This window comes from Eurosta solidaginis, chromosome 5, assembly GCF_040869045.1.
Source record: "Eurosta solidaginis isolate ZX-2024a chromosome 5, ASM4086904v1, whole genome shotgun sequence".
Lineage (NCBI taxonomy): Eukaryota > Metazoa > Arthropoda > Insecta > Diptera > Tephritidae > Eurosta > Eurosta solidaginis.
This window is the reverse complement of record NC_090323.1, coordinates 196214000-196338137: the sequence shown is the minus strand read 5'-3', so window position 1 is coordinate 196338137 and position 124138 is coordinate 196214000. Positions and strand designations below refer to the sequence as shown.

Genomic DNA, 124138 nt, shown 5'->3' with positions numbered 1-124138 from the left:
AATGCCGTATAAACACGTTGAACGAATGTAGCGGTAAAGATGTATGCCCAGTAATTTGGCGTAAAACCCCAACCGTTGAGTATATCAAAACTACCCAACGTTGCGTTCAGAAAGTAATCACTAAATGAATGATCAACAGTTGTGTTCCCTGTAAGCGTCCACGGATACCTAGCCGACAAAAATAATCCAAGCAAAGTTAAAGGGCGAATTAATGGTGACTTATAACCATAAAGCCATAACCAGATATATCAGCTGATCGAACCTACCTTATGAAAAGGAATGTAATCGATTAACGGTGCCATACCATAACGCTAACGCCATAGCCAAACAATTGGTTTTTGGTTTCTCGCCATATCCATAACCTAAAAATATTTGAGTTGGTGAATTTAATAACTTTTTTTAGACTTTCTTCATTGTTTTGGATACGTTATGACTAAGATACTTATATTTTGTGGAATATGTTTGTAATTTTTTGCGTTTTCATCATTTTTATGAAATTTTCAAGATTTTTAGGTTAAGACACCATTAATCGATCACATTGAGATGGTTATGGATATGGGTATGGTTACGACTATGGCGTTAGGGTTAAAGCCGGAGTCATTGGTGCCGTATGTCGTATCGCTGTATCCGTATCCCTAACGTAATCAGCTGTTTATCGTTACGACAGTAAACCAAAAACCAATTGGTTGGCTACGATACGGTTACGACCTTAGCGGCACCAATAATCGATTGCATTGATTCTCATAAGGTTGGTCGAATCAGCTGTTATAAGGTTACCGATACGGTTACCGATAAAGCACCAATGTCTCCAGCTTAAGGAAGTTTAATTTGGCTTTAAATTGGGCGCTTACAGCGAACACAACCGTTTATCAGTCATTGAGTGCTAACTCTCTGAAAGTAGAATACTATTATTTAAAAACCGGGATCGGAAGTTAAAACACGTCTAAAAACGTTGGAAGATGTATAAAAAGGCGCGTTTTAAACCCAATAACAATAATCCGAAAGCTGATATTAAAAATTTAATTTCTGTCATCTCATTTTGGTTCAAATTTTCATGGGATTGTTGTATTTTGCCAGATTTTTTGTACACAGTAATGCAGAATGGCGTTGGATGCACCCAGGGTTATTTTTACAAATCGCGGCCGTGGGTTGTTGTGGGTTTCTGTAAATATTTTTCGACAGAAATAAAATTTTTAATTTCCGCTTTCGAATCCTAAAAACGGAGATCGAAATACTTCTTTTGATACCAAATTTGATAATAGTTAGATGGTGCAAGGTCTCATAAAATGTTACCGAATAAAAACAAAAAATTGAAAGCCGGTAGTTAAACCTTTTTTAATCAAACAATAATCAACAATTTTGTACACATTTATAGAAAAACCAACGTTTACACGAAGGATCACATTGAATACCTTTTTGACTTTATGGAGCGACATTCCGAAGTTGGACGAGGCTGGCCGCAGTTCGGATGCAGCCAAAATAGGTGAAATTATGCGAATGTGAGTCCCATTGATACTAATCACTACTCCTGGGAATCCTGTTTTAGAGTAAAATAAAATTTTTCCTGTTTGGGTTTTAATCCAATTCGCACAAATATGCTCCTCAATAATAACTAAAACCAGTCCAACACCAAAGTCATTACCACAGCATTTTTGATAGCCGTCATCAGCAAGGAATCTGAGTGTGGCGCATAATTTTAAAATACGGGGAAAGCCTTCCCTCGAACGCGTTTGCGGAAATGGTCCTTAATTGTGTTAAGTAATGAGCAAAATGTTTCCTTTCAAATCTGCAAAATAACTTCATTTGAAGCTCATCTTTTGTCACTTAAACATTTCCTTACGTGGTGCTTGGTAGTTCCAAGGGATTGTAATGATCACGCGAATGTTTTTCGTATTCGCGACATATCAATCGCCAACATTTTTGCCATAATAAAATAGATTTCATATAATATTCGTTTGCTTTTAATAACAAAACCACTTGCAAATGCTTAAATTTCCGCAACAAATTGACCAGCTGTTCATTTATCTGTCAAACCATCACTTCCTTAGGCTGGCAACATCAATTCAAGTTCAGCTGAAATAAGTTGTAATTCGTAATACCAAATAGGAATTGAGTTGTCTTTAAGTTGAGTTGTTTTAATTACAACCCAACTAAGTTGAGTTGTTAACCGTAATAGGGGCATTATTTTTTTAAATCACAAGAGCTGTGAAATGGTGGGTCGGATTTATGACATATGTGAACTAGCGACAAATAGGACTCATTAGATCCACAACTTTTTTGAATTTTTATAGTTTAGTATCATAGTTATCGTTTGGGAGATCACAACGTAGTTTTTGCCTTTGTATGTTAAATTTTTGTGGGGATCTGGATCAGTGTTCATTGGAACGCAGCTATACCGAATTTAATAGGTTTAGCATGGTTCAATTATATGGTTTGCTTATCTCATCACCTGATTTTATTTATTTCTTTGCATGGCCCAAGGCGAATCTATGGTGGTGGCAAAGCGAATTCAATCAATTCGCCGTGCAGATGAATGTCAAGTCAAAAGAAAATTTTCATAGATTTCGATTAACTGACATTTTGTTGTACAAGGCTTTGTATGGAAAATTATCAAGAAGAAGCAATCAGCTGACGGGATACAAGGCGAATTCATTACAGGTGGTGTTATCCCATCAGCTGATTGCTTCTTCTTAATAATTTTCCATACAACGCCTTGTACTGCAACATGCCAGTTAATCGAAATCAATGAAAATTTTCTTTTGACTTGACATTCTTCTGTACGGCGAATTTCTTGAATTCGCTTTGCCACCACCTAGTATGGATTCGCCTTGGACGGGATAACACCACCTGTAATGAATTCGCCTTGGCATGGCCGATGGGACTGTCAAAAGGAGATGGCAAACTCAAAATGAAACCAACATATTGGCAACATTTTCTTACACATCCAAAAACTGCTAAGTTTTATGTTTCCATTCCATACCATTCGCACCAACCCCAATACACAGATTTTGACAATTACAACATACATATTTTGTTATTGTACAGATGATCCAACCATATACCCAGCAAACACAGTCTCTAACGTTAGAGAAATATTGTAATTTTACATTAGAATTCTAATGTAGTTCTCTAATGCAATTCGAATCGAAAACTAGGTTAGAGAACTAGGTTAGAATTCGACTGTGAAACGATTCGAATACCACTAGAAATGCGATGTTATGATTATTGTCACAGTTATCGATTATTTGCACGATATGATCACTCATTCTTAGTGTTATACAAACAAAATAAAAATAGCGGAAATATTACAAGTTGCGAAATAAGTTTTTTTATTTATAATAATAAATACTAGTAAGGGAAAATGATTCAAAAAAGGTTAAAAAAGGAAAGCCAGCAGATTATTGAAGTGCTGTTTGAATGACATGAAGAAAATGCTCCCTCGTCCGTACCTCAATTTTTAGGTACGGGTTTAATTTATTATAATAGAAAAAGCCTTTGACATATGTTCATTCTTAATACATAAGATTATAACCAAATAAACGTATTTGATATAATGAAACAATCAAAATTTCGCTGATTTTAAATAATTGAACTTAATTGCGCATCACTTCAAAATTCTCATTAGAAACTCATTAGAATTTGACGTTAGAATTCGATTAGAATTCTAACCCTTTTCTCGATATCGAGAACGAAGTCGCCTTTTTGTCGAGAATGCTGTAATTCGCGACAGTTTCGCAAATCGTCCTCTAACCTTCTACCTTAGAGAAATACATTAGAATTCGATTCGTCCTCTAATCGTTTTCTAACCTAAATGTTTGTTGGGTAGTTTAGAGAGCACTGTCCGAAGGAGCATACTGATAGAAAATTGTTGTTGTTTTTGTAGACAATTGGCCTCCGCATCTCTAATGTTGCTACAAAATGTTTATAAACATGTTCGTTTGTATACATACATACCAACTACTTTTTTATTTTTTTGCAGTACTTGCTTAATTTTTCTTAACTTGTATAGCTAAAATATATATTTACTTGGTACTTCACCATCCTTGGTACATTCCATTTATAAATAGATTTTTCGAATAATCTATTAACTTGATGTATACAGACTCAACTGATTTACAGCTACGGATTAAAAAAACAGTTATACCTAATAGTCTATGTATGTAATTTACATATTAAGTGTAGCGAAGGTTTTCTAATAAAAAAAAAGTTTCATACACACCTCCAGTAAGTTCCCAGGTTTTCGATGCACATTTCCAACTTTTACTCTACACTAACCTTCTTCTTCTTCAACATCATCTTCCTCTTGCAAATGATCAAGCTTAAGAATACCCGCAGCGCGCACCTGATTTTCTGTTACTATCTTGCGCCGTTTTTTCGATTCCTTTTGTTGACCGACAACATATTCTGGCATAACCACTTTGGAACCTTTTAACCTGGGCTTGTCTACTTCGGCATCTTTAAGCTCATCACCTTCTTTAGCTTTCATTTTTCTTGTTAATTTACTCGATTTCTTAAACTCTATTTTTAAATTATTTGCAGACGTGTTGTCTTCACCGGCTGCTGCACGCGCCTCATGCTGGTCATCCATTTGTTTTAAAAATTGAAAAGCAGCAGCAGTATTCGTATGATCTGAAATGTCTACATCTGCTAGTGAGTATTTTGTCCACTTTTGTGGATTAGCCTTTTGGAAGCATACAAAGTGAATTTTGTAAAATCTATGAAGTATTCATATTTGCAAAAACAGGGTAACATACCTTGAAGTCTGGTATTCTGCGTGGCTTCAAGCACCTTGCTAATGGCATATCTGGCTTTTTGAAGATACTCTCTTTTCCACGCATACGTGATAAAGTTTTATTTGGCGATAGATTTCCTAGTTTTCTGTTCGGACAAGTGCCTTGGCGATAGACCAAACCGATTGTTGGACTTGTTTTTTGGCTTTGGTCTAATGCCGTTCCGGTGAGTTCTTTGCTTGCATCATCTAGACAAGCGAATAAAGCGTTACGTTTTGCCTCGAAATCCTGCATTTTCTGATTGAAACCGCGATAATTAATAGATATATTTTCTTGATGCTTTTGGGACCAAAATTTTTACTCTTCTCGGTAAAATTAGCGGATCAAAACAAACTAAACAGCTGTGATGTTGCCAGACGAAACAATTAAAAATAACAAAGCTGAAAATTAATTTTTTGAGGAATTTGTGATCACTCAAAATCTTTTATAAATGCTGCACAGCTCTTGAATAGTATTCCTATTTGTCTGGATTTTAACTAACAGGTTTTTGGTTGTTGTTGTACCGATAAAGACACTCACCTAAGGCCTAAGGTTTTGGGAGCCCATTGAAAGGATTGCGCTACACAACCCTTTGGTTGCTCAGTTGTAACCAAGGCGAATCCATACCAGGTGGTGGCAAAGCGAATTCAACCAATTCGCCGTGCAGAAGAATGTCAAGTCAAAAGAAAATAACACCACCTCTACTGAACTCGCTTTGGTTGTAACGGTGCTACGTTCCCTGAAGACAGTGGGGTGTCTACGATGCCACAGCTGTTAAGGTTAAGGGATACTCGCTCTCGACACTCTTGTTTGAAAGCAAAGGAAGAGGACGAAACCTGCGCATCCCAACGAACATCTGATTGATGAGTCAACACCGCCAGGGGATTAAGGAGTCATCTCCGTAAGCATTATGAGGAAATACGGCACCTGAGAACTCAGCCGTATTAAGCAAAAAAAACACAAGCACGTCCTCAGTGAACTCCACAAACAAAATCCCCAGGGAAACGAGTCACTCTAGCTCAACTTCGTTCTGGATAATGTAACAGGCAAAACTCTTTACCTATCCAGAATCAACCCCGACATACAAAATGTATGCCCCGCTTGCAATGTGTCCCCAGATGACACCAACCATCTCTTTAATTGTAATGTGGAAGCAACGCCTCTAACACCCCTTCCATTATGGTCCACCCCTGTTGAAACAGCAAGTTTCCTTGGACTCCCGTTAGAGGATATTGATGACAATTTGTGATGTTGTTGTTGTTGTTGTAGCGATTAGTTACTCCCCGAAGGCTTTGGGGAGTGTTATCGATGTGATGGTCCTTTGTCGGATACAGATCCGATACGCTCCGGTAACACAGCACCATTAAGGTGCTGGCCCGACCATCTCGGGAACGATTTATATGGCCACATTAAACCTTCAGGCCGACAATTTGTGATCGATCGCACCTATTGGGTGGGGCGAAGCACTGCTACAACAACAACAACAACAACCATCATCAATTCAATTGTAATGTGGAACCAACGCCTACAACACCCCTCTCATTATGGTCCTCACCTGTTGAAACAGCAAGTTTCCTTGGACTCCCGTTAGAGGGTACTGCTGACAATTTGTGATCGGTCACACATATTGGATGGGGCGAAGCACTGCTACAACAACAACATGGCTCCCAATGGCCGTCAATTATCGCGAAGCTTATATCTGCTGGAACAAAAAACATAAGGAAAGCTAGACGTCGAAAAGCTTCAATCACAACAGACTGCCAATGATTTCGCAACTCGACTCTCACACCTGCTCTCTGAGGGCACAACTCATCCTGAAGGAATACAGGAGCGGTGGGAGCATATCTCCAAAGCACTTCATACTGCCGCCGAGGAAAAAATTGGTTACCGGCGGCCACGAAAAAACAGCTGGTATGATGAAGAATGCCGCGTTGCAACCGAAAGAAAAGACGCTGCCTACAGGGCTACGTTAAAAGCGAGCGCGACAAGAGGAGTGTGTGAACGCTATCGTGAGTTGAAAAGGGAAGCGAGACGCCTTTTCAGGAAGAAAAAAGCAGAAGCAGAAAGGCGTGAGTGCGAGGAGCTTGAGCTGCTAGCCACCAGGAATAACGCCCGAAAATTCTACCAAAAAATACGGCGACAGACGGAAGGTTTTAAGACCGGGGCAAACTCCTGTAGGAATGGAAACGGCGACCTTGTAACTGATGTCCAGAGAGTGCTTAGATTATGGAGGGAACACTTCTCTGCTCTCCTAAATGGAGGCAGCAATTCACCGCGCAGAGATGAAGAACCCGATCCCGCAATCGATGATGATGGAATATATGTCCCCCCGCCCGATTATGACGAAGTTAGAATAGCAATAACCAGATTGAAAAACAACAAGGCCGTGGGCGCTGATGGATTGCCTGCGGAGCTATTCAAGTTCGGCGGCGAGGAGTTGGTAAGGCGCATGCAGCAGCTTCTTAGCAAAATATGGGCGGACGAAAGCATGCCCGACGGTTGGAATCTAAGTGTTCTTTGCCCAGTCCACAAGAAGGGGGATACTGCAAAATGCACCAACTATCGTGGAATCAGCCTTCTTAATATCGCATATAAGGTCCTTTCAAGTGTATTGTGCGAAAGATTGAAGCCCACCGTGAACCGGCTGATTGGACCTTATCAGTGCGGCTTCAGACCTGGTAAATCTACCATCGACCAGATTTTCACAATGCGCCAAGTCTTGGAAAAACCCCGTGAAAAGAGAATCGACACACATCACCTCTTCGTCGACTTTAAAGCCGCCTTCGACAGCACGAAAAGGAGCTGCCTATATGCCGCTATGTCTGAATTTGGTTTCCCCGCAAAACTTATACGGCTGTGCAAAATGACGTTGAGCAACACCATCAGCTTAGTCAGAATTGGGAAGGACCTCTCCGAGCCGTTCGAAACTAAACGAGGTTTCAGACAGGGTGACCCCCTATCGTGCGATTTCTTTAATTTGATGCTGGAGAAAATTATACTAGCTGCAGAACTTAACCGCACTGGAACAATATACTATAAAAGCGTGCAATTACTGGCATATGCTGATGACATTGATATCATCGGCCTAAACACCCGCGCTGTTAGTTCTGCTTACTCCAAGCTGGAAAAAGAAGCGGTAAAGATGGGTTTGATGGTGAATGAGGACAAAACGAAGTACCTGCTGTCATCGAGCAAAGAGTCAGCGCATATGCGCTACTGTTGGCAGCCATAATTTCGAAATAGTAAAAGACTTCGTTTATTTGGGAACCAGCATCAACATTAGCAACAACATCAGCACTGAAATCCAGCGAAGAATCAATCTTGCCAATAAATGCTACTTTGGACTAGGTAGGCAATTGAAAAGTAAAGTCCTCTCTCGGCGAACGAAAATCATACTCTACAAGTCACTTATCGTACCCGTCCTGCTATATGGGGCAGAAGCATGGACCATGACAACAGCAGATGAAGCGGCTTTGGGAGTGTTCGAGAGAAAAGTTCTTCGAAAGATTTATGGACCTCTACGCGTTGGCGATGGCGAGTACCGAAGAAGATTTAATGATGAGCTGTACGAGCTATACGCAGACATCAACATAGTCCAGCGAATTAAAACGCAGCGGCTGCGCTGGCTAGGCCATGTTATGCGAATGAAAGATGATGCCCCGGCCAAGAAAGTGTTTCTATCGGAACCCGCCTATGGAAGCAGAGGTAGAGGGCGGCCCCCACTCCGTTGGAAGGACCAGGTGGAAAACGATTGGTGTGACCAATTGGCGCCGGTTGGCGGAGCGAAGGAGCGACTGGCGCGCCTTGTTGGACGGCCATAACCGTTTAGACGGTTAAGCGCCAATTAAGTAAGTAAGTAAGTTATATCTGCTGGTGGCTGGTTACACAACGGCTACAATTACTTAAGCAGTTAATAAAGAGAGATTGCACCCATTGATTTTGTCGAAGGACTGCTAGAAGAAAAAGTAAGACTTTAACCTCAGGGAAGATTTCTTTCCTCTATTGCAAGTTTTGGGCAGTGAATGGGGCTGAGGTCCTCTCTAACAGATATGTCACCTTTTATGCCAAGGGGGATGAAAAGCATCTACCAGTTTTCTGTTTCGATGCACAGGCTTCAGGGATTTTAGCAGAAACAGTTTCCTGAATATTTAATTTCTCTCCTTTATGTGAAGTATTTGCTCCTCACGATTGAATTATGTATATATAATGTTTTGAACGCAGTTTTGGCATGCCTAAACTTCAGTTGGTTTATCTTAAGTCTGACGACCATCGACATGCGATATACCATCGACGTAAAAGTCGAATAGTTCTATCCTCTGCCCGTCTACATCGTAAACAAGGGTGCTGCGGGCTTGGTCGCTAATATTAGATCTAGACCGTTGCCATTGTTGCAGTCATCGGCATAGGAAACAGTGATGACTTTCCTGGTAGGCAAGGAAGCTTCGATAGAAATGAAACAAAAGAGGGGATGCGACACCACCCTGTGCCACTCCTGTTTAATCTCTCCTATCCTACATCTGAACTGTACTGATGCCTGCCAATCGCTCAGGCAATTCGCTTTTGAACGTTCAGAATGGGTGATCGCCGCAGTGGATATTAATGACGTTTAACGCGATGGTAGTGTTACACATTTCTCGGAAACCATGCTGATGATTGGGTAGCCTGTGATTAGCGGTAAATTAAGCATGCAGAACTGTTTTCAATGGCTTTGTTACCGGTGACGGGAGAGATATCGGGCGATATGACCCTGGCTAGCTAGTTTTATAGGCTTTAGTAGCAGAACTACACTTGCTCAGGGCTGTCATGGAATCCAATTGTTGTCGGAATCCGATTTAAAAACGACAAAATAATTACTTTGGTGTCATGAAATCCAATGTTATCGGTTTAATGTTCGAATTGGAATTAGTGTCGGTTTTAGGTGTCACAGAATCCGATAATATCGGTTTTGCTATCGGAAACAATCCAATCAGTTAAATGATGTTGGATTTAATTTTTTCATAGTTGTATTTCTCTTGCAGTTGAGTATTTTCTAAAAATGTAAGTAAATAAAAGTTTATTTTATAAAAATAAATGTAAATTTACATATGTATATTTTCATTCTTAATAGGGGAAAACATAAAAATTCAATGCAAAACAGTATTTTGACTGAATTTATGGAGAAACATCCAGATATTCCGAAGGGCTTCACGAAGCACATCATCTAAAATCTTTGACCGTGCTTCTACCTACACTCATGCTAGAATCCTTGCTAACTGATCTTTGATAGGGTCCTTCAGCTAAAAATCGTAACGTAGCTGCTAGTTGCAGCACTGGTAGAACTTTGGAGCGAATTACACATTCTTCAATGGTGCCCAATACCATTCGGAAAGCCTCTTTGCTTATGCGATAGTATGCAATGTAACTGCAAATACACTATACAAGTTAAATTACTAAAGGTTATTTAGTTGAAAAAAAATGTTTTTATTGGGAGCTATGGCTCCTTTATTACTCAATGTCAGAATTAGAACTAACTTTTACAAATATTATTTTCTTACAACTAACTTATTTTGTCGCCGCTCTACCGACTGCGCTGCTGTTGCCGCTTTGTGAATTCGCTGACGATGCGCTTCCCACCGCTTGCTGCATTTCTGCTTATTTTCTGCTTATATGACTTGGTTGAAATGTTGACGATGCATTTCTCACCGCTTGCTGCATTCTTAGTTATTTTCGTGGTGTTATGTTTCGTTATGGAATTTTGTTTACCAGCTTGTGCAACAAGTGTCTTCTTGCTTTATTATTTGGCGTGCGTCGTGCTAACAGCTCCCCCCCTGAAATTCAAACGTCCGCGTTTGAGGTGCTGGGTTTTTGAAATATATGATTTAGCCCCTCTATTGCATCCTCTGTCAGTTCGATGGGCTGCTGCTGGTTAACCTTTTTGAGGGGTAATCTTGACCTTGTAATGGATATAATAATGATTATAGCTACCAGTGCGATACTGATATTAGTGGCATAGTTGAAATGATTTGCAGATTTTGTGTATTCTATTAGTTTCGTGTTATTTATGTTTATCTGCTTTAGCATTTTTAGGGACAATATTTCTTCGGTTGTGTTTGATTCTGAAAATGGTTGAAGTACAGCGGGTAGGGGCTTGCTTGTGCGCTTTTCTGTATTGGAAAATTTTTTCCCGTTGATTATAATTGTAGCGTTGTTGTAGTGTATTATAAATGTGCCGTTAAGGGATGTAGTTTCTTCGTTTATTACGATTTCTCCTTTAAAGTCGTTCAAAAATAGGATGTCTGTTGAGAGTGCTTCAACTTCCGGTATGTGTTGACTGTTGGTCACTGTGCAGTTCGGCAAGCGGCTGTTTAGGAGATTACTTATACAATAGTCCCTACTTAAATCTAACAAATTTTTTTTTGAACATATTTGAATTGAGTTGTATTGTTTACATTCTTTTTGTATGCCATAAAGGTTTCTTTCACAGGTAAGTATTGATTCGAAATTTATTTTATTAATCTTATTGTTTTTCTTTATTGCTCTAATGTCTATTGTTTTACAAGTTTGTTCTTCTACCGTGGGTAAACTTATGATATAAATGATAATTTTGCCATTTGTTGCTATTTTAATTTGTGAAAATTCTAAAGCTTCATTCAAATTTATAAACGGGATATTATCTTTTTCGAAAATCTGTTTGGCAATGTCTACTTCTTCACTTGACATAATATATGAGTTTACTATATTGGCTTTTGCCCAATGAATAGCATATGCTATATTTATGATTTCTTCCTTTAAAATTTCTAATTTGTATTTCAATTTCAAAAATGCTTCTATTTCCCTGCTTTTGTCATTTTGCAATTCCCTGGTAATATTGTTTGTAATATTTGTAATTTCATTTATCTTCTTTATTGTTAGTTTGTTAATAATAACCTGATTGTTATTATTTTCAAGGACGTTATTTAATTTATTTAAAACTATTTCATGATCCTCGTGGTCTGGATTTCCTGCGATCCATTTCCACGCACTACCTATGAAATTTAGTGACCTTTTCGATCTTCCTTCTATTTTTAGATTATTTAGATGAGCCTTAATTTGTGATATGAGAAGGGGTAAGAAGGGATAATTGGGATTTTTATAGAGTTCTTCTGCTTGTGTTTTCAGTTCTATATGCTCCAGGATTTCGTTGTATTTGTCAATGTCGTGTATTATTCTAAATGTTCCGGTCTGTAGTTTGGCTGTTCCTTTTTCTATTGTTACAAGTTGGGAGTTAGAGTAGTCGAGTATTTGTACCTCTGCTAAGCAGAGCGGTATGAAAAATCTGCAAAGAAGAAGTTTTACACATCGTTTAATTAGTTGCGTATCCTACTTTTGTGTACTATTTGTCCTTTTTCTGTTTAAGTGCCAGTTTCTCTAAGTTACTTTGCCTACTTCTTTCTATATCTTCTGGAGTAAACGTAACGTTTCTACGGAAATATAAATCTACTGGCCTCTTTTTAGTCACAGAATGGATAGTATGATTGTATTCCGACACAGCTCTTTCTAGGAGCTCGTCAAAGTTCCTGTGTCCTCCATTCTCTTTGAGGCAACGCATTATTTCCACCAGAGTAGAATGGAACCTTTCTACTTGCCCGTTTGCCTGGCTTTTGTATGGTGGTGTTGTAAAAACTTCTATTCCCAACTCGTCCGTCATCATAAATTTAATTGAACTAGAATTCAATGAAGGTTCGTTGTCGATTACAATCAGTTTTGGCACTCCGAAATAGAAAATGAAGTCTCTTAAAGGACCTCTAACGTCTACTATTGCCCTGCTTGAAAGCTTCCTTGTTTGTGCGTATTTCGTAAATTTGTCCAGGGCAGTCATAATTACTTTACCTTCTGTTAAAAAAATGTCTATGTGGACCGTGTGTCCGGGATATGTGGGTAATGGCGTCTCGCCAATTTTGGGTTGGTTGGAATGGCGTTCGTATTTGTTTTCTTTGCAAGTTGTGCAATTAGTTACAATTCTTTTTATTTTGCTGAGCATTCCTGGGAAATAGCTTTTTTCCAGAATCTGTACTTTGTTTTCAACTGCATTTCTGTGTGCGCGTTTATGGATGTCTAAAATGGTGTTTTTCTGGTCCTGTTCGTTGGTGATGTCGTCAACTAATTTTTGGGTATAGCGTATCTTATAGTTACTAAAATGTAGTGGATAGATGTTTTGGATCATGCCCATTATCCTTTCATCTGTATTGATTCCGTTGATGACGGAGGGGTTAAGGTATCGTTTTAGGTGCGTAGTGAGAATTTGATTGTCATATTGGGGTTCTGTAATTATGTGACGATGGATTGTTGGAAATATTATTTTAAATTGATATGAAGATGTTTCGTCTTGCTTGAAAAATATTTGATTTTTAAAAACGTTTATTGGGGCCTCTGTACATGGTATGAGGTTATGGCTTGAGCTCTCGTCACTGTGGATTGTGGGAGTGAGGGAATTTATTTGGGGAGGTATCCTTGATAAGGCGTCTGCGACCAAGTTGGAGTACCCTGGTTTATACTTCAGTTCGTAATTATATTCCTCCAGGATTGATTTCCATCGTTTCATTTTGCTATTCGTATTCCTTGTACTTAAAGCGTATGTAAGCGGTTGGTGGTCGGTAAATATATTTACTTTTCTTGACCCGTACAAGTAGTTCCTTAAGGAGCTTAAGGACCATATAATGGCCAGCATCTCCTTCTCATTGGTTGCATAAGATTCTTCAGTTTTGTTGAGGGTTCTGGATATGTATGTTACGGGTTTTTTATTTTGTGATAGTACGGCGCCTATTGCGAAGTCGGATGCGTCCGTGGTCAGTTCGAAGTCCTTTTCAAAATTCGGATGGGACAGAACGATGTCCGGTGAAGTAAGGGTGTTTTTTATTTTGTCGAATGCATTTAATGCTTCCTGATCTAGGGTAATGAATTGCTTCCTTGATGCGTTTTTGGAAATATTTCCAAATTCGCCTCGCAAAATGGCCGTAAGTGGCTTGGCGATCTTGGCAAAGTCCTGAATAAATCTTCTTAAATAGCCTGCCATGCCAAGGAACGAACGAAGTTCCTTAAGATTTTTAGGAGGAGGCATATTAATTATGGCTTCTACCTTTTTTGGGTTTGTTTTTATTCCTTCCGGGGTAACAACATACCCCAGGAATTCTACTTCCTGTTTGGCAAACTCGCACTTGTCTAGCTGTATTTTCATGTTTGCACTCTCTAGGGTTCTGAACACTAATTCAATATTTTTTAAGTGTTCCTCTTCGTTTTTCCTAAATATTATTACATCATCGATGTAGACGTAACATCTTACACCGATATGTTGCCGGAGGATATCATCCAGTGCCCGTTGAAATGTGGAAGGGGCATTCTTAAGCCCAAATGGCAATCGGAGAAATTCGTACTTTCCGTTGTTTACGGAAAATGCCGTTTTCTCGATATCGGACTCACGAAGTGGAATCTGATGAAATCCGCTTTTAAGATCAACAACGGTAAATAGTGAATTATTTCCGAGGTTGGCAAGAACCTCATTTATTTCTGGTATAGGGTACTTATCGGGGATTGTAATTGAATTGAGCTTTCGATAGTCGATCACCATCCGGTATTTCTTTTTACCAGAGGCGTCCAACTTTTTGTCGACTATCCAGACTGGTGAGTTATAGGGGGATTTTGATCTCCTAATTATCCCGTTATCTAGAAGTTCCTCTATTTGCCTTTCTATTTCCTCTTTAAGCGCCATTGAATATACGGGTGTGTCGCTGGTAGTGCGGATTTCGCCCTTTACTAAAGTAGTATATGTTAGTTTTTCGTCGGGATCCGAGAACAGATTGGGACATTTCCCAATTATGCCATTAATTTTTGATTGAATTTCGGCAGAAAGATGTGGTATTTTTATTCCTACATTATTCACTTCTTGTGACACCCTTTGTTTTAGAGGGATAAATATATTTTCAAAAATTGTCATCATATTTTTATCAGTGTGGATTGTTGCTTGCAGTTGTTTGAGCGTGTCGTTACCTATTATTCCGTGAAAGGAGTTTAATGTTGGTAAAATGAAAAATTTAATTTTGCCTACGCCGTGTCCGAAAATATCCACGTACGTGTGGTGAGTGATCTCTATGTCTCCTGCGACAGAGTTAACTTTAAAAGTATGCTCATTAGGAATTGGATTTCTTATCCTCGAGGATTGTATGTAATTTTTATTCGAGCCGGTATCTATTAGAAAGTCTAGTCCATCTCCGCTCCTAGCAATGAACTCGTAATAGGGGAGTGAAGATGGAGTTAGTCTAAAAAATGAATAGTATCTAGTTCGGTGCAATCCTGCCCGTTCAGGGCCGGATTATTGTTTGTGATTAAATTGGGGTTACTTTTTGGTATGTGGTCTGGTTGATTTTCATTTCCATAATTAGTTAGGACGGGATTATCCTCGTAGATTTGGTGAGGATCTACCTGATCGTAGAATTCATCCGGTTTAGTGTAGTCCGTATTGGCGTAAAAAGTTCTTTGCATTTTATTTGGTGCGTGAGGATGTTGGGTAGAAAGGGGACGCTTCTGCGCGGAGTTGTTTTGGTTATTCTGCGGCCGGTTTTGATAGTTGACCTGCCTGGAATGTATGGACTGGTCTACATCCATTGGTACTGGTGGTTTTGGTGGTAGATTATTTCTGTTATTATTGGAGTAATTATTTTGATTGTTGTATCCTGTTGGGTTCGAACGGAAATTTGGGTTATACTGGGGATAATTGGTTTGGCCGTAGTATCCCGTGCGGAATCCTTGGTCATATCCGGGGTAATTGTAGTTGCTAGGACGATTTGTCGGTGGAATGAATGGATTATTTGGGTACCTATTTGGTTGTCGATTAAAATGTTGCAACATCGGTGCAAAACTAGGTGTTGCTGCTAAGGAATAAGTCAGCTCGGGATAGAAGGGTCTGTTATTGTTATAATTTGTGGTATTTCGTGGTAGTCGTGGCGGTCCGTTGATAATTGATCTATTCACAGTGTTCGCGTGGTTCATTCGGAAGGACATGTTATCAAGTTTTTGACACAGGTGCAATGCCTGTGGCAGGGTGGTTGGTTCACGGATACTGAGGAGACGGGGTAGGTCTCCATTAAGCCCGCGAATAAACGTATCCAGAGCTTTCTCTCTGTAGGAGTTTGTCATGGCTCTAATGGACTCTTCGCCCAAGTCGAGACAGGAAATTTTGTCAAGGATTAGTGAAAGATGTTGATAGACCTTCTGATAGAAGGTAGAAATATCATCGTGGCGCTGGGCCAGTGTGGTCATTTGGTATTCTAAAGTACCAATATCTCTCTTGTCGGAATAGTGCATCATAAGGCACTTTCTAATATGCGTCCAATCTAGTGGAGTACTATAGGATTCGAGAGCCGTGTCGGCATCGCCGACAATTTTGTGTCTGATTGTATGTAGTATGGCGAAATATTTAGGTGTGTCTTTCAAAGATTCATATGCTTTTAATATTCTGTCGACACTTTTTCTCCAGGAGCTAAATTCTCCTGGTCGTCCTGAGAATTCTCTCAGGCATTTTACCATATCTGGTACCCTATCTAGATCGTTTATATTTTGTGCATTTAATGTAACACTATGGTCTGGTGGCAAATCATTAAGGGAAGTCCTATTCATTCTATCTAACGCTTCTATAGCTGCTGATTCTAATTCCGTCGTATTAGAGACGGGAAGATTTCCCTGACGGGTATTTCCGTATTCCAACCTAAGTTGGTTCAATTGATCAACGAGTTCCTCCGCGGATCCTGGCATTTTCCTAAAGATTTTTTTTTTTTTTTATATTTGATTGCTAATTTCTTTTAGTTCTTCTTTTATTTCACAAGGCACAACTCTGTTTACTTTTCACAATGATTTCTGTATAATATTTTCTTTAGATTTTATGGATTTGTTTCCTAATTTCTAGTTAATTTTTCTTTCACAAAAAGCAATTAAATTTACTTTTCACAATAATTCCCTTTTCTTTTTTGTTTCACAAGCGCAACTCAATTTACTTTCTCGCAATGATTTCTGTGTAAATTTTTATCTTTGATTTTATGGATTTGTATGCTAATTTCTCTTTTAATTTTTCTTTTCTTTCACAAAGCACAATTAGATCTACTTTTCATAATAATTTCTTTTTCTCTTTTTTCTTCAATTGTTATTATTATTTTTGTTTTCAATTATTTACTTATTACTATTTAATCTTACGCTAGTATCATGTCCAACGCTGGATGTGGGGTTTTCGCCGCTTCGGTGTTCGTCCTTTTCCCTCCTGGTACTTGGGTACCTCGGTCGTACTGCTTATTCCACTTCCCGGTGCCGCTGTAGACGCGTGGCCTTACTTGTTATTTTTCAGGCACTTTTAACGTTTTTTTTTTTTTTTGTTTATATACGTCACTCGCGTGGCCTTACTTTTTGATTTTCAGGCACTAATACTTTCCGACACTCGCGCTGGTCCCTGCTCGGGCGCCAGTTAAATTACTAAAGGTTATTTAGTTGAAAAAAAATGTTTTTATTGGGAGCTATGGCTCCTTTATTACTCAATGTCAGAATTAGAACTAACTTTTACAAATATTATTTTCTTACAACTAACTTATTTTGTCGCCGCTCTACCGACTGCGCTGCTGTTGCCGCTTTGTGAATTCGCTGACGATGCGCTTCCCACCGCTTGCTGTATTTCTGCTTATTTTCGTGATGTTATGACTTGGTTGAAATGTTGACGATGCATTTCTCACCGCTTGCTGCATTCTTAGTTATTTTCGTGGTGTTATGTTTCGTTATGGAATTTTGTTTACCAGCTTGTGCAACAAGTGTCTTCTTGCTTTATTATTTGGCGTGCGTCGTGCTAACATACATATCTAGAAACCCACATTAAGAAACAGTTTTTATTACGCTGTCTCTGGAAACTCAAATGGATTGCTGCGATTTCTCCAAAATTTTCCTTTTGACCTTCTAGCAACTTTCTTCTTCCAATAACATAAATGCTACAACTGCTGATGCCATTTTCATGTCAATTAATTTGTTTATTGCTGTTTAATGCACAAAACAACTATTTTATAAAATTTTGCCAAAAAATTTACATTAAAATTGCCGGTGCACCGCAAAACAGCTGATTCGAACATCGGTTTTATTTACATACGAAAAGAGCAAAACCAATACGGTTTTATGACACCAATTTAAATCAGTATTGGTTTGTAATTCCGACAAAACGCAAAACCGACTTGGATTCCATGACAGCCCTGGCTATTTTCGAAGTATGACAACGCAGGAGAGTTACGCACTAAAAACTTGAGCTGGGTAGGAGAGTCCCTCATCCTCCGAAGTGTTTGAAAAACTGGGCCAGCTGCTTTTGAAGTTTTAGCTTCTTCGATGGCTTTTTTGACCTCTGGGACAGTGATGGTGAATGGTTGTATTCGCGTGCTCGGTTGTATTCGAGTCCGTAAAGAATTTATCGCCGGTAGCGCGAACAACAGCGGTGGCTTACACAGTAGCATTACTGTTGGAAGATTGCGGAGATGCCCTAGTCCGCAAAACGCAGAGCGCCCTTTGGCGAAATAGCAAGGGAGCACAAAACTTCGGAGTCGACAGGTAAATTTGGCAGCAGAGGAAAGGGCTCTGGGCACGTCGGCGACTTGGAGGATACGACGCTACTTGTAAATGTGAGGTTTTAGATAAGGGCGAGGAAAAGGGGAGGGAACTCTAGATTGTGAGAATAGAATAGAGAGTAAGGATTAAATGAGGTTGAGTGAGAAAGAAAAAGGGGAATGAAACAAAGGAAAAACTGTGAGGCATGAGAGGGGTAAATTGAACAAGTAAAGGTGTCTTAAGTTCGGGTGTAACCGAACATTATATACTCAGCGTGAGCTTCAATTGTACATTTCATTTCAGATAAATTACTTTTCTACATAACACGTGGCAGCGACCGTTTAAAAAAAATGTCTCCCCACTTCCTCTTAAAATAAATCTTGATAAGTGAAATATCATTGATTCAAAACTATTTTTTGCTAAGTTATAGCTTATTCTAGTCTACGACCCTTTTAAATTTGTTTTATATCTAAGTTGCCGTGGTGTTTAACCGATCCCGTGCATTTTTACTAGAAATATTTTCTGCTATAAGGAAAATATGTGTACACATTTTCATTACGATATGATAATTTTTCTTCGAGTTATGTCTCCCGAAACATAGAAAATTGCTTAGTCATAAAAGGGGCGGTGCCACGCCTATTTTTTAAAATTTGAAGTTTTTCTTATTTATTGTTATAAATCCACTTGGAAATGAAATACCATTGATATAAAGCTCTTTTTTGCAAAGATATAGCTTATTTTATTCGTCCAAGACCCTTTTAAAAACCTTTTATATAAAAGTGGGCGTGGTAGTAAAGGCAACCTCTCTGCCGAATTTTGGTTACGATAGGTGTAACGATTTTTGATTTATGATTAATAATATTTGTAAAATTGATTTTATCACAAGTGGGCGGTGCCACGCCCATTTAAAAAATTTTTACAAATTTTTATCAAGAGTCCCAATATCAGTCCACATGTCAAATTTCAACATTCTAGGTGTATTATTTACTAAATAATCATGGTTTTTGTGTTTTCCAAAATGTTATATATATATATATAGAAATTGGGCGTGGTTATCATCCGATTTCGCTCATTTTCAATACCAATCTATTCTTGGCCCAATAAAATTTTTTTCGACTCTGCTGATTTTGATATATGGAAGTCTATGTCTATCTCGATTCCTTTATACCTGACAACCAACAGTTATCCAATCAAAGTTAATATACTCTGTGTGCAAAGCACGCTGAGTATAAAAAGATAGATAGAATGAGCATATGGATAAAGGTGGGAAGGAATATAAAAAAGGGGGAGGGGGTAGAAGGGATAATAATTCGCAAAGCATGAGAGAGGTGTAAAAGTCTTCTATAACCGTAAGTTCTAAAATTTAAAAACTTATTAACATGTTTTTTTTTTCAAAAATTTTATTTAAACGCTGTATTTATGTGTGTATAAATAGTTAAGTTTTATGCCTTTTCTATACCTTATTCGTATGTATTGTTTTAAAATTCAATTTTCATGTTTATGTTTTTATATTCACTGAATGCGCTATGTAGAAAATACTTAGTTTGGTTATTGAATATTTGCCTAATTTTATTATAGAGCAAAATAGGACTAAATTGAATAAGTGAGTAAATGAGTACATGTACCTTTATATCTCACTATACTGTTTATATAGTTATGGTATGAACGGATGATTTTAATCTTTTACGGCTGTATGTGTGTTGTGTGTTCTGTATGGCATTATTTTGCTTTCTTAAAATCTTTTCACTTTCCATGATTAAAAATTTTCAGTTTAATATGAAAATTTTAAAATTAACAAATTTTTCATAAATATATACTACAATTTCAATTAAAAATATTTAAAACTTTGCGTGCATAAATTTTACTATAACAATCAATATATTTTTGTATACAGGTGCGTGTGCGTATGTATGCATATACACTGGGCCGGCCACCAAAATTTTCGAAAATTGTTTGAGTGAAATTGGAAGGCTGTGTTGAGCATATACTACATTTTTCGCAGATATATCCTAGAGATACCTAGTAATGAGTTTTTCTGCAGCCTATTGAAGAAAAACAAACTTCGATTGTTTTTCGGCCACCCTAATGCATGTACATACATTCATTAATATTAAAAGTTTTGTTGCATTTAAAATTATAGAGCTTTAACTTAAAATATTTATTTGTATATTTAAAATTTAAAATGTTTGTATTAAATAATTAACGTACATAAGTACATTAGGGTGTTTCTAATTTAAATACAATTTTTTTTTTCTGTACCTCTCAAAAATAATAATAAATAAATTTAGTTTTTTTTCTTATTTCAAATTTAAAATTTTTCTCTATAAACAATGTAAAAGTTTATAAATTAAAAAATAAGGAAAATGTTTTTCATATCAAGGCTCTTCGTTTAGAAAAAAGTTGTATCGTGCAGAATGAAGTAAAGTTAAGAAAAACATTATAGAAGAAAATAAAAAAAACCCGAAGCAATTTACTAGACTTTTTAATACGCACAGACGTTTTTTCTTCTCTATATATCCGCCTGGCTCTCCTCCGTCTCACACACTTCTTATTTCCTCGACCCTCTGCATTTTTCAGTTTACCTTACTCGGGCCAGACGATTTCCCTTTCATTCTTCGATAATTTTCACCCTCCTTCTCTTACTCTTATTGCTCTTGTCCTATCCAAGTCTAACTCTCACTATAACTCTTAATTTATCCTAATGTTATGCTTATTCTTACTGTAAACCTTTTATTCCTATTTTTTCTCTAACCATTACCATTTTCTTACTTTTATCTCACTCTCCCGCTTCATCTTATACTCCTTAATTTTCCTACTTCCCCCAACTTCATCTGCTTTCCCTTCTCTATTTCCTCTTTTCCCTTTTCTTTCGATTTCCCTCTTTCAATGTGAAGATACTTCGTGCTTGGCTGTTTTCGGAACATTGCATATCTAAAGTACTAAAAAAGTGGCAAAAAAGTACCAAATACTACTAAATTTTTGTATTACTGGCTTTACATGTTTGGTTTTATTGCATCATGATTTTGACTGATTTTTGTTTTATGAATTTGCTGGGAAATTGTTCTCTCAAGTTAGATTTTTTTATTTTTTATTTTATTTTTTTTTTATAAAACTGACAAATTTTTCTTCATGTTTCAATTTGACTCTACTAAAAATAAAATAGTCTACGGCGCTTGTGGGGAATGAAATTTGCTAAAAAAACCAAATAATCTTGAATTGAAGAGATCGCAGTTTTCTAAAGAGCCAATTTTACGAAACAACTTCAACAAAAAGTTATTGTTTTTTATATTAAATTGTAACAAAAAGATAATTTCTCACTTAATTTTTTTAGTGAAACTGGTTATAGAATTAAATTTTTTTGTTTTTAAGAAGTCAAAATTTTTATGGAAATATTTTTTTTAAATCAAAAAAAAAAAAAATTTTTATCACCTAAATGTAAAACACCCTAAGTACTTAGGCAAAAAATGCGTTTGTGTGCATATGTACATTTGTATGTATTGTACTTAGACCCATTTTTTTAAACTGTCAATAATTATGCTAATATTATTTAAACAAATTAACTATGTATGTATGTATAAACAATTTTATTTAGGTTTACATTGACTAGCAAAAAATTAACTTATCAATATAAATTAAGATAAAAACTAAGTTAACATAAAAATATATGCGTATATGTATACGTAGTATAGGTACAATTTTTTTTATAAATATTTATATACACAGGTTAGAGATGACACAACGATGATTTCAAACGCGCTACGATAGCTACCTATTTTCTATGTAAGAGACGTATAAGGGCCTTCATATCTACGTATATATGAATATCTGTAAGTATTTTACATAATAATAATCCTTTTGACGAATATAACATGTGTATTTTTACCACACATACAAACTTACCTTAACTACTTACACAAACTTGCTATTTACATTCGTAATCTCTTCATGTTAGGTGTGTACGTTTGTTTTCTTTAGTAATAAATGCTTGTAGTATTAGTATGTATGTGTGTATGTTGGTATAAAAACTTATTCTACTCCTTCTTGTTGTTGTTTATTTATTTTGTTTAATGATCTCCATTGCTAACATATACAATTTTTTTTTATTTTTATAATTCCGCTGTTTCCACTAGAGCTGCAAAACTTTCAAACTAAATATTAATAATAATTAATTTCTATACTTTAGAAAAAAGGACCATCGATAGTACTGACTACAGTTTTATTTTTCAATGCTTTTAAGTAAATCTCAGCCAAGCTATTTTTATTTAGTTTTTCCAAATAAAAATAATTAGGCATGATTTTCACTAGGTCAAATTTGACCACAACTTTGGCCATATTAAGGAAAATGGCTTGTCATACAACGTCAAATGCTTTTGCGGTCTATTATGACTAGAAAGTGATAATTGAATAAGTAAAAATGACATTGGAAAATTTGACTTTTACAATTGATTTGCTAATGCTTGGTTTCCACTAGGTCAAAATAAATAACATCATTCATCAACTGCCTCAAGCTAACACGCCAATCAGTTGGGGTGAAAGGCGTTTACATTATTTAAAATAAGTAACTGATTCGGAAATCGATAAAGCAGTACGTAGTCAAAATCCACACTAAGATTTTGTTTTATTTTATCTTCTTAACAACCCGTTTCGTTATTTCACATGCTATGGCATTACTCTTTGATGTAACGCTAGTTGGCAAACGAGAATGGATTGCCGGCATGTCAGCAAATAAAATTCCAGTGTCAAATTTGCCATACCGTTGGGCAATTGTCGTTTTCAGTTACTAATCAATTCAATTTTCGGGTTGGTGTTGAAATTCTGTATGTACAAAATTCTAAAAACAAAATTCTGCTTTTTAAAATTCTGCTTTTATGAAACTCTGCTTTCTAAAATTCTGCTTTCAAAATTCTGTATTAAAAAATTCTGTATTACAAAATTCTGTATTAAAATATAATGTTACCAGTGTTAAAGAGGTCATGTAATTATTTTGAAAAAGTGCGCCATGCACAGTAATTCTGCGTAGAACACCTTATAAAAAATAACCTTCGGCAGCGCTTATAAAAAATAACCCTGGGCTACGCCATGCCAAGTCCGGGTGTGTGGTATAAGCGTGGCTACTGCCACGGTGATGTCTTCTGCGTAGTATACCTTTCTGCGTAGGCGGCCTTTGGCCGCCCTTTAAAAAAATAACCCTTACCCGATCCTACACCGGCTACGCCATGCCATGATTCCGGAATTTTGACTTCCAGAATTAAACATGCAGAATTTTGAAAAAGCAGAATTTTAGAAAGCAGAATTTTAGAAATCAGAATTTTAAAAAGCCGAATTTTAAAAAAGCAGAATTTTGTTCAAGCAGAATTTTTTGCAATTTACAGAATTTAGTCACCCAGAATTTTGTAATACAGAATAATGACAAGCTCCCTCAATTTTCACTTCGTAATTAGTCCAAACGTACGTTTAACATATTTGACATTGTATGACAACCCGTTTTCATGAAAATGATCAAGTTAGTGTTAAAATTTGACCTAGTGAAAATCAAGCATCAATAACGTAACTTAAGGAAACTACGTTTGACCTCAACTGACCAGCGAGTCCGTTTCAAGCAATTTTTGATTCCAGTTATATTGAAAATCAAGCATTACAAAGTGTGACAAAAAAATAATAAGCTTTTGCTAGTTCACATTTTTTTAGGCTTGTCAAGGAGACAACATTTGCCTTCTCATAGCTTTTTTTTAAAACTATCGATAGCGCTTGTGCTTACAGTTTGAAGCTATCGATGATAACGATAGTCTATTCCAGCTCTAGTTTTCACTTCAAGATTAGTACGCAACGCTGGGACAAAGATGTCAACTTATAATTTGACTAGGAAAGTAAAAATTAATGCATTTGTATTTAATAATAATAATTTATACTTTTCTTTAAAGAATAAATCACAAATGAAGTTATAATAATTTTTTTTTTAATATTTCAGTGCAATTTTTCTATTGAACTCGCTCATTTTCCCCGAGGGTTGAGTCTAGGCTTGAATTATCTTCTTCCAAATAAATTTTTATTGGAAACAGCGTTCAGGTTTTCACAATAGGACACTATTCAAGTCACAGAGCTTGTACTTAGGCAAATTACTACTATTACATATTTAACGGTATATTTTATCAATATCGGCATACATTTACAGAGTTGCTTGCATTTGTTCAAATATGTAAACTGTTATTGGCGATTGGTTAAATGCTTATCAACCCAGTTTTTAACATAATTTTTTTATTTTCTAACTTTTTTAACCTTCTAGTTATATTTATATAAAGTATGCTTACTACTTAATTATGGTACTATTTTAATCGAATATGCATGCGAATACAGCCAAACAATTCATACCGAAATTACTCCAGCAACCCTCGTCGCCAGATGTGCCCTTTTCAGCGCGTCGCATTTTCTTTGGATAATTCTTTGGATTTGTACGATCGCTAAGATGTATTGGCATTTTTGGGAATTCGGGACGTGGCGTTCGAAATTTTTCCAATAATTGACTTTGTTCCGGTGTAAGATTCTTCAGTTTTTTACCTATAATAAAGAAATTTTATAAAGTACGTATATATGTATTTACGAACGTATATATGTATTGTACATAGTTCCGAGCAAAGATGACTTGATACGAAACATTTGTCTACGCTCTCATTTTTTTCGCTCTCACGAGGGATTTATCTCAAATTTATGCTGGCAACAATCACAGATAAATCCCTCGCGCCAGCTGAAGCGGATGCTAGAGCAAAATATGTGCCAGCTAAAACGAAAAACGGGCCAAAAATTTCGGTAAACTTTAGTTTGGCCTACAACTGTAGAAATGTGTTCAAAAATTATTAGAAAAAAGATAAAAAACACTTGTTTTAGTGTAAATATTATTAGTTCGAGGGCAGAGGGTAAATATTATTTCCATTCAAAAGTTATCAATAAAACAGGTTTTGTAAATATGAATTCCCGATGCAACCAGCCCATTTTGATCACAGAACCTGGAACATCAGACATGTAAGATAAGCCCTATTTACTAAATTATGTTCAATTATGTTCACTGTTGCCATTGACAAGTTTGCATGCATGCTTATGGAAACACCAACTTTTTCCATTTTAATTTTTGATGTTGTAAAAGGCTGGAATTAATATTAAATAAATATAAATAGATTGCATAGTTATAATCTGCACTTTTACATAATTATTTTGAATTATTTTCACAATTTTTCAAACTTTAATTAGGTGTTTTTGCATAAAACTGCGAACGGTCAAAAATTAGCGCACGAAAGTTTACTAGGCAACTATGTCTAGTGAGAGAGCGATCAGCTGACACGTTCTTACGAAAAAAATCAAAATTGTTTTGATTTCTACGTTCCGGGCTACGTACGTACGGGCGTTGCACGTCGCACAGTGGCGCCTTTTGAGGTTTTTCTTTGCAAAAATCATAACTTTTGAACCAATGAAGATATTTTAAAAATTTAAAATGCAAATGAAAGCTAATTATTTGAGGTTTTATTGTGTGAAATCTCAGAATGTCACAGATACAGGGTGCTTCAAAAAATTCGTCAAACTCCAAAATTTTTAGAAAAATGCAAAAACAAAATGTTTTCTAGTAAAAAATAAAATGAGATTTGTCTTATAATGACGTATTTAAGCATTAAATATGATAAACTAATTATGTTGATAAGATAGCGTGGCACTTCCCACTTATGACAAAGAGTTGTATCTAAGTAGTCACGTAATCAATAACTACCAAAATCGATAGACGTATTGTTTCTTTTAAATGGCAATACTCTTATAAAACTCAAATATCCGTTTTTGATGCCACAATAACAAGGTGCCTCAAAATTCATCGTAAAATTTTACATGTTTTTTTTTTTTTTATTTACAAGCCAAATATGTATTTTATTAATAACTAAAAGTTATTGAAAGTGGTTCAATGAAATTTTATTTGAGCTCAAGATTAAACAGCCAACGAATTTTAGAAAAGGGAGTGGCACTGCCCATTTATGCTAAAAAGTTTGATCTTAGTAACCGCTTTACCAATTTGTACCAAACTCGATAGACGTATTGATTTCTATAAAAATTTAATACTCGTTTGAAGGCGAAATGCCTAAGCTTTAAAATAAATTTGATAAACTTTAGAGAAATGCAATAACGAAGAGTATATATTTATAAATTACTAAATTAATTAATTCTTTTATTTGAAATAAAAAATTAACTTGTACATAGATATCTTATTTTTCAATAAAGTAACAAAATTTATTAGTAAATCTGTTTTTCATTGTTGTGATAAGAAATGAGAAACTTATTTTATCTTAACATAGTCATAGTCACTGGAACACATATCTAACAAAGCAACCATTTCTGAGCTATACGCATCTGTAAGATCTTTTTGTGTTCTTACATACCTCATAGATGATATGACTGGGTCAGCAGAGATAGCTAACATGTTGAAAAGGTATTCGTTTTGTCTAACTCGTGATACTTTGCAGGTGTTCATACATCTATATCTTTTGTAGTCCTTGTTCTTAGATTCTTGAGTTTCTTCAGATAATTCTCCTAATGGTAAGCACTGCTACTGTTTTAAATCTCTTCCATGTGCTAAAATTTTATGTACCGTTGGTGCAAGTTTCTTCTCAGGATACTTTTGATGCAGCATATCTGTAGTTTTAGATGCATATTCTCCAAATTTGGGTCCATTAACTGGTTCATCGCAGTTTAAAATATTTAAAATTACTCCCAATCTTTTCACAATATCTCTATCAACTCCTGTTATGCGAGCAGTCACTGCATCGTTTTCAAAAAATCTCCTTGAGGAGTTACCATCATTTGTATTTCCGTATCCATACTTTGGACAGTCAACTCTAAGGCCAATCTCTTTATAGAATGCATCCTGAATTATTTTTTTCTCATGTTTTTTCTCCTTACATTTTATATTGTCGTCGAAAACTTCTCCTTGTTGTGGTATAAGCCAGCTTCAAAACAAATTCCATACGTCTTATCTTAGCATGCAAAGGAGATATTCCATACTCATAATTTAGTTCGTCAGTTATTGAATCATCAAGATTTTCAAAGTCCTTTTGGCTCTTCTTACAAATTGGACATTTCATTGTAGATGTCGTATTTGTTATTAAGTTCAAAACTTTTGCATCGACCATTGTTAGAAGAAAATCCTGCTTTATTGTAATAACATTCCCCTCTTCAATTTCAATTATTGTTGGTTCTAATTTGGCAATTTGATTTTTTATATCACTCACTGTAGCTTTTATGAGTTCCGAAGACTCCTTCTCGTATTTAAATAATATTGGGCGTCACAGTATAGTTGATGACGGACGTGGATTTTTCCAATATTCTGAAGCTTCATCTTTTAGTCGTAATGGAACAATAGAAGCCATAAACATATTACTATCTGTAATTGGATCATTGTCTACATTTATTCTCTGTTTATTTGCGCTTTGTCCTGATGATCCATCACAGCCCCACTTATTTATCAAGGCTAGCTCCTTTGGCAGTGATTTCAACTTTTCTTCAGTAAAACTTTGAAGGAGTCATGTAGACGTATGATCCATTAGGTTTTGTAGCTCAACTTCAGCTGATACTTCGGTTATTTTGGGACTTAGAGGAACTGTTTCTTTCTTGGTTTGAGTAATTTTTTTGTATCCAGGTAAAATATCGCATTACGTTGCAGTAATGACTTTCGCAATATAATATATATTTTCTTCGTTAAACCGAGATCTATAAACAGAGCCAAAACTTCTTCGGGAGTGTATTTCCTAGGTAACGCATTTGGTGGTGTGGGGATGCTGTTTTTGATCCTCATCAGTCGCACTGGACTTGCTACCGCAACTGCTTCTGTTAAATGAGACTTCACGTTTTCTTCGTCTTTTTTATATTTAATAGCCAGTGCTTCTGAAAGATGAGTCGTGGCCGTAGCTTTTGTGGTATCAGACAGCTTCCTTTTCCTTGCGTAGGTAGAACACTCTTCTATGGGTTTTGTTGGTCTCCCTCTAGTTGGATTGGTTAACGTGCTAGGCGTTTCTTCGTCCAAAAAAGTTTTGTCAGCTTGCCACTTTTCATGCTTACTTAGAAATTTTGAATTGTTACGATAGACGTCCTTCCATTTTCTTTCTATCATAATGTATTTTAAACCAAGTTTTTCTTCCAGGCCTTCCTTTTCTTTAATGCTTGTTTCACTCGCTAATTCTCTCATAACAGCCTCAACGAAGTCCCGTCTAGACTTTGTAGATTTAAACACCGCAAATAGTTTCGAGTTTTCTAGATACATATTAGAATTGGCTTCGAATGTATCTGACTAAATATTAAACTGTGAACTATATTTAAAAATACTATTCACTTTATTTAAGTAAACAGAATACTTATTTCCTTAATCTCCAAAAGACGAATGATAATGTGCATTGTTTGATGGATAGCTTCATATACCTACTCAAATTATTAAAATTAATTTCAGGTATACAATTCGTAACTAAAAAAACGTATGTTGTTAACAAGTTCCAATAACAAAAACGACCTTACGGCCGTACTGAATTATATATACCTGCTCAGGCGCGTATTTATGCCCAAGGTTGTTTAACTTTATTTGATGTAAAAAGTGAAGTTGCAGCTGGACGCAGGTAGACTTTATGAATTTAGGTCACTGAATAACTACTGTTAATTTGACGGAGCACATATTTTAACATTTTTTTATTTTTTCCACCAAAATTTTAAAAAGGGCCTAAAAATAGGCATTTCAAAAACAGGTATATCCGGGAAATTCTCTATTAGAAACATGTATTATATTTAGCGAACGCTTTCATGATTTTTTTGATTTTTGCCATGCTTTAACGGCAGAGGCGCCACTGTGCGTCGGTGAGTTTTCGTTTACATTGCACATTGATAAGATAGGTCGTGTCAGCTGACGCGTTTTTCTACGTACGTTCGTGGGTAACCCTTGAGACTTTAAATTTAAAACAAATGACAGGAAGAGTTTCGCTAGAGGCGCACCAATCGAGCGGCGGAAATTTGCGATAAATTTTAAGTGATTTCCCTTCTTGCTTCAGATTTAATACGTCATAAGTAAGAGAACCCGGTGGCATTGCATTAAAAAGGGAAAATGATGTACAAGGGCCAAATTTCGGTTAGGTGCTGTACCTTTCGGAGTCTTCTTATCGCTATAGAGGAGGGAAAAATACTCTGCGTTCAGAGAACCAATTGCAATGTAATATATTTGCTATCATGGAGGCATAATAAAGATGTGTGGAATGGTAATATTAGAGGCTTAGCATGGTTATTAATATGTTGGATGAATTGAACATCCAACAAAGTTCTTGGGAGCCTTATTCAAAAACTAGCTTTTTAGCGATTGACGAATGACAGGGATATTTGCAGCTTAGTTGTGGTACTCACAAGGCATTGCACTATTAGCTTTCGTGCGATACGAAAGGCGTCTATACTGTCATCAGAAGTTTTTTGGGCGACAAATATAACTATCCAATAAAGAACCCAGACTGCGTCATCATAATTAACTGGCGCTAACAGACTAGCCGACTTTGGCCGTCTCTTAAAAAGTTACGCCCGCTATACCATTTCGCGATAATTTATCCTATGCTTCCAAATATGGGTGTCGTGCGAAAAACTTTCTTGACCGAATCGTCTTCGTCCAATTGCATAATATGATCTAGCCGACAAAGCCTTTATTTTTAAGTTAAACGGTTTTATTGAAAACAATACTTACATTAAGTAATAATAATACTAACAGCTAGAAAATAATTAGGTAGGTCCTAGGTACTAGTCATCACACTCCTCATCAATCTAGGGTGTTGATCAGACAATTGTGTGGGTGAAATTTCTAAAAATGTCAGGCGTAGCATAACCTGATTAAGGTTAAATTGGTCTTACTTACGACTATCAATAGAAATTTGACGCGTTCGGCTACACAGAGTCGAGCTAAATAAAACCGTTTAAAAACACGAGCTACTTAAGGGTTAAGTCATTACAGCATTAATATTTTTAACCATTCAATGTGCCCTTAGGAAGTGGCCCCAGCGGCTTAGGGGCTTAGAATATACCCGCGGTAGGTATGCCTGTCGTAAGAGGCGACTAAAATACCAAATACATTTAAGGGGTTGTGTATCGCAACCCTTTCAGGTTGCCAGCGCAATATATAACTTCCCCAAATCCAATTGTCAACCTCACCTATCCTTGGTGAATCCTGTTTCATTAACAGCGGAGGATCTGGCGACATCGAACTCATCATGGATCTAGGGTGTGGGAAGGTTGTAGAAGGTCGTATGTGGTCATAAGAAATCGTTCCCGAGAAAACAAGAACAACATTAGTTGTCAAATGGCCTTCTACTATACATGTGCAAACTAGCAAATTCAGTTCCTGTACTGCAACTGCTCTACTCACCTTCGATTGCGTCACTCACAAGCGATACTTCCACCGGATCTAATAATTCCACACGATCACAAGCCTTACGAAATTCACCCATACTCATTAGTAGATAACGTGGCGCATAACAGAGAGGTCCCAGCACTCGTCGCCTATTTTCTGCTGTTGGATCGAGTTTTTTGCGTTGACACTCGGCTATACTCCAATCAGCTAAACAATTGAAGAGCACCAATTCCGAGCTAAGTTGCAGTGCATCACGTTTGGCAATCATTTCCAATTCTTCAAATCGTAATTCGTTGATTTGTTGTTTGGTCAATACCAGTTGGGCATGCATATCGATTAATTGTAGGGAATTATTGAGCAAAGCCATGCCATATTCTTCGGCTGTGAAGGGATTAGGATGAATATCTGTCGTATTATCACCACCAGCGCCACTTGCTGAGCCACTAGTCGTATTTGTTAGAGGCGGTGGGTTTGTAGATTTACGTTTCGATTTTTTATTAACAAAATTATCTTGCGAGGTTATAACTGTACCCAGTTGATGTTGATTTGGCACCGAAATACTTTGATAGAACCACAGCGAACGAAAAATATCGATAACAACTGCGCTGGTTAATTGTAAATCCAATTCACGTATGCAATGGATGACCTTATAAAATGGGAGATATAATAAAAGCTCTTCAAGTAAAGTGGAATAATTGAAATTAGTAAGAAACTCACCAAATCGGGACAATTGAAACGATCAGCCAATTCGAGTATTTTTAGTATATGCAGATGATCTCGATAACGTACAAATTTAGTCTCTAAAAATCGTATAACCAATTCAAAGTCATTCTTATCCACATTCAATATCTGAAAATGATTATCGCCTTTACGTCCGCTATTTGGTCCGGCTCGTATGAGTTTAGCTAATTCTACACTATTCTCTAGCACGGCTTTACGTTCACATCGTATCATATAACGATCATCACCATTCACAACAATAAAATCGATGTAGGGGCTCGGTATTACAGGCACAACAGTTGAGACATTTGTATGTCCATGCATTAAGAATGCAGGTGGTGCTGTAGGTGTGATCATGTTTTGATTGCCAGCTACGTTTTGACCATCCGAGGCCAAGCCAAATGGCAATACCATTTCACCACTCTGCGGCTTATATGGGGATGAAAAGTGCTGCTGCACTGAATGCTGGAAGCTCGAGATGGTAGGGTACTTAAACTGCGTTAACTTCAGTTACTCCTTTGCTTGAAAGTTTATGCGACAATTTTTAGTTGAAGTAGAAGATATTTATCCGCAAGATTGTTTTGAATGAATTTAACGTGGAGTTGCAGGCAGTGTTTATTCACATACTTAACCTTAATCTGGAAATAAATAAAATAATAAAATAATTTAAAAAAAATGTTTAACTTAAACGGTGTTATTGAAAACAATACTTACATACATGAAATAATAATAATACTAAAAGCTAGAAAATAATTAGGTAGGTCCTAGGTACTAATCATCACACTCCTCATCTATCTAGGGCATTGATCAGATAATTAAATAAAAGCGTTGGACGCGTGAAATTTCTAAAAATGTGAGGCGTGGCATAACCTGATTAAGGTTCAGTTGGTCTTATATATGACTGTCACTAGAAATTTGACGCGTCCAACCATTTTATTTAATTGTCTGACTGATGACTAGTACCTAGGACCTACCTAATTATTTTCTAGCTTTTAGTATTATTATTATTTCATGTAAGTATTGTTTTCAATAAAATCGCTTAACTTAAAATTTTTTTTAATTATTTTATTTTCAAGTTTTTAGTCTTTATTTAATTGCCTATTATTTCTCATTCTATTTAGTTCATTTAGTGACTCATTATTACAAGGACTCTTTCCTGACAATTTGTTACAAGCTAAGTTTTCAATACTTAATCCTTCCAAAGACTTTACTCGAGACTCTGCGCCACGTATGCGTGTGCCTCCTCAAAGACTCGCTTTCTATTCGTGTATGTATTATGTGTGCCAAATATGGACCAAATCGGACCACAATTACAATTTTTTTGAATATCTCGATCTTTGCGCCACCTAGCGGCGATTCTTTTTCATAGGTCGCTTTCTATTCTTGTATGTATTATACACACATACACAAATACATTTTTGTGAATATCTCGATTCTTGCGCCACCTAGCGGCGATTTTTTCTTATTATTGCATTGTCATCGGGTTCTGAACTATATTCTAAGTTTATCGGGAAGTTACTTAAATTTCAATTACAAAATTCGTTCACAACGGCCGTGCATGCGGCCGTGCGGCCTGCCTGTCAAGTCAAACTCAATAAAACCGTTTAAAAACATATTGGGATTATAAAAACATTACTTGCCAGAAATAAATATTTACGAAACAAATGGCTTGTATGTTCCCTGCAGAGAATTGTGCTAGAACTAGTACAGAGCTATAGCATTAAGAGATAGTACCAATTCCAATTCAGTCCCCTCGCAGTGCTTTCAATTGACACATGCAACATTGTCATGTCCCACGAAATAGCCATTGTCTCCCTTTTCAGACCTTATGGACGAGTTCAGTAGTAGGTGGTTCTGAAATAGTCGCAGCATTTGAGCTCAGTCTTCTTCGCTGCGGGTAAAAATGAGGCTGCCAACTGCTCCACTCTGCATTCGGTTAGCAGTTCGAGGTAGTAATTAATCCTGGGGAGCATAGCTTTGATGACTCTTTGTTGTAATAGATATGCGTCGATGTGTGGCAGCACCGCATTATCTTTGAATCGCTCACATAAGGAGAACATGTATTAAGAGGAACTATAAGGCTTTTAAAGAGATAGTTAACTGATATTTAGATTACAGCTTTAACATTTTATGCCCCCGAGACAGATTATTAGAAAGAAGACGTAATTGCGCTAACGCGAAAGCGGAGAAGATATCAGAGCTTAGGATGGCTGTTCGTAACGATTATATTCCTAATTGGAACTTAACTATATGTACATTCCAATTAAAAACTCTCTCGCATCTGTATATCAATCATTGACCCCACAAACTTCCAAAGAGCTTATGCCAAAAGCAGGTTGGGAAAAGCTCTAAGGGCATCCTGTTCCCAGTGCTAACAACTTTTAAGTCTTTGATCGGATTTTCGCAGCCGAAGCTACTTTCCGTTGATTATCCACCTACTTCAGATCATTTGCGTAGCTGTAGCATTGGAGGCACCCAGCACATATATTTATTCATATCACATACAATTGGTCACCAGGCTTTTCCGTCGCCTAAAAACTTCAAAGGCATACTTGCGCTACTTACTACTAGCAAATATTCCCCACCAAAATAGAGCCTCATGCATTTGCCTCAGCACCTCAAGCGTGGAGCTATATAATTTCTAAGATCGCGCGAAAATCCTACGATATTAGATTTACGAAGTTATGATGGGTATACTACGAAGCTTATGATAGGTATACTAACTGAGCACTGCCTTCTATCATCACTTGCTCATAAAGTAGACCTCGTCAGTAACCAGAAGAGGCTCTGGCAACCCCAATCTCCTCATGGAACTAGGGGTTGGGGAGGGAGGGATGGCTTGAAGGTTTAATGTGGTCATATAAATCGGGCTAGTACCTTAATGGTGCATTGTTACTGGAGCGTACTGGATCTATATCGGGCAAAGGACCATCAACGCCGATAACACTCCCCAAAGTCTTCGTGGAGTGTCTTTATCGTTAATACAACAACAACAACAACAATAGCAACCTCTCAAAAATCACACCCAGGATGAGGAAACATCGGGACCCGTAGGCGGGAAATGCAAAAGGCTCGTAATAACTAGAAATATGGAGATTCACTCTGAAGCAATGCCAAAGCAATCCAGGGTTGGGCAATGGTAACTAAATTTGAAGAACTCTAGGTCAAGGAGTACTAATTCGGTATGTATCCTCTAAAACTTCTTGAATCCTTTTTAATCTTGTGAGTGAGTTATTGAACTTAACGGGATAACTGACCGGTAGTTCTCATGTTTGTTTCAGTCACATCTTGCTGTTGGCTAGGTGCATATTTTATGAAAGAAATTGTGATAATCCTCAATCAACGTGAAATTCTTCATAATAAATATAAGTGTTTTTTTTTTAAGTTTGTGCATAAAAAGTATAAATATGATAAGATCAATTTGTTAATATATGTATGTATATGTGTATACTGCCTAAATGACGTATGTATGTAGAAATGTAAACGAACGCACTTTTGTGATAACAGCTTGTCAATGCAAAATTTTAACGATTCATCATCGATTTATATCTCTATATATGGACATAAAAAGTTATGCATAGCATACATATGTACATTAGCGTGCCTCACCCTCTATATGAAAAAAAATTAATCGGATTGTTCGCCTAAATTACAAATGGAGATATCTCCATAACATATATAACGCATTGGTATTGTAGCGAATTTTAAGAATGCTTAACTACTCTCCACCTTCTGTTATAGTTCGAATTGCTGAACTCTCGAATAAATAACTCAAATATTCAGTATAGCAAAATGTTCTTTATTTACAACTCTACTGTAGTAGTAGTACTTCATAACTACAATACCCGCGCACTTCACTTATAGCGTGTTAAAATCAAACTAATTGATTATTCCTCAGCTTGAGTTGCTTTTATACTCACAGTTGCCTCGTTCTGCTATTTCTCCTAGACTTTTCTCGAACAGCTCCTTATTTTTTGCCCACTTCTGTATCTGATGTTTACGTTGGTCTTCTAGTAATATGCGTGTCTATGTGTAAATAATAACATCTGCTCTTAGGTGATTTTTACATGATGTGTGACTGTTTCTTTTTTTTTCTTCGCTCTTAGCTTCGCTGTTTACGTGTTTGTGTGGCTGCTTGCTTTGGTGCTTACATGTATATATGTGTGGCTGCTTGCTTTAATGTTGTTGTGCTAATATTCGACACAGCGTTGAAAAAAGACAACTTTTCAATATCGAAAATTTAAAAAATGGAAAGATCGTGATAATTCATTAACGAATACCTTCGTACGAAAGAGAGTCTTAAACCGTCCTTCGAAAAAAAATTGCCAAAAACCAATGCGATTTTTGGGAGACATATAACTTTTCTGAACTAAAGTTAATGGGGCTACAAAACTTATTTACTAAGTTAATTGATGCTTAACCGTTTAAACGGTTATGGTTGTCCAAATAGGCGCGCCATTCGCTTCTTCACTTTTCAATTGCCTGCCTAGTCCAAAGTAGCATTCATTGGAATGAGTGATAGCCATCATCCATCTTTCCGCTTTTTTTCAGTTTTAAGTAAGCAGAAATTACGGCGCTGATGTTAAGGCCAATATCAATGTCGTCAGCTTACGAGCGCGCTTTTAAAGAATATTATTTTAGAGAAGTTAAGCTAACCAGCTTGTATTATTTTCTCCATAATAAAATTTAAGCAACCGCATGATAGGGGGTCACCCTGTCGGAAATCTCGTTTAGTTTCGAACGGCTTGGAGAAGTCCTTCCCAAATCTGACTGGGTTGATGTTGCTGCTCAACGTCATTTTACACAGCCGTATAAGTTTTGTGGGGAAACCAAATTCAAAGCAGCATATAGGCAGCTCCTTTACGTTCTGACGAAGGCGGCTTTAAAATCGGCGTAGAGGTGATGGGTAAATTATTTTTTTGAGAGTTTTTCTCCAAGATTTGGCGCATAGTGAAAATCTGGTCGATTTAGGTCTGAAGCCGCACTGGTAAGGTCTAAGCAGCCGATTCACGGTGTGCTGCAATATTTCGCACAATACACTTGACAGGACCATATGCGATAATGAGAACGCTGATCTCGCGTTTGTTTACAACTTGGTATATTCTTGTGGACTGGGCAAAGAACGCTTACATTCCAATCGTGGGGTATGCACTCGTCCGACCATAGTTTGCAAATAAGCTGATGCATGCGCCTTACCAACTCCTCGCCGCCGTATTTGAATAGCTCCGCAAGCAATGCATCACCGCCCTTGGCTTTGCTTTTTTATAATCTGGCTATTGCTCTTCTGAATTTGTCATAATCGGGTGTGCAAGCATTAATTTCATTATCATCGATTGCGGGATCAGGCTCACCACCCCTGGGCGGTACATCGCTGTTTCCGTTTTCTTCATTTAGAAGAGGAGAGTAGTGTTCCCTCCATAATCTAAGTACTCTCTGGTCTTCGAGAATTCTATTGAAGAATTGGTAAAAATTGGCACTGCTGCTTATTTTTGTGTTCGCAGCTGTTGGTAAAAGTCCCACTATTACTTTGCTTGTGATCATACAGGTGTTATACATCACATAGCATTACTAGTTTAGAACTGGGTATATAATTGTCGCTTCCAAGAAAACTATACATATTTTAGAAATATTTTAACAAAACAAGTAAGGAAGGCTAAGGTCGGGTGTAACCGAACATTACATACTCAGCTGAGAGCTTTGGAGACAAAAAATAAGGGAAAATAACCATGTAGGAAAATGAGCCTAGGGTAACCCTGGAATGTGTTTGTATGACATGGGTATCAAATGAAAGGTGTTAATGAGTATTTTAAAAGGGATTAGCCCTAAGTAGTATATGTGAAGGCGTTTTCGAGATATCGACCAAAATAGGGCCAGGGTGAACCAGAACATCATCTGTTGGGTACCGCTAATTTATTATATATGTAATACCACGAATAGTAGTTTTCATTTTCTTCTACTTAATATGGTAGGTGTCACACTCATTTTACAGAGTTTTTTCTAAAGTTATGTACATTTTGCGTCAAAAAACCAATCCAAATCACCATTTTTCATCCCTTTTTTCTTATTTGGTATAGAATTATGGCATTTTTTCATTTTTCGAAGTGGGCGTGGCCATAGTCGGATTTCGCCCATTTTTAATACCAAGATAAAGTGAGTTCAGATAAATAGTGAATAATGAATTATCGCTCTTTTTCTGTTTTTCGAAATTTTCGATGTCGAAAAAGTGGGCGTGGTTATAGTCCGATTTCGTTCATTTTAAATAGCGATCTGAGATGGGTGTCCAGGAACATACGTACCAAATTTGATTAAGATACCTCAAAATTTACTCAAGTTATCGCGTTTACGGACCGCGGCGGACGGACGGACATGGCTAAATGAATTTCTTTTTTCGCCCAGATCACTTTCGATATATAGAAGTCTATATCTATCTCGATTAGTTTATGCCGTTACGTTGTACCGTTATGCGAACAAAGTTAATATACTCTGTGAGCTCTACTGAGCTGAGTATAAAAATACTTCGGCTTAGAGGATTTGAGATGTTTTGACCAATATTTTCATATACTAAAACGACGAGATTTTTGTATTCCCACCCTAATGCTTGAACTTGCCAAAAGAAATCTCTTTGTACATATTTAAGACTTGTCTATTTAATCATAAATTAATACTTAAAATCAAATCTAATTATTGACTGTTAAGAAAAGTGGACACATTTAATTAATATATTCTCAAGCAATCAATTTAATTGACACGTGAGTAATGCTGCATAAGCGTTGGACTCAAAATTTTTAAAATAAAGATAATGGTTTTTATGGTAACTTCAAAATAAAAGAGGATTCAATTAGATAGAACAGTAAGTTCTGTGACAAAAAGTATCAATTTGAGCTGCAATTGAAAACTATTTTTATCATCAAATCTCAAACTTTGTTTCCCAAATGCATCACCAACTCAAATTGAGAAGTTTCATTTCCTCAAACCCATTTCAAACATGAACGGAACTAAAATGAATCGAAAATCAATGATATTCAGGGAGAGATGGCTCAATATGAGAATGTATTGGGTTAATCACACAAACAAAAAGTTGTTGAGATTGAGAAAAGTCCCATCTAAATGAGATACAAGGAGCGATAAAAAAAGATGAGGGGCAATGGTCATGCATTAGTAAAAAGTATCTTGAGGCGCTACTCAACACACACTTCCCATCGGGAGATGATGAGGAAGACTTGTGCAATAACGTCTACATTCCATATACGGAGCAAGCAGTACCAGGATTGGTAAATACCAAAGTTGAATAGTCGATAAAAACTTGTGCCAAATTCAAATCGGTAGGATCAGATGGAATATTCTCCACTATGTTGCAGAAGGCAGGTGGAAACATTGTAAAATGGCAATGTTTGAGAGTTGCATAAAACTGAGCCATGTTCCGCACTCTAGGAGAACGACTCGAGTAGTCTTCAAAACGAAATCGGGGAAAACCCGTAAGTAATCTGCATCCGAAAGACTTTAGGTCAATTAGTTTGAATTTTTTCCACTCAAAACCCTAGAGTTTTTATATATATGTGGAGTCAAATATGAACTAGACTTTCTGCTTAGACCATACTTATACCAGTCGATATTACGTTGCATAGGGTGGTCATGAGCATTAAAAAAGCCACTGAACCGCAGGAATATGGTGTGAATATAGGTGTTTTCTAGACATTATCGGGGATTTTAACAATTACTTGAAACGAGCAATCATGAACAGCCTTACCTATATTGAAGTGTAACAAGCCCCAACGAATTGGATAAGCTCTATTATAAGCACATGGGATCTGTCAAGCTCATGGCGTATGCAGACGACTTTTCAGTAATCATAAGTGGCAAATCTTTGCCAACAATCAATTCTTTGATGGATCAGGATCAGCCACTTCGTGAGGTATATGCCTGTGCTTATGGGATCGAGTGAACAGCCACTCAAAACAGTGCACCCCGACAGCAGCATTGCATGCCGTTCTGTACATCCTGCCTGCAGACTTAATGTTCAAGAATATAGGGTTTACAACTACCTTAAGCTTTATGGCCTCGGAGCAGCTTGCGTGCATGCCGTATGGCCGATGTTTCCAAATTAACGGAGGAGGTCGAATTTGATATTCATTGGGTCGATCCAGAAATAAGTTGATAATTGTAATTAGTTTCAGGTGGACATTGTAACCGTCAAGAAAGGAGCAGAAATTCTGATGCGAGTGTGCTTTAGCTGCAGTCGCGTCAATATGTACATATGTATATAGCCATATCATATATATATTGATGGGCTATGTAGGAATCATTGTAGGGGCTTCGCTCAGGACGCACCTTACATTTATACTGAGTTCTCGGTAGCACTCGAAAAATCGATGGCAGACGACCCAATCCATTTGGGAGAAATTAAAAGGAGACAGCAGTTGCATATGATCCATTAAGCAGGCAAGGCGTGGATGCAAGCGTGGGTCTGCGATATTTCTAAGGTCATATGCAAGTCCTACGACGTTAGTCTGACGAAATTGCTTATATCCCAAAAGGGAGAAGCTTTAGGGCTCACGATGAGCATTCTAACGGAACACTGCCTTCTGGCTCAACATTCTTATAAAATAGGCCTTGTGAATAACAGCAGATGTAGGGGGTGTGGGTTGCAGGAAGAAACGGTCTGGCACATATTGTGTTCGCGTCCTGTGCTCACGAAGTCAAGGCTCCAGCTACTAGAGGGGGGCAGAGTTGCCAGACATCGAGGCAGCAATTGGTTTAGTTCCTTAAAACCTTCCAGTATTTGCCAAGATGGCGGAGCTATTTTGGTCGTAAAACAAATTCTTTATTGACTGGCCAGTCCGACCTAACCTAACCTTGGTTTTGACAATCAGCTTGTTTTAATGCAAAGTTTTCCGCACTTCACTCTACATTTCTCTAACCGTACAAGTTCTTTTACACATATGGGGTATAAGTTAGGCCACTAAAAACATCTACTGATGAAGCGTCACTGGGTGTATTTGAGGGTTAAGTTCTCCCAGGGATATATATACGCTGGCACTTGCCGATGGCGAATACCGGGAAAATTAAATGGTGCGAGCGAGTTAAGCTCAGCGAGTACGTTTCATGTAATACGATTGAACGAAGACGCTTCTGCCTAGGAGGTAATGTGAGTCGTTTATTTTGAAAGTGGTTTAAGTTCATTTTTTCTTATATTGAAGCATTTAAGGAACAAGTCCTGTCCAAGTTTGATTTGTTTCAAAAATATTGTTAAGTAGTATTAAATTTTTTTATGGCTTTGTGACCTTAAACATATTAGAATATATAACGTAATATGTTTTGCAAACTTTACTATAAAAATAAGTTGTGTTACAGAACGTAAAATGGACTTAAACCACTTTCAAAATTAATAAAATGACTTTTTTGTTTGTGAAAAGGAATAAGTCCACTTATTTTTAAGAAATTAAATAATAGAAATTGTAAATATTTTATCTTTGATGTAGACGAATGTAATAGCTTTAAAATAAATAGGGAAGTTTTCAAGTTAGATACAGATTTTTTGTTATGTAATTAAAAAAATGTTTTTAAAAATAAATATTAATTCATTTATTAAAAATTTAAATTTACATTCATTTATTCATTAAGGATATTATTGAAGATTTTGTCATATTATTTCTCCTCATTTAGATTATGTGTGAGGTTGTTAAAATATTCATGGTGCATTGGTTGTATATACCTTAGTAACTTCATCATATCCTTATACTTAGGAGTTGAAATGGGACGTACATTTTTGTATAATGGTGTTAATTTTATTCTGTTGAAGTTCCTTGGTCTTCCCTAACAAGGTAATAAATCAAGTATTTTGAACTCTTTATCCACTTCCATAGATTCTTTTTAAAGCATTTTATAGGATGCATTTTTATAAATCGCATTCAACGTATCCTTCTTAGCCAATTTACAGGTTCGCCACTAGAGGTTTTTAATCTTTTATGAATTGCTTCTTCCAGATAATAATTAATTATAATTAATTCTAAATAAATATTAAATAATAAGTTTTATTTCAGTGGACTTAAACCAGTTTCAAAATAATTTTTGGATTTTGTTAGCTAAGTAATTTTCAAGTCCCCGAAATCATAGCGATTTTAATGATACTAGACTTAAATTGTTTTTAAGAAAAGATTATACAGGATTGTGATTATTGTTATCATTAACTCCGTTTTTTTAAACAGTTTTATTTAGCTTGACTTGACAGGCCGACCGCACGGATGCACGGCCGTTGTGAACGAATTGTGTAATTGAAATTTAAGTAACTTCCCGATAAGCTACAAGCTTGAAACTTGGAATAAAATTCAGAACCCGATGACAATACAATAATAAGAAATAAAAACTCCGATAGGTGGAGCATGAATCGAAATATTTCAAAAAATCGTATTTGTGGTCCGATTTGGTTTATATTTGGAACAAATATTACATACAGTTCGGAAGAAGTGACATCAAAATATTTTGGAGTGCGAGGAGGGACAAGCATACGTGGCGCAGAGTAGAGTAAAGTCTTTGGAAGGATTATGTATTGACGACTTAGATTGTAACAAATTGTCAGGAAAGAGTCCTTGTAATAATGAGTCATTAAATGAACTAAATAGAATGAGAAATAATAGGCAATTAAATAAAGACTAAAAACATGAAAATAAAATAATTTTAAAAAAATTTTAAGTTAAACGGTTTTTTTGAAAACAATACTTACATGAAATAATAATCCCAGCCAGAATTTTTTGAAAATTTTGATCAAAAAATATTCAGATATCATACCCCAAGATGATTAAAAGCGTTCAAATTTAAAAGCATTTCCTGTTCGAAAATGTACCATAAATGTGATTATTCTTAAATAATCATTTATGATTCATATTTCTAAACGCTTTTTGTTCATATTTGATATCATTGTGAAATTGAGCTTTAATTGTTTTAGAGTAATATTTGAATGATTTTCACAGTCATTTTTTAATCATATTCGTGAACATATTTCAATCGTTTTGGTTGAGATTTTTGAATCATTTTTGAATGTGATTACGATGCATTTATTCTTCATATCTCATTCAAAATAAGATACCACATAATAATCTTATTTCATCAGGGGAAGAAAAAATGCGGAAGTGAGCTATTTGAAACACAGGTCACTTGCAAACAAACTTGACCGGTATACACCTCGCCTACAACATCCAGCATCAACTATGATCGTCAGCATCTTGAAATACGATATGGTACGGGATGTTGAAGCCATATCAAGGTACATACATACATATGTCAAGAGAGTTTCACTTACCTGGGGTTCACAACCTTTGTATTGTCTAATTTGTATTTTCTGGGAAGCCGAAGGTGGAAAAATGGTTGGGGACATCTTTTTTTAGGAGCAGTATTTACATTATTTCTTGTCTTGAAGAGTAAATTTTTAATATATTTTTTCTGAACTTCATGATTGAGAAAATGTGAGTATGTGCAAAAAACAAGATCTTCAATGAATAGTAAAATTTTAACAAGTACCAAATGCATTATTCAGTCAACCAAGATAGTCAGAAAAGATTCAGAAAGCTGAATGAAAAAAGATTACAAATTTTTGATCACCTAAAGTAAACACATTTGATTCAAATATGATTCCAAAATGTGATTGAAAATTTAGTTTTTGATTATCAAAAGTATTCATTATTTCTTTTGTTCAATTATATGATAACTCAATATTTAGTCAGAAAGTGTAATCAAATTATATTGATATGTAGGGAAATTCAAAACTTCATCACCTAAATACTGCGTGGGAATAATACTAAAAGCTAGAAAATAATAAGGTAGGTCCTAGGTACTAGTCACCACACTCCTCATCAATCTAGGGCGTTGATCAGACAATTAAATAAAAGCGTTGGACGCGTCAAATTTCTATTGATAGTAATATATAAGACCAACTGAACATCAATAAGGTTATATGTTACGCCTCACATCTTTAGAAATTTCACGCGCCTAACGCTTACATTTAATTGTCTGATCAACGCCCTAGATTGATGAGGAGTGTGATGACTAGTACCTAGGACCTACCTAATTATTTTCTAGCTTTTAGTATTATTATTTCTTCATGTATGTATTGTTTTCAATAAAACCGTTTAACTTACAATTTTTTTTATTATTTTATTTAAAAACGGACTACTTTCAAAATAAACAACTCATTTATCGGCAGTCACCTACTATGTTGGAAGGATAAAGTAGAAAACGCTTTCAGATCAAACGATTAAACGACCGGTGCGCTTTGTGAGATGATATTATACGAGGTGAATTTTATGTTAACAATTTTTTCTTAATTTTCACACCACGAAACTGTTCGTTTTTTTTAATTTACGCTTAAATAGCGTTGAACTTTTTAACTTAAATAAAGACAAATGTATGTATGTACATATATGTGCACACAATATATTTGTACTTTTTTTTGTTCTTTGATAAATGAACTCATAATTTAACTACTTTAGTTTCATGCTTTAATTTGCATTTTACACAAATAAGTATTTCACTCATTTATTTTTATTTTCTTTTGCAAACAAATTTTTTAATTTTAGTCACACTTTAAAAAAAAGTTTTTTGTTTTTGCTTAGTCGCGTGCATCGATCTGCTCGATACAAATTCTGAACTTCAACTGTCGTCTGATCTGTTTACGGTTTTAGCAACAATTTAGAGCTAAATATCGAAATGCCCACCCTCAGAAGGCGCGAGAATTCGACAAATACTTCTATTTTATTTACTTCTTGGCTTTGCGAAGTTATTACCCACATTATGCACACACATACATAGTAGATACTGCTGTAGTGTTAGTGTTTGTATTTGTTTATTAGAAATGACGATGCGAATATGATTACGGATTAATATAATATTCAATTTTTGAACGCAAAATTCTTAGGCCTACATTAACATGTTTCCCTCTTTCTGTTTGTTTGTGTGTTTAGTACCGGTAATGCTACTGAACCTAATAATTAATAATATTTGTTTTAACTTTTTGTTTTAGTTTTATCTTTTTATACCTAACTGTGATAAGTTAACGAGGAGCTTTTAAGTTTTATAACTTAACAGTACCACATTCGACGGACGTTGTCCTTTCCGAATTTGAGCTTACCTTTAAAATAACTTTAAAATAATTTCAAGATTAAGTATAGACCACTATTATTATCCATTCTCCTCTCCCTATTCTAAATTTTCTCTTCTTCCCTTTCACTTGCTTTTACCCTTTACCCAGCACTACCTATTTCACACTTTAAGGGGAGTGTTTAAAACCAACCCGACTGCAGCAGCGTATGTCAATCTTCCATATTCTACCCATCAATGAACCTAATGGCCACGTACACAGCGACACAACGACTTCGACGAGACTCAACATTTCGTGGAACATTGAGTGCAGCCCGTACCGTCATTATAGTATTACGTAATCTAACATTAAACGCACACCCTACATAATCAGCGCATGGGCCTGCGCTTAGATAGGAATCTTGGTGAAAAAATGCGAATGATTTGACAAACGTTTATATCGATGGTTTGAAACTAATAGGATTTGCGGGTTCTCTTTCTTACTGTGCTCATCGGGTAATGAATAGATGTTGCATTTTGGGAGTTGAATATGTATTGCGAGTTTCTTCAAAGACTGAGGTAACATTCAGAAATTCCAGAACTCCCACATTCGTTGCCAATTAGTAAACGTAAATTTGCTGGTGTTATTTGAATCAGTCACACATACACCCACACCCACACCATAACGGAGAGTTTAACTTGTCGGGATGATATCGCACATCTAGAACAAAACAACGATCAACTAAAACAAGTAAGGAAGGCTAAGTTCGGGTGTAACCGAACATTACATACTCAGCTGAGAGCTTAGCTGCGTTGGCTTCGTAAGGTTTCGTAGATGGTTTATAAGTAGTTTTTGATTCCATATCCAATGGTGACGTTTTTTGGAACGATTTTCCTTCATCCTTTTTCAAATAAGGGAAAATCACCATGTAGGAAAATGAACCTAGGATAACCCTGGAATGTGTTTGCATGACATGGGTATCAAATTAAAGGTATTAATGATGGTTTTAAAAGGGAGTGCCCTTAGTTGTATATGTGAAGGCGTTTTCGAGATATCGGCCAAAATGTGGACCAGGGTGACCCAGAACATCATCTGTCGGGTACCGATAATTTATTTATATATGTAATACCACGAACAGTATTCCTGCTATGATTCCAAGGGCTTTTGATTTTCGCCCTGCATAACTTTTTTAATTTCTTCTACTTAATATGTTAGGTGTCACACCCATTTTACAAAGTTTTTTTTTAAGTTATATTTTGCGTCAAAAAACCAATCCAATCACCATGTTTCATCCCTTTTTCCGTATTTGGTATAGAATTATGGCATTTTTTTCATTTTTCGAAATTTTCGATATCGAAAAAGTGGGCGTGGTAATAGTCGGATTTCGCCCACTTTTAATACCAAGATAAATTGAGTTCAAATATGTACGTGAACTAAGTTTAGTAAAGATATATCAATCTTTGCTTAAGTTATCGTGTTAACGGCCGAGCAGAAGGACAGACGGTCGACTGTGTATAAAAGCTGGGCGTGGCTTCAACCGATTTCGCCCATTTTACAGAAAACAGTTACTGTCATAGAAGCGATACCCTTACCAAATTTCACAAGGATTGATAAATTTTTGTTGGACTTATGGCATTAAAAGTATTCTAGACAAATTAAATTAAAAAGGGCGGAGCCACGCCCATTTCGAAATTTTCCTTTATTTTTGTTTTTTGTTGCACCATATCATCACTGGAGTTGAATGTTGACATAATTTGATTATATACTGCAAAGATATTCAATTTTTTGTAAAAATTTCACTTAAACAATTTTTTTTAAGTGGGCGTTTTGTCATCCGATTTTGCTAATTTTTATTTACAACATACATATATAGTAATAGGCGTAACGTCCCTGCCAAATTTGATCATGATATCTTCAACTACTACCAAATTACAGCTCGCAAAACTTTTAAATTACCTTCTTTTAAAAGTGGGCGGTGCCACGTCCCTTGTCCAAAATTTTACTAGTTTTCTATTCTGTGTCATAAGGTCAACCCACGTACCAAGTTTCATTGCTTTATCCTCCTTTCGTAAAGAATTATGGCACTTTTTCGGTTTTTCGAAATTTTCGATATCGAAAAAGTGGGCGTGGTTATAGTCCGATTTCCTTCATTTTAAATAGATCGCTATTAGTGATGAGATGAATGCCCAGGAACATACATACGAAATTCACTGAGATACCTCAAAATTTACTCAAGTTATCGTGTTTACGGACGGACGGACATGGCTAAATGAATTTCTTTTTTCGCCCAGATCATTTTGAAGTCTATATCTATCTCGATTAGTTTATGCCGTTACGGGGTACCGTTATGCGAACAAAATTAACATACTCTGTGAGGTCTGCTCAGCTGAGTATAAAAATCGCAATGTTTAGGAAACGTGGAAAACTGACTGCCTCGCCTATGTACGCCAATGCATTTATTGTTTTTTACAAAGCTTTTTCATGCTCTTAAGTAAAAGTAACAATAAATTGAGTATACAGTTCGATAGATATTGAATTAGGAAGTCCGGTGGTACTGAAAACTTGGAAATTTCACAATTTTGAGTTACATAGCTCCCTTTTGATCTAGATGTGCGATATGGTGATGAGCGGTATCTGCGGTACGGTAAATCTGTTCAGCGCTGCTCTACATTACCAGTGGAACGGTAAACAACTAACCGGTGTCCAGAATGACTGTTGCGATTTGGTGATGGTCAATATTCGGACGAAGGTGATGGGGGATGATGAAATATTCACCGGTGAGTGGTCAATGGTGCATAATTCGCCAGTGAATGGGTTATCGGCGCAAAAAATACTAGGAGATAGATAAATGGTGAGTCAGTGTTAAATCGGTGTCCAAAATAAGCAATGGTTCAATGTAAAAAAACCTACAGCGAGTCATCGAAGCTATCTTTGTGATCGCATTCTTATATACCAAACTTGAGGAGGTCAGAGGACCATGAAACCTGCATGCGGAGCAGCACAGGAATCATTGCCACAGTCATTACAGAACGAAACACAGAAGTGTTTAGACTCGCGAGGACTCCAGTTGGCAGCAGGAAAAAGATAGTTGACAGAGTTGATAGGACAGTATCGCTAGAAGTCATCTTTGAGACCATCTTCGGAAATATAACATCAAAATAAGTAGTCGACTATTTAGGTGTAAGGTGGGACTCCGGATTAATAAGCGCAAGTTCAAACAGATATTGTTTCGAAACAGGTTTATGCAAACATCGGAGGGCCAATCAGAGGACATCACCATATCCATGTGCTGTACAGCTGCGAATTGTGCGCAAACACACTTCAGAAGAAGAATCGCAGTAACAGTAACTCTGAGAGTATCCCCCATGGACCAGCCGTACAAGTGATTGCGGCCTATTAGCGATGGAAATAATAATGTTATGCGAAGCAAAAAAGCAGACAGATCAAGAACGCAACAAAAAGGAGGCAGGAAACGTTTAGACGGTATCAAGAACAATGGGAAAAATAACAACGAGACAGATGGACAGTGAAACAAATCGCAGATGTTGAGGCATCTAGCACCAGGAGGTTTGGCGAGGTAAATTACGATGTTACACATCCCAAGCAGCGAAACAAAAACCAAAACGGCGGATTATTGAGGGAAGAAGATATGAACGCCCTAATTTATTCAATGGCCTGGCAACGTATGTAGCTATGGTGGCAGCAGACGCACCAGTGTGTTGAAGATCAAGGATGTAAGAAATGAACGGAGATAGCTTTCACTCATATTCGTCTCATATACCAAAATGTTGGTAGAAGAATCCACATATCGGAGTAGTTATCGAGTGGTTCTAATGTTGTTTGTACAGGATAATTTACGTGATCTGTTCACACAAGAGCTTGTGATGTACACTTACTGTACCGAAAACCGCACATCCGTGGTCCTCGGGGAAATGGCTATTTCCACCTAATATAACCCATTACCTGCCTCCCTATACCTCTCTGTATTTTTCCTGCCTTTCAAAATTTCGCTCTTTCATTCACGGCCTCTTTTTCTGCCTCCTTCTTTCTTTCTCTTATCTCCTTGCGGGAAAAGTATTTTATTTCAACAAAATTTATCGTATTGTAACGAATTTTGCGAAATTCCGCTTATTTGAAACCTTCTGCTAAATTTCGAATCGCTAAACTGTTGAATAAATCACTCCAATATTCTGTATTGCAAAATGCTCTTTATTAGACAACTTTGGGAATAGTACAATTATACTTCACAATTATACTTCGCAACTAAAAGCGTGTTTAATCAAACTGATTACTGATTACTCAGCTTGGGCTGCTTTAATACTCTTCGTCGCTTCATTCGCATATTTCTACTAAGGTCTAGACGTTTCGCCTTCTGCTGTATCTCCTGCTTGGTAATTGAGCTACATATATGCGTGTGCATGTGTGAGAACCAACTTCGGCTTATGACTACATGTGTTTGTGAGTATCTCTTCGTTGCCTTGTATGTATGTGTATAAATGATGATTGATTTGATGTACGCAAGAGTGGCAGCTTGCTTTCTTGTTGTTGTGCCTTTATGTACTTAGTATCAGCTTAGCGCTGCTAATATTTGTCACATTATGAAAGGACCAGCTTAATAATTGTAAGTAGGCTCGGTTTTGGTTTGTGTGGGATGTGCAATCTTAACTGTAGCAACCTACCTGTTTTTTTGTACCCACCTGTGCCTGTTTACATTGTATTACAGCTTTATTTGCATATCGGTTGTTTGCGATTCTTTCATACTAATCGAGATTGAAATAGACTTCCATATTTAAAATTATTCTAAAAATATTTCGATTTTGCCATGTACATAATCCGTCCGTCGGTCCGTTAACACAATAATACTATTTTCACACAGACGGCTTATTGAATAATAAAGGCAATTTTCTACATTAAGACGCTTATTGAGCTCAATCTTCCCTACAAAATTCGAATCTATATGCCTAATGAAGTCAAAAGCACAATGCAACTCTGTTGGCAGCGTTCCGCTTCCGTTTCCGCTTCTTAGTTTTTGGTGTGTTCAGTGCTTAAAAATGTCATTTGTCAAAGCAAATGTCATTGTCTGCATGGCGGAACGATACAAGGTGGCCGCATCGAACAGCTGATTATAACCTTTTTTATTTGATTTGATACATCAACTACCGGCGCAGTACGATTTTGACATTTGTTCATGGAATTTTTTTTGTTTGTAGGTATGTCACCATGCTCCCACCTTGTATCTTTCCGCCATGATTGTCTGTCTCATCCTTCATACTAATCGAGCAGTTACTTCTGTGTGAAAGCAAAAAATTCATTAAGTTTCTGTGTGAAAACAGTATAACTTTAACAAAAATGTGCATACCATTATCGAATTTGGTACACAGGGTTTTTGAACGCATTATAGATTGGCATCAAGAACGGACTATAATTACGCTAAAAATTTAAGATAAAAAAACTGTGGTATAATTCATTAGCGAAAACCGATAACATGCTTAGAATCGGAAAGAAGATTGATCCTATTGTGGCGAATATTAGCATCACTATGCTGTTAGTAAATAATCACAACAACAAAAACAGCAACCATTCACACGTATGTACAAGGCAACGAAAAATATTCCACACACATTACCAGCAGCTCGAAGTGAAGATATTATCTCACATACACATATGTATAGATCAGCTAAGAGCAGAAGTTTTTACTCACACACACGCATATAGCTAAATAACCAAGTATGAGATACAACTGTTCCAGAAGGCAATGTCGTAAAAAGTCTAGACCTTAGGAGAAATATGCAAACGAGGCAACAGAAGTATAAAAGCAGCGCAAGCTGAGGAATAACTAATCAGTTTGATTTTAAAAACGTTAGTAGTGAAGTATTGTTGTGAAGTACTGCTCCCAAAGTAGGCTAAATAAAAACAATACTGAATATCTGAGTTATTTATTCGACAACTCAGCGATTCGAACGTTAGTGAAGGTGTATAATTATCAAGAAATTCCTAAAGTTCGTTACATTATGAATAGGTAAACATAAATACTGTTATTAGAATGAAACATACTTTTGCCAAACTTTAGTAAATCTGTTGGCAGCACCACACATTTTCATATAAGGGTATAATACGTTTGCCATAAAAAAGACTTAAAACCAAATTTCTTTGTATATACTTCAGAAGTTAGCAAAAATGTAGTGCTTTTGTTGAAAGTCTACAGCTGGGTGTAAAATGTTCAGCTCCACCCGCACCTAAACTTTCTTACTTTAGTTTTTTAAATGTGTGTTACTGTTAACAGTAAATTTCTTTAAACTGAGAATATACAAAAGTCGTTATTGTTCTTTTATTGTTTTTATTTGTTCTCTTAAAGTGACACATGTGGATACAAGAGGTAAAGATAAATTGTGTTCTCACATACAATTGTCAATAATTATTAAATTTTTAAAAGTTCAAGAAACAAGTAAAGGTGTCTAAGTTCGGGTGTAACCGAACATTATATACTCAGCGTGAGCTTCAATTGTACATTTCATTTCAGATAAATTACTTTTCTACACAACACATGTCACCGCCCGTTAAAAAAATGTCTCCCCATTTCCTCTTACAATAGAACTTGATAAGTGAAATTATTGATTCAAAACTATTTTTGCTAAGTTATAGCTTATTATTCTAGTCTACGACCCTTTTAAATTTGTTTTATATCTAAGTTGCCGTGGTCTTTAACCGATCCCGTCCATTTTTACTAGAAAAATTGTCTACTATAGGGAAAATCTGTGTACTCAATTTTATTACGATCCGTTAATTTTCTTCGAGTTATGGCTCCCGAAACATAGAAAATTGCTTAGTCATAAAAGGGGCGGTGCCACGCCCATTTTTTTAAATTTGAAGTTTTTCCTACTAACTGTTATAAATCCATTTGGGAAATGAAATACCATTGATGTAAAGCTCAATTTTGCAAAGATGTAGCTTATTTTATTCGTCCACGATTTAAAAATCTTTTATATAAAAGTGGGCGTGGTCCTTAACCGATTTCGTTAATTTTTCTTCAAAGCATTCCTTATAGTAAAGGCAACCTCCCTGCCGAATTTGGTTCCGATAGGTTTAACGATTTTTGATTTATGATTAACAATATTTGTAAAATTTAGTTTATCACAAGTGGGCGGTATCACGCCCATTTAAAAAAAAATTTCAAATTTTTATCAAGAGTCCCAATATCAGTCCACACGTCAAATTTCAACATTCTAGGTGTATTATTAACTAAATAATCAGGTTTTTTGTGTGTTTCCAAAATGTTATATATATAAAAAGTGGGCGTGGTTATCATCCGATTTCGCTCATTTTCAAGCTCCTCATGGAACTTAGGGGTGGGGAGGGAGGGAATGGCCTGAAGGTTTAATGTGGCCACATAAATCGTTCCCGAGATGGTCGGGCTATCGCCTTAATTGTGCTATGGTACTGGAGCGTACCGGATCTGTATCCGGCAAAGGATCATCACATCGACAACACTCCCCAAAGCCTTCGGGGAGCACCCTTAATGCTACAACAACAACAACAACATCCAATCAAAGTTAATATACTCCGTGTGCAAAGCACGCTGAGTATAAAAATCGGGTTCATCTTAAATATGAAGGAATAAGTAACGATTTATGAAAACGATAAAAACTAAGAAGTGCAATAAGATCACCTGTAGATTATTCCCTAACTTCACAATAGACTGAACCGACATAACTCTCAATTTTCTATTATCTACCGAATTCGATGCTGTGGCATCGTGTGAGTCAACAGCTTGGGTCATAACCTTCAAACAAACCCGCCTGAATACCACCCAATATGTTAAGTAAATTTACATACATCGCTATAAAATTAAGTAATTGAATACTAATTGGGTGAGGCTATCTTCATATGACCAAGTTAATAACAAATATGTATAAAAATTCTTTTTTTCTCATTTTTCAAAAGAGGAAGGGCCTGTCTTACCCTCCATAAACTTTTGCACGATTGCCATAAAAGTTGCTGTACATAATTATCTGCTACAAATAGAATATTTATATATTGATATAAAAAGATAAGTAATGAATGAACTCTATAATTTTACTGTCCGAAATAACTTTGTATTTGTATGTAGGTATGAATGTAGATATGTGGATATATTCGCAAATTAAATCAGCGACGCGCCAAAAACAAATATTCAATTAGAATGCATGCGACTGAGATAACGTTGGTTAACAAAAGCAAACTTAAAGGGTTCGAATAGATTGTAGATATACATTTACATTTATATGTGTGTACATATGGTGCATTCCATGCCAACTCGTACTGATTATATCACCAATTTCGCAATAACTTAATCCTTCAAAAAACCTTTCTCATTTATTTTTTTTTAAAATCACTGAATATAAAAAAATTTTCATGAAATTGTTAAGAAAAATTATAGAAAAGAGGCATGAGTACCTACCAAGTACTGTTCTTGTTGTAGCGATAAGGACACTCCCCGAAGGTTTACGTATTTTAGTCGGCTCTTACGACAGGCATACATGCCGCCGGTATATTCTAAGCCCTCTAACCCTACCAAAAGTAACTCGGTGTGTTAACATACAGCTACGTACGTCTTTAAAAGCAAATATTTTCAAACTATATAAATACATATGTATATTGAAGAGTTATCAGTGTATATTTGATAATACATAGATGAGTCGTCGATCAACCTTGTTATCAATAACAAACTGATAACGCAACAATAACGAGCCAACAACTCTTTGATAACACGCCGATAATACTTCGATTATAAGCCGATAACATCCCGATAGCAAACCGATAACTCGTCGAAAAGAACCAACCAATAACTCATCGATAACAAGCTGATAGCAATTGGATAACTCTTCGATAATATAACTTTTCCAGAACAAATTTATAATTTTTCGATAAAAATCGATAGTTTTTTGATAAAAAATCTATAGTTTGTAGTATGCATATTGATCTGTTTAAACTGTTTTACGTATTTGGTTTCAATGTTTGATATAGTAAGCTTTGTCTCAAATGATTAACAATGAAGTCAATAAATTTTCATTTACATTTCCCCTAAATGTTTATACGTATTTGTTTTACTTGTCTATTTTAATATTGTACATGTTGAGTTGTTTTGAATGTATAAACTGCCATTTTGTAAATTATTTTTATGTTTCAATTTTAATTATTGTAGGTTTGTGTAAATATGTTAAAGAGGGCGGTCACTTGTTTGACTTGTTGATTGTATTTGTAAGGGGAACAAGTGTACGTGACTCGTTGAAAAATATTGTGACGAGTATTGTTTTTGGATTTGAAAAATTGTATTTTGGAATTTAGAATAAAATAATTATTGAGCAGAGCGGACGTGTTTTAGTTCGGCATCCTACAACTTTTCGGTAACAAATCGAGTAATTTTCAATAAAAAGCAAAAGGTTTTCGATTTAATAAATAAAATTTCGACAACATATCGATTAATTTTCGATAACAAACCGATAGCTCAACAAATTTTTACCACTTTCATATCAAATCAATAACTCGTTTATACCTACTCGATAATAAGTCCATAATATACCGATAACAGAAATGGATAACACGCCCATGATCCGATAATAAACAAAGCTTCAGAACTTCAGAAACGAATCGGTAAAATGCTGCGCGGTTTTGGTCCGGTTTCGGTTTTGATTTCTCATCGTAATATATTTACATTCATATAGCACACCACTCACACATATTACGCCTACACTAACTTTACGCTTACATTCTATGATTTTCCATATAAAAAATAAATAAATGTAAGGCGCGATAACCTCCGAAGAGATCTAAGGCCGAGATTCTCTTCCAATTTGCGTCGTGCTCCTCTTGATGTTCCCTACAAATTGGCCAGACGGGACCTACATGTTTTAAGCCGACTCCGATCGGCATCTACAAGGCAGATGAGTTTTCACTGAGAGCTTTTCATGGCAGAAATACACCCGGAACGCTTGCCAAACACTGCCGAGGGGCGACCCGCTTAGAAAATTTTTTTTCTAATTGAAAAACATTATTTCTAAAATTTTGATGTTGCTTTGCCCGGGGCATACGGTGTGGTAGGCGGAGCACGCTACCACCACACCACGGTGGCCTCCATATACCAACCATTTCCAATTCTACGCTTGCTTTACGATTATATTCTGGATCCCCCATATCACGAGCAAAGATGTTTACATATCAAAAATTTATTTTTTAAAACGTACACGGTTCCACGCCTTCTTCCAACAAAATTGTATAAAGTTTCATATTGTTTTAAGAGTTCAGTATTTGTGCAAAATCTTACTAATATAGTTAATTTCTTTACAGACATATTTTTACGCACTAAGTATAAGTCATTTGAATCATGACCTTAGTTACTTCGATCCGTCTTTGGAACTCCCTTCCAGCCAGAATAAGACAAATAAGTAACGCAGTGCATTTCAAAAAAGAATTAATCCTGTTTTATAACTGACTCACCTCTCCTTCTTCTACTGACTCTCTTTACTGATCTTCTATCCGTGTTTCTTGCCACCTCCTATTTTCTCTAAGGATAGAACCCAATAATTTTTACTGTACTACCATTGCCAAGTCTCCTTTATTCTTATATCTGTTCTGCGTCCCTAGGCTAAGCTCTATAAATTTATAATGTAACCATTATGTCTTAGTTTACAAATTATCTATTGTTTATATAAGTTATTGAAATATTTTTGAATGTTCGCTTTTGTTCTCTGTCACTGTTTTGACTAGCACTATAATTTTGCAAAATTGTTGTGCTAGGAAAAATTTAATAAAATACAAATACAAGTACTGTTGAAATTTTGGGAGAGGCTTTCAAACGATTATGGCAATTTTCTAATCGTTCCACTTCAGCACAGCCATAGAATCTCAGTATGATATACTTACATAACACAAAAAGTAACATTTTCTTACGGCTCGACAAAGTTCATCGGTCACGAGTTGAAGTGGAATGCCTCATATATATAAATAAGGTTTATGTGCATATGTTTCTACAAAAATGTGTGCAGAAATTCAAATACATAGACATGCAGATATAAGATCATTGTTTGATTTAAATTGATAAAACGCACCACCCCCTTAATAAAAATATATATAACATGGATGTATGTGTTAACTTATGTATGTAATTACATATATAAAACTGTGTAACTATGTAGCGTGTGTAAAAAACTGCCTATATATATGTGAAAATGCTAAAGATCGAATCCAATTATCACATAATTAAAGCGGCAGTTGCAAGCACTCAAAGAATTTTCTTAATAGTTTTGAAGCACATCCATATAATAGTACTAGAGATGTTAATCTGTGAATTGCAGAATATTTTAAATGCGAAAAAATTTTGCTTTCATATTTTGCAAACAGCATTAAAAAAGAAAAAATGTTTGTGTTATATGAAACTTAACTTGTAAGGAAAGTTTAAAAAAAACATTAAAATAATTTTCTTCAGAGCTTCATAGATATCTTAAACATTGGTATTATTCAAACTATTGAGAAAATATACTAGTTTTCTTCGTACTTGCACGGATCGGTGTGCGACCACAACAGTTGCGGAAACCAACTTTAAGATAACAATTTCCACTAGGGATGCCTTGCTATTGACGGCAGCATTTCCACATACACACACGGCTCTAAGCTAAACGGTAGATTTGCAGTTGGAGTATACTCAAGGGACCTTGACCTACAGCTCTCCTTCAGACTACCCGATAACTGCAGCACATTCCAGGCAGAAGTTTCAGCCATCATGGAAGCCGCAGTTAAGAGAGGGACACACAAGATAGGCAAAGAAAACTAAATTTTCAGCGACAGCCAGGCTGCTATAAAATGTTTTGCCTCCTACTCGTTCAATTCTGCGCAGGCAATAAACTATAGCCGATCTCTTCAAGAGATGGCCCAACAGAACCGTGTACACGAGGGAAAGTGCATTGCGGATGAACTCGCGAGGCTAGGTACAACCAGGCAGATTCTGCCCGGCCAAGAACGCTTTGGTATGCACCTGGCCACATGCAAGCTCATGCTGAAAGAACACATCCACCGACGAAAGCTGGCTACAAACACCGAGGTGTCGGACATCGAAGGAAACCTGGCGAAAGAGGAGTCCTAAAAGATCCCGTACAACCTAAGTAGGGCTACAATTCCACACTTGTGGGAGCACTAACTGGTTATTGCCTTATAGGTAGGCATGCATAAAGGTTAGGAGCGCCTTATCGTCGATGCTACAGGAGTTGTAAAGAGTATGAGGAGGAAGAAAGTGTGTACTCCGGCGGCCACCTCAACGTGACCTAACAATTTTGGCCTAAATAAAATTCAGAGTTTTTGCTAATAATAAATTGTCCACAGTTGGATATATCTTATTATATATATGCACAATATGAGCAGTAATCTACTAATCCCACGATTCCGGTGCCATCTAAATAATTTCATTTGCCTTAATTAACCTAGAATTTTGTTGCTCACATTTTAACTAGCCTAAGGCTGGTATTTTCCTGTCTGAAATCTACCAACTGCCAATATATCGTAGGGCATCACCATCTTAAAAATGCTAATTGCTTTATTCTGAAAAAGGCAGTTGGCTAACTAGTTTGCTGAGATTGGAGTTGGATTGACCACCCATTTTACACAGAAAATGTGAGGACTGACGTCACAACAATTGCCTGCGCGAAGGTGTTCAGTGACTCCTGTCAATAGCTGAATGATTACCAGCTGGCTATTAAAGCACGAACGGTACTCTCCAATGCGCTAGCATGGTTGATTTTAAAACTTACGCACCTAAGAATGCTGAGTCAGCTCTAAAAATAATGAAGATCAAACCCAAAAAGAAAGCGCTCTCGCAACGCCCTGCTCAACTGTAAAAGTGAAACAGATGTTTGTTCCACATCCTTCACAACTCCCACCTACACATATGTGGAATCTCTATACCAGATCTTCCATACCTGCTTTAAATAATTACGCAGATAAAGCAGTCCCACTTCCACTACCATTCTACTTTATCCTCCATATCTCTTTTTTATTCTTGTTAATTCCTTATTTGCACTCAAAATGATTAGTTTTTTATTTGAAATTTTGTTTATTATTGGGTTTTTTATTAAATTTTTTTTCTAAACCATTCTTGAACTACCATCCCGCTTTGAAGTCAAAAGGAATCGCCGCAGATCCTACTTGAAAAAGACGGGACAAAAGTGCAAAGCACCACTACTCATTCAGTATAAAGAGCCACCTTGCCAGTATAACGAAAAAACTACTAAATAGCATGTCAATAGATCTAAGTTACACCTGTCATTCCTGTTTCACGATAGTTGACGCCCCTTTGGAAGCACCAAGAAAGATCAAATGGTCCTCCATGTGCATCTTCTAACTCAGTGTACGTCTCCCTTATACTTTTCCGCTCAAAAATAGTGCCTATATAAATTGTTTTTGGGCCAGAACGTCTTCATCCACTCGCATTATTCCCAGGCCTATACTCCTATAGCTCTTCCTTAAACCTACTGTGATACATAACGTGGGCATTACTATAAACCTTCCGAAAAACTTTACTCCAGAATTCTTCAGAGGTAATTTAATCTTTATTACACCTTCCATGATTTCAAGCCTTACATCGGGACATATCTCAAGGGAAACTTATGAAGCGTGATTTTGTTCGTCGAGAGATGACTTTACCTTTCAAGAGCCTCATGCTCAGTCCAAAGCGGCACTTATACGGCAAGAGTGATTCTGCAGTAAGATTTCTAGACCGATATTGTTTTCGCTGTTTTTGATAGACAAAATACTTAATAGGTCAAATGTATATGTCAAGGTTCACGAAATAGCACAATAGAAGCATATTAGGCGCGGCTTTTGTTTACCATGGTTCGGTGAGGTGCCTACCAATCCTTGAAGAGCTAATAGTGTTGCTCAACGTCATCTGCCAAAGTTGTATACGCTTTGAAGAACACTCAATCAATTCCAATGACGGATCGAAAATAATTTTTACTCAAACGATAAAGATGAGAATGTCAAACTATCTAGAAAAATATTCCCAAATTATGGATCTACTGAAGAAGTTTTTTCTCTAGTCAAAAAATGCCATTCGATCAGGGACCGTATGTATAACACGATTTGGGCCCTGCTTTAAAGTCTACAAAGATGTGGTGCCTATTGATTAAGTTATCATGAGCAAATATTCTCCCAGATTTGGCATGTCATCAAGTTCTGACCGAAATCAAACTTACCAGATCTGAAGCCGTACTTAAACAGTGCAATTACGATATATGCTTTACTTGAGTACCTGTCTGTGGTAGAACCAACTAGAGATATACGCCACCGATAAACGCCGCCGCCGCCGCCGATTTTGGTGTTTTTTGCACGCCGCCGCCGAATGTCAAAATTATCAGCGCGGCGGCGGCGTCCGGCGCGTTACTATATTTTCTCGTTTAAGATTGTTTAGGCCATTTATTGTTAATGTCGAAAGATTGGTCGGATATGGTCGAAAGTGGTATCGACGGTTGCGCATCACTGCCAGTTATAAGAAACTAGTCGCGAAATTTAACTCTTTCTAACTGTTCAAAAGTTATTTAAAAAAACAGGCGTTTTCGATGTCAGCTTAACACGGACTTTGCATCGCCCAATTTACCAAGTTATTAAAACAAAACACTAAAAGAAAAGTTATATAATAAATTTATATGCTCACTTTGCATATTTTTTTTTTTTTTCAAAAAATTTATAATGAACAATGAATTCAAATAAAATGATCCACGGCGAACATGTTTTCAAATTGTCCTCAAGTTGTTAAAAAAAAGCAAAATTTTATATTGCGATTGGTTGAAAGAATAAGCGAAATCAGTGATGCAAAATCCTTTAATAGGTTCTAGGAGCATAAACACTCTTTTGAAACGATTCTTACCTCATACTTAAGTTGAGAATATATGTACTTATGAGAAGGGTTTGAAAAATCACTAAGTCTTACATTCAAACATCTGTTGTTTATTTGCGAAAATATACAATAGCGTCTGAAATGTTAATTTTGATTTTCACACTTCATCCTTCAACACCCAAGTATCCCGGTTTGACATTTCCTAAAGTTGGCGGCCCTATCCAAAACTAGTCCCTTGGAGTGAATCACATTGATTATAGCCTATCAACCAAGTTTAAATATGACCTACACGTTACGGCTCCTTTTGCAAATGTGAATACGTAGGCACATACATATATTTACCAGGTGAGGCTTTGTCCTTCCCAAGAACACTCAAAGTGGTGACAAGACAGTCGAGCTAATGACCGTGTGTGCTACTGCCCTAACGTAGTGGACAGTCAAATTAGTCTGAAGCTACGCGGTCATCTATAATGAGCTCTTATATCATAAGGCCGGAAAACAACAGGCAACATCTTTCAACTTAGAATCGGCCGACTTTCATTCTAAATACCGTTTTGATTTAACGAAGACTATTGAAATCAATGTTGTGAACACAAACGTCTGCAAAATTTGGTCTACATTTAAAAAATTGTATCCAGGGTCCTTGTAAAATTTTAATTATGTAGATGCGCCGAGGATTATACGATTTTCACCCATTCCGCAATGACATCCACTTAGACTAGGGCGGCATCCTTGGCCGAATAGCCACTCCCTAACGTTTCAAGGTGCTTTTCTGGTGTAGCCCGGAAGCATAGCTCGACAAAAGCAGCCGTTGGAAAGTCTTCGGAGCTACGCCTAGAGCTTCTAGGAAAGTGACGTCGACGAAGGTATGAGTTCGAAGTCGCAGTCCTATAGCTTCTGTGCTGGATATGGTGTGAGGGTCAGGAGGCGAGGTAGCGACTGGTGGTCGGGATTACTACTGTTCGCACATCGGGAATTGTAGCTCTTAAAAACAGCCGAAAAAACTGGAGGCGCCCTGTGCCACGAGAGTCATGAGTACTAATAGACTATTAATAGCAACCGTATAAGTCGCCTTCGTGCGTGACCGCCAAGGAACCACAAATGATTTAAAGAAATTGTGTTCGCGACGATTACTAGGAGTTAACCCTAGGTGAAACTACGCTTTGAACGACATATACAGAAGTGTGACTATTTTATGTATCTCTATTTCTTTTCAGCAGATGCATCAATACCAATTCCAAAGACCGGGGTTAGGTTCGAAGCCTCTGTGGAGTAAGCGAACGAGGGACAATCCCTCCACAAGGAGCTACTCCTGAAAATTTTTGAACGGTCTGCGAGATATTGAGGAAAACCCCCGGATCTTTCCGAAATGGCCAACACGTCGATTTCCTTAAATACATACAAACAAAACCTTTCCTAAATATTATTTTTTTAAATAGAAAAATCCAGCTTATTAAAGTAAGAACACCGGCGTACGCCGCCGCCGCCGATAAAGTGATCGGCGTAAACCTCTAGACCCAACCCCATCGCGTCAAACACTGATCTAATTGCATGATCAGTGGCCCAACTATCGACTCCATGTTGCCTCAACAATTCATAGTCCAATCATTGGTACCAAATTAGCTTGTAATCGGATGTTTACCTGTTCTTACCTTGGTCTGATATCTAGTCTAACTAAGCTCCAACCATTTTAAGGATAATGGCATTCGGTCGTAAGGCAACTCCACTTTGAATTCCACTACTGTTCCATACAAAGCACAAATATTTTGCTGTAACATATTGTGATGTTAGGGCTCATCAGATAGATACATAATACAATTCCACAATTTTAAGACAAGTATTAGGGGATGTGAACAACCCGTTCTGAGCACCTGGAATAATAATAAAACAAAACCTGCTGCACAATTAAGGGACTGTGATCAACCTCTCCAACACATCATGATCAAAAATTTTCGTTCGCTGTGAATGACTACTACGACGTCATCTAAAGATCAAAAAGTATTTAACTCCATTCACAATTTTGGGATGTGATCAACATTTTCTTTGACTTTCCGCACAAGAGTGTTTGAAATATTTATACTTAGGTTAGAACAAGTATTGGGGCAGTGTACCTTGTGGTGGACGGGCCAAGAGTAAACTATAAGCCAACGTTCCATCGAAGAAGACCACATTACTCCGAAGAGAATGCTTTATTGTCTGATTCGAAGGCTGAAGCGACCGCATTACTCCGAAGAGAGTACTTTATTGCCAACTTCAGCGAAGCAGAGACTGCATAGTTTCGTTAAGTATGCTTTATTGTCAATTTCTCCATAAGTGAATTCATCGCATTAAGGAAAAACCAAAGGAATCCAAAATGTAATATGAAACCACAGCCCCCCTATTCATCCGAATCTTCAAGTCAGGAGTCAAGACTTGAATACAAGCATCATACGATACAGGATTCTTAGCCCCTACACCCCAGGGGAAACTTAAACGGTGCTATCAGACTTTTGACCATGGATTTCAGTCGTTTCCATGAACACAGCGCTTGGGATGTAATTTTATGTATGTATGTATGCATTCAGGGAAATACCTACGGACAATCGATGTCAGACACTAATACCTTTTTACTGTGTCGTCATTTAATTATCAGTACAGATAATTCCAATTATTAAAATAAACACCAGTTCTTTTGTGTCCACTACATACAAATTTCTTTAAATCTCTTTTACTTATGCAAAAAAGTCTCTGTCACCAATTCCAATTAACACAATTTTAAGGCTCTGTTTTTCAGTGCGAGTTTAAACTCCAGTTAAATTTGACTAGAGTTTAACTTTGCCACTTTGTTCGATAACATCAAATTTTGCCGCTCATCTCAGCTTAAGCGGCAGAAGTGTCAGGGTTAAACTCTAGTCATTTTTAACTGGAGTTTAAACTCGCACTTAAAAACCGGGCCTTAGTTTGCTATTTTGACTTCATGGCGAGAAGTCGTTTTCAAATTATATAGGATTTCATATGCGCAAAAGTAGGTACTTATGTATATATATTAGAGCGGGTCAAATTTTGTATCCATCAGGAGTATAGCATAAACGTAATCTACAGATGATTCTAAGAAAAATTGCTGAAGACACCATAGCTCTAAGTCCGATTTCGAGGTCCCCACTTTTTCAAAATAGGGTTTGGCCAAAAAAACCGTCATAGCTTCTGATAGAATTATGTATAGGAAAAATATCATATTGGGCTTACTTTAAAGGTATTTTACCTATATTTCAGAATCTGTATTAATATCTATAGTGTTCTTGAATTTTAGTTGAGATATCAGGCTTAAGTTTTGAGAAATTAGCCTAAAATAAACTTTTAACTACTATATTATCATTTTTAACAAATTTCTTATGGAATAATTTTTTTTTCTTTACAGCTAAAATAAGTTCAGAACATTTCCAACAACCATATATGTAATACTCCTATATTGCTACAAAAGGCTAGGTACATTCCAAAACATCAGAGTGCCGATATATTGCTGTTTAAACGTTTTTGTTTTTGTAATTAATAATCGAATGTACCTAAATTTAAATTTTTTCTTGTCACACTTATGCTCACAAAAATTTTATAGGCTGTCTTGTTTTGATTTCGAATTGAAAACACATTGCGAGCATTTTCTATTAGCAATATAGGAGTATTATATATATGCCAACAACTTTCATTCAGACAGGTTTTCTTTTCTCGTATTCGTTTTAGTAGAAAAAAATGTTTGCTTATTACTTATTATATACGGTTTTTTTTGTGAAAAATTTTTTCAACTAAAACGAATTCGAAAAAAGAAAAACTGTCTGAATGAAAGTTGCTGGAAATGTTCTGAACTTATTTTAGTCGTAAAGAAAAAAAATGTCCATAAGAAATTTGTTAAAAATGATAATATAGTAGTTAAAAGTTCATTTTAGGCTAATTCCTCATAATTTAAGCCTGATATCTTTAGTAAAATTCAAAAAAACTATAGATATTAATACAGATTCTGTAATTTAGGTAAAATACCTTTAAAGTAAGCCCAATATGATATTTTTCCTATAGTTCTATCAGAAGCAAAGAAGATTCATTAGCCAAAGCCTACAATCAAATGCAAAATATTTATTATTTAGAGCTATGGTGTCTTCAGCTATTTTTCTTAGAATCATCTGAAGATTACGTTTTTGCTATACTCCTGATGGGAAAAAATCCATCCATACAATTTGAACCGCTCTAATATATATGTATATAATTAGTTAAATACATACATTTATGTATAATTATAATATCTACATTTATATAAGCTAATAAACTTGGGACTACTCGTGGCTTTGTCATTTCATATTTGACGACATTGATCACCCAAAAAATCGGACGAAAAAAAATATTTGACAGTTGTAATGATGATAAGTAAAGTAAATAAATATGAATAAATATTTACTGCTACTTTTAACATTTTTCGAGCAAAATACAAATTAACATTAAGTATGTATAGATATATCTATCTAAGTACATATCGTTGATGTCAAATTCCATGTAGACATAACTACTTAATTCATAAATTTGTCTACAAGTCTAATCATCTGTCAAAGTTTGTTATCAATACATAATTTACATGGATCGCATGCTTAGTGTGTCGGAATGACTATATCTTTTTGGGGATTTGTGAGCAAATATGTAGATACTGCAAATTGTTGACAGCACTTTATAAGTTATTTCTGAAGTATTTAGTTTCTGAGTGCGATTGAAAAGAGCACTAGATTAAGCAGAAGTGCCCTTAACCTTAAATCTGAGACCTATGAAACACATTACCGTAATTATTTTTATGCACGAAAATCTGGAGAATCCGAGCTCTATGATAGCTGTCGGATTTGTGGCTTACTTCGTTTTAGTGTACGCTGTGCGTTCGTGCGAAGCGTATGTGTTGGAGCATTTGGCGCCAATCGGTCCGTGAGACCGACACGAGTATACCCTGATTGTTATGGTGTGGCTCAAAACTAAGCCAAACATAGATAAATATATACTTTAATATGGTTTTTATTATTATTAAGAAGTTTATTTTGTTTTTAAGAAGAAGTTCAGATTTTATTTTTGTTTTCCTATTACTTAAGAAAAATATCTCAAATTTGAAAACTGATTTGTGATAGACTGAAAATCTGTAAAATAGTTAATAAATGAAGTACTATGCACACTATTTGGTTCATAATGCCCTAAATTTTAAAACAATTATAATATCTAAAACAAAAAGAATGGAAAAAATATATTGTAGGGGGTATGAACTATCGCTCTGTGAGACCGTGCGCGAGTATAGATGTTACAATAATTGGCGCGAGTATAGGAAGGTTAATATGATACTCGTAGGGAATTTTATTATTATCGTAGCTCAAAGAAAACGCCGCGAATTAGTTGCTGAATGAATAGAAAATATCTTATGTATTTTAGAAAGTCAATGATTGTTTACTTGTATGCAATTTAATAACTGCCAAACAATTCATCGGATTGCAATAAAACATTGCCAGCTTATGCACTTTTAGAAAGTATCACGAAAAGAAAACAAGTAAGGACGGGACTGTCTTCGGCTTTGGTGAAATTTGAAGCTTCTAACTGTTAAAATGGGGCCGAAATTGCGAAAATATATATATATACTATATATACCACCACATATATGCTATATATACCACTGATCTTTATGATTTTTTCAGACAACAATATATGCTATATACGTAAGCATTCGTTGAAATTTGAAACCTCTAGCTCTTAAAATAGGGCAGTAATTACGAAAAGTTTCTTATCTGAACAATCGGTTGTGGGGATATATACTATATATACGACCGATCTCATCAATTTTTTCAGACAACAATATGTGCAATATACGAAAGTATATGGTGAAGTTTGAAGCTTCAATCTGATAAACTGAGGAAGATATGACAAAAATCCCCTTTTTCTGAAAAATCGGCTGTATGGAGGATATATGCTATAGTGGTCCGATCCGGTCGGTTCCGACAAATGTCTAATCGCACACATACACCCGGTCACCAAATTTTATTAAGATATCTCAAAAATTGAGGGACTAGTTTGCATACAAACAGACAGACGGACAGACGGACATGGCTAAATCAACTCAGCTCTTCATCCTGATTATTTCGGTATACTTAATGGTGGGTCTATCTATTTTCCTTTAAGGACTTGCAATTTTGGGATTCGTGACGAAATTAATATACCATTTCATTTTCATGAAAGGTATAAAAAGTCGCGTAAGTACCAAGTACTCGTGAAGTATGATGTGTAAATATACTTCTACAAAACTAATGTTTTCAAGTTAACTATAGCTGCCCCAGAAGTTGAACTTAAACCTCAACAGAGGCAACTTTACCAGGAACAAATAATTTTCAGCTTTTCGAGAATAGCTTCGTTGGCTTCTTATCTGCAGGAAACCATACAGATAAGTTATTATTTTACTATCGGCTTACTAACGACAGCGACTTATTATCGTCGAGTTATCGGCTTGTTAATTTGTTATCGCCGAGTCATCGGCTTCTTATTGGATTCCTATCGGCTTATTATCGACGGGTTCGTTGCAAATGGGTTTGATCAATTTTACAGTGAAATTTTATTAGCATATGTATCATAACAAACCGATGAGTGATCGATAACAAGTCGATATCACATCCGTAAGACATTGGTAGCTTACTTAATTGGCGCTTAAATAAATGTAAGGCGCGAAAAAATCCGAAGAGATTTTAGGGTGAGCTTCTCCTTCGATTTGCGTCGTACTCCTTTTAATTTTTCCTATAAATTTGCGGGACGGGGCCTACATGTTTTATGCCGACTACGAACGGCATCTGCAAGGCAGATGAGTTTCCACTAAGAAGCTGTTCATAGCAGAAATACACTCGTACAGCGTATGCCAAATCACTCGTATAGTGTATGCCAAACTCACTTATAATTGAAAAAACTTGTTTCTAGAATTTTGATGTTGCTTTGTCCGGACGTGAGCCCAGGATCTTCGGTGTGGTAGGAGGCGCACGTTACCACCACACATGGCAGCCGCGGACATTGGCAACACTCCGTTTAAAAATAGATGGATAATCGATAACTTTCGATTAAGATTCGATAACTTATTGATAATTTTTTGATAACAAATTGATAAAATTTGATAATATTTCGATGTTTTATCGACAAATTTTCGATTACTTTGCGATCATAAACCGATAACCTTCGAGAACAAATCGACAACTAATATAAAGTCGACAACTCGTCTATACCTCATCGATAACACACCTACAACAAACCGACAACTAGTCGAGAGTAAACCATTAACACATCGATAACAAATTGATAACATGCCGTCAGTATGATCTTACTGCTTACTGAGATATTCTAGTATTATGTGACTGAGTTGCCTTTTGAGCAACAGTCTCATTTGTCCACCGGATATGTGCATTTCGATTCGTTGTGAGCATTGAACTGCTTCAGTACTTCAAATCTTCTGGGAAGCACCCTGTTATACACCACATGAGGATGCGAGGCCTAAACGCAATTGGAAACTTTATTAATACTAGCAAACGGTCCCTTGCTGCGCTTCAGTTTAGTCTTAAATTAATCTTATTCCCATTCCATAGCTTTGCCGATTTCTGTATATTTTTCTCTTTATTTTCTTTGCAGTTTTACTATTCCTCTTTTTCTCATACTCCCTCTTATTTTACTTCTTGTTCCTCTCCTTATCCCTCCTTAGCTATTTTTCGGTCTACCCTTCTTCCCATTATCTTATTCCTCTTATATTCCCCTTCTATTTCATTTTATCCCTTTATCTTTGTTTTCCGTTCCTCTTCCGATGCTGCATCCTTATTCTTTTCAGTACTCTTATTTGTTCTGCTCTCGGTCTTCTCTTCTCTCCCTTTCGTTTCACCAACCCACGCAGCTTTTCTCTACCTCCATCCTCTTGTCTTATATTGTAACCCTTTTTCTCTCGACCTTTCTTTCCTCCACTCCTGCACTATTTCTTGGTTCCTCTCTTTCTTGCACTCTGCCTTCCTATCCCCCTCTATCTTTCAATACCCTTAATTTTTTCTCTGCCTTTCCTTTTAACTCTCTGTACTCTATTCCTGTCTCTCCCTTGTCAGTAAATTGGCTATTTTCCAGAAAGGGGCGTGGCATCGCCTATATTTTCACAACTACATTACAACTTATCTCTTAAACAATTTTTCCACATCCCTCCTTCATGATTAGCTTTTGATCATTGCGTCCACGGAAATGCAAAAAAATTTCAAAGTTTCGTAAGTGTAACGCACGCTCTCCGGAAATAAAAAATGCGTGAATCGCATGGTATAACCTTCAAATAGGCGTTAATCAATGGACCTTGACACTGACATAGAGATCTATACACATTAATGACACACGTGGGTACGTAAATATAAATATGTTGACACTTCGAAGCTGCTAAGACAAATAGGTTCTTTGTTTCCATTTTTTATACTCAGTTGAGCAGAGCTCACAGAGTATATTAAGTTTGATTGGATAACGGTTGGTTGTACATTTATAAAGGAATCGAGATAGATATAGACTTCCATATATCAAAATAATCAGGATCGAAAAAAAATTTGATTGAGCCATGTCCGTCCGTCCGTCCGTCCGTTAACACGATAACTTGAGTAAATTTTGAGGTATCTTGATGAAATTTGGTATGTAGGTTCCTGAGCACTCGTCTCAGATCGCTATTTAAAATGAACGATATCGGACTATAACCACGCCCACTTTTTCAATATCGAAAATTTCGAAAAACCGAAAAAGTGCGATAATTCATTACAAAAGACAGCTAAAGTAACGAAACTTGGTAGGTGCGTTGAACTTATGACGCAGAATAGAAAATTAGTAAAATTTTGGACAACGGGCGTGGCACCGCCCACTTTTAAAAGAAGGTAATTTAAAACTTTTGCAAGCTGTAATTTGGCAATCGTTGAAGATATCATGATAAAATTTGGCAGAAACATTACTCCTATTACTATATGTACGCTTAATAAAAATTAGCAAAATCGGAGAAGGACCACGCCCACTTTTAAAAAAAAAAATTTTTAAAGTAAAATTTTAACAAAAAATTTAATATCTACAGTATATAAGTAAATTATGTCAGCATTCAACTCCAGTAATGCTATGGTGCAACAAAATACAAAAATAGCAGAAAATTTCAAAATGGGCGTGGCTCCGCCCTTTTTCATTTAATTTGTCTAGGATACTTTTAACGCCATAAGTCGAACAAAAATTAACCAATCCTTTTGAAATTTGGTAGGGGCATAGATTTTATGACGCCACGCCCAGTTTTTATACACAGTCGTCCGTCTGTCCTTCCGCATGGCCTTTAACACGATAACTTGAGGAAAAATCGACATATCTGTACTGAACTTAGTTCACGTGCTTAATGAACTCACTTTATCTTGGTATGAAAAATGAACGAAATCCGACTATGACCACGCCCACTTTTTCGATATCGAAAATTACGAAAAATGAAAAAATGCTATAATTCTATACCAAATACGAAAAAAGGGATGAAACATGGTAAGGTAATTGGATTGTTTTATTGACGCGAAATATAACTTTAGAAAAAACTTTATAAAATGGTTGTGACACCTACCATATTAAGTAGAAGAAAATGAAAAGTTCTGCAGGGCGAAATAAAAAACCCTTAAAATCTTGGCAGGTATTACATATATAAATAAATTAGCGGTATCCAACAGATGATGTTCTGGGTCACCCTGGCCCACATTTTGGTCGATATCTGGAAAACGCCTTCACATATACAACTACCACCACTCCGTTTTAAAACTCTCATTAATACCTTTAATTTGATACCCATATCGTACAAACTTATTCTAGAGTCACCCCTGTCCACCTTTATGGCGATATCTCGAAAAGGCGAACACCTATAGAACGAAGGCGCACTCCCTTTTAAAAATACTCATTAACACCTTTCATTTGATACCCATATCGTACAAACAAAGTCTAGAGTCACCCCTGGTACACCTTTATTACGATACCTCGAAAAGGCGTCCACCTATAGAACTAAGCTCCACTCCCTTTTAAAATACTCATTAACTCCTTTTGTTTGATACCCATATTGCATACCCACCTTTATGGCGATATCTCGAAACGGCGTCCGCCTATGGAACTAAGGATTACTCCCTTTTAAAATACTCATTAACACCTTTCTTTTGATACCCATATTGTACAAACAAATTCTAGGGTCACCCCTGGTCCACCTTTATGGCGATATCTCGAAAATGCGACCACCTATACAACAACCACCACTCCCTTTTAAAACCCTCATTAATACTTTTAATTTGATACCCATATCGTACAAACAAAGTATAGAGTCACCCCTGGTCCACCTTTATTGCGATACCTCGAAAAGGCGTCCACCTATAGAACTAAGGGCCACTCCCTTTTAAAATACTCATTAACTCCTTTCGTTTGATACCCATATTGCACGAACGAATTCTAGAGTCACCCCTGGCCCACCTTTATGGCGATATCTCGAAACGGCGTCCACCTATAGAACTAAGGCCCACTCCCTTTTAAAATACTCATTAACACCTTTCGTTTGATACCCATATTGTAAAAACAAATTCTAGGGTCACCCCTGGTCCACCTTTATGGCGATATCTCGAAACGGCGTCCACCTATGGAACTAAGGATTACTCCCTTTTAAATACTCATTAACACCTTTCATTTGATACCCATATCGTACAAACGCATTCTAGAGTCAACCCTGGTCCACCTTTATGGCGATATCTCGAAAAGGCGAACACCTATAGAACGAAGGCGCACTCCCTTTTAAAAATACTCATTAACACCTTTCATTTGATACCCATATCGTACAAACAAAGTCTAGAGTCACCCCTGGTACACCTTTATTACGATACCTCGAAAAGGCGTCCACCTATAGAACTAAGCTCCACTCCCTTTTAAAATACTCATTAACTCCTTTTGTTTGATACCCATATTGCATACCCGCCTTTATGGCGATATCTCGAAACGGCGTCCGCCTATGGAACTAAGGATTACTCCCTTTTAAAATACTCATTAACACCTTTCTTTTGATACCCATATCGTACAAACTTATTCTAGAGTCACCCCTGGTCCACCTTTATGGCGATATCTCGAAAAGGCGAACACCTATAGAACGAAGGCGCACTCCCTTTTAAAAATACTCATTAACACCTTTCATTTGATACCCATATCGTACAAACAAAGTCTAGAGTCACCCCTGGTACACCTTTATTACGATACCTCGAAAAGGCGTCCACCTATAGAACTAAGCTCCACTCCCTTTTAAAATACTCATTAACTCCTTTTGTTTGATACCCATATTGCATACCCACCTTTATGGCGATATCTCGAAACGGCGTCCGCCTATGGAACTAAGGATTACTCCCTTTTAAAATACTCATTAACACCTTTCTTTTGATACCCATATTGTACAAACAAATTCTAGGGTCACCCCTGGTCCACCTTTATGGCGATATCTGGAAAATGCGACCACCTATACAACAACCACCACTCCCTTTTAAAACCCTCATTAATACCTTTAATTTGATACCCATATCATACAAACACATTCTAGAGTCACCCCTGGTCCACCTTTATGGCGATATTTCGAAACGGCATCCACCTATAGAACTAAGGCCCACTCCCTTTTAAAATACTCACTAACACCATTCTTTTGATGCCCATATTGTACAAACAAATTCTAGGGTCACCCCTGGTCCACCTTTGTGGCGATATCTCGAAACGGCGTCCACCTATGGAACTAAGGATTACTCCCTTTTAAAATACTCATTAACACCTTTCATTTGATACCCATATCGTAGAAACGCATTCTAGAGTCAACCCTGATCCACCTTTATGGCTATATTCCTAAATGGCGTCCACCTATAGAACTATGGCCCACTCTCTCATAAAATACTCTTTAATGCCTTTCATTTGATACACATTCCAGGGTTTCTCTCGTTTCATTTTCCTACATGGTTATTTTCCCTTATGTTGTCACCATAGCTCTCAACTGAGTATGTAATGTTCGGTTACACCCGAACTTAACCTTCCTTGTTATATCTGGCACGTTATCGACATGGAATTACCTTAGATTTGTTGTAATAACGGAATAACATGTAAGTATGTAGTATATGTAAATAAAATTATAAACACAAACGTATGTATGTAGCTATATATAGGTATATAGGAAAAGTTATAGCATAAACTACCCCCGTTGCGGCAACCGATCAATTAGCTCTAAATATAACTAAATATTTTTTTATTTTATATACCCGTATGTACATATACTTATGGAAGTTCACATAAATTTTGCTAACACTCTCTTCACATTATAATTTCAATCACTAACGTTGGAGCAGTGTCAAGATGCAGATGGAATGCCAAAAAGATAAAGACGAGGATGCCTTGTTCGGAAGGCGAACCAGTTACCACAACTAGCCAAAACGCCAAACCTTTGTCTAAACCTCTAGGTAGTGTCGTATATGGTGACAAAGGACTCTATCTTATCGTTAGACGTGACTATGTATACGCGTAAGTGCACACTCAGGTGACGCATGGTGGGGTATTTCATAAATCTAGCTGGTCAAAACTAAAACAGCAGTTATTTCTGATAAAAAAAGTGGTTGCTTCGCTTCATTCTTATAATAGGAAATATTTGACAGTAAATTCATGGTGTTCCGCGCAGAATTACTATGGATCGAGCCCCCGGTTTCGTAGGGACCCGGAGTAATTTTTTGGCATTACATGAGATATGTATATCAATATAGGTATCAAACGAAAGGCATTTTACTCCGCATTTCTATAGACACTTTTAAGTAGAGTTGCCACCTCACCTCCTTTTTTATATTTCTTTGTATATCGACTACCATCTCGGAAACGGCTTAACCAATTTGAATCAAATTTGGTAAATCGGTATAGTATTACATTTTAAGACTTTTCACCTAGGTGTTGCCACTGAGGATGTTTTCACAAGATTGCCACCTTTCGCCAATAGGGGTATCAGTATCTTACAAAATTGATCACCACTCAAAGCTTATATATTGCCAAAAAATTACTGACATTATATGCCATGAAAAAAAGTTATATCTTTTTGTTTGAAAGGTTTTTAAAAAATTTAGTATTAAAAAGTAGTAGTATTACAAGTAGAATAACTCAGTTAAAACATGCGGTATAAAAATCTAACATACGAATTAAAAGCACATTTACCTGTCCTAAAAGAAAATGTAACTAGATTTGATTAAGGCTAAACAAGTGAACAAGTATTTAGGTTAGAAGGGTATATGGCTTTTTAATCCAAAAACACATCGAAATGCATACAATTTTTATACAACTTTAGATGTGCGCGGTTAGCTCCGTTGACGTTGCAGATAGATTTTGGTGTATGTATACTATTCAGTGGACATCTACGAACGCCAGGGAATATATTAAAAAAAAAATTGGAATATTTTGAAAAATCCACTTTTGGCCAGCTAGATTGATCAAATACCCCACCGTGCGACGCCAGAACAATGGGTATCAAACTCCCAGAAAGAAGTTTTAGCACATTGTATACGTCGGAGTCATTGGGGAACATCGTACCTACATCGGCTTCGAATCCATTTTTAAACGCGTTTCCAATTGACTTCCATATTATTTGTAAATTAGTAGAAACCGTACAGCGACTCATAGATTCTGGCTGCCGTAAATATCTTCACGCATTACAGTACGCTTAATCTATAACCGGTGGGCACAATTAGTACCTAAATTTTTTTATTATCATAAACTCAATGTGGAACCAGGGCCGCGGAGAGGGGGGGAGGGGGTCAGCCAGGGCAATTGCCCTGGGGCACGGAAGGTTTTTGGGGGCCCGGCAAGGCAAAGCAGTATTGACAGTACTCTAACTAGGATTTCATAGATACATACATATTTTGTTGCTAAAAAAAAATGTTTTAAAATTGAAAATCACTTAACTAAAATCATAAGCCGATCAAATACTATGGGGCATAGTCATAGTCGAAATAAAATGTGATTTTAAGTTAGATAAACGTTTTTGACACAATTTTATAAGCGCTATCTGTCAAAAATGCTGCAACTAACTTAAAATCACATTTTATTTAGATTTCCCAACGATCAAAGTGGTCGCCATTTCCTTCAAATCATTCCTTATACTACTCTAAAAAAAACGGAGAAAAAGTAAAGCGTGATTGGCTCGTTTGGAGTGCAACAAAAGAAGCCCTTTTTTATTTTCCATGCCGGCTTTTCAGCAAAATTTCCGAAAATACCCGATCAGCTATGCCAAAATCTTCAGGTTATTTTAAAGAAAAAGGTTGGAAGAGGTTACGCGACAAAATTTCTGAACGTGAAAATAGTCAAAATCATAAAACTTGCTATATAGAGTGGCGCCAATATGAAATGAGAATTTGAAATGCAAGTTCAGTGGATTTTCTCTTAGCGGACACCCTTAAAAATGAAGCAGCTCGCTGGAGAGAGATACTTCGAAGAATTCTTGATGTTGTTTTATTTCTTGGAGAAAAAGGATTGGCATTTAGAGGGGATAATTCATTGATCGGAAATCCAAAAAATGGAAACTTTCTTGGTATTTTGGAACTGATCAGCAATTATGACCCCCTATTGCATGAACATTTGGAGAAGGTGAGGGAATCTCAAACGAAAAAGAATCGTCTCCAAGCACATTATTTGTCTGATGGAATACAAAATAAGTTCATAGAAATCTGTGCAAGTCAAGTAATTAGAAAGATAGAAGGCGAGAGAAAGTCCGTCAAGTATTACACAGTAATAGTGAATGCAACCCCTGATTCGGCGCATATTGAGCAGACTGTTTTTATATTGCGTTATGTTTTATTAGACAGGGACTCCGGAAAATGGAAAATACAAGAATGCTTCTTAGAGTTTGTCGATTGTAACGCAAAAACAGGAGAAGCTATCGCTGAGCTGATTCGCAGCACTCTAAAAAAGCACAATATTCCCCTGGATGACTGCCGTGGGCAAGGGTATGATAATGGCAGTAATATGAGCGCTCATTACAAAGGAGCGCAGAGTCATGTCCTGAGAGATAACTCCTTGACAATATTTGCACCTTGTCCTTGTCATGTGCTGCTGCAGAAGTCATCATATTTTTCGGTATTGTGCAGAAATTTTATAATATTGTAACGAATTTAGTGCAATTCCCCTTATTTGCAATCTTCTGCTAACGTTCGAATCACTGAAATGTTGAATAAATAACTCCAATATTGAATAATGGAAAAATGGCCTTTATTAAAGTACTTCACAATAACACTTATACTTTGCAACTAGCTGGCTTAATAACCAAACTGACTGATAGCTTAAATGAAACTGATCTATTGCCCGACAGATAGCGTGCTTAACTGAATCTGCCCATAGCGCCTCTACCGCTGATGCTTTTATACTCTGTGATTTCCTCGTGGCATCTTCTAGGCGCTTCCAGAATTTACTTAGTTATAAATTTCTCAGCTACAACTACAGATGTATAATTTTTATAGCTTCTCTCATACCCCATGCGCTTGTATGTGTGAGCGACACTTCCACAATCACAATTGCATACCTTTAGGAGCATTTCAGATAAGATATCTGCATGTGCTTGTGCGTTGCTCTCAGCTGCGTGTACCTACATATGTGTAGACATAATGATTGATTCGTTTATGTAGATACATAATGACTGATCTATGGATGTGCATGCAAGGCGCTGCTTAGCATCGGCTTAGAGATGGCAGCACCCCTTAGTTTTGCTAATATTCGTAACAATATCTTTAGCGCAAGTCCTCAGAGATGGGAAATTCTCAAGGAAAAAACTAATTGCACCTTGCACAGCATGTCACAAATACGATGGTCTGCTCGTGTGGATAGTGTGAAACCTTTCGCAACTTACATTCCCCAAATATTTAAAAGCTATTGATGAAATCAAGCTTTTAAAACTGAGTTCAGTAACAGGAATGGATTTGAAAGGGATTGAAGCATATATGGGGAAATTTGAGTGTATCCTCTTAGCCTCCATTTGGCTCAAAGTGTTGACGGTAATCAACCATCGAAATCTGGTACTGCAAGCTAGAAATGCCACACTGGACGTGAAAACAGAAAATATTCGTAGCCTGATTGATGAGTTGAAGAAGTTCAGGCATCAATGGTCGATCATACTTCAAGAATGTAAAGTTCTGGCAGGGAGTATAGGAGTTGTGAATACCTTCGCAGAGAAAAGAAGAAAAGAAGGAAGATAAGAAAGCGCCAGTTCGATGAATTACCTGGCGAATCACCTGAGTGTGATTCCGAAACTCAATTCAAATAGCAAGTTTTTTACGTTCTTTTGGACTGCTTGATTGGTAACATGACAAGACGTTTCGAATCCGTAAATGACATTGCGATTAAATTTAGTTTTTTGTGGAAGTATCAGGATCTGATGGAAGAAGAGCTCAGAGAAAAGGCAGCGGCATTCTGCACGATTTATGGTATCGATATTTCTACGGATCTAATAGATGAAATCATTCATCTCAAAGCCATCCACTTAGATTCGCTTCCACCATTTCAACTTCTGAACAAATTTCATGACTTGAAGATGGAAGTATCATTTCCGAACATCTGCATAGCGTTAAGAATATTTTGCACACTTCCAATCAGTGTGGCTGAAGGGGAGCGTTCTTTTAGTCTATTGTCTTGCGTGAAAAATTGTTTACGTTCTACTATGAGCCAAATCGCTTGACAAGCCTTGGAACATTGGTGTTGGAGTCCAGCCTTGCTCGCAGCATTAGTTTTGAATCGGTAGTTTCCATATTCGCAGACCAAAAAGCACGGAAGGTTTTCCTGATTCAAGCTCTTAAAATGTACATATTTAGAAAAAGTTGATGTAAGCAAATCAAATAATGAAATCTAACATTTCATTTATATAAGTGCTCCAGTAAATCTTATTTTATATGAAATAAAACTGACAATGTGAATTAAAAAATGTATGTATGTTATGTTATTATACTCAGTTGAGCAGAGCTCACAGAGTATATTAAGTTTGATTGGATAACGGTTGGTTGTACATATATAAAGGAATCGAGATAGATATAGACTTCCATATATCAAAATAATCAGGATCGAAAAAAAATTTGATTGAGCCATGTCCGTCCGTCCGTCCGTCCGTCCGTCCGTCCGTTAACACGATAACTTGAGTAAATTTTGAGGTATCTTGATGAAATTTGGTATGTAGGTTCCTGAGCACTCATCTCAGATCGCTATTTAAAATGAACGATATCGGACTATAACCACGCCCACTTTTTCGATATCGAAAATTTCGAAAAACCGAAAAAGTGCGATAATTCATTACAAAAGACCGATAAAGCGACGAAACTTGGTAGATGAGTTGAACTTATGACGCAAAATAGAAAATTAGTAAAATTTTGGACAATGGGCGTGGCACCGCCCACTTTTAAAAGAAGGTAATTTAAAACTTTTGCAAGCTGTAATTTGGCAGTCGTTGAAGATATCATGATGAAATTTGGCAGGAACGTTACTCTTATTACTATATGTACGCTTAATAAAAATTAGCAAAATCGGAGAAGGACCACGCCCACTTTTAAAAAAAAATTTTTTTAAAAGTAAAATTTTAACAAAAAATTTAATATCTTTACAGTATATAAGTAAATTATGCCAAGATTCAACTCCAGTAATGATATGGTGCAACAAAATACAAAAATAAAAGAAAATTTAAAAATGGGCGTGGCTCCGCCCTTTTTCATTTAATTTGTCTAGGATACTTTTAACGCCATAAGTCGAACAAAAATTATCCAATCCTTTTGAAATTTGGTAGGGGCATAGATTTTATGGCGTTAACTGTTTTCTGTGAAAATGGGAGAAATCGGTTGATGCCACGCCCAGTTTTTATACACAGTCGTCCGTCTGTCCTTCCGCATGGCCCTTAACACGATAACTTGAGCAAAAATCGATATATCTTTACTAAACTCAGTTCACGTACTTATCTGAACTCACTTTATCTTGGTATGAGAAATGAACGAAATCCGACTATGACCACGCCCACTTTTTCCATATCGAAAATTACGAAAAATGAAAAAAATGCCATAATTCTATACCAAATACGAAAAAAGGGATGAAATATGGTAAGGTAATTGGATTGTTTTATTGACGCGAAATATAACTTTAGAAAAAACTTTATAAAATGATTGTGACACCTACCATATTAAGTAGAAGAAAATGAAAAAGTTCTGCAGGGCGAAATAAAAAACCCTTAAAATCTTGGCAAGTATTACATATATAAATAAATTAGCGGTATCCAACAGATGATGTTCTGGGTCACCCTGGTCCACATTTTGGTCGATATCTGGAAAACGCCGTCACATATACAACTACCACCACTCCCTTTTAAAACTCTCATTAATACCTTTAATTTGATACCCATATCGTACAAACTCATTCTAGAGTCACCCCTGGTCCACTTTTATGGCGATATTTCGAAAAGGCGAACACCTATAGAACGAAGGCCCACTCCCTTTTAAAAATAGTCATTAACACCTTTCATTTGATACCCATATCGTACAAACAAAGTCTAGAGTCACCCCTGGTGCAGAAAGGCCCACTCCCTCTTAAAATACTCATTAACTCCTTTCGTTTGATACCCATATTGCACAAGCGAATTCTAGGGTCACCCCTGGTCCACCTTTATGGCGATATCTCGAAACGGCGTCCACCTATGGAACTAAGGATTACTCCCTTTTAAAATACTCATTAACACCTTTCATTTGATACCCATATCGTACAAACGCATTCTAGAGTCACACCTGGTCCATCTTTATGGCGATATCTCGAAAAGGCGTCCACCTATAGAACTAAGGCCCACTCCCTCTTAAAATACTCATTAACTCCTTTCGTTTGATACCCATATTGCACAAACGAATTCTAGAGTCACCCCTGGTCCACCTTTATGGCGATATCTCGAAAAGGGGTCCACCTATAGAACTAAGCCCCACGCCCTTTTAAAATAATCATTAACACCTTTCATTTGATACCCATATCATACAAACAAATTCTAAAGTCACCCCTGGTCCACCTTTATGGCGATATCTCGAAAAGGTGAACACCTATAAAACGAAGGCCCACTCCCTTTTAAAAATACTCATTAACACCTTTCATTTGATACCCATATCGTACAAACAAAGTCTAGAGTCACCCCTGGTCCACCTTTATTGCGATACCTCGAAAATGCGTCCACCTATAGAACTAAGGCCCACTCCCTCTTAAAATACTCATTAACTCCTTTCGTTTGATACCCATATTGCACAAACGAATTCTAGAGTCACCCCTGGCCCACCTTTATGGCGATAGCTCGAAACGGCGTCCACCTATAGAACTAAGGCCCACTCCCTTTCAAAATACTCATTAACACCTTTCGTTTGATGCCCATATTGTGCAAACAAATTCTAGGGTCACCCCTGGTCCACCTTTATGGCGATATCTCGAAACGGCGTCCACGTATGGAACTAAGGATTACTCCCTTTTAAAATGCTCATTAACACCTTTCATTTGATACCCATATCGTACAAACGCATTCTAGAGTCACCCCTGGTCCATCTTTACGGCGATATCTCGAAAAGGCGTCCATCTATAGTACTTAGGTCCACGCCCTTTTAAAATACTCATTAATACCTTTCATTTGATACCCATATCGTACAAACGCATTCTAGAGTCAACCCTGATCCACCTTTATGGCTATATCCCTAAATGGCGTCCACCTATAGAACTATGGCCCACTCCCTCATAAAATACTCTTTAATACCTTTCATTTGATACACATGTCATACAAACACATTCCAGGGTTTCCCTCGGTTCATTTTCCTACATGGTTATTTTCCCTTATGTTGTCACCATAGCTCTCAACTGAGTATGTAATGTTCGGTTACACCCGAACTTAACCTTCCTTACTTGTTTTTTTACTGGATTGAGTTTATTTTTTAGGGGGGCCCGTAAACGCGAACTGTCCCAGGGGCCCGGCTCGGCTATCTGCGGCCCTGTGTGGAACTAAGCACAACAAGAGTGAGCGAGTACCATTTATTGTGCAGCATCAAGACCCCACATGGTAAAGAATGCAAGTGCCTTCTAGCAGAGTTAGAGTGGAGATCAATACGCTTATAACTGTCTGTAAGGAGTCTTCGAACAGATATGATGCATGTTTCGTACATACATATATTTCCCCATTTTATTTGGACCGCTACCGTGTTAAGTGGTCCTCGTAGAAAAAGCATACTACTAAGGAGGTATATAGCAAGTTGTTGTTGTTGTTGCGCGGGCATTTTTTATTGAATGTGTTAAATATAAATATACTAAAGATATATAAGTAAGTGCATTAGGATGGTCCTTATAAATCGAATTTTCGATTTTTTCCAATCGCACGCCTTTAAATGGTAATAAAAACAAGTAAGGAAGGCTAAGATCGGGTGTAACCGAACATTACATACTAAGCTGAGCGGTTTAGAGACAAAATAAAGGGAAATCACCATGTAGGAAAATTAACCTAGGGTAACCCTGGAATGTGTTTGTATGACATGCGTTTCAAATGGAAGGTATTAAAGAGTAGGGAGTGGGCCATAGTTGTATAGGTGGACGCATTTTCGAGATATCGCCATAAAGGTGGACCAGTGGTGACTCTAGAATGGTTTTGTACGATATGGGTATGAAATTAAAGGCATTAATGAGGGTTTTTAAAGGAAGTGGGCCTTAGGTGTATATGTGAAGGCGTTTTCAGATCATCATCTGTCGAGTACCGCTAATTTATTTATATATGTAATACCACGAACAGTATTCCTGCCATGATTCCAAGGGCTTTTGATTTCGCCCTGCAGAACTTTTTCATTTTCTTCTAATTAATATGGTAGATGTCGCATCCATTTTACAAAGTTTTTTCTACAGTTATATTTTGCGTCAAAAAACCAATCCAATCACCATGTGTCATTCCCTTTTTCGTATTTGGTATAGAATTATGGTATTTTTAAATTTTTCAAAATTTTCGATATCGAAAAATTGGGCGTGGTCATAGTCGCATTTCGCCCATTTTTAATACCAAGATAAAGTGAGTTCAGATAAGTACGTGAACTAAGTTTAGTAAAGATATATCAATTTTTGCTCAAGTTATCGTGTTAACGGCCGAGCGGAAGGACAGATCGTCGATTGTGTATAAAAACTGAGGTGGCTTCAACCGATTTCCCCCATTTTCACAGAAAACAGTTATCGTCATAGAAGCTATGCTCTTACCAAATTTCACAATCAGTGGTAAATTTTTGTTCGACTTATGGGCATTAAAAGTATTCTAGACAAATTAAATGAAAAAGGCCGGAGCCACGTCCATTTTGAAATTTTCATTTATTTTTGTATTTTGTTGCACCATATCATTACTGGGGTTGAATGTTGACATATTTACTTATATATTGTAAGGATATTAAATTGTTAAAATTTGACTTTTAAATTTTTTTTTTAAGTGGGTGTGTTCGTCATCCGATTTTGCTAATTTTTATTTGGCACCCATGCAGTAATAGGAGTAACGTTCCTGCCAAATTTCATCATGATATCTTCAACGACTGCCAAATTACAGCTTGCAAAACTTTTAAAATATCTTCTTTTAAAAATGAGCAGTGGCCAGCGCTGTGAAAAGATGCAAGGTGCATTCTCTCAGCATTCTTTTAAAAATTTGTGATTTTTTGGTTGCATATTATAAATCTCCATTCCTGAATGGCTTAAAATACTTTAACTCAAAGCTAAAGTGTGTGTGTTATTGAATGGTAAAATATAATTCAATATAGAGTGTGAATGTAAGAACCATTCCCAAACTTTAATGAATGTAAATTTGAAATGAATGCACACTTTTGTTTCCATTCAGTACTAAATACTTTTTCCCCAAGGTTATTTTTTTGTATACTTTCATTGCCATCAGATATGTTAAATCAATTTAGGAGTTGGGTGCAAAAAAGGCGTAAAATTGGTCAATAGCAAAAATAGCCCCTTCTAATTATTCAAGTAATTTAATATTTAAGAATTCATGAGCTTAACTCCGGCTTATAATTATTGAATATGAATTATTATGTTTGTTTAAGAGCAACTGAAAAGAAAGAAGCATTTACTGGTATATTGCGACGGTAACATTTCGAAAACAAACAAACAAGTAGTTAATTATAAACCAGGAAAGTCTTAAATAATTTTCATGGTGTCCGAACATAAGACATACAAGAAATAGTACTTCATAGCAGATTTTGTATACTTCGTAATTGGGTTGAGTTCTTTAATTAATCGTGTGAGATCAAAAAATGTTAGGTTCTTGTGAGTTGATTGGTTTCCTTTTTAGGTAAATATCGCGGATAACTCGCTTACATAAAACCATAGGGCTCTTGATTATATAAAGTATTCAAAAGGCATGAAGATATAGTCGAATTTGGCTGAAACTTCGCAAAGACAATATATTGATTTCTTGTTATATGTCAAAATGTTACTACTTATTTTGCTATTGTTGTAAAATGGATTTTGTAAATGAACACATTGTGCATTGACCAAATAGAATAAATTGTGGATAGTTTTTGTCGATAATGTAAAAAAAAAATACTCGAGTTTAAGTCATTTAAATACATCAAAGTGCATAGGTCCATCGGCGATTTCCTTGGAGCTTCATAATTCCGAGAATTTCGAGAAATATATGCCTATTTCCATGGCATCGTGCTACGGTGATTCAGGCTTTTTATTCACCTGATTCACCTTCCCCATTTTCCTTAATCTGTGCCACAAAAAAAAATGTTCCTTTGGGAGAAACTCTTATTGACTGGCTCCATCGGACTACGGTTTTTTTACAGCTGATATTTTAACAGTGTTTGACGGAATATAAATATAGGACCCGAGTGGTTGAGAATAGTCTCTCTGCCTATTTGCACGGCATTGGTAAAAGATTGAAATTGTTTTGGTTGAATTCTATCTTACTTGAGCAGATTTTTATTCAAATTTAATTTCCTTGCTATCAAAAAAGCTACAACTACCTATAGAGCCTACTTTAAATGGCTGTAATTACAAACTATTGTGTTTAGAATAATATTTTTCTTACAAAATAGGATGTTGCTATTGCAATTAACTCACAAACCAGTATAGATACAGTATTTGACCATATACCGCTAGGAAGAATATATGGAGGAACATAAGAGCTTTTATAATGTATTTCCTTTTCTTCAATTGTTTAATCACCAATTGAGGACGTGCAAATGTTGGCTAGTACTTTTTAATGCAAGCCTTTTATATGGCACATTGGCAACACTCATTTAGAACGATGACAATTTTCGGAACAGAGATGTTGGAATATTTGTAATTTGCTTTTTTTATTATTAAATTTTTAGGAAAATTTCAATATGAATAATTTTCCAGTTAACTTCTTCGTTCTTTACTGTCATTTAAATATGGGAAAAACTGGTCAACACGGACAATAATTAAATTTTTGTGGTGATATTTTGAAGTGGCTTTAATTAAATGCAACCATGTGATATTTGAGAGGGTTTTGTGCATGTACGACATTTTTCATAATTGATTGGTACTAGAAAAGTGAGTGCACACTCAGCAAAGGCTGCATTCATTTGAATGCTTATTCTGTGTTCAAAAATGTTTGTGTTTCATACAATTACTTCATTCTTTCTTCGAATGAGTAAAGGAGTGCATTCTTTTTTGCCCTCTACTGAATGAAGAATGGGTTGACTTTTAAGCCACATTCCTTAGCAAAGAATGAATGAATGAAGAGAAAACATTCTTAAATCAATGATTTAAAATATCAAATGATTGCATAGTTTTACAGATCTGGCGGTGGCACGGCCATTGTCCAAAGTTTTACTAATTTTCTATTTTGCGTCATAAGGTCTACCCACCTACCAAGTTTCATCGCTTTAGCCGGCTTTTGGTAATTAATTATCGCACATTTTCGGATTTTCGAAATCTTCGATATCGATAAAGTGGGCGTGGTTATAGTCCACCTTCGTTAATTTTAAATAGCGATCTGAGATGAGTGCCCAGGAACTTACGTACCAAATTTCATTAAGATACTTCAAAATTTACAGAAGTTATCGTGTTTATGGACAGACGGACGGACGGGGGGACGGAGGGATGGACGAACATGGCTAAATGAATTTCTTTTTTCGCCCAGATCATTTTGATATATATATCTCGATTAGTTTATGCCGTTATCGATTACCGTTATGCGAACAAAATTAATATACTCTGTGTGCTCTGCTCAGCTGAGTATACAAATAAATACAAGGCACGATATATCTCCGAAGAGAATTTAGGCCGAGCTTCTCTTCCAGTTTGCGTCGTGCTCGTTTTATTATATCTTTCATGAACATGAAATGATATATTAACTTTGGTCCGATGTTTGTAACGTTGAGAAATATAGGAGATAGACTCACCATTAAGTATACCGTATTGATCAGGGCAACGAGCTGAGTTGATATAGCCATGTTCGTCTGTCCGTCCGTCCGTCTGTCCGTCCATCTGTCTGTTTGAACGCAAACTAGTCCCTCAAATTTTGAGATTTCTCAATGAAATTTGGCACAAGGATGTATTTTTGTATTATATTAGACATTTGTCGGATCCGGTAGGATCGGACCACTATAACATATATCTCCCATACAACCGATCGTTCAAATAAGACGATTTTGATCCGTCCTGCCGCAATTTAGAAAGTATAAACGTGAAACTCGGTGATATATATTCTAATATATCATAGAAGATTTCCTATAAAAATCATTTCGATCGGAGCTATATATAGTATATATCCCATACAACTGATCGTTCAGATAGAAAGATTTTTGGCCATTTCTCCCTTAGTTTCCAATATAAAAACGTGAAGCTTGGTGATATATATTCTAATATATCATAGAAGATTTCCTGTAAAAATCATTTCGATCGGAGCTATATCTAATATATAAAATTCTTCTGTCACGGTTTTAGAGGCTGAACTCCTCCGAAACGGCTGAACCGATTCTCATGAAATTTTGTGAGCATATTGGGTAGGTCTGAGCATCGGCCAACGTCTACCTTTTTTTCGCTACGTGCCTAGGGTCTTGAGATCAAAAGTGGACCCGGGAACCCCTAGAATGTGTTTATACAATATTGATATCAAATGAAATCTGTTGATGAGTGCTATAGTAAAGGATAATTTTCATACCCCTGGGTGACTAGGATCTCGAGATATAGGCCAAAACGTGGACCCGGGTATCCCTAGAATGTGTTTTTGACAATATGGATATCAAATGAAAGCTGCTGAAGAGTGTTATAGTACAGGATAATTTTCATACAACTGGGTCTCGAGATATAGCCCAAAACGTGGATCCGGGTGAATGTGTTTATACAATATGGATATCAAATGAAAACTGTTGACGAGTGCTATAATAATACAGGATAATTTGCATACAACTGGGAGGGTAGGGTCTCGAGATATAGCCCAAAACGTGGACCCGGATACTCCTAGAATGTGTTTTTATATTATGGGTATCAAATTGAAGCTGTCGATGTGTGCTATAATGCAGAGTAAGTTTTACACCGCTGAGTGACTAGTGTCTCGAGATATAGCCAAAAAAGACTCGGATACCCCTAGAATATGTGTGTATTATGGATATCAAATGAAAGCTGTTGCTGAGAGCTCTAAAGTTCATTGTGATATTCGATATAGTCACATCAACCTGGCAAAACTGATAAATATGCATGCGAAGCCGAAATAAAGACAAGAATTAATAATACCCACATACCTATTTACATACGTCCTCTTCGACTTGCCTGAAATTTCGTATATAAATTTGCCTATATTAGTATTTACGATGCTTTTTTCCGAGAAGTATACCAGAGACGGACTGGGACTTGGATTACGACTAGGACTGGGACTGAGACTGAGACTCGGAATGAGACTGGAACAAAATACATACCACCCTCTGGGACTGGCAATAAGAGATGAAGAAGAAGGAGAAAAACTTGATAGAAGAGAAAAGAGAGAAGGAGACTGAGAAAGAGATAGAATGAGACGAAGATGGAGATGAAGCGAAAAAGACGGAGGGAGGAGTGAACAAAAAGATTAGGAAAAATGTAGAGGTAGGGCAGAGTTAGACGGAAAAAGCTTATTAAAATGTATGCAGATAGGCCAAATTTAGGGCAGAACAACTTCTGCCGGGTCTGCTAGTATAATATATATTTTTGCCATTTTTTTTAAATTTATCTTAAAATCGTTTAGGTATGTACATCTGTTCACTATATATTTCTTATCTTATACAGCGCATTATTTGGAGATTACGAATGGGATAAGATTATTATTCAGCCCCATTCATGAAAGGTATGAAGTCTTCGGCACAGCCGAAGACAGTCCCGTCCTTACTTGTTTTTTCTACAAATTGGCGGAACGGGACCTACAGGTTTTACGCCGGCTCCGAACGGCATTTACAAGGCAAATGAATTTTCACTGCGAAGCTTTTCAGAAAATCTTTGTTTTTTATTATTTTTAAATAAATTGGGAGTGTTTGCCAAATCACTGCCCAGGGGTAATCCCGCTTAAAATCTTTTTTTTTATAATCAGCGTGCTTTGCACACAGAGTATATTAACTTTGATTGGATAACGGTTGGTTGTACAGGTATTAAGGAATGGAGATAGATGTAGACTTCCATATAACAAAATCATCAGTATCGAAAAAAATTTTGATTGAGCCATATACGTCCGTTCGTCCGTCCGTTAGCACGAAAACTTGAGTAAATATTGAGATATCTTCACCACCAAAGCTCACTACTGTTTCGAAGTTATTTGAATGTGTTGTAAAAGACAAGTTATAATTTTCAGTGAAGAGCCTAATTTGTGCCGAGCAGCATGGTTTTGTTTCGGGACGTTCAACGGTCACCAATCTAGTGGAGTTTAGTGAGTATTGTATATCTGCTTTTGCATCTGTATACCAAGTTGATTGTATTTATACTGCCTTCTCCAAAGCCTTCGATAAGGTTCAATCACACAGATCCTAATCCAATCACATGAGATCCTTATTCATAAACTTCCCTGTCTTGGTTTTCACTCAATTTTTCTGCAGTGGCTAAAATCTTATTTAATTAACAGATGGCATATTGTCTGTATTGATGGTGTATCATCCGATCCATACCTTGCGACTTCCGGCGTTCCGCAAGGCAGTTTTCTTGAACCCTTGCTCTTTGTCCTGTTCATCAATGACATCAGCGCTTGCTTTTCGTATGCTAGGTTTCTCTTTTACGCTGATGATCTTAAAGTTTTCTCCATTATAAAGTCTTCGCGTGATATGTTCGAACTTCAGTGTGAAATTAATAGTCTCTATTCCTAGTGCGTTAGATCGCACCTTTCTTTAAATATTAGTAAATGCTTGCATGTAACCTACTATAAATTGCGCTTTAAGTTAAATAGTTCATATACCATTGATAACAATCCACTGCAGACTGTTTATAAAATCAAGGACCTTGGTGTGGTTTATGATACCAAATTTTCTTTCAAAAGCCATGTAAACTTTATCATAGCCAAATCGTACGCAATTGTTGGTTTTATTCGGCGTAATAGTTCAGAGTTCTCTGACCCGTATACACTTAAATTGCTTTACAATTCATTTGTACGATCTCATCTCGAGTATGCCACTATCATTTGGCGACCGTTCCAACAGTTTGCAATTAAAGTTGTTCTTAAATACTGTCTGCGATGACTTAGATTTACTAGCCCTCTTCCCTTATATAATGCTCGTTTACTTCTTTTAAATCTTAAAGCTTTAGAAGCGAGAAGGTGTATTCTTTCTTTGACCTTTTTATATTGCATCATCAATGGGGATACAGATTGTGCTGCTCTTCTTGAGAAAATTAATTTTAATGTTCCAAGAAGAGAACTTAGAAGCTTTTACCCCTTTTATGGCATTAATAGTAAACCGATTTATGCGAGAAATGTCCCAATTACCCGCGTTATGAGTGCATTTAATAAGATCTCATATTTTATCGAGCTTGATTTCTCTTTGTCGAAGAATGTTTTTATTAATTTATTTAAGTGTGTTTTTTACTTATCAATACTTTTATATTAGTCTGTAAATGCTAGTTTTTCATTGACTTGTTAACTTTTTGTATTTCTTAATTGTAGTCTGTTTTTTAATCGTATGAAAATTTTTAGTAGGCTGTAAGAATTTTGTTAATAATGCTGTATAATTTTTTCATTGGTAGTCTGTAAGAACTTGTGTTCATAGACTTAATAAATAAATAAATAAATAAATTTGGTACACGAGCTTATCTGGACCTAGAATAGATTGGTATTGAAAATGAGCGAAATCGGATGATAACCACGCCCACTTTTTATATATATAACATTTTGGAAAACACAAAAAACCTGATTATTCAGTAAATAAAACACCTAGAATGTTGAAATTTGACATGTGGACGGACATTGAGACTCTTGATAAAAATTTGAAAAAAAAAAAATTGTGTAAATGGGCGTGGCACCGCCTACTTGTGATAAAATCAATTTTACAAATATTATTAATCATAAATCAAAAATCGTTAAACCTATCGTAACATAATTCGGCAGAGAGGTTGCCTTTACTATAAGGAATGCTTTGAAGAAAAATTTACGAAATCGGTTAAGGACCACGCCCACTTTTATAAAAAAATTTTTTAAAAGGGTCGTGGACGAATAAAATAAGCTATATCTTTGCAAAAAAGAGCTTTATATCAATGGTATTTCATTTCCCAAGTGGATTTATAACAGCAAATCGGAAAAAATTCAAATTTAAAAAAATGGGCGTGGCACCGCCTCTTTTATGACTAAGCAATTTTTTATGTTTCGGGAGCCATAACTCGAAGAAAAATTTACGGATTGTAATGAAATTGTGTACACATATTTTCCTTATAGCAGAAAATATTTCTAGTAAAAATGGATGGGATCGGTTAAAGACCACGGCAACTTAGATATAAAACATGTTTAAAAGGGTCGTAGACTAGAATAATAAGCTATAACTTAGCAGAAAATAGTTTTGAATCAATGCTATTTCACTTATCAAGTTTTATTTTAAGAGGAAGTGGGGAGACATTTTTTTTAAACGAGCGGTACCACGTGTTATGTAGAAAAGTAATTTATCTGAAATGAAATATACAATTGGAGTTCACGCTGAGTATATAATGTTCGGTTACACCCGAACTTAGACACCCTTACTTGTTTTTTCTAATTTAAAAAACTTGTTTGTAAATGTTTGATGTTGCTTTGCCCGGGAGTGGACCTTCGGTGTGGTAAGCAGAGCACGCTACCATCACACCACGATGGCCGCCACGGTTTACCAAGGTTAAAAACATCGAATATAAGTTTTGATCCCGGTTCGAGACAATTAAGCGGCATCGCACAGGGATCGAAGTCAAGATTTCTCCATGGAGACTACAAACTATCAAATTTAGTTTCTTGTTTCCCAATACGCAAAATATATAATAGTGTAGCATGCGATATTACATATAAATTTTTGTTCCAATTGTAAATGGTAAGGCCTGTTGCAAAGCGTCTAAAGTTCAGATTACACTATGAAGACTTAATACTTTTGTATGTGCATATATGTATAAGATATGAGCTTTAACCACTGCGTGATACCCCTTAACCGAATAAAAAATTAGCAAAAGCAATATCGCATACTATAATATCATCGATTAGCGGTATTAGAATGAAAACTCAATCTCTCAACAAAATCTCTCAACAATCTCAACAGGGACCAACCCTGTGCGACGCCTCTCAATCGTTTTCGATCGGGACGAAATTTGTATACGATTTTTTTGACCATGATACTGCCATTTGGAGGGTGAGACTGGAAAACCGGAATTTTTTTGTATATATAAGAACCACGCTAATGTGCATAGATATGTACATGTATATTTGTATTGCTCTGGAATGCAATGTTTGCCTGAAACAGCTAGTGGTCTGAGCATACGATTTATTTTTGGATAAATAAATTGCGAAAGCGCATAGAAAAAAAACAATAACAATGTTTACGAATTCCAAACAGATTGATTTAAAAAAAAATTTACTAATATAAAATGAGCAGGTGGAGATTTTAGTAATGCGAACAGGAGGAACAGAAAGAGATGGTAAGAAAGTCGAATAACAAGAAGAAGGGAATGAGAAGGAATGTGGGGAGGGGGGAGGAACGGTAAGAGGAAACGATAAGAGAACCAGAGGTTAAGACGTAGAGAAAGGAAAAAATAGAGGGAATAGAAGAAGACAATAAGGGAAAAGGAGAGAAGAAGATCGAAAAGAGCGGAAAACCGAAGAATCAACAAATAAGATTGGTAAGTTGCGTGCATTTTCTAAATATCTCAATAAGTGTGCCATTCAGTCGAAGGATTTTGTCACATTTTGCATTGATCTATCCGGCAGGAAAATCTACGGACACAGCTATTCAAAACCTCATGAAAAAAATTAAAAGGTTAAGGAGTCCAAAAATATAGCCCTCTGCGCTTTTATTGACATCTGAAGGGCTTTCAACACATCAAGCTATCGAAAAAACTATGATTGGCAAGGATAAAATCCCAATGTTCATTCACTGGGCGTGATCCATGCTAAAAAGAAGAAAAGTCAGTCTTGAGCTAAAAAGGGCCACGGAATCAATCGTGGGTACTAAGGGATGCCCTCAAGGCGTACTCGCCCCTCTCTTGTTGACTCTAGTCAAAGATGACCTACTTAAGTTACTGAAAACCAATAAATGTGACATACAGAGATATGCAGATAGCACTAAACTGTGCTAGTGCCTTTTACCAGGAGAAGAAAACTATTCATGCCAGAACCATCCCTACGTGAAACCAAAATCAATGGAAGTAAATCTAGGGGTTACACTGGGCGGAACTCTCACGTGCAATGCTCATCTAGATGCTATTTTAAACAAAGCAACAAGAGCTTTATTCGCCTGTAGTCGACTCTATGGAGAACCATGCTTCCTTAGTTTCATGACCGAATACCACATAAAGAACATAAATAAATAAAGAATTAAACAAAATATTTGGCAAACTGGGTGCAATGGGAACGTCCTCTGCTGATGTGCTTAGTGGGAAAACGTCCACTCCCTATTATAATAGAGAAAAGAGGCTACACATACTGCACTAAGACTTCAAAATATCTCTTAGCTAAAAAGTGGAAATATGACAAGGGCGAGAGAATGTCTACGAAGAGGTTTATCCCCGGAAAGTATTGTAGTGTCATTTTAAATTGAAGCTGGCAGCTCCCCTCTTTGGAAAAGTGCAAGACACAACCATGCATCAGATGCACTTGGCAGCACTAAAAATGTTGGCGTCGAGCAACGCGGATAATTTCTGATTGGTTGAAACTGCCGTTGCTCGACGCCATCATGAATTTCGTTGCTAAGCAACCCAAAGAAAAGGTGCCTAGCCACAGAGTTGCGTTAGCGGCAGTTTTCATTTAGAATTGAGCCGGCCGCCGGGTTAACTAAACCCTAAAACTGAGAAAAGTTAAGCAAACTAAAAAGACAATAAATAAATAATTAAAATTGTATAAGCAAACCAAAAAGTGTGTTTTAAATAAAACAAACTAAAAGTTTAAAATTGTGTTTTGTTGTGGGTGTGTGCACGTGGGCTAATTGCCCAAAAAAGAGTGGCATCGGTACGCCACTTTACAGTATCTCCATTATGTCAGACAGTCTTACGTACCTTTCAGTCTTAAATAATTACTTCTCAGCTAGTGGATGAATGCATTAGAGCCCTAAATGTTATGGGAGCCAAAAACAAAGTTTTGTTAGGATGGACTCCCAGGCATTAAGGACATAAGGTAATAAACAGGCAGACTACCTACCAAAGCTGGGTGCAAGCTGTATAGTCTACAGCTCGTGTGTGGACTCACAAAGGCACACACTAGAGAAACTACAAGTAACTGAAAACAAATCAGTTCAGACGACACAGGATTGAATGCTTAGTGCAAAGACAGGCCAAATTGTTTATAGTCCCAGCAACCAGAGTGTCAGTCAAACTAATTTATCTGAGAAGAGAGGACCTGCCAGCTCTCACTGGGCACTAAACGGAACACTGCGGTCTACGTTATCCCCTAACTAGGTAAAATCTATCCTATACACAAATCTGTTGCTTTTGTGAGCTGGAGGATGAAACACTTATTCGGTTTCCTTGCAAATGCGTCACCCTGACTAGCAGAGTCTCTATTATCTTGGTGACGTGCTTCTTAATCCCCTCGTGATATGGAGCAAAATGCTAAAAGAGGTACTTAAATACATTAAAAGCCTCCACATACGGTAATAGGCTGAAAGGTAAAGCACAATAGATCTAAATTATCGCAATACATCGCCGCCTAATAATAATAATAAATATCTCGTGAGCATACCAACACTGTGAACCCATTCAGTCTATGTCAAGTCTTTATTGACTGGTAATTTTAATCTCAAACGCCACCTAGCGGCATATAAAGTCTATGGAAAATTTATTCGAATAACGAATAAAAGATAAATTATTTTCTTGTCGGTTATTTACGAATACAGATAATATTTTTTATTTAAAAAAATTTTGGGCTTCATTCTGTATAGCGAACGATAGCTCAGACGAACGATTCGCCTCCAAACGATTTCTTCTAGCAATGGTATCCTCTATCATTTTTGTTCGGCCTTTACGTTTTTTACTTTATGGCAAACATGAAGACGAAAGCAATTGTCAAATAATATGTTGACATCGTTGAAGAAAAATGTAAGGCGTGATAACCTCAGAAGAGATTTTGGGCCGAGCTTCTCTCTAATTTGCGTCGTACTGCTTTTTTATTTTCTTACAAATTGGCGGAATGGCACCTACTTATTTTTATGCCGACTGCGCACGGCATTTGCAAGGCAGATGTGTTTTCACTGAGAAGCTTTTCAAGGCTGGAATACACTCAGAGTGCTTGCCAAACACTGACGAGGGGCGACCCCGCTTAGATAAATTTTCTTCTAATTGAAAAAAACTTGTTTATAAAACTTTGATGTTGCTTTGCCCGAGGCCTGAATGCAGCATCTTCGGTGTGTTAGGCGAAGCACACTACCATCACACCATGGCGGCTGTCATCGTTTAACATAGTGCAAATACACTAGCGATTCATCTATGAGGCGAAACGAACGTTCGTTTCGTAATAGAGAACGAGGCCCTTTATTTGAGCTAGGAACAAATTATTTTGTTCGCTATTCGAATACATAATAAATTTCTTCTTTCACTTGTTTTCTTTCAGTTAACATAAAAAACGTGGCTCAACTATATGGTTGGCTCATCTCATCAGCTGATTTTATTTTTTTCATTTCACTGGAGTAGGGATTGCCAAAAGGAGATGGCAAACTCAAAATGAAACCAACACTTTGACAACATTTTCTTACAACACAGAAAAACTACTAAGTTTTATGTTTTCTTTCCATTCCATTTGCCTAACACCAACACGTAGATTTTGACAATATGAACAAAGGTATATTGTTGCTGTAGAGATGAGCCAACCATATAGTTGAGCCATGATAAATAATATTTTTTTTTTTTTTTGCTTCATATTGAAATGAGCAAACTATGAGCTTTTGAAACAATTTTGCAATCGGAAAATTATTCAAAAATAAATTATCCATAAAAAATTTATTCAATGATAACTTATTCATACAGAAATTATTTTTAAAAAATTTTCTAAATATACATTTTCATATGAATAATTAGCTAAATAAACATTTATTTGAATAATGCCCAACTCTGGAAAATAATGCAAAAAAAACGAAAAGCCAGTTAAACGGCTTCAAAGTTAATGCCTTAATAATCCTGACCTGACATCCTGGCCTGGTCACCAACTGCTAGTAAATCACTTGAAACTATTCCAAATTCTTCCTGAAACTATCGACAGGACTTGTCACTGTCACTTAAGATTTAGTGATAGGTCAATGAATTTAAACAATTCACGCACCACAATCTCCATATGCCGATTAAATTGCATTATTTTGACTAACACATGTTTGTGAATATATTCGTAAATAGTTATATCCATAATAAAGCATATAATTGCGGCTCAGACGTTGCCTACGGCTGGCTTGGCGTCTGCCATATGGCGCGGCCATTGACTCTTTAAAGCGTATACATATGTACATTAGGGTGGGTCGATTTTTATGGACGAAAGTTAACCGATATCGCGCCATCGATTTTTCGATAGGATTTGGGCTCAGGAAAAAAAGTTCCACTACGCATACCCAAAAAATAATTTTCGAGCCTGCGATATTTCATTTTTTTGACTTTTTTTCGACTTTGATTTTTGGCGTTTTTTTTATGCCTACTAAAAAATATTCAATTGATTATAAAATTTTCATGTTTACCCTGTCCGAACCAAAAATCTCCGCTAAAAACGTTGACGAAAACAGTTTTTTGAAAAAAATGACTTATGAATATTTATTTATTTTTTTTTTAAACTGTTATCGCCAACGTTTTTAGTTGACATTCTCATTGTACATTTGATTGTAAAATTTTCATGTATACCCCGTCCGATTCAAAAATGTCCGCTAAAAACCTTGCGAAAACAGTTTTTTCAAAAAAATAGCATATGAATATTTTTTTTAATTGTTATCGCCAACGCTTTTAGCGGACATTTTTGGGTCGGACAGGGTATACATGAAAATTTTACAATCAAATGAAAATTGAAAATGAAAATGTATGTATGTATACCCTATACATATGAAAATTTTTTTAGTAGGTCATAAAAAAAACCTTCAAAATCAAAGTCGAAAAAAAAATTAAGTTTCGCAGGCTCGAGAATTATTTTTTTGGGTATGCGTAGTGGAACTCTTTCCTGAGCCCAAATCCTATCGAAAAATCGATGGCGCGATATCGGTTAATAAATCTACCCTGTCTAATGTACATACTTATTTAAGTGAAAGGCAGTACTTTTGTCTCAAGGAATAAGTGAATTGTTGAAAATTGTATTATTTTTGTTTCATTTCTGTTTTAATGACTAATACATTCGTACAAAGCTATCCCATTATCAGTAATATGAATATGAACATATATCCATATATATCTACACACATACATACATATTTATATGTACGATTGTATGTACTTATTAATATTGTATTCTTCATGTAAATATGTATTAAAGGAAAAATTTCTTTGCAATTTCCAATGAATACAATCAACATATTCATAACTAAAACAAAATGAATTTTCACTTCACTGCATTCTTATTCACAGTTAATAGTAAAACAATATATGCATATACACGTTCACACTTTTTATGTTTTTAAAAGTAAATTTCCGAATGAACTTAAGCTCTTGTATATATATTTTATTACTTGTTTCTAGATATGTACATATGTACGTATGTATAAGCTATTAGTCATATTTTCAATAATAATTCATTGTGCGTAAAGTTTCTGGCAAATTTCCAAAAATTTGTGTTTTCAATACACGCAAAGATATTTATTTAAGAAAGCAGCGGTATTTCTAATTTATTAAATTTATTTTTTGAAATATGTAATCAAACTGGATCATATCGTATTAGCCAATTATTACACCGATAAAATTGTGAACCCTTCAGCAAACGTTTCTTAGAGTCGAAATAAATATTAATACATGCAATTCCCAAGACTGTCGTGTTCATGTAAAATTTTAAGATTCCAGTTGTTTCCATGGTTTCCAATACAAAATTTGATTAAAGCATAGCACATACCGCAAATAGGAGACCTTGTGAATTGCCTATGTGTTAATGTACCTCATACGCCCCGTGCTAACATGCCGGAAAATTCACGGTGTTATTGAAGACGGTGCATTGTTGAACAGTGGAATATTTTTTAACTATGTTGGAAAAAGTAAAATAAATGCATTTTGCAAATATCTACATTCAAACAATGGTTGTAAGCCTAGGAAATAGGTCTCCAAAAATTGTGACAGACCTACATATACATATATGTGAAAAGCACAACAGGAAGTTGAAAGATATCTAAAAAATACAACCCATCACCAGCTAGAGGAAACGTATGGTTGCGTAAACTGTAAGAGAACCACCAAAATACAGCACATTCCATGTATTGGCATAGAGGTATTCGTTGGAGTTGTACCGAAGTATACCTGGGCCTGAATCGTTTTATACGAACTGTGAACACAATAGTTCTGAAATGGTAAATCGGATTAAAGACATATGTGAACAAGTTACTACTTGTACTATTAGATCCATCCCTTATTATTACTTTTAAGCAAAGTTTGAAGGATTCATATTGTAATGAATTTAGGGGAATTCCGCTTATTCCAAACCTTCTGCTAACGTTCGAAACGCTAAACTGTTGAATAAATAACTCCAATATTCAATAATGCAAAATGGTCTTTTATTATACTACTTTGAAAGTACTTCACAATAACTCTTACTTCACAACTAATTGCGCGTTTAAATCAAACTGATTCTGACTACTCAGCTTGTGCTGCTTTTATACTCTCTGCCCAAATGCCTAGACATTTCTCCCTTAGAATGTTCTACTTGGTTACCAGATATATGCGTTTGTATTTGTAGTTTATAGTCTCTCGCGTAGGCATATGCGTGTATATATGAGAGTATTACTTTGACTGATGACTACATCTGTATGTGAGTTATCTCTCCGTTGCCTTGTATGTATGTGAGTAAATTATGATTGATTTGTCTACGTACACAGGAGTGGCAGCCTGCTTTATTGGTGTTGTGCATTTATTTACTTAGTATCAGATTAGTTATGTGGGCATCACCCAGTGATACCAATATTCGTCACAGCATACATATATCGGTGGAATTAAATGCTTTTCGATATGCGATCGTAAAACACGATTGGGGCCCTGAATACTTTCACTTGTCTCCACTGCTTTCGAAACTCGGCAATGTTTTAATTACTTTAGTAACTATGGGGTATTTTTTCTTTTCGGCAAAAATTCAAATGTGTTATCGATTTAACCTTTTCCAATATTTATTTGAGGTATTCAATACTTTGAAGTTTTTGGACCAAACAAAAAAATGTCCATGAATATCCTAACTTCCCCTACTTATTACCCAGTTTTTTTTATCAAAGTTACCGGTTTGGTCGAAGTCCTGAAAATTGTCTTCACAACAGTTCAATGACGGAAAAGCATCCTGGGCCAAACGGTTGGCCGTCTTCATTAATCCTCGGTAAATATAAATTTTAGTGTTCCAAGCGGCCCAATCTGTAGTTACTGAACCTTCTTTCTTCCTGAAATTTCACCCACTTATAATTAAATATTGTGACGAAGTGACGCTAAGTGATACTCCCATCGCTAATCTGATACTAAGTAAATAAAGCCACAACAACAATGAAGCAAGCTGCTACACTTGTATGTACGTAAACGAATAAATCATTATGTCGACACATATGTACGTACACGCAGCAGAGAAGAGATGCACAAACACATGCAGATATCTTATCTGAGATGCTCCCAAAAGTATGCAATTGTAATTGCTGAAGTGTCACTCACAAATACACGCGCATATGAGAAGCTATATACGTGCATCTGTAGTTATAAATATATGGCGGTAAGTAAGTAAATTCTGGAAGCGCCTAGAAGATGCTACGAGGAAATCACGGAGTATAAAAGAACCAGCGGTAGAGGCGCTGAGAGCAGTTTCAGTTAAGCACGCTATCTGTCGGGCAATAGATCAGTTTCATTTAAGCTATCAGTCAGTTTGGTTATTAAGCAAGCCAGTTGCAAAGTATAAGTGTTATTGTGAAGTACTTTAATAAAGGCAATTCTTCCATTATTCAATATTGGAGTTATTTATTCAACAGTTTAGCGTTACGAACGTTAGCAGAAGATTGCAAATAAGGGGAATTGCAGTAAATTCGTTACTGGTGTCAGAAGAGGAATTGTTGAATAAATTCCCAAGATTGGGAATACAACTTGGACATGGCAAAGTTGAGTGAATTGAGGATCCATCAACTGAAAAAGGAATTGGAGAACCGTGGATTGAATACAACCGGCAATAAGATCGAACTTCAAGCACGGCTACGAGAGGTAATAGAGTTGCAAAGAATCGATGTGGACGCGTATGTCTTTTATCCTGATGGGGACGAGACAACAACAAAAATTGAAGAGAAAAACGAAATATCGCAGACAGTTACGAGCACAGACTTGAACATGATTTTGGCTGCAATATCTGCTCAAACATCGCCAATGTCATCTCAACTGAAAGAACAGAAAACGTATATGTTGTCACAAATGGAATCCCAAGAGACACGAATAACATCGAAGATTGAAGCAAAAGAAACGCGTAAGTCAGAAATGTCGACACAAATTACATCCAAGATGGAAACTTAACTGGAAGAACAGAAGACATATATAGCATCCCAACTGGAATCACAGTAGGCACGTATTTCAGAAATGACGCCGCAAGTGTCATCTCAACTGGAAGACCAAAAGACATATATGGCGCAAGAGGCACATATATCTGAAATGTCGGCAGACATTTTGGAACAGGTATCATCAAAACTGGAAGCGCAGGATGCAAAAATGGCTCAATCTCAGGCAGAAGTAGATGATTTAAAAGGTCGTATGGAGCAGTTACAACTAAATCGCCCAGCTCTTTCAGCAAGCAATCCAAAGGTAAAAACACCATCCTTTGACGGTTCTGTTCCTTTCCAGGTGTTTAAGATTCAGTTTGAGAAGACCGCAGCAGTGAACAACTTGAATGCGTAGATAAAGTTGCTGCACTGTTCGTGGCATTGAAAGGACCTGCAGCGGAAATCTTACAGACGATTCCAGAGTACGAGCGGAACCGTTATGAAGCATTGATGGCTGCTGTAGAACGACGTTATGGAAGCGAGCATAGAAAACAGATATTCCAAATAGAGTTGCAAAACCGCTACCAAAAAGCAAATGAGACATTGCAGGAGTTTGCTTCAGATATTGAAAGATTGGCTCATCTTGCAAATGCGGACGCACCCGTGGAATACACTGAAAGGGTAAAAATCCAGAGTTTCATAAATGGCATACGAGATGTGGAAACGAAGCGGGCTACATATGCGAATCCAAAACTAACATTCGCAGAAACGGCATCACATGCTTTGATTCAGGAAACAACGCCGCTTCTGTGTAAGCCAGTTTTCAAAGCACGCCGTGTGGAAGTAGAAAGGCCAGAGTGGGTAGACGCAATATAGGAGGCGCTGAAAGGATCGCAAAAGCGGAGTGAAAGAGTTATCAAATGCTTCGTCAATGCACGTCACTGCGATCTTGGTCCTGGTAGTTCCAACTTGGGTGGCCGTAAGCGCAAAGATGGAGGAGATGAGCAAGAGCGTGCCAGATGTAAAAATCGAGAGCTAGCTCCAGCTATTGAATGTCCTATGATATCTGTGTCGCAAATTGGAAGGAAATCAAGCAGTCTTACCGTCAGAAGGAATGTGGATGGCAAGGAGCGTGTACTGACTGTAGATACGGGCGCATCTCATTCCTTGATTCGATCTGATTTAGTCAACAGGAGAGTAAAACCGTTACCTGGAGCAAGGTTGCGAGTATAACTGGCGAGTATAACCAAGTCCAGGGAGAAGTGGTATGTGAAGTCTTGATTGGAAAGGTCACAGTTCTACACAAATTCGTTGTGTCGGAGATCGGTGATGAAGTCATATTGGGAGTGGACTTTTTGGTTGACCATGACATCAAGATCGATATGCAGAGAAGGCTGACGTGTTATAAGAACCAGGATATACCACTTAACTTCAGTTTGCAGAAAGGGTTCAGTAGTAGTCGAGTACTGGTGGAGAAGACTCGACAAAGACCACGAAAGTCAAAGGCAAATGTTGATAGATCGAATGGGCCAAATAAATCAATATCAAAAGTACCTGCGAGAGAAACACTAGCATTGACAAAACCTAATGGACGCACAAAAACGAAGCAACGAATTTCCCAGAAAAAATGCGAGGGTAGTTTCAAGAAGGAGTGCACTACTCTTGTGAAACGTGGGAACGATACTGATTATGTGAAGCTAATCCGTCAAGCGCAAGCTCTACGAAGTAGTTCATTGGCCAAACAACAGAGTGTGAGGGAACGGCCCAGGGTAATGAGTAGTAAGATCAAACACTGGGATGACAAGAACTTTAATTCGGAAGGTTTCTTGGAGGGAGATCTGGTACTGCTATACAACCCTCACCGGCGGAAAGGTGTTCTATCCAAATTTCGGCGCAGTTGTGAAGGCCCGCACAAAGTTGTGAAGAAGATCAGTGGCAGCATCTACCGCATACAAACCATTAGGAAACCACGAAGAAGAAGAGTGGTTCATTAGGAGATGCTAGCAGCGTTTACATCGGGAGATTTGTCTGATCGGGACGATCAGACTTAGGTGGAGGGCAGTGTGACGAATATTAGTGACACTAAGTGATACTCCCATCACTAATCTGATACTAAGTAAATAAAGCCACAACAACAATGAAGCAAGCTGCTACACTTGTATGTACGTAAACGAATAAATCATTATGTCTACACATATGTACGTACACGCAGCAGAGAAGAGATGCACAAACACATGCAGATATCTTACCTGAGATGCTCCCAAAAGTATGCAATTTTAATTGTGGAAGTGTCGCTCACAAATACACGCATATGAGAAGCTATATACGTGCATCTGTAGTTATAAATATATGGCGGTAAGTAAGTAAATTCTGGAAGCGCCTAGAAGATGCTACGAGGAAATCACGGAGTATAAAAGAACCAGCGGTAGAGGCGCTGAGAGCAGTTTCAGTTAAGCACGCTATCTGTCGGGCAATAGATCAGTTTCATTTAAGCTATCAGTCAGTTTGGTTATTAAGCAAGCCAGTTGCAAAGTATAAGTGTTAATGTGAAGTACTTTAATAAAGGCCATTTTTCCATTATTCAATATTGGAGTTATTTATTTAACAGTTTAGCGATACGAACGTTAGCAGAAGATTGCAAATAAGGGAAATTGCAGTAAATTCCTTACAATATCTTATAGGTTTGGGAGATATCAATCTTTGTTTTATAAATAAGGCTTCAAGCATTTGCCCAAGTTAGGGTGAACTGGCCTGTCAATAATGACCTCGTATGGACTGAATGCGCCCGAAGTGTTGCCAGTAGTTGTTTGACGACCAAAATAACTTCGTCCCCTTGGCAAATACTAGACGTTTTCTAGGACCTAGTTTAATTGCGGCCTCGACATCTGGCTACTCTGCTGCCCATAACAGCTGGAGCCTTGAACTGGCGAGCGCAGGACATGAACTTAGAACATGCTCGACTGCTTCTTCGCACTTCCTATACCTGCTGTTACTGACGAGCGCTAACTTATAAGCATGTGACGCTAGAATCCAGTGTGCCCATCGTAGGCTATGCACCTGATCTTAGAAATGTTGTAGCCCCGCGCTTTTGTCCACGCCTTTCCTGCTTGATGGGTCATATGCAACTCCTGTCTCCTTTTGATTTCTCCTAAATGGATTGGAACGTCTATCGTCGATTGAGCGGTTGTGCACCCTCCTTTGGCAACTCGTCGGCTTTTTGGTTATGTTCTATCTTTTTATGACCGGGAATCCAGTATAAATGTATGGTTCCAGCTGAGCGAAGTTTTTCCAATGCAATCTATTCCAAAACACTTCTTGAATCATCTGACTAAACTTCTGAACAAATCACAAAACAATAAAATTTTAGAATACAGGAAAGGTTCACAAAAAGTTTAAGAGATGTCGACCAAAATGAATACCCAAGTAGGAATCAAAATTTGTTTGTAAAATATGGATATAATGTGACACATTGAGCTGAGTTCTACGGCGAAGAGGGTATTTTATTTGGATAACTCTTCTGGTTTCAGAGATATCTCCCATAAAGGGACTCAGTTATGTTCAAAATCTTTTACAAACATATCTTTGACATAGACACCCCAACCAGTTTCATAGATGTTCTTTAATTTAGGAGCTGGATAGGCCCTAAAACTTTTTAACACTCTTTTATTAGATTTACTTGTATGTTTTCTTGGGACTATGTAACTCTCCTTTGGACTAAGAGCTAATTGCTTGTTACTGTATACTAATGATTTCAATGCTTTCGTATGTAGTTTTAGAAAAGTACCCAGATAGGGAAATACACCGTTGTGAAAAATTACCCCAAAAAGTACCCGACTTCAAATAAGTACTCGTTTCCAAAAAATTTCTCGGTTTAAAAAAGTACCCGGTTATAAAAAGTACCCGGCTCTACAAAAGTACCCAGTTGTGAACAGTACCCTGTTCTTAAAAAGTGACCGAATCCGGAAAAGTATCCTTATCTTAAGAAGTACCCGGATCCGAAAAAGGGCCAGGGTCTGTAAAAATTTCCATTTCTTAAAAAAGTGCTCAGTTTTTATAAATATATGCCGCTCGCAACTCCACAACGTGGGTGCTTTATAATATTTTTTTTATCCGAGCGCATCGGTATCCGACTTTTCTAGTGGCACGGATATGTGTGCATGTATTTGTTTGATTTTTAATACATTGGTGACATTCTGGAAAAAATCACGAAGTCCAACATTATTTGAATACTTTTGCCCGTCATAAAAAGGTTCGTGTATGACTTGAGGACTAAATCCTAAGTACGCAACCAGCTCTGCATGCAGAAATGGAATTCATGAGGTTTGCCTGCCGTAATTGGTCCTTTTTGAGATTGTTTGCTGTCATTAATTCAAAATTGTCAAAATGGACTTAGTGAGTTTTGTTTAAACGTCTACGAAATTTTAGTTGTGTTATGCTTTACGTGGTCACCGTGGTGTGATGGTAGCGTGCTTCGTCTACCACATTGAAGATCCTGGATTCACGACCCGGGCAAAAGAACTTCGAAATTTTAGAAACAAGTTCTTTCAATTAGAAGAAATTTTGTCTAAGCGGGGTCGCCCCTCGGCTCCATCCTTGGGCCCTTATTATTTAGTATTTTTATAAACGACATTTTTTCAGTGTGTAAGCACATGAGCATGCATGCGTATGCAGATGATATACAAATGTATTTATCTGGTAGTTTTGCGAATCTAAGCACACTTTGTGTCAAAGTAAATAATGACCTATCATGCGTGCAGTACTGGGCCAATAGTAATGGTCTTTGCCTTAATGCTAATAAATCGTTTGTATTACCTATTTCTAAGAAAAAGGTCGTCGATGTACTAACTCCTACTATATGCATTGGTAATACTGCTCTACAAACTGTTACTAAAATCACGAATCTGGGTTTCGTAATTAACTCAAACCTAACTTGTGTTGACCATATCAACTCTGTTGTTGGTAAAGTGTATGGCACATTGCGTAATCTGAGGCAATCTGCACCGTTTACGCCTCCTCATATTAGAAGACAGCTTGCCGTACAGCTTATATTGCCAATAATAACCTACTCTGAGCTAGTTTACAACAAATTAGATTCGTGCTCCGATTGCATTTCTGCTATGGAAAGTTTCTCAGTAAAAACTCATCTGCCTTGCAGATGCCGGAGGCTATCGCACCTTACATTTACTTTTTTATACCTTTCATGAAAATGAAATGGTATATTAATTTCGTCACGAAACCCAAAATTGTGAGTCCTTAAAGGAAAATAGATAGACCCACCATTAACCACAGTATACCGAAATAATCAGGATGAAGAGCTGAGTTGATTTAGCCATGTCCGTCTGTCCGTATGTCTGTTTCTATGCAAACTAGTCCCTCAATTTTTGAGATATCTTGATAAAATTTGGTGAGCGGGTGTATTTGGGTGTCCGATTCGACATTTGTCGGAACCGGCCGGATCGGACCACTATAGCATATATCCTCCATAAAACCGATTTTTTAGAAAGAGGATTTTTGTCATATCTTACTCAATTTAACAGATTCAAACTTCACCATATATTTTCGTATATTGCACATATTGTTGCCTGAAAAAATTGATGAGATCGGTCGTATATATAGTATATATCCCCCACAACCGATTGTTCAGATAAGAAACTTTTCGTAATTACTGCCCTATTTTAAGAGCTAGAGGCTTCAAATTTCAACGAATGCTTACGTATATAGCATATATTGTTGTTTGAAAAAATCATAGAGATCGGTTGTATATATAGTATATATCTCATACACCCGTTTGTTCAGATAAGAAACTTTTCGCAATTTCTACCCCATTTTAACAGCTATAAGCTTCAAATTTCACCGATTGCTTACGTATATAGCATATATTGGTGTCTGAAAAAATCGTTGAGATCGGTGGTATACATAGTATATATCTCATCAACCGATTGTTCAGATAAGAAACTTTGCGCAATTTCTGCCCCGTTTTAACAGCTAGAAGCTTCAAATTTCACCAAATGCTTACGTATATAGTATGTATTATTGTGTGAAAAAATCATAGAGATCGGTGATATATATAATATATATATGATGTTATATATAGTATATATATACATTTGTTGCGATTTCGGCCCCATTTTAACAGCTAGAAGCTTCAAATTTCACCAAACGCTTACGTATATAGCATATATTGTTGTCTGAAAAAATCATAGAGATCGGTGGTATATATATTATATACTTCATATAAACTGTCATTTTTGCCCCTTTTTTACGGCTAGAAGCTTCAAAATTCATAAAATTTCATCAAATAGTTACGTTTACGTCATATATTGTTGAAATACGTGATTCGTAGTCATAGTTTTTACACGCAGACAACAAAAAACCTGAAATTTTCCATCCTCACACAAAGTACCTACCTATTTTTATACCTTTCATGAAAATGAAATGGTATATTAATTTCGTCACGAAACCCAAAATTGTAAGTCCTTAAAGGAAAATAGATAGACCTACCATTAAGTATACCGAAATAATCAGGATGAAGAGCTGAGTTGATTTAGCCATGTCCGTCTGTCCGTCTGTCTGTTTCTATGCAAACTAGTCCCTCAATTTTTGAGATATCTTGATAAAATTTGGTGAGCGGGTGTATTTGGGTGTCCGATTAGACATTTGTCGGAACCGGCCGGATCGGACCACTATAGCATATATCCTCCATAAAACCGATTTTTTAGAAAAAGAGGATATTTGTCATATCTTACCCAATTTAACAGATTCAAACTTCACCATATACTTTCGTATATTGCACATATTGTTACCTGAAAAAATTTATGAGATCGGTCGTATATATAGTATATATCCCCCACAACCGATTGTTCAGATAAGAAACTTTTCGTAATTACTGCCCTATTTTAAGAGCTAGAGGCTTCAAATTTCACCAAATGCTTACGTATATAGCATATATTGTTGTCTGAAAAAATCATAGAGATCGGTGGTATATATATTATATACTTCATATAAACTGTAATTTTTGCCCCTTTTTTACGGCTAGAAGCTTCAAAATTCATAAAATTTCATCAAATAGTTACGTTTACGTCATATATTGTTGAAATACGTGATTCGTAGTCATAGTTTTTACACGCAGACTACAAAAAACATGAAATTTTCCATCCTCACACAAAGTACCTACCTATTTTTATACCTTTCATGAAAATGAAATGGTATATTAATTTCGTCACGAAACCCAAAATTGTAAGTCCTTAAAGGAAAATAGATAGGCCTACCATTAAGTATACCGAAATAATCAGGATGAAGAGCTGAGTTGATTTAGCCATGTCCGTCTGTCCGTCTGTCTGTTTGTATGCAAACTAGTCCCTCAATTTTTGAGATATCTTGATAAAATTTGGTGAGCGGGTGTATTTGGGTGTGCGATTAGACATTTGTCGGAACCGGCCGGATCGGACCACTATAGCATATATCCTCCATACAACCGATTTTTTAGAAAAAGAGGATTTTTGTCATATCTTACTCAATTTAACAGATTGTAGCTTCAAACTTCACCGTATACTTTGGTATATTGCACGTATTGTTGCCTGAAAAAATTGATGAGATCGGTCGTATATATAGTATATGTATATCCCCCACAACCGATTGTTCAGATAAGAAACTTTTCGTAATTACTGCCCTATTTTAAGAGCTAGAGGCTTCAAATTTCAACGAATGCTTACTTATATAGCATATATTGTTGTCTGAAAAATCATGAAGATCGGTGGTATATATAGTATATATATATATAGTATATATATATATATTTTCGCAATTTTAGCCCCATTTTAACAGCTAGAAGCTTCAAATTTCACCGAATGCTTAGGTATATAGCACATATTGTTGTTTAAAAAAATCATAGAGATCGGTTGTATATATAGTATATATCTCATACACCCGATTGTTCAGATAAGAAGTTTTCGCAATTTCTTTCCCATTTTAACAGCTATAAGCTTCAGATTTCACCGATTGCTGTCGTATATAGTATATATTGTTGTGTGAAAAAATCATAGAGATCGGTGATATATATAATATATATATGATGGTATATATAGTATATATATACATTTTTTGCGATTTCGGCCCCATTTTAACAGCTAGAAGCTTCAAATTTCACCAAACGCTTACGTATATAGCATATATTGGTGTCTGAAAAAATCGTTGAGATCGGTGGTATACATAGTATATATCTCATCAATCGATTGTTCAGATAAGAAACTTTGCGCAATTTCTGCCCCGTTTTAACTGCTAGAAGCTTCAAATTTCACCAAATGCTTACGTATATAGCATATATTGTTGTGTGAAAAAATCATAGAGATCGGTGCTATATATAATATATATATGATGGTATATATAGTATATATATACATTTTTTGCGATTTCGGCCCCATTTTAACAGCTAGAAGCTTCAAATTTCACCAAACGCTTACGTATATAGCATATATTGGTGTCTGAAAAAATCGTTGAGATCGGTGGTATACATAGTATATATCTCATACAACCGATTGTTCAGATAAGAAACTTTGCGCAATTTCTGCCCCGTTTTAACAGCTAGCAGCTTCAAATTTCACCAAATGCTTACGTATATAGCATATATTGTTGTCTGAAAAAATCATAGAGATCGGTGGTATATATATTATATACTTCATATAAACTGTAATTTTTGCCCCTTTTTTACGGCTAGAAGCTTCAAAATTCATAAAATTTCATCAAATAGTTACGTTTACGTCATATATTGTTGAAATACGTGATTCGTAGTCATAGTTTTTACACGCAGACTACAAAAAACCTGAAAATTTCCGTCCTCACACAAAATACCTACCTATTTTTATACCTTTCATGAAAATGAAATGGCATATTAATTTCGTCACGAAACCCAAAATTGTAAGTCCTTAAAGGAAAATAGATAGACCTACCATTAAGTATACCGAAATAATCAGGATGAAGAGCTGAGTTGATTTAGCCATGTCCGTCTGTCTGTTTGTATGCAAACTAGTCCCTCAATTTTTGAGATATCTTGATAAAATTTGGTGAGCGGGTGTATTTGGGTGTGCGATTAGACATTTGTCGGAACCGGCCGGATCGGGCCACTATAGCATATATCCTCCATACAACCGAATTTTTAGAAAAAGAGGATTTTTGTCATATCTTACTCAATTCAACAGATTGAAGCTTCAAACTTCACCATATACTTTCGTATATTGGACGTATTGTTGCCTGAAAAAATTGATGAGATCGGTCGTATATATAGTATATATCCCTCACAACCGATTGTTCAGATAAGAAACTTTTCGTAATTACTGCCCTATTTTAAGAGCTAGAGGCTTCAAATTTCAACGAATGCTTACTTATATAGCATATATTGTTGTCTGAAAAATCATGAAGATCGGTGGTATACATATATATTATATACTTCATATAAACTGTCATTTTTGCCCCTTTTTTACGGCTAGAAGCTTCAAAATTCATCAAATTTCATCAAATAGTTACATTTACGTCATATATTGTTGAAGTACGTGCTTCGTAGTCATAGTTTCTACACGCAGACCACAAAAAACCTGAAATTTTGCATCCTCACACAAAGTACCTACCTATTTTTTATTTTATGTTTATCTTAAAAATCGTTTAGGTATGTAGATCTGATCACTATATATTTCTTATCTTATACTTCCGACTATTCGGAGATTACGAAGGGGATAAGATTATTGTTCAGCCCCATTCATGAAAGGTATGAAGTCTTCGGCACAGCCGAAGACAGTCCCGTCCTTACTTATTTATTTTTGCAGTACGGATATAAATGCGAGTATCGTAGGAGGTATAATGATCAGCTGTATGAGCTTTACGCAGATATGAACGATAGAGCAGTGAATAAAAAGCCAAAGGCTTCGCTGGCTAGGTTAAGTTATGCTAATGGACGAAAACGCTTTGTCCAAGGAAGTATTTCAGTCGAGTCCGCAGTTTAGAAGCAGATGAAGAGGGAGGACACCACTCAGTTGGGAAAGGCAGGTGGAGGAAGACTGGACTTCCATTTGGTGCTCCCAATTGGCGTAAGTTTTCGTGAAACAGGGATAGCTGCCGTGACTTGTTGCGAAAAGGGCAAGTTAATGATGATTATGAATGGGATTTGTCTCACTTAGTAATAATTTTTCGTGGAACTCTTATTTTGGAACCCTCATTCAAAAATAAATTGCATACAAAAGTGCTGCTCATGGATTAGACAACAATATACAAACTACATAGACCTAAAAACAAGAAACAAAAAACGCATGCACTTCGAAAACCTACACATGCATGTACATATGTACAAATAAATAAACTTTCTTCATTGATGGCTTCGTACAAGTTGAGTAATGAAAGAAAAAAGCTAAATGAGAGACTTGACAATGCAAACACAAACTGGTGTATGTCCCATTTAACAGCACGCTTTGAGTGTCAACGATGAAGCATATCCCATGGCGCATACTCACACAAGCATGGAAGCAAATTCATAAACATACATACACACCTGCATGCAAGTACATACAAAATATTCATGTATTCGGTTTAGTTAAACTGAATTCAATATCAATGACAATGGGGGATTAACCGAATTTTTGTTGCTGTTAAACAGTTACGCTGCACTTATGAAATGGAGTGAGAGACGGAATCGGGTAAATGGGTTATGGCATACATAAACGCTATTCATATAAGAAGATACGCGAAAATATAGGCAACATTTTGTGTGCCAGCTTCTTATGTACTCGTAGAGGACTACTCGCCTTCGCATTGAGATACACGCAATATTGCCTTATTGAATTGCTAAATTACTGTCAAATTTATTGTGAAATACTTTTGAACTGTTTCATATAAAAAACTTATTTATGTTTGTTTGTTTTAATTGTGTGTTCAATTTATACTTATTTTATACTTATTATTGAATATTCAATTATTATGTTTTTTTTTTTCTTAAGAGAAACTGAAAAGAAAAAAGAAACATTTACTGGCATATTTCGATTTTACCATCTCGAAACTAACAAAGCTTCGCATCCGCAACAAAAAAGAAACTTTACAAAAACAAATCTACATAACAGGCAAATTAGTAGAGTAATTAATAGAGTCAGAATGTCTCAATCGTGTTGCTAGTGTAGAAATGAGATAAACTGAATTAAGCAAAGAAAACAAATACAAGCAGGATAGCCTAGTGGTTAAGGCAACTGCAGTTTCGTCGTGTGATTCGCGGTTCGAATCTCGGTGAAACCTTTGATAACATTACGAAATTGCCTGATGATGATTACGTTGGCGGTTTTCGAAATGGTACCATCGCAATATGCCAGTAAATGTTTCTTTCTTTCTTTTCAGTTTCTCTTAGAAAAAAACACATAATAAATGAATATTCAATTATTATAAGCCGGTGTCAAGCTCGTCAATTCTTAATAATAAATAAGAAAGTTATGTTATTAACAGAGAAACGTTTCCATTTATTTTAGGTTTGCCAATATGGATATTAAGCGAAAGGTATTAAAAGTCGCATTTTAACAAAATTTCTAAGTATGGTTCCACTAAGGTTTACGACCGAATATTATTATTGTATTTCTGTCTAAATCTGGTACTATCTTATAAGCGACTTAAAATATTTTATTAAAATTTGTTTATAGGTTTCACGCTGCTTTTCCAGCTCTTTAACGATTTTGACCCTAACAAGTTACGACAGCTATCCCCATTTCGCGATTACTGATGTAATTTGGAGCAACAAGGGAGATCAAATTTGTCCTCCACCTTTCCCTTGAGCTCAGTGGAGCTCTCTGCCTATCTCTGCTTTCAACAGCGGATGATGGCGGGAATACTTTCAGGGAATTTGAATTAAGACATAGCAGCATACATACTCCTGCTTTTCGCACTGATTCTTGAAGTCCGCAAAAAGTGTCGTGCAGATCTGGTCTATAGTAGATTTATCAGGTATGAGTCCAAATTGATAAGGTCCAATCAGTTCGTCGCCTTTTGATGCCCACTTATTCTCTTTTGCAGAACACGTTAAATAGGACCATATAGGCGATATTAAGCAAGCTGATTCCTCGGTAATTAGTGCGATTTGGGGGTCATCTTAGTCACACTTAGGGCCAGGTTATGTATGGCGCCCTCACTTTTTGCGCCACAGGCAATCACATTCACTTTCACAAATCGACTGCTGAGTCGAATAGCACTCTATCCCGATTGCCGCTTCGAAAACGTCCTGTCTCAAAATTCGGTTGAAGAACGCCCTGACGAGTAGCTTGGTGTATATTTTTATGCTGGAACCTAGTAGTGCAGAGACTAAATTTCCCGACTCCTTACTCAAAGCAGCGATAAAGTCGCCTAAAATGATTTTGATTTCTAGGTAGTGCGGTCATTGTACGGCTTTTCTAGTTGCTCATGAAAAAGAGTTTTTATCCACATTGCCGGCATCATCGATTAATGAGTAGGAAAATACAAGCTATTTTGAAAACACTCGCTTGATACTAACCGCGGCTTGGCGCTTATTTACAACCACGAACGACGGGGAAGTGTTTTAGCCAGCACACAACCAACATCATGAGTCCGCTTTGGGTTTTCCTCCTCATGGTCATCTCGTTGGAGGTCACAAGGCCCGATAGTCGTGATGCTTTGTCCCGTACATACTTAGTTTTTACTGAATAGCGTTGATTTCAGCCCTTGCCTTCACAGAGATATCAAGAACCAACTGTATTTCCCCTTTCATGATACCGAATATTTTAGGTACATGCTTCCAAATCATAGTTCTTAAAATGTTTTCCCCGGTCGTCATAAAAAAATAGATCTCATCTGAGGATTTTTATGTAGTTATTGATTGGTAGGTGTTTTTACACTTCGAAGTCGAGCCACGAACCGATAACGGAATCCGGATCTTATTCACCACATGCCTGTCGAATGTCTTACCGCTGGTATTTTATCCAACGGGCTGGAGGTGAAGTGCTACATCCTTAGCTTTTTTTAATCAGGCGTTGCCACTAAGTCGTATTTTAGTAAATGGAAATCTGATTGAATTGTCTTGTAATTAAATGAGATATGCCTATGGCGAATGTCACATGATGAGGTAACGTTGTCAATATTATATCACGATCCATTTGGATGGATTTCCAATTATTTTGCAATCCGTACCACGATACATCGGTATTTTCATCAGTATTCAGCATGAAGATTTAGTATGAAATACTGATCGATCATGATCCGGATCGCAAAATATCTAGAAATTTTGAAATCCACGTATTTATTGAGGCTTAGAAAACTGTGTAACAGAATATGTCAATTAAGCAAATCATACGTAATTTTTTATGGTAAAGTAACTGGTTGGCTTATTGTAAACTCATCGGCAAACTACACTTGGAGTTATAGCGCCATTAACCTCATATTTTAGCTTAACTTTTGTAATTAAAAAGCATTAACTTTTGAGTCATGCACGCTCTAAACTTCACGAGTACTTTTTACTCACACACTTTTTACTGAGAGTTTCATATAGAAGACGAAGTCGTTAAAAATCCTAATCCCATCCTAATTTACATAAACTTCTATGCGTACCTGCAATATGTGTCCAAGTGCTTCCTGTAAGGCAGTACTTCATTGCATCCCTATTATGCATACTAACTACAAAAGAGTCACAACTTAAAATTTTTCAAAATCGGTTTTTTTCCATAAACCAATTCACATTACACATCTCTAACTGCCCCTTAAATTTCGTTGTCATTATTTTCTTCTTTAACTGGAAAATTACCGTTATGCCAGTTTTGGTGTTGATTGCATTGCTTGCGCTCTGTCAACTAAATATTACTATTTTTAGTTCTGTCAATGTGCTTAAGAACAAGTGAGCAGTTTTTTTACGCATAAAGTGTATTATTTTAAATTCTGACTATCTTGTTGCAAACAAATTTTAACTTTGTTGTTTATTAATTAAAATTGTGTCATTTTATACGTAAATAGTGAGTAAAGTTGCTTGTATTATTGTGAAATATGCCTTCTTTGATGAAATAATTGTGAATGTACAAGTAGTAAGTTTTCTTAGAAATAGTCATAATTCAAAATTGCTATATATTTTGTCCGTAAACAAATAATTACAACAAAATTTCGTCAATTCATTTTATAATGAAGGTATCCTTCTTTGTAAAACTGGATTTCAGTATAACATTACATACGTTTTCACATAAACCGTTTTTCTTCTCTCCTGAACATTTACATTTTTTCAAGTTGTGACTCTTTTGTAGTTAGTGTGCGATATATACATACATATGTATGTAAGCACTATGGCACTCCATATTTGTAAATATGCAAAGGAGTTATTTTTGTCATTTCTATTTATTGTGCCTTACTTTTTGCGGATTCGCAAAATATATAGCTCCACTGACACATATAAAGCAGGGAGTGTGATGACATTATCGTAGGTTCTCTAGCTGACGCTTAGTTTGCACTAGTGGAACATTAAGGTATGTATATATGTATATATATAGTACATATGCATGTACACTTGCGAGTAAAAAAAAAGAAGCAAATTTGATTTCGAAACTTTATTAGTCGCTTTCTTTTTTATTTTCGTTAGCTTAGAAAAAACCTTGATGAACTATAAAAAAAAAAAAAAAATTATTTTAACTAATTTGGGAAACGTGTTTGAAAAATTTCGTCTATTGAAATTCGGATTGATTTTTGAAAACATTTTCCGGAAAATATTTTCTTTCTCGCAAAACTTAAAAATGTGTACGAACGCTTGTTAAACCTTTCGAATTTTCAAAGGTTTTGGGAACTTTTTCAAGTCAATCTTTGGCTGGTTATTTCCTTGCAGATTTTTCAAAAAAAAAAAAAAAAATATAAAAATATCTTCGAAAGTTGTTAACAAAAGTTTTAGAATTTTTAAGATTTTCTTAAACTTGATTTTTCGAATTTTTCCAAGTTTCGAATTGGGTAGATTACAGATTTTGAAACTTTCATGGATTTTAAGAAATTCAGAAATTTTCGAAGATTTTTGAAAAAGTTTTGGTAATTGATCAAATAAAAGTTATAGATTTTTAAAAGCTTCTCTAACCTTCGAAATTTTTACGAAAAAGTTTTCGAAAGTGGTTAGGTAGGTAGGTCGAACTGGCCGGTCCATGAGGACCTCATATAGACTGATTGAGTCCGTAGTGTTACCAGAAGTTTGTTTTAACGACCAAACTGAAAAACCGTATCAAAAGGATCTATGTTTTAAAATAACTCCGTCCTCTTGGCAAATACTAGAAGCTTCCTAGGACTTTAGCCACTTGCTGCTTCTAGATCTGACAGCTGTATCACTCAAAAGTGGTTAAATATAGATTAAAAATCTTCAGAGATTTTTTAAGAAATTTTTCGATTTTTCGAAGTTTTTCCAACTTCTTCGAAATGGGTTAGATAAAGATTCAACAATCTTGAAGATTTTTTATAGCTTCTCAAATTTTCGAAGATTTCTCTTGAAAGAAATTACACAAAGTTTTTAAAATATTAAAGATTTTTAATAACTTCGTGTTTTGAATTTTTCGAAGCGCTCGAAAAAGTTTTCGAAACTGGTTAGCTAAAGTTCATGATTTTTAAAAAATATAGAAATTTTCCTAGTTTTTCGAAAAAGTTTTCGAAATAAATAAAATAAAAATTATGCGGATTTTTAAAATCTCAAAGTTTCAATTGTTTTTCGAAAAGGTTTTCGAAACTTGTTAAACAAAGATTAAAAAAACTTCTGAAGATTTTTAAAAAGATTTCGAACTATCGAAGGTTTTTTCAAAGCTTTTCGAAGTGTTTCAATCAAGTTTTGGAAATTTTAAAAATTTTTGAAAACTCTAATTTTTGAACTTTGAAACTTGAATAACTGAAACTCATGACTCAACTGTATGGTTAGCTCATCTCATCAGCTGATTTTATTTTTTTTTCATTTTACTGGAGTATGGATTATCAAAAGGATATGGCAAAGTCAAAATGAAACCAACACATTGACAACATTTTCTTACAACACACAAAAACTGCTAAGTTTTATGTTTTCATTCCATTACATTCGCCTAACACCAACACGCAGATTTTGACAATCTGACCAAAGGTATGTTGTTGCTGTAGGCGATGAGCCAACCATATACTAGTTGAGCCAGCGAAATAAGTTAGTTAAAAATTTTCGCTTACATTGTTTTTTTAAATTTTACAACTTTTCGGAGGTTTTCGAAAAATTTTGCAAATCAGTTACGTAATGATTATGAAGATTTATGAAAGCCTTTCAAATTTTCGAGTTTAAAAATTTGTATGCTTTCAAAAGTTTTTTTGAAAACGTTTTCGAAATTGTTTGGAAAAAATGGAAGACGTTTCAAAATTTCTCAAATTGCCGAACGTTTTCTTTTCGAAGCTTCTCGAATCTTACAATTTTCCGAAATTTTTTCGAAATTGAGTTACATTGTTTTTGTTATACAATGTATTAAGGTTTCTGGGAAGATAACTAAAATAAAAAGAAGTTTATAAGATAACAAATTTTCAAATCTTTTTTGTTGCTATTTTTATACACGCAAAAGTATACGTAATAATTTAGGGATATATGTAAGGATGTTAGTACATACATACACATATACATATGTAATCAGTAAATGGACACGCAACATATAATTATGTGATAGATACAAACAACTTTTTGGAGCAGGAATCGCGCAGCGACACACTGTAAAGAATGAAGACTTTTGTTCGAAAATGAAATTAGTTATTAAAATCAATAAAATTCATGGTTTTTCAAGCTTAACGCAAATGATAATGATATCTTACTAAAATGTACATTTTACATTAATAATGAAACTTTAATATTTTCCACCTCAATTTCTCTAAATTTGTATTTAACAAAAAATTTTGCGATTACTCACCAATAATTCATAAACTCACGAATTTCCATTTAAGTGGCAAGGTATTCGCTGATTTTCTTGCAATATTTACGTCACACATTTCCAAAAAAAAAAAACAACAAATAATTAATATACTTCACTTTTTTTTCTTTTTTGCTTTTTTGTTTATTTTTTTTTCCTCGAAAATTTTCTTTTTTATTTTGCTCTTCTATTAATTTTTGTTTTGCAATGCAGAAATCACAGCACCATACGGTTCGACAGCAGCACTTTTACAGATTTTGTTCACAAATGCCCTCTTGATTTTCTTTCTCTTACATATTTATTTTCTTCTTGTGTAAGTACAACGCAAATTTTCCGTCCGCGTATTTGGGTCGTTGGTCGTATTTGTTGGCTTGCGGTACGACGTATGATATGTGAATACAAGAATTTCTGCGTTGCTGCTGCTGTAGCCGTTTTATTGCCGTTATTTGCTGTATTTGTAAATATATGCATATATATCATGTACCTTCACGTCTGCTTCTCCTTTATGAACTTGGCTGGTTTTTGACTCTTTCGTGCTCTTCCTCTTTCAGCTATTTCGTGTCTATGGTCGTCACTTTTTGTGATTTTGAAATTTGCTCAAATGGGAAAACTCAACAAAAAATTAAAAATTTTCATTTGTTTACTCCGAAAAATATTCGCTTTTCATTTTGTACTTCTTATCATACATTGTTCTATTTTCATGGCGATGCCAGGCAAAAAAAATATGCTTGAGCATTTGATAACAACTCGTAGTAATATACATAGGCAAAAAGCTATAGCATGGTATATGTTAGGATAGGCAAACCATTCGTTAGAGAGCAAGTTTGTTTCCTTCGTACTCGCGTCTCGCGCTCAAACGACTGTCATGCGCAATTCGAAATGTAAAGTTTGACTTTCTCTGTTATTGAAGTTTATTTACTTTGTGCAATAAAATACCCTTTAATACATTTTTGCTATAACAGTTTTTAAATGCAACAATGTAATGCCATTTTCGTAGGATCAATCGCTAAAGCTTACAATTTTGAACAAAAAATTGTTGCTCATACGCAACGTTGTACAATTTTTATACTCTGCGTGCTTTGCAGACAGAGAATATTAACTTTGACTGGATAACGCTTGGTTGTACAGGTATAAAGGATTTGAGATATATATAGACTTCCATATTAGAGATATACGCCGCCGATAAATGCCGCCGCCGCCGCCGATTTTGGTCGCGTTTATATTTTCTACTCGTTTAAGTCTGATTAGGCCATATATTGTTCATGTCGAAAATTGGTCGGATATGGTCGAAAGTGGTATCAACGGATGCGCATCACTGCCAGTTATAAGAAACTAATTGCGAAATTTAACTCTTTATAAATATTCAAAAGTTATTTAAAATAACAGGCGCTTTCGATGTCAGCTTAACACGGACTTTCCATCACCCAAATCAGCAAGTTATTAAAACAAAATACTAAAAGAAAAGTTATATAATAAATTTATATGCTCACTTTGCATTTTTTAAAAAAATAATAATGAACAATTAATACAAATAAAATGACCCAAGGCGAACATGTTTTTAAACTGTCCTCAAGAATAAGCGAAATCAGTGATGCAAAATCCTTTAGTAGGTGCTAGGGGCATAAACACTCCTTTGAAATTATTCTTACCTCATACTTAAGTTGAGAATATATGTACTTATGAGAAGGGTTTGAAAAATCACTAAGTCTTACATTCAAACATCTGTTGTTTATTTGCGAAAATATACAATAGCGTCTGAAATGTTAATTTTGATTTTCACACTTCATCCTTCAACACCCAAGTCTCCCGGTTTGACATTTCCTAAAGTTGGCGGCCTATCCAAAACTAGTCCCTTGGAGTGAATCACATTGATTATAGCCTATCAAACAAGTTTAAATATCACCTACATGTTACGGCTCCTTTTACAATTGTAGGCACATATATCTACCAGGTGAGGCTTTGTCCTTCGCAAGAACACTCAAAGTGGTGAAGCAAAAGCTTTCCCAAGACAGTGGAACTAATGACCGTGTGTGATACTACCCTAACGTAGTGGACAGTCGAACTTGTCTGAAAACTGAAGCTACGCGGTCATCCATAATGAGCTCCTATATGGTAAGGCCGGAAAACAGTAGTTAACAACTTTCAACTTAAAATCCATCCACTTTCATTCTAAATTTGATTTAACGAAGACTATTGAATTCAATGTTGTGAGCACAAACGTCTGCAATCTTTGGTCTACATTTTAAAAATTTTATCCAGGGTCCTTGTAAAATTTTAATTATGTAGATGCGCCGAGGATTATACGGATTTTCACCCATGACGCAATGACATCCACTTAGACTGCTTATGATTTCGAGGGCGGCATCTTTGGCCGAATAGTCACTCCCTAACGTTTCAAAGTGTAGCTCGGCAGCATAGCGCGACAAAAGCATCCGTTGGAAAGACTTCGGAGCTACACCTAGAGCTTCTAAGAAAGTGACGTCGACGAAGGTATGAGTTCGAAGTCGCAGTCCTCTAGCTTCTGTACTGGCATATGGTGTGAGGCTCAGGAGGCGTGGTAGAGACTGGTGGTAGGGATTCCTACTGTTCGCACATCGGAAATTTTAGCTCTTAAAACAGCCGAAAAAACTGGAGGCGCCCTGTGCCACGATAGTCATGAGTATTAATAGACCATTCATAGCAACCCTAAGTCGCCTTTATGCGTGACCGCCAAGGAGCGACAAATGATTTAAAGAAATTGTGTTCGCGACGATTATTAGGAGTTAACCCTAGGTGGAACTACGCTTTGCACGAGATATACAGGCAAAAGTGTGACTATTTTATGTATCTCTATTTCTTTTCAGCAGACGCAGCAGTACCAATTCCAAAGACCGGGGTTAGGTTCGCAGCCTCTCTGGAGCATGCGAACGAGGGACAATCCCTTCGCAAGGAGCTACTCCTGAAAATTTTTGAACGGTCTGCGAGATTTTGATGCAAAAACCCCGGATCTTTCCGAAATGGCCAACACGTTGATTTCCTTAAATACATATAAACAAAACCTTTCCTAAATATTATTTTTTTAAATAGAAAAATCAAGCTTTTAAAGTAAGAACACCGGCGTACACCGGCGCGCCGCCTACGCCACCGCCGCCGGTATATAATAGAGCCTACGGCGCCGCCGCCGATAAAGTGATCGGCGTAAACCTCTATTCCATATATCAAAATCATCAGTATCGAAACAAAATTTCATTGAGCCATGTCCGTCCGTCCGTTAGCACGATAACTTGAGTAAATATTGAGATATCTTTACCAAATTTGGTACACGAGCTTATCTGGACCTAGAATAGATTGGTATTGAAAATGATTATTTAGTAAATAATACACCTAGAATGATGAAATTTGACGTGCGGACTGATATTGAGACTCTTGATAAAAATTTGAAAAAAAAAATTTATATGGGCGTTGCACCGCCCACTTGTGATAAATCAATCATAAATCAAAAATCGTTAACGTAACAAAATTCGGCAGAGACGTTGCCTTTGCTATATGGAATGCTTTGAAGAAAAATTAACGAAAACAGTTAATGACCACGCCCACTTTTATATAAATGATTTTTAAAAGGGTTGTGGACGAATAAAATAAGCTATATCTTTGCAAAGAAGAGCTTTATATCAATGGTATTTCATTTCCCAAGTGTATTTATAACAATAAATTGGAAAAACTTCAAATTTAAAAGAAAGGGCGTGGCACCGCCCCATATATGACTAAGCAATTTTCTATGTTTCGTGATCCATAAATCGAAGAAAAATTAACGGATCGTAATGAAATTGTGTACACATATTTTACTTATAGCAGAAAATATTTCTAGTAGAAATGGACGGGATCGGTTAAAGACCACGGCAACTTAGGCATAAAACAAGTTTAAAAGGGTCGTAGAATAGAATAATAAGCTATACATAGCAAAAAATAGTTTTGAATCAATGATATTTCAGTTATCAAGTTTTATTGTAAGAGGAAATGTGGAGTCATTTTTTTTTTAAACGGGCGGTGCCTCGTGTTATGTAGAAAAGTAATTTATCTGAAATGAAATGTACAATTGAAGCTCACGCTGAGTATATAATGTCCGGTTACAGCCGAACCTTTACTTGTTCGATATTATATTAATTAATTATTATATTAAAAAATGTGTTAAAGTTTGTGATGTGGTGAAAGTGTCCTACTAGAATTTTGTTACGCTCTTCTGCTCACGTTCGCGAAGAAGGATAAGAGAACCCTACTTAGAAGAAAGAAGCAAGGGGCCGTACTTGGTGAGCAATTTGCACTGTGTTATCCTGAGATAGGTTATCACATAATATATTAGCCGTGTTTTTTTATACACGCGTATACGTTTCGTTTGCGCGTGAAAAAGAACGCTTAGATAATGCTTAGGAGACCCATCTAGCGGCTGTGGTTAACCAACTAGCTACAGCAACAGGGTGTACCGAAAAGCGGAGACACAACGCTCTGATGGCCATAGGGTATAACATATAGCTGAATCAGTTGCGATGAATTGTGGACACACATAGAATACATAGAATTAGTGTAGAGGGTGAAACAAAGACACATATTTCAGTTACATCTGAGTATAATACGTATTGAAATTTAGTAGGAAAAAATTTATGAGCACCAATTTCAGAGGTGTATTTAAAGTTTGTCGCTTAGCAGTCCATATAAAGTTTAAGCGTAAACGAATATACGCGTGTTAAAAAACACGGCTATTGTTTCATGTTTTGTTAAGTTTTTATATGTTGCTTCACGCTATATTATATTATTATGTTATATTATGTTACGATGTGTTAAATTATGCTATGCCACGAAATTGTATGTTATGTTTGCTTACGTTATGTTGTGTTATGTTATTTTATCTCATAGAATGTTAATCCGAAGTAGCAATTAGTCCGGTACCCGAAATCCATTGAATGCTCGCTTTATGAAGCAAATCTACTGCAATTGGAGCAAAGACCGAGCACTTTTGTAAATCTATACGTACTTAACTATATACATATATATGTATATATATATATATATATATATATATATATAGATACATACATACTTTGTTTTCAGTTACACTCACAGCATCGTTATCAACAAAACAAAAATTCCCTTAAAGCGCATTCCTGCATTTGCAGAAAAGCATAGTTTGAGCATACATGCCAAATTCATATACACTACATGCATACATACATATGTATATATAATGACACACTCACCACCTGTGAGACATCTCTTTTGAAAATTGTTTAGCATAGAAAATTTGTTTGCCTGCCGCACTAATAATAAGCAACAACTATTTTGTTATATTGAACCAAAAACACCAAATATTAAAGTGAGGTAGGAAAAAGTGGTTGTTTCCTCCGTCCACCATATACAAATGAGTATTAGAGCAAAAATGAGTGAGAGAGTGAAATGTTCATTGAAAGTAGGGAAATATGTTACACCATATGAGTTTATGCACAAACGCAATGGATATGAAATTGATTTCAAAATATGCGTCTATTGCAAAGTCATAAAACATATTCGTACAAACATAAAAAAAAGACGATGAGCTTTGTATAAATATCTGCTATACCTATGATGATCTACATATGTAAATAGTACGAACAATTTATTTACGTACGACTTATTTATGGTTTGATGTTGTTGATAGCCGTGTTTTTTAACACGCGTATATCCGTTTATGCTTAAACTTTATATGGACTGCTAAGCGACAAACTTTAAATACACCTCTGAAATTGCTGCGCATAAATTTTGTCCTACTAAATTTCAATACGCATTATACTCAGATGTAACTGAAATATGTGTCTTTGTTTCACCCTCTACACTAATTCTATGTATTCTATGTGTGTCCACAATTCATCGCAACTGATTCAGCCCTATGGCCATCAGAGCGTTGTCTCCGCTTTTCGGTACACCCTGTTGCTGTAGCTAGTTATTTAACCACACCCGGTAGATGGGTCTCCAAGCATTATCTAAGCGAGGATAGGCATTTTTTTCACGCGCAAACGAAACGTATACGCGTGTAAAAAAAAAAAACACGGCTGATGTAGCGATAAAGGCACTCCCCCATGGTTTTGGGACTGTTTATCGATCTTGATGGTACTTTGCCGTATATAGATCCGGTACATTCTGGTTACAAGCTCCATTGAGTTACAATCCCGACCATCTCGGTAAGGATTTAATATGACCACATTGAACCTTTTAGGTGGTGTGATGTTTCGTATTTGATATTATTTTATTTGATATCAGCCGATCTCATCCAATTAAGTCGCTAGATATGCCGTGATATCAGCAAAGAGCATAAATCAACAAGAGACATCACTTAACATGTTTGCTTCGAACCCAAACTAGATTGTGTTTACTGACATTTCTTTTTATAGCTGTTCCAGAGAATTTAAACACAAAGTACAAAGTAAGAATTTTACATTATTTTCATAGATAAAAATTAATATATGGGAGCGGCGAAAAAAATTAAAGTAATTTTGCGAAGAAATATAACATTATTTCGCAAAAGAGCAATAAATTCGTTTATTTTAATATTATAATAAATTCCCCTTTTAGCTGTGAGTTATTAAAGGTATAAACGGCAACACTTTTAACCACCGACGACACATAATTTGGCTCGTGCCTATTGTATTTCGTCGGCTAATTGCTACGAGCATTGATATTTACATATACATGGCCGTATACGCGGATTGCCATAATTGATTTGGTCGCTTCATAACGCGGAAAGCGACAAGTTGTTTTATTAATAACTTAAGACACTGCCACAGCATCAAAGCGACCAAGCTTTTTATACATGTCTGCCTTTAATTGGAGTATTATTGAATATGTATATATCCCTGCAAAAATCGTTGGACCATGTGGTCCACTGGAGTACTTACCATTCTACTCCACTGTAATGCAGCGATGGACCAACTCATGTTTCTACACGAACATATTGTAAGCCGATCATTGCTCCTTTTTAACGACTGTAATCACTACACGATGTTTATTGGACTGTGAGTACTCCATGGATTACTCTGATGTAATGCGGAGCTGGAGTATATGGTCCGGTCCTAGGACATCGCAATGTTAATTGGACCATATTTTTTGTATGAATTGTGGTTAATTTTGGAGCACTCGCTTGGTCCATAGCGAGTACTCCATACATGCATGCATGGAGTACTCGCGATTTTTGCAGGGATGTATGTACATTTGTACTTTTTTGCTTTGGTTTGTATTTTCATACATATATATTCAATGATACAATGCTCAACATCTGATCAACAGGCACATGTCTTTTGTGTATTGTTGGCCTTATTTACATATTTAAGGGTTGATTTGAGGCAGGTCAAATGTATTTAAGTTTGACTTGGCTTATCAAACCTGCCTTTCTTTATAGGTACCTCCCCTCCCACCCATAGTCCAAATAATAACTAAATATTTTTTTATTTATTCAATTGTTATCAAATATTTTATTTATTTCAATTTCTTAATAATTCATACTTCATGGTTAATATCCCTACAAGAAACGCTGATAGTTTTACTAATACACTCACACTTGTAATTGACAATGCTGATCCTGCGATGACGTAAACATTGATACTCAAATTTATGTATGTTCCTTTGTTCGCTCACGCATGTCCGCATGTTCCCAACGACAGCCTATAATCATGAAAAAGGACTGAAACTGGGAAGGCTTCGGACACCTGGTACAGAACAAAAGAACATAGAGCAGATACCATAATGCATGTGAGACAGATACATAATTCTCAACGGAATTTTATGTATGCGAGAACAGATTATCCGATTTAATCAGGTTGTCACTACTGACTGTCATATGACAATCAAATGATTATCACGGTTGTTTTGTTATTTTTTAAATTCCGCCATTTTCAACCGACGAAAACCATATAAAAAATAAGTTTAAAAAATGAAAAAGAGAGCATTTCAAAGCTCCATGCTAAAAGAAAAAAAAAAATCGAAAATAATATTAAAAAATACCAAAAGCTGGCGGAATGTATGGGGCGCACTCAAAAAATTGATACGCGAAAAATAATAGTGGTTAGTGGTGATTCATTTTTAAATGTGTTTCCGCATGAGGAAAGCGCTCTTCTGTTGTTTTGTTATTTTCTGAATTTAAATTGAAAATTTTGAACTCGAATTCTTATAAAACTATTTATTTTAAACAAATAAGAAACACGTATGCTTTTATCACGTACAAAATTAAAAACGTAATGAAATAAAGTAAATAAAAAGCAAAAAGCATTGTTTAATTTTTGGCGGAATATAACAATGGTCATTTATGATAGTATAACAATCAAACCTGATATCTACAGTAAACAATCATTTATGACACTTTTTGATAGTTAGAGTGTCAGCACTGATCCAGGAAAAGGAATGAGAGTGAGCAGTACGGCTATATACTTAATCAGTAGGCCATGTTGGTGTATAAGAAGGAGACAAAAACTCACACGTACACAGTTGTTTACATCACATTTGCGCAAGCCCCCTTAAGTTTGTGATAGAAAGTTTGTATGAGGCGCTGATCGTTAGGTTGACATTGCTGACAATCAGATGATAGTCATATGATAGTCAGTGTTCTTGTAGGGATGCATACATTTTATGCAAATTAACGTTTTATAAATATGCAATGGATTTCGTGTGCACAGAAATTCCAAGTGTGCAAATGCCGTCGGCAAAACACTACTTGCATGCATATTTCAATTTGCATACATTTTCTTAACATTTTAATTTATTAACAAAAAGGGATGGGATAATTCATAAATGTGCGATTAATTTACAAACATTTCATGAAAGGGCATATTTTGGGTATATGAATAGGTTTTTGCTTGTAAAGAAATAAGCAAAATTTCTGCAATTTGCATCAACATAAAACAAGCAAATATATTGCTATTATTATATTAATTAAGTTCAAATTCATATTAAATCATAAAACAAGCAAATATATTGCTACAAGTAATAAAATTTAAATTTAATTAATCCTACTAAATACCTATATTCCCACAAAGAAATCATATTAAGAGAAAATCCAGAGAATTTATACACCAGCTGAAACTGTTGACAGAGAATTTTCTGCTGTTAACTGGTTAACATTGAAATTGGATTGTGTGTGGTGAAGTGCAAGACGTGTTCACATGCAAAAAAGTTGGAATCTAGCAAAAACGCCTTCTCATTGTGTTTAAATTCTCTGTCATTGTGTTTAAATTCTCTGGCTGTTCGCAAAAGCACGGCGAAAAATATTTTTCCTTTGGGTTAAAGTTGAGTGCATTCTAATTGTCAACTTCTCTCTCTCTTTTTACAATGCTCTCAACTTTTTGATTTTCGAAATTAGATTTTTACGTGTAAAGGCGTAAAAAAGTATTCCTTTTCAAAAGAAAAATTATTAAATTGTGGAAAAAAGAAAATAATATTGAATATTAGTAAATAAAAAGGTGAGTAATAACTTATTAGTGATATTATATGTTATTAGTGATACGTAAAATATGTGGCAACAGAAATGTGTGTGTGTGCTGACAAATTGTCCAACTGAAATTGGACA

At 36.2% G+C, this 124138-nt stretch overlaps 3 protein-coding genes across 11 annotated transcripts in view; 1 reads left to right on the top strand and 2 right to left on the bottom strand.

The window, feature by feature from the left end:
* Positions 1-3990: 3990 nt before the first annotated feature.
* On the bottom strand, positions 3991-5128 carry LOC137254426 (U5 small nuclear ribonucleoprotein TSSC4). 2 transcript variants are annotated; one of them, XR_010953988.1, is made up of 3 exons: positions 4755-5128; positions 4220-4681; positions 3991-4119 (listed from the first exon to the last, which is right to left on the bottom strand). XR_010953988.1 is itself a non-coding variant. In XM_067792074.1 (2 exons), the coding sequence occupies exons 1-2, from the start codon at positions 5022-5024 to the stop codon at positions 4271-4273; spliced, it is 681 nt and encodes a 226-aa protein (XP_067648175.1). In that variant the 5' UTR covers positions 5025-5128; the 3' UTR covers positions 3991-4270. The 2 variants fall into 2 exon arrangements, 1 of the variants encoding a protein (XP_067648175.1); XM_067792074.1 differs by having other exon boundaries at positions 3991-4681.
* Positions 5129-19739: 14611 nt separating this feature from the next.
* Positions 19740-115307, bottom strand: axed (axundead). Of its 6 annotated transcripts, XM_067787227.1 has the most exons (5): positions 114577-115021; positions 35379-35648; positions 31456-32096; positions 30754-31384; positions 19740-24899 (listed from the first exon to the last, which is right to left on the bottom strand). In XM_067787227.1, exons 3-5 carry the CDS (start codon positions 31870-31872, stop codon positions 24673-24675), a joined length of 1275 nt encoding a protein of 424 aa, XP_067643328.1. In that variant the 5' UTR covers positions 31873-32096; positions 35379-35648; positions 114577-115021; the 3' UTR covers positions 19740-24672. The 6 variants fall into 6 exon arrangements, with proteins under 6 accessions (XP_067643328.1, XP_067643331.1, XP_067643327.1 ...); XM_067787230.1 differs by lacking the exons at positions 35379-35648; positions 114577-115021 and adding an exon at positions 115061-115307; XM_067787226.1 differs by lacking the exon at positions 35379-35648.
* Positions 115308-123950: 8643 nt separating this feature from the next.
* Positions 123951-124138, top strand: part of LOC137252056 (uncharacterized) — an 11462-nt gene continuing 11274 nt past the window's right edge. For all 3 annotated transcript variants that reach the window (XR_010953440.1, XM_067787224.1, XM_067787223.1), the window contains exon 1: positions 123951-124031. The gene's annotated coding sequence lies outside the window, so the exon portion shown is untranslated. The remainder of the gene's footprint in view (positions 124032-124138) is intronic.

Bases quoted from the DNA above. Each gene is read 5' to 3' on its own strand.
- LOC137254426 (XM_067792074.1), bottom strand. From the start codon at position 5,024: ATGCAGGATTTCGAGGCAAAACGTAACGCTTTATTCGCTTGTCTAGAT. The intron at 4,682-4,754 runs GTATGTTACCCT...TGCTTCCAAAAG, and splicing joins GCAGAATACCAGACTTCAAG to GCTAATCCACAAAAGTGGAC.
- axed (XM_067787230.1), bottom strand. From the start codon at position 31,872: ATGGTATTGCCATTTGGCTTGGCCTCGGATGGTCAAAACGTAGCTGGC. The intron at 31,385-31,455 runs GTGAGTTTCTTA...CCATTTTATAAG, and splicing joins GTTTCAATTGTCCCGATTTG to GTCATCCATTGCATACGTGA. The intron at 24,900-30,753 runs GTGAGTAGAGCA...TCTTTATTATAG, and splicing joins TGTGAGTGACGCAATCGAAG to GTAAAAAACTGAAGAATCTT.